The sequence below is a fragment of the Sebastes fasciatus genome, chromosome 16 (genome assembly GCF_043250625.1).
Source record: "Sebastes fasciatus isolate fSebFas1 chromosome 16, fSebFas1.pri, whole genome shotgun sequence".
In the NCBI taxonomy this organism is placed as follows: Eukaryota; Metazoa; Chordata; class Actinopteri; order Perciformes; family Sebastidae; genus Sebastes; species Sebastes fasciatus.
This window is the reverse complement of record NC_133810.1, coordinates 23,900,647-24,044,825: the sequence shown is the minus strand read 5'-3', so window position 1 is coordinate 24,044,825 and position 144,179 is coordinate 23,900,647. Positions and strand designations below refer to the sequence as shown.

At 40.8% G+C, this 144,179-nt stretch overlaps 3 protein-coding genes across 3 annotated transcripts in view; 1 reads left to right on the top strand and 2 right to left on the bottom strand.

The window, feature by feature from the left end:
* The window catches only part of kdm6bb (lysine (K)-specific demethylase 6B, b), a 25,328-nt gene extending 8,013 nt beyond the window's left edge, over positions 1-17,315 (bottom strand). The window contains exons 1-12 of the mRNA XM_074609958.1: positions 17,105-17,315; positions 14,750-14,881; positions 11,904-11,942; positions 11,228-11,351; positions 8,854-8,910; positions 8,404-8,623; positions 8,046-8,291; positions 7,803-7,955; positions 7,048-7,332; positions 3,060-5,647; positions 1,666-1,792; positions 829-934 (exon numbers count right to left, since the gene is read on the bottom strand). Of these exons, the coding sequence (XP_074466059.1) occupies positions 829-934; positions 1,666-1,792; positions 3,060-5,647; positions 7,048-7,332; positions 7,803-7,955; positions 8,046-8,291; positions 8,404-8,623; positions 8,854-8,910; positions 11,228-11,346 (3,901 nt within the window). The 5' untranslated portion in view covers positions 11,347-11,351; positions 11,904-11,942; positions 14,750-14,881; positions 17,105-17,315. The remainder of the gene's footprint in view (positions 1-828; positions 935-1,665; positions 1,793-3,059; positions 5,648-7,047; positions 7,333-7,802; positions 7,956-8,045; positions 8,292-8,403; positions 8,624-8,853; positions 8,911-11,227; positions 11,352-11,903; positions 11,943-14,749; positions 14,882-17,104) is intronic.
* Positions 17,316-23,170: 5,855 nt separating this feature from the next.
* Positions 23,171-26,055, top strand: LOC141752539 (endonuclease domain-containing 1 protein). The gene is made up of 2 exons (XM_074610552.1): positions 23,171-23,533; positions 24,933-26,055. Exons 1-2 carry the CDS (start codon positions 23,231-23,233, stop codon positions 25,539-25,541), a joined length of 912 nt encoding a protein of 303 aa, XP_074466653.1. The 5' UTR covers positions 23,171-23,230; the 3' UTR covers positions 25,542-26,055.
* Positions 26,056-33,126: 7,071 nt separating this feature from the next.
* On the bottom strand, positions 33,127-115,219 carry nlgn2b (neuroligin 2b). Its single transcript, XM_074610908.1, has 9 exons — positions 114,304-115,219; positions 79,660-80,407; positions 70,040-70,093; positions 61,703-61,852; positions 45,163-45,348; positions 40,962-41,227; positions 40,147-40,300; positions 37,503-37,869; positions 33,127-36,525 (listed from the first exon to the last, which is right to left on the bottom strand). The coding sequence occupies exons 2-9, from the start codon at positions 80,174-80,176 to the stop codon at positions 35,604-35,606; spliced, it is 2,616 nt and encodes an 871-aa protein (XP_074467009.1). The 5' UTR covers positions 80,177-80,407; positions 114,304-115,219; the 3' UTR covers positions 33,127-35,603.
* Between the last annotated feature and the right edge of the window lie 28,960 nt (positions 115,220-144,179).

The window sequence follows — 144,179 nt, the reverse complement described above, 5'->3', positions numbered from 1 at the left end:
AGATACAGTTGTGGCTCTCACAATGACTGCGAAAGATGCAGCAGCCATACAGGGTGGATAAAGGGTTGGCTCAGAAAGCTTATTATAGAAATTCCTCAAAAGTCTTAGAGGACCTATTATGTTTTTGTTTTTTTTCCCTTTCCTTTAGCGTATTATGTTTTTTTTGTGCATGTAAAAGGTCTGTAAAGTTAAAAAACCTAAAGTCTACACCTAAGGGAGTTACTCTCCCCCACAGAAACACTGCTCCTGAAATGCCTTGCTTCAGGTCCTGCCTTTTCCTTCGTAACATGCTGATGACACCAAGTACACATTTGCATAATACCTGCCCAGCTGCTGTTTGGCACACCCTCAAACAAAGCTAGTTAGAGAGTAGCTGGAGCGGAGTTTCGTTCGGTTGACCAATCACAACAGAGTGTGTCAGTTGACCAATCAGGGCAGACTGGTATTTTTGGGAGGGGGGGGGGCAGGAACTCAGAAAAGAGGTGCTGTAGCTCAGCAGGTATGAAAAAGATAAGGCGTTTTTTGAACATTAAAGTATGTAAACGTGTTCTAGTAGAAACCCAAAATACAAGTATGAACCAGAAAATGAGCATAATAGGTCTTCTTTAAATGTCATATGTAATATATCTACTACATCTAAAATAAACCCCACAGTTTTATGATATGCTACATTTATATCGGAATAATCAATGCCTCCTTCCCTTTACTTTGTCTTGCTGTTTTCATAAAACAATGAACAAAAGGCCCTAATTAATGGAATGGCATTTGATAAACAGAGTAACTGAAGTGGGGTAAATTAGCGGAGATGAGTGTGGTGTATAAACTTACTGAGACGGAGGGAGCCAGCAAGGCCCCTGATGACAGTGACCGCATTTTTGGGATCGGTGCAGAACTGAAGCAGGACCGGAGAGAAGGCGTCCCTCTTGCTCTCCAACTGCAGAAGAGACGCAGAATAAATTATGAACATTTGAACGCAGCGATTGTATAAATTTTGTTTGTCTTGAAAACAAATGAAAAATACTGACAGGAGGTTGGTAACCTGTAGATGTCCTGAAACAAGGTATGATAAGGCAGCTCTCTCTGCTGCTATCGAGAAAACAGTCCAAGAAATAATTCAAGAGATTTTAAATATTTCATAAGATTTTATGGTGGTGATTTGCAGATTTTTATTTTTGTATTTATAGAGTCTAGAGCCATGCTAGGCGCCCTCTGAGGCTGTATTTAGGCGGTGCTTTGAGCTAAATACTAATCAGCATGTCAGCATGCTAACATGCTCACAATGCTGATGTTTTCTTATGTTGACCATCTTAGTTTAGCGCGTTAGAATGCTAAAATTTGCTAATTTGCAAAGTACAGCTGAGGCTGATGCGAGTATTTGGTCATAAAGTTAAAGACTAATTTAAATTAAAAAGTTATGGGATTACCGAGGTTGTTACAATTCATCCTGAGGGGAACAAAATATCTGGACAAAATTTTAAGCCAATCCATCAGATAGTTATCAGGATATTTCCGTTTGGAGCAAAGCGGTGGACCGACCAGGCCGACATTTCCATCCCTAGAACCATGCCTCTAGCATGGCTAAAAACACGTTGTTAGGATTCAATACTTGATTATATGACTTGTTGGGCTGGATCATGTTGACTCTGCTAATCTGTGTGGACTCACATAGATGCTCGGTGTAGGAGGGTTGAGCTTTTCTCGAGGAATGGGGATGTCGGAGTTGATGTTAGGTTTAACAGAGAGGGCCGGAAGCAGGAAGGACTCCTTGAATTTCCCCTTCACCCTCGTCCCCCTGGAAAAAGACGACGGAGCAATAAAAGACAAAACACAACAAGAGGTTAGATGGAAAACCCGATGTGGGACCCCTTTTTCTATCATTGCGTAAACTGATGACCTCAGACTAAGTGACATATTTTATGGATATTTCATATTATTTTCAATGCATAACAATAACAGTACAGAACAACTGATAAACTGTACAATTAACCAAAATAGTGAACGCAATAACTGGAAGATTGTGCAAAAAAGAGCGATTTGGATGAATGATTATTTCCTGTGAATATTGCATCATAAATGATTATTAGGAACTTTTAATACAATTATGTGTATATTGTGTTTTTCTATTTTTAACAATCATTCATACTTAATATAGGTTTGTTTTTTTACAAATTATGTGTTTTCTTTGATTGTTTTAACTGCATACTTTTCTAATGCAGGACAAGGCTGTTTAGCAGAGAGGGAAGGCTCTGTAAATATAGGTTGCGTTCAGGTCTTCATCGTGCACTTATTTTAGATGATATTCCAACCTTTAAAAGATCCCATATTATGCTCATTTTCACGTTCATACTTGTATTTTATGTTTCTACTAGAACATGTTTACATGCTTAAATGTTCAAAAATCTCTTTATTTTCCTCATACTGAATATACATGTATTTACCCTCCGTCTGAAACACTGTTTTAGCGCATATCAACGGAATTGCGTTGCTAGGCAACAGCTTGGGTCCATATTTACTTCTTGTCAGCTGATGTCATTCACATACACTGCATCCGTAAATAACCTGGGACACATATAGTTTGAAATGTTTAAAATGTTTACATTTAAAACTGTGATATGGTCTATATATTGTATATTTGTGACATCACAAAATTACAGAAATCCGGACAGCTTGTTTCAAATGCACAGTTTCTGAATACGGGCTGTGTGTATTTCTCCATGGATTGAGCATTTTGATACTTTCACAATATTTATATAGCACTTAAACCTGCTTATAATAAAAAACATGAAAATCTCACTTTTTACAATATGGGACCTTTAAAAATAATAATGAATTTAGTTTTATTCACAGAAATGAATGAAATGCTGAGATATAGGCCAACTGTATACTGTATATTGAAAAAAAAAGTTGTTTTACACACCGTAAATCCAAGAAGGCCTCTCAACCCCCCTGTGAAGCTTTGGCGACCCCTTGTGGGGGTTGGGACCCCTAGGTTGGGAACCAGTGACCTATATAAATGAATGAGATGCCCAGACTAGAACTATCTTTGTTAGAGTACTCACTTGCAAGCTCTGACCACTTCAGCGCCCGTGTTTTCGATGCTGATCTTGGAAAGAGGGATTCTTCGCTCCTCCACCTCCGATATGTTGAACGTTTGTCTTCCGGCGCTCTCCACTTTAAATAAGAGGATCTTCAGCTCCTTACACAAGCCCATGGACAATGCTTTCAGTTTCAGCGGGTCAACCGGAGCTGCTGAGCAGGGAGGTTTACTTGCTGGTGTGGACACACATATTTTGGACGAGTTGATTGTTACAGTGGAAGCTGAGCTTGAGGTCTTGGTGTTTGTGTTGCCGGGTGCTGAGGATATCTTACTTTCTGACTCTTCCTTCTTCTCTGCTATTATCTTTACGTCGGCGTTCCCCGTGTCCAGTTTTTCTTTTTGGATGTGTTTGCCATGTGGGGGTTCATTTTCCTGAGGCAGCTGGCCCTTCGTACCATCTCTGAGAGGCTTAGGCGACTTTCTGGAGATGACGAGCACCGAGGAGGAAACATCCCTTTCTTCCAAATCCCTTATTTCGTTTGCTTTGTTTTTAGAACAGATGACGCTGCTTTCTTCCGTCTGTATCTTAATCTTGATCTCTCCTTCACCCACTTCGTCCTTAGCCTTTTGTTTTCTCTTCCTGTCTGTACCTATGCGTTCCGTCTCTTCGCTGTGTCCTCTCTCTTCCTTGGTAGAGACAGTAATGAGGCTGGTGAACGAGGCCGTGTGTGTTGTGGTCAGTCTCAGCTGTGCGCTCAGTGACCCGTCCAAAAGAGATGACTCTGTTCTCTCAGAGAGGATCTCCATATCCTTACTCTCTTGTTTCTCTTTGACGTCGTTCTCAGTTTCTTCCCGCTTCTCCTGCATCGGGGCATCTGCGTCAGGCTCCCTCAGAGGTGTCGGACTGTGGGATTTCAAACATACGTTTGAGGTAGTGTGAGTCGGTGCCTGATTACCGGGTTTGGAGGATGCTGTAGTAGGGTCTGTTTTGGGGGAGAAATCCTGATGCTCATGAATCTCTGGCCCCAACTCAAGAGAAGAGGAGTACTTCACTCCTCTGGTGGCGCCAGCAGGAGGCCCTCCGAATGGACCACCTCGACACGTGACCCTCTGGCCTCCGAGGAAGGTGGCCAGGCTCTTGAAGACGTCATCCAGACCTGTTTTATGGTGACGAAGCTCACGGAGAAGAGAGCCAGAAGTTCCCCTACTGCTGTCCACCTCTTTTTCCTTTTCTTCCTCGGAGACTTGTTCTGTCGCACGAGGCAGATCGCGGAGTTCAGACATGTCATCGGGGGAATAAATAGTCTGCGTACCTTCACAAGGCTCCTTATTCATATCGTCAGTGCAGTCGCTGTCGACAGGAGGAGGAGGAGGAGGAGGAGAGAAGCACTGGGTGGGGCTGGGCTGGAGGACAGGTCTCCTCATCACTCCCTTTTCTAGCTCCTCTTCATCTTCTCCCAGAGATGATACTGGGGAGCCCTGCCAGCTGAGAACAGGAGGAGTGTTCGAAAGGTTGTCTCCCATTTCCCTCAAATTTCCCTCAGGCTGCAGGTCTGGAGCGTTGAGAACCCCTCCCTGCCCACCTTCTTTGCCATGGATGTGCCGCTCTAAGCTAATAGAACATGCTCTACTGAGAGGGACTAAGGCTTTGAATAAAAGGGAGGGTAGCGTGTCGTTGGGCTTCGCTCCTGATCGGGATAAGACAGCAGTGGGCCTCTTTCTGGTCTGGTTGTGGCTGGTGTTCTTGGGAAGGGACTGCAGTAGTTGTTCCCTGACGGGGAGTTTTGGGGGATTGCCGTTCTTCTTGCGCATTTTGTGATTTTCAAATCTCGAGGATGGCTGTGATGAAGCGCAGCTGGGATGAGGGGTATTTGTGGACGGCCTGTGTGTCCTCTCCGCTCGTTCACTCCTCTCCCTGTGCTTGTGTTTGGGCGGCGGCTGGCCTTGATTCTCTGGGGACAGAGTCTCCATTTTACACATTTTGGCCTCTTCTGAAAAGTTGGAAGTCGAGACGGAAGTAAACATTCCCTTTTCTGTGACTTTAGTTTTCAAGCCTAACTTCCTTTCCCTCTTTGCCGCTTTATCCCTCTTCCTTTTTCTCTCAGCCAACCTTTTTTCCTCTTTTTTCTTCCGCCTCTTTCTCTCTTCACCCTTTCTCTCCTTTTTCACCAGCTTCTCAGGTTTTTTGTGTTCTTCCGAGTCCCTCTCGGGCTTGTTTGCTCTTGATCTGCTGTGGGGGGACTGTCGTGAGAAGAGGGGCTGCGACAAGGTCTTTCTATAATTGACGTCTGAAAACCTGGATTTTGGACCAGCGTGAGATGCGAGAGACGTGGTGGATGTCAGGCTAGGTCTCAGGGTGTGATTAGGGCTCCCCTGGAGTTTCTGCTGTCCACTGAGGCCAGGGCTACATTGACGAACGATTGATGGATCTTTTCTGCCACTGGCCATCGTGTATAAAGAGGGACTGGAAGGAGCACGTGGACTGCTGGCAGTAGAACCTCCATCTTTCAGGCTGCAGAGGAGGGATGAATAGGGAGGAGAGTCTGCACCAGAAGACTTGGAGAGGGCCGGATCCCTTGAAATGCCCCTTTGATGAGTGCGCTGAGGTTCCTGCAGAGTCGGGATTACTTCTGTTTAGACACTTGTTCAGGGATAAGACACTCAATTACATAGCATCATATACAGTATATATACTGTTATACTGACATTGATGATATTATTAATAGCAACTTCCTTGGTGATGTACTAAATTAACACTCTGAGACCCACAATAGACCCGTTCTTGTTTTTTTAGGGGGGTACAGGGGGGCTTTGGGGAGATAGCAGGTCAACAGAAAATGTCACATAGAAGTGGTGTACATCATCTGAAAGCTGGGAACCTGGATGTTAATTTGAGATGCAGCTCAGCACTGTGGGTCAAATTGTTCTAGCCATGAATTAGAAATAAACATGAATTAATCAATTAATTAATTAAAATAAAATGTGAGAGTGCATAAGGGCTTAGAACATTATGACAGAAGTATATGATGGCCATTCCCATGCTCTATTATGTCTCATAAGTTGTTGCAGCAATTTTTGGGTTGATACCATATGTGACACAGATTTGGTGCTAAATTTAAAAAAACTTTACCACTCGAAAATTTATAAAACTGATCCAAAATTCCTCCAAAATACCAAATTAAGACACCAAGACTTTGAGGCCATGCTGTGATTTGGTATAAAAAAACTTTGACATTTGGAGATTTCATCAGAAACCCCCTTTATTGTCAATATACCTAGCAACGCCATCCGTCCTCTGAATGCCCTAGGTCTGTAGTTTGTGTTTGTAAAGTTTAATGAGGCTGTGATTACCTTAGAGGTCACCACAGGTCATTATATACAGTGAGGTCAAATTTCACTACAATGAAATGGCTACTATGGGGACTAGCACCATCACACATGTATACAATTGGCCTCATTGGATCTACAAGAGTCTCAGCTTTACGGTCATACCCAATTTTTTGTAATTCCAAGACTGTTTATGGACCCCAGTATGAAGAAATATTCAAATACACCATTTTAGAATGGGCCAAAATAACACATTTATACTGCATTCATAAAACTGCATGTGATTATCATAAAGTGGGCATGTCTGTAAAGGGGAGACTCGTGGGTACCCATAGAACCCATTTTCATTTACATATCTTGAGGTCAAAGGTCAAGAGACCCCTTCGAAGTTGGACATGAAAGTTTTTCCTCGCCAAAATGTAGCGTAACTTTGGAGCGTTGTTTGGCCTCCTTTCTGACAAGCTACAGTAGTATGATATGGTTGGTACCAATGGATTCCTAGTTTCGTATGATATTTGTACCTCCTAACTCTAGCTCTAAGACTGAACCTGCTACAGCCTCTGAAAGACAGTAAAGTCAATCAGAGGGTTAATCAACAAATGTTTGAATACAGAATATTACACACTTCCTATTTATTTAAACAGATTTTGTGTGTTTGTGCTATTTAAATGTTTATTTCTTACTGTGCTTTGTTTGTGGTGATGGCTCCGCGAGTCCTTTTCCTCGACAAGGTGCAGCGGCGGGTTGTGCTGTAGGTCTCTGGGGTGGCCTGTGTGCCGTTGATAGTGGTAATGGTGGTTTTGGTGGCTGTAAGGCACACGGGTGTGGTCTGCTGGTGACGACGACATTTTGCGGTCCACCTTCCCCCTGCTTCCATGATGCAGTGGTCTGCTGCCACAACTCTGGTCCGGAGCCGCCACGTGACCGTTACTGAAGCCGTGTCCTCCAGATCGCAGTTTAGAGGTTTCCTGCAAATAAAAAACAAAACAATAATAAAAATCAACAATTGATGTTCAGTCTACAGTTTTTTTTTTAGTTGTTTTTTTTACAATCGCTAACATCCTTTTGTCCAATCTGTAGTAAAAGGAAACTGAATTTTTAAAAACAATGGATTTCACATAGTAAAAAGTGATGCAGTTTTTGTAATGTCATCAACTGTTGAAAGTCGTTGTGCTATGATTGACTATATGTGCCTTTTGGATAGAAAACATGTGCTATTGTTTTGAAAGGATGCATTTTGAAATGTAGAGTTGGTATTTAATGAACAAAATGTGACTTTGAACAGACAATTAACTATTTGGCTAATTGTGTGATGTAGTTGTGTTGCTGTGTTAAGAGTTTAGAAAAACAATATCTTAAGTATAGGTAAAAGCTTGTTAGCAATTGTAAAAAACTGTAATATATTTTAGTAATCATTTAATGGATTATACAAGTTTACCTGTTGCTGTGTTGAGGTCCTGTGGTCAGAGTGGTGGCAATGACCCGCCCTATCATTAAGAGGCTTCCAGTCGTCTTGGTTGCAGCGGTGGTGGCGAGGTGGTGAAGGGGCGTGGGCAAGTAAAGGTAAATGCCTTGATCCAGGATGAGATGACTAAACAGAGAACCAGAAATATCCTGTCATGCTATATGGAGTTTTTACCAACAGGTGGTGCTATTGCACAAAAATGAAAACAAACTTCACCTGATCAGGGCCAGAGTCCCTTCTCCTCTTGGCTGGACACTCTTCCCTAGGGGATAACGGGTGCTGTGGGGGAGGACTGTGCTGATGCAGCTGGTCTCGCCGCTGGTGGAGGGCTGGCCGTTTCCAGGGTCCTGGTCTGTTGTTCATCATTCTGCCAGGAAAGCTCCTGCGGCAGTCTGAGGGGGCCCATCTTTCTGGCGGGGGCTGGAGCTCTCTGTTGTTGCGATGCAAGCGAGGACCCCCATGCTATCAGTCGAAAAGAGAAAAAAGGGACATAATCAAAGAGTTAAGTGATGACACACTTCTTTTTCTAATAACAATATTAACTTCTTTTAAAGTCCGGATCTGCAGGTCTCACCACAGAGTTGCTGACATTGTTGTCCCAGTTTGCGTAGCGCTCTCCCGGTCCCGTTAGATAACCGTTGCTGGTGCCAGCTCTGTTGTGGAATGAGCGTGCGGAGTTGTGGTGCCAGTACTGGGCCTCAAACGGCTGCTCTTTGCCATCCCAGAGACGTAGAGGCTGCCTGTGCCCCTTAGAGATGCCCTTGTCCTGGACATGGTTGGCTGCTCTCTCCCCCCTGAGCAAAAAAGACCAACTGAACTGAGCAACAAGTATCATGATGCAGATCAGGTGTTGTGCCGTTCTGCTGCTCAAGTGGCAAATGCAAGCGAAGATGGCTATGCAAGTGGTTTCAGTAACAACTGCATTGCAGTACAGAACTTATTTGAGAAAGATTACCTGCGCTATGAGCGGCAAAGCTGCAAAATTCATATTTGCAATGCATTTTACGAATGATATTTCACTCACCTATTATAAAGTCGACTTGGTGGTGGATGATGTGATTGATTGCGCCCTTCTTGGCATCTGTGGTAACAAAAAAAAAAACATACAGAAATCTATTATGCAGCTGAGAGTTGAAAATACACAGCCCCTAAGAGAATATACTGTAACAATAGCTCGGAATCTTGTTGCTAGTCAGGTTGAACCAGGTTAGTGTTTGCTTTGTAGGTACAATCTATATTTGAATGTCTTCAAATCAAGTTTTTCCTTGTTGAATGCTAATTTTGCAACCCTCAAAAAATGAGACGTTACTGCAGAAGCATTTTTTTTTTTTTAGCAACGTTTAGTGACTTTATGAGGAAAAACATCCACTTTTGTAGCAATAAACGTCTTTGTCCACACTGACTACAGAGTTCATTTGCAGAGCTTGCTAATAAAGCCCAGTCCTGTGATTGGTCAAAGGCTAGATTTTTTAAAGCCTCAAAACAGAGCCATGATGAGGTGCAGAAGTCTAGTTTCCTCTCAGAACACATGAATTACAATATGCTGAAAGGTTTTTTATGGAATTTTTGCCCAATGATGCCAAAAAATTGCCTATTTGACCTTGAAAGGAGAATTGTGGCTGTATTTCTCAGCTGGACTGGATTACAATTTGATATTTATTATCTTTCAATGGAATCGTATCGTGATTAAATCATATATCGCGATATTGTGATATCGTGATACACAATTACTAAATTGATAACAATAACAACATACTAACTCAAATTTTGAGGGAATATCATTTGAAGATCGCGGTTTTCTTTTTACATCACACTTTACATTACCATTCAATTCAATTCGATTAACAAATGTGTATACATGGAAACATTTATTCATTTTGATTTATAATTTCACTTGTAACTGTTTAGACTATTTATTTATTGATCTACGAGAAAACATGCTACATCGTGATATATATTGTTATTGAGATGTGAAATGACCTCTATCGGGATAGAACATTTTGGCCATATCGCCCAGCCCTAGTTTAGTGTTTATGTCACAGCTCTTTATCAGAGTCACAATTGTTACTTTTGCCAAATCCGCAGCCAGTCAGCTACAGACACAATCATATTCATTAGAGCCACCACCCTCAACTGCTGCAGCTGAATAGCTAGACTGAGGCGTCTCTCAGCTGCAGCTGAAGAAGTCATAGCTTCATTCACCAGAGTCTGAACTGCAGATGGGTTCCTGCTCACAGCTGCAGCTGGAGTAAGAGCTTTTCATGAATATGCTCATCACAGCTCCAGTTAATCAGTCAGTCCCTTAAAGTGGTGCTTATCTTGAATCAACCCAGACAACAAAAGGCTGGAGTCCCACCTGCTGGAATGACCCTGGTTGGGGAAGTTCAAGCCTCAAGTTGTGCCACTGTCCACTCCCAGAGTTTAAATTCTTTTCAGGAAGGCTTTGGAAAGTTTTTCCCCCCACAACACTCAAGGTGTTAAAGGAATAGTTTGGGGGTTTTGAAGTGGGGTTGTATGATGTACTTATCCATAGTCATTGTATTTACCTACAGTAGATGACAGTTTTCACGCCCCCCAGTTTGGAGAAGCAGACAAGAGTTGCCGCATTGTACTGCTGTGGACGGGGCCGGCAGCAAAATGTATTTTAGCCACCTAAAAGAAAAGCCCAACTTTGCCGCCAGACAGCCCTTTCTGACGGAAAACTGAAGCCGTTGTATCCATCTATGCTCTCCTCCCGTGTTCTGCAAGGTAAAATTACTGTTTTTTCCAATGGAGTCTGGTTGCTGTGGTGAGAACATGCATGGATACAACGGCTTCAGTACCCCGTTGGAAACAGACTGTATCACATCTCATAGCAAAGGTAAAACGGAGAAAATATTTGAAATATTGCGCACACTTAAACTGATATCGATTTTTTTTTAGGTGGGCCGTTCTTTTAGGTGTTTAAATACGTTTTCCTGCCGGCCCCGTCCAGAGCAGTACATTGCTTTGCTTCTGTGCGGTAACTCAAGTCTGCTTCTCCAAACTAGGGATGTGCCCACCGTCATCTATTGACAATGGATAAATTACTCATACAACCTGAACTATCCCTTTAAAGACATTTCTATTGTATCTGCTTTCTTAACTGTTACAGCCAACAATCTCCCCCTTTGACTTCTGTGAAGCTTACTGTAGTCTTATTGGATGTCTTGGTTGGTGTTCATGACTAAAGATCTTAATGCATGATCAGTTCAAGAAATGAGGAAAACCAATACACGACAGTAAATACATAGGAGGCTAATCCACTGCATGTGCAATGATACGTGTGCACCTGCGCATGGACTACTGTCCCTTTTAGAATTAAAAAGGTAACGCCGTAGAAACACCAAGTGTGCGAGTGTTGTGACGGTGCTGCTGACCTTTCCGTGTGGCTCCAGGGGCGACCGTTTACAGGAGCCCATTGTCCTCGGTTAGGTCCTCCAGCTGGATAGGAGTCCCATGTGTTACGGCCAGAGTACAGCTCTGCGGGGTGATACATGCAGCCTGGAACACAGACAATGTTTAATGCGTACGGTGTTACGGTTTCGAACAAATAAATAAATATTACATCTCATTTAAAGAACATCTGACTATGCAATACGGAAGTGCTGCCACTTTCATCCAATCGGATATTAGCTTACGCAAATGACAAAGCCCACCAATCTGCACTGAACTTCCTTGATGCTTAATCAGAAGACTGCTCTGCTCAATGACTTATTATCTGAAAAAGGCCTAAAGGAAGGACCCTGTAATCATGTAAAGTAAAATCTAATTACAAACAAAAAAACACTACATGCAGCGACTCACACGTGGATCTATTCGGGGTTTGATGAAATTTTTTGGCAGTGCAAAACATGTGGATTTCTGCATCTTCATCACTCTACTATCTGTGACATCTGCAATAACTGCTGAGCTTTGTTTTCACTCACAATACAGTTAACAATAATCTATATGTACACAAAAGGGCTTTAAGTACTACTCTGATACCATAAAGGCTACAGTGGTGCACATAGTACATGTTTGCACGCAATGTATAGAGACAGAAACAAATGTTACCAGTCTTGGTCTGTGTTTGGAAGGCCCTCCACTTCACACCTGAGAGCAAAAAGAGAGAGGAACATGAATGTCGACACAATCGTTGCTTTTGTTCTGGCTTATCCATGTGGGTCTGATATTTACGTCGAGACTATAGGGTCATTTTGTGCATCTCTCTAGTACATTTTATTTCCTGTATTTGCTGCTGCACAGTACTGTATCTGTTCAGTGGTCATATCATCAGTCAGCCAGAGCTGCATTGTGCATTCAGCCTCTCGCTAATCACTACCACCCAGCAGCCACCACAGCCAGTGGCCATCCAATGATAGAAACAAAAAACATGGCACTAAGACGAAGGGCCATGGCAACCTTACTTTGAGAACAAAAAAAAAAAGCAGAGGGGGAAAAAAAAGGGTGGGCTGCTGTAGTATTTTTCTCAGATTACAGTAAAAGCCCTGAGTCTTTATTTCTCTGGTGGTGAATTGTGTCTCAAATCCAGTCTCACAGTTCAATATCAGCTACTTGCTCAGTAGATCTATACTTCTTCTATTCGTTCGCTTCAAGTACACCAACTTCCAGAAGCAAAATGAGCTCTATAGCTGCCCGCTGAGTACTAAAACACTGTCCCAGGTCAGGTGTTTGGCTAGTTGGGTCTCAAATTTTTCACTTGTTGTTTGATCACAATTCACAATCCTTAAAGGTGATAAGAGTTGGAGCATTTCTATTGCCTCTGCACGGCTCTCAACATGGCAACAGCTGAGCCGGTGGGTCGTGTCCAGAAGGGAGTCAGCAAATTGCGAAATCTGATCTGAGATCTGCAAAAACTTGCAAAAACTCTCACGAGACTCGCTGCCAGATGGCCTATCCTAACCTTAACCATTCGAGGTCAATGCCTAACCTTAACTATCTCGCGAGACTTTCCCTAGTTTGCTGGCTCCCTTCCAGCCACTACCGAGCTGGCGGCTCGCGGCTAACGGTGCTAACTGTGAAAATAACTGCCACACTCCTGATAGAGCTAACAGTGTTTACCTGGGGGAAGATCGGAGGGTGGGCGCTACGCTTCCACAACAAAGCAATTGGTCGGGACGGCGTTATCAGCTGTAACCGCCGTATGAGCGCAGTGCAGAGCAGCGTCTGTGAGCTAGCCAGTGTGGCACACTCACATGCACTAAAAGCACACACGGCCAGCCCGGCTATGTCAACAAAGCACGTAGAAGCTTGGATTACAACTCACCCAGAGGGAGAGTGACTTCATTCTCTGCTCAGGTAGACATTACTCCTCTATATCTTTGTGTAACAAATAGTTGTTTGCTGCTATATTAATGCTCTGGATATCGTATAGAGCACCTTTAATCTCCTTTGCCTATTCTGCATATATTTTTTGTATTGTTAATTTATTTTCCTTTGATTAAAATAGATTTGTTGAATACAGTCATTTATTTCACCATGGACAGAAAAGATATCTTACTGTCTCTTTCTCTGCTGCCAAACACTTCAGCATTAATGTGCTGAAATGAGCTGACCTTGCAAAGTTCAACTTTGCATGCTGCTGAAAAGAGCTTTGCTCTACCTGTGCGATAGGTTGCACCTCTATATGCATTCATTTCCCACAGCTATTTATAAACACTACTGTATAAAGAACTGCTGTGCAACATTTCATCACTTTCCTTGTGGCACGTTTTACAAGTTTGCTCCATACAGGTTTTGCTTGTGGTAAGTCTGTTGCACATGTGTGTGGTAACCTTTCTGCGAGTGTTGAATGAGTAACCTCTTCAAGAGCCCATTTCCTACCAGTTGCTAGAGCAACTGAAGCCAGACGGTTCTTACCGCTGTGGCTTTAGGCTTTTTTTTTTTCATCAACTGCATTTAGATTTATTTTTAGAGTAGACAGAAAAGACCTTTATGTAGATACAACTGCAAAAATACGGTCAACTAAGACTGCATGCCTTTATCCTAACATGCACTGTGCCATCAGTTGCTATAGAAAGCTGTACAATAGACACAACGTGTGGTTATATCCACTCTAATGCTCACACCACCTCCTGTTCCACTAAAATCTGCTTTCTGAGCTTCTAATGCTAAAATAACCTCTTCATCAATTGCTTTAAAGCTTGGGATCTTGGGTTGTACATTTTGTCCAAGAATGCAACTTATGTCACAACACTGTCACTGTGTGCTTAATTCATGCCAACAACTTGTTTCACCGTTTGTGTGGGTACTACAACATTTTTTAGACACAAAAAGTGTTGCAATTGTCCCGTTTCTTTGACAAGAAAAGGTGCCTTTAACCCTGAGCCTGCTGGTGGTTGTGCAACATTACACAGACAGCAGATCAAACCATCTGTTGTAGACCCTCCCTGTTGCACACTGGCTGCTGGTACAGTGTTGTAGTGGGGGAGACGTCAGTCAGCGGCAGCCTAAATTTGACTCGGCACAACAATGGCTCCGTACTTCCAAAATTAAACCCATCTGCGCGGGGTTAATTCGAGACATCTGGAATTCAGCTGCAATTTTGCAATGATGTCATGTGCAAAACGGGTTAAGTTGCTGCTGGGTAAACCCTCTGCTTCACAGTGAGATACATTTAAGTGCAATGCGAGTGTTTTGTGTTAAATGTGCACAACGTTACAATTCTTTTCCTGACTTGTATGGTGAGCTATCTGCACAAATGAACCCGATGACTGCACCCCTCAGTCTGCTTCCTCCCTCCCTCCTGTCACCAAGGAAACCCTGGTCATCTCTCCACTACCACAGCCATGCATCCATTCATGTCTCTGCTGAAAACCCCCATTCGGCTGTCTAACTAATGTATTTTTAACCTAATAGTGTATGTGTGTTTGCATGTGCATCCCTGCAACCAGTCTTACCTTGCAATGAGCACTGAGAGAAAAGGGGGGAGACAGACTCTGGTCCAAAAATCCAATGATGCTGTCAGTCAGGAATAGCAAGCCGGCAGACCCGTGCAGTCCCTTTAAATAGACACGCTCATCCTCCGTTAGCTGGCAAACACACACAGACACACATAGTAGATGGAGTGAGGAAATACCACAGTCAGTTGGTGCACAGATGTACAAGACAGGGAGGTTTTATTGTCTCAAAATCAAGGGCAGCATCTCTCCTCCATCGCTTAAGTAACGCTGTCATTCTCTTCCTCGTCTCTCATTTCTTACAACACATGCTTTCACACACATTTTGCACTGTTGCAAACCTGACCCTCTCTAGACAAAGGAAGAGGATGAAATGAGATGTAAGAAAGAAGGGAGAGGAAGGATGGGACCAGTAACCTCTTGACAGGCTTTCTTTTTCCTCCTGCCTTTCCTACTCGTGGCCCTGCCCTTTGCTTTCTTCACTACTTGTTTCAACAAGGCTCCTTTTCTTTCTTGATACCCAATATCCCAGCCTCTTCCTTTCTCTTTCAGGCTATGTGTATGGCTCTGCCTATGCCTCACCCTCCCCTCTTTTTCTGCACGCTGTGTCCTTGTATCCCTGGCAACCGATGATATCATTTAGTCCAGAGCTGGGAGCAGGGCCTCGAGCGAGATGGGGAGTGTTAGCGTGTGTTTGACATGGAGATAGAGGGGGGAAATGGAGAAAGAAATGTGGAAGTATACATTAAATCCCGCATGAACTATCCTCTTTTCTCTGTTCAAATGCCTGCAACAGTGCAACCAATATGTAGCCGCTCTGTCAGCTGAATGAAAAATATTCATAGTTTAGCGAAGAACTGCTACAGCTCTGCAAATACACTCCAATTTGTGTGCTGTCACATTCATGCATACCTCACACTATCTGGAGCTGCTTCTTGCTAGCTGCAGAACCACTGCAGATGTGCATCTCTTGCTGAGACTTTCTGTGTGCATGTGTGTGTGTGTGCGTGCATGTAGTAAGGATACTGATCCTATACCATAAAAGGAAGGATGTGCTGGCTGCAGCAGACCTCTCTGGTGGCTCTTAGGCTGTAGCTAACACGAGGAGCAGAGGCATGGAGAGAGAACAGATTGAGGAGAAGCGACAACGTTCAGACAGACAGACAGACAGACAGACAGAGGCTGGACAGACTCCCGCACGCACGTGTGTGGTTTTATTGAATTCGGGCCTGAAATAGCGCCACGACCACAGAGACGAAACGTACAGTATGAGCCGAATATCAATCACATTTCTAAAAATAACATCCCCGCAGCCCCGCTTCCCTCGGCTCTATCCCCCTTTCTCCCTCTCTCTGTATAACAGCAGCTTCTGCCGGCGTATGCTCCATAAAGCACAGCCCTCTCTGAGGGGTACCGGAATGTACCAAGGCAAGGTCAAGAACAAGAAAGAGGGGTGTCTTTTGCAAAACAACGCAAGAAAATGTACAGCTTTTTTTTTTGTGAGCAAAGACAATGAGACAGGTTAACAGGTTTTTGAAGAAGGTACTGTATGCACGTGTGGGTGTCAGACAGCCGGCTTGTGTAAGGAAGGAAATGGTAACCTAGAATCGCACGTCCAGGTGGTAACCTGAGCTGGCATTCATATCAACTGGAAGCACAGACTGGGGGACAAGTTGTACGTTAGACAGTAACCCTATGCATTCTATTTCAAACAACTAAAAAATGAGTCAAATATTTGAGCCCGCTATTTTATAAAAGCACAACAAAGCTTTCTGTGTGAGAGGTGTTTTAACAGACTGAGCTTGAACTTTCAGTGACACTGTATAGACAGGAGTCTAAATGAAGATTAATCATCACACATCTTGGTCTCACTGTAGCTCCTTACTATACTGTACGTCTCCCACACACACACACACACACACACACACACACACACACATAGGCTGATATTCAACAGTTAAACGTTCCACAGAGCACAAACGAAACCACAACACAAGCGTAACCGCAACAGTTTCCCCCTTCACTAGCCTACATTCATCATTTCACATTCCTGCTCTTGCTCTCTGTGTCTGCACGTGAGCTCTGTATGTGTGTGTGTGTGTGTGTGTGTGTGTGTGTGTGTGCATGTGTGAGCTTCATGCATGAATGTGCAGCACAGTCTGCAGACACACACACACACACACACTGCAGTATGTTCTGCCAAGACAGAACAATGACACACAGTGAATACAAACACAGAGAAGAGAAAAAAAACAGACATACATGCACACACACTTCTTCCACACTGGTAGATGGAGTATTTACATTCAGTCATAAGCAAATAGCACATGAACCTCTGTTAGTCACTGCTTTTACCTCTATTTTTTGTGTCTTCCTTCCTCCTTCCCTTCGGCCCCTCTCTCTGCTCCCCTTTTCCTCCCTTTCACTCCTCGCCACCTTGTCTCACCCGAACCTCTCTCCTCTCTGTCTTTCTTTCTTCACCCCTCTCTCCCTCTCCTCCTCTTCCTGTTTCCACTCCGAGCTCTCTCTGATGCTCGGGCTCTCTTGAGCAGACCGATCCATGTACGGAGAGCGACGAGGGCGGGCCGACGAGCTGCCGATCGCCGGGTGCAAGCCAATGAGAGGGGGAGAAGCTCTTATCAATCACACTAGTGCAGCGAGCTGGAGGAGGGGGGGGAAACAGCAGATAGAAAAGCCATGGAGGGGCTCTTTAGTTCCCTCTTCCTGTGTGTGTGTGTGTACAAGCTGCAATGTGTATGTGTGTGTGAAGATAGTTGGAGTGCAGCCAGTAGATATTACAGTAGAGGAGGTATTTTACATTTCTCCACTGATGTAAAAGAATATTGTGGAGCTCATACAGACATGTTTTTCTCATACTATCCTTAATACATCCATGATACTATCACTGCAAGTGGTTGGCACCCATTTTCCTCAAATGCTAAAAAGAAAAATAGGATATTTAATGGCTTAATTACAGAAGAAAATGGTCTAACTTACCCAGTTTACCTAGTTTACTCAGTTTACCTATCTAACTTACCCAGTTTACCTAGTTTACTCAGTTTACCTATCTAACTTACCCAGTTTACCTAGTTTACTCAGTTTACCTATCTAGCTTACCCAGTTTATATAGCTGGTTTACCCAGCTATCTTGATGGATTGGGAAGGGAAGAGTGAAACGATGACTGACTGGCTGTGAGAGCTGGTTGAGCTCAAATGTCAAGTGGCAGGATAACCATGGGGGAGGTGGGGCTACTACGGCTCCGGGTCCATGAGGGAGGGTTCATAATACTAAAACCACCACTCACTCCCTCTGTTCATTCCACATATCAGCGACCAATAACAAGCAGGAAGAGCAGAGTTGCCGGTGCCTGAGTGCTCGGTGAGAGGTAGAGAGGTAGAGACGGAGGCAGAGCAGCTGATGAGGAGCCAGACAGAGAGAGTGAAATGGTGGAGGCAGCCCGCTGACAGCTTTTCTCTTTTTTTTTTTCTTTTTTTTTGCCTCTGTAGTGCCTTAGCAACAGCCCCTGATAAGGCCAAACTCTATTGGTCAATGTGCAGCCCCATGTGGGAATTTGGACCAATCAGAAGGCTTTGGTGCAGAACTAAGAGGGGACAGCTTCATGGGCCAGAATAGCTGCTAAATTGAGCCCCCTGGTGGCTCAGTGAAGGTCTGTCTGCTCTGTCTCTATACATAGTTACTAACAAAAACCAAAAAGCTGCAGTAGTGATACAGCAAATGTTCTACATTGTCACCCAGAAATAATTATGAATAGCATACTTATGTGGATTTAAGCACAAGTTGCATTATTAAAAGCAGTTTAATGTGAACAATTGGACAATGAATAACAAATGTGTTCATTTTTTTTACCCATTTGTTTACCTAATAATTAATATTTTGACAAAATCCTATGGTAAACTGAGTGACACGAGAAAAGAACAAAGAAAGTCACCAGTTAGAAGGGAACCAGCTCAAAATTGGAAGATAAGATTAGGCTGACTTTAAGTACATATTAATAAAATGATTCATGTTGCATACGGAGAAACATACTGTAAATCTGTATCAGAGTTTTCAAAATTGAAATACATAAATTGACATAAAAGGAATATTATTATAGGCTACTATAACCCCCATTGTACAGCCTAAAAGCTGTCTGCCAATGGAGAATAAAATTCAAAATGATACTGTTTGTTACACTTTTCAGTTTTACAAATGCAAAAAAGTTTTAATTTATGCATTTTGTCATCATGGAGCAGGAAATTGGGAACAAGCAACAAACAAGCCTACACTGCCTCCAAGTGGGCAATATTTGTTATTGCAATGCATGATGACATAGGCCTACTGGGTTTCATGAACATGCAGAACATGAAGTACATAGACCTGCAGGGAACATTCAAATATTGTGCAAAATACAATAGAATAGGTACAATATTTTTACAGTATATTACATTAAATCTTTACACTATATTTATCATATATTTTATAATCACTACATACTGTGTGGCTCCCATTACAAGAATGAATCAATAATACAAATAATTTCTTGAATTTGTCAAAATCTCTCAACAGCCCGGCACATTCATACTTGTCTGACGGGCTTATTAACCAGGTCAGCCTTTCAACTGACATGTCATTAAATGTGACCCTGAATGACCATATTTCCAATCCTGTCTGAGAGACGCAGAACTATGGATGAATTTATTATGACTCTGTATGAGAATCACAGAGATTTACTTGACATCTTTAATCCACCCCGAGACACAAACAAATAAACAGACAGAGATGATTTTTGTCACATATTTAAAAATCATTAAAGCTAGCCCAAAGTGCTGCCCCTATAATGACTCACATTTATAATGCCTGTTTTAAGGAAACTAAAATCACGAGCAGTAATTTTTCTACCAAACAACCAATAACATTAAACTCAACAGCAGTACAGTAAAATGAAGACAAATCAGCAGAGGGCAGCTGAGCCGGGTCGGCACTTGGTCTGAATTTATAATTTTAATTGGTAAAAATGCTGACAGCTGAAAAACGTCTGTTCGCATAACTGCATCATCGGCCCTGGCTACATAAGTTATGATTGTCATAACTCAGGATTAAATCAGAGAGGCAAGCTGGTCCCTCGATGAATAACCACACTCAGTCACTCAAATTGACGTATTAGGGCAGTGAAGGATTGTTGCTCCAGCTAATCTGACAAACACTTGCCATTTGCATAAGACCGACTTGAGAAGAGGGCAGTATGGCACAGCACCAGACACTTCAGCAGTTGATATGCAGCACATTTTATGTCCTTTACATTTCAGACATTTAGACCAGTGGTTCCTAATCTTTTTTGACAGACAACACCATCGGTCAAGCAACAAATGTGTTAATTTAAATTGATTTTAAAGGGGACCTTTATGCTTTTGTCCTTTTTTCCCCTTTCCTTTGTGTGTTGTAAAGTTTTTTGTGCATGTAAAAGGTCTGCAAAGTTACAAAAACCCAAAGTTCACGCCAAAGGGAGTTACTCTCCCCCACGGAAACGCTGCTCCTGAATTGCCTGAAATGCCTTGCTTGAAGTCCCGCCTTTTCTTCCATAATGTGGTGATGTCACTAAGTAACTAATATTTGCATAATACCTACCTAGCAGCTAGTTAAAGTTAGTTAACAAAGTTAGTTATAGTGGAGTTGGAACGGAGTCCGAAGAGTTTGGTTCAGTTAACCAATCACAACAGAGTGGGCCAACTGACCAATCAGAGCAGACTGGGCTTTTTACATGAGCTACTCTTTAATCTTTCCACAGATCCCATAGCAAGTGCAGAATTGCCCCCTGTAGGGCATGAGAAACCCTGGTTGGGTATCACTGATTGAGATGATAAGACAGATGGGCTGCAACTAACGATTATTTCATTATCGATTAATGTGCCGATTATTTTCTATATTAATCGACTAATTGTTTGGTCTATGAAATGTCAGAAAAAAAGTGAAAAATGTCCATTCCAGTTTCTCAAAGCCCAAGGTGATGTCTTAAAATGTCTTGTTTTGTCCAAAACCCAAATGTATTCACTTCAATAGGATACAAAACAGAGAAAAGCAGGGAATCTCCATATTTGAGGGGCTGAAAACAGTTTTTTTTGCCTGAAAAATTACTTTAGTGATTAATCGATTATCAAAGTTGTTGGCAATTCTTTTTCTGTCGATCAACTAATGGATTAGTTGACTAATCTTTGCAGCTCTAAAGCCAGGACACTTACAGGACACGTGGTTGAGTGGATCAATCAGTGACCCTTCTGTTACCCCTCTGATGGTCAACGCTACCACAAAGCCACATGGCGTGTTGTTATCAAAATTATGCTTGAAAAAACAAGAAAACATGCCAGAAGTGTCCCTCGCAGTACTGGAGAGAGGAAACTGTACTCCCACAGCCATCAAATAGTGGCAGTAAATGTGTTTGATTAAAAAGAACAAAAATAAAGTATTTGCGCGTCCAAGCTGTCATGAAGGACTAAGGACAAAAAAAACTTTGGAAACAGGAAGAGAGTTTCAGATGGATTAATTGCTCCGTACACAGTGAGCTGCCAGAATAAGTCAAGCACCCATTTTGGCAGAACATTGAACCATTTGCTCTGAAATACTCATCCTACTTCATGGCAGATTAAGTTTCTTCGATTGCCATGGAGCACTGGGTTACTTTCTTATTTTGCTTCTTCATGTTCATCAATATCTTTTTGAAATTTGTCTTTGATTATGCAATAAGCAAATGAGTGGGAATTTGTGCACGTACTGTACACTCTTTGTCGCCATGTCGTAGTTAAACTTTCATGAAATATCTTCACCATTCACGCTGAGTAGTATAAAGTAATACCTCGGAAACACACCGGTCTCTATAGGCCTTTTGTTCATCACCGAGACAGATTAGACAGTTTTGCATTTTTATCTTTACATTGATAGCACGTCTATGAATGTCCCATTTCACTGTTCCGTGTTTCACAACCACACTCTTTGAGAGTGATCTGCACATAACGATTCACCCTCAAAGAGTGTGAATTATATCAACAAATATTGACAAAATACTTGTTGTTGTCCAGTGTCTTGTAAGCCCATATGGGCTGGGCGACAGATGGGGCAGGACACTCAAGTAAACAAATCAATCAATCAATCGATCAAATGTTTTACCGAGGGGAAGTTATTTTGGCAGGTAGTTTTGGATTATACTGTATGTTTTGTACCAAATGAAGCCTTCATAAATTGCTCAGAACAGGTGTGTTGTTCCTGAATTCCTTGAGGTGAATATGTGAAATAATGACATGGTCAAAAATTTGACATTTGACAGCGCTGCTCACCATTTGATTGCCCCATTAATAGAATGTAATGGCCTATATCCCAAAGGTCAAACTATAACCTCATTAAGAACTCAGAGGGACAAACCTGTCAATTTAGTTTAAACGGGCCAAGGAGATGATGGACTTAACCAGGGGTGGAACCAGATGTTGTAAGCATTCGAGGCTCAGCCCAAACCTAGGGGGGGTCCGGGGGCATGTCCCCCCCCCCCCCCCCCCCCCCCCGGGGAGATTTATTTTATCCCATTTACGGCAGCTATATGTACTATATTTCAAGCCTTTTGAGTTAATAGAATGCCCTAAAAATTGGTACATCGTTTGGGAAACACATGATAGCTGTATAACTGTATAACTCCAAAATAGGATAACATCCTATTTTGTATCTAATTGTTCTCCAACTGTTTTCATCATTCTGAAACAGTGACTACGTTTACATGCACACTAATATTCCACTAGTCAGTGAAGTTAACGTCAACCACTACCTTTTGCTAAACCTAACTAAGTGGTTGTGTTGCCTAAATCTAATTTCCTGTGAAAATGGTTTATTTTGAAAGGACACTTCAGAACACGTTCAAAAGTAACGTAATAGGGGTACCCCCATGCGTCAGTCTTTGAAATCGAGGGGAACTGACCAAGCGGCGGTACTTGATGAGTTGGAATAATGTGTTGGATGTTACTATTTTTATGTTACATAACAGGTAGGGTAGGAATTTGACGTAAACAGCGTTACTAATCTTGAAACCTATTTTTGTTATGGTTACTCTGAATGTTTAGCTGATCAGTCAGAGAGACTGATGGGAAATGACACAAAGTTGAAGGTATTTTAAAAAAACCCTGCTCCGCCCCTGGACATAACTTCAATAGATCCACAAGTTTGCTACAGTAGCTTTACTTCAAAAAGTGCAATAAATCTTAAAAAAATCCCCCATTACATTTAGGATAATATTCAACTACTATAGTATCACTACAGTATTTTAGAATGTAGGTTTGTGCAATGACTTGCATATCCACTCCCACATGTGTTAGGAGGCCTGTCTTCAGGTCACACGGTCTCTACTTGCTTTGCATATCTGATTTGCCATAATCATAACTGCGTACATTTTCATGTCATTCCTCTCCAGAAGCCACAGCAGGAGAGACTGATGAGTTTCTCCCACCATGAACATGTTAATACCTTCAGTTTTTCTTCCCCTGCTCCTCTGTTTTTTGCCTCTGATGTCGGCAACTGTTGTTCAAGATTTTAATCACATAGAGAGGTGCAAGGACTCCCTGTACATGGGGACGCCACCGCGAGGGTTCACCGACACCACGCTGAAGAGGATCTGCCAACGTTACGCGGACAAGGCTCGCTATGTGACCCTGTACGACCCCCAAAAGAGGATTCCGGTTTACTCAGCTTATACCTTCAAGAAAACAGAGGGGGACAGGCGTGTGGACTACCCTTGGATGTATGAGCCACAGGTCAGAGACTTTACTTTTTGAATAATATGGTTTGTTTTTACCAAAATGCCAAAAAACCTCATTCATAAAGAGCTTTTCATTCATTTTAACCAAGCAGCTTACCCTAAAGTAGGGGAGACCGGGGGCAATTGTAACAATTTTTAGTTTTGATGTCGTTACTTAAAAACCTCTTGAACTATTTGGATAACATTTTTATGTAGGTGACTTGCATTTGTGTTCTACTTGTTAACAGTAATAAAATGTTTTTACTAGCAATGTTAGTCACAATATTGATTGAAACACTATAAGTCAAATGTTACATCTGCCCCCACATGCAGGGGCAATTGTAACAACATATGTCATACCTTCATATGAATACCAAGGACCACAATAAACAACCAAGAATATAGATTATAGTTAAAACTAGGGCTATCAATCACTTACAATATTTAATCGCGATTAATCGCAAATATCTGTTCAAAAAATGAACCTTAAAGGGAGATTTATGCGAGTGGGAAAATATGCTGCTTTATGCAAATGTATGTATATATTTATTATTGGAAATCAATTAACAATACAAAATGATGACAAATATTGTACTGGTACTGCATTTAGCATAAAAAAATATGCTCAAATCATAACATGGCAAACTCAAGCCAAATAGGCAACAACAGCTGTCAGTGTGTCAGTGTGCTGACTTGACTATGACTTGCCCCAAACTGCACGTGATTATCATAAAGTGGGCATGTCTGTAAAGGGGAGACTCGTGGGTACCCATAGAACCCATTTTCATTCACATATCTTGAGGTCAGAGGTCAAGGGACCCCTTTGAATATGACCATTTTTCCTCGCCAAAGTGTAGCATAAGTTTGGAGCATTATTTAACCTCCTTCGCAACGAGCTAGTATGACTTGGTTGGTCCCAATGGAGTCCTTAGGTTTTGTAGTTTCATATAATGCCAGTATCTTCACTCTAGCTTCTAGTCCGCGACAACCTCCGGAAGATCGATTGCGTTAATGTGTTAAAGAAATTAGTGGCGTTACAACAAATTTGCGTTTGGGTTATTATCGCATTAATTTTGACCGCCCTAGTTAAAATAATTTAATAACCATTGAACAATTAATTACTTTCATCTTTGCAGAAAACCTTTGACAAGTATGAGACGTCAGTTTGTCCTTTGGCGGGCAGAGAGGGATCTTCACAGACCATGTGCATAATGACTTTCATCTGTCTCGTTTCTGATTGGTGCAATTTGAGACGTTATTGCCCCCGGTCTTCCCCATAATATCTCATTCAAAGAGGATGCCAGCAGCTGAAATGGTGGTGAATAGGTCGACTCCAACAAAGCAAAGAGGCTTCATAGACAATACTGGCTTTGTATTATTTCCTGTGTCTATGTCTGTGTTTTGTGTCTCCCCAGCTGGCAGAAGTCGATGGGAATGGAAACATGCAGACCTTCCCCACCGGCTACCTCCACATGAAGTTCGAGGACAGCCAGGCAGTCCTGGATGACTACTCTGACGTGGTCCTGTACGAGAGAGGCCACCTGAACCCAGACCAGCACCAGTCCACCCCGCACGACCGCGCCGCCACCTACACCCTGACCAACGTGGTCCCAGAGATACGCGAGTTCAACATCGGGCCCTGGCGCGAGTACGAGGAGCGGATCCGGCTCCGCCTCAACAACTTCTGCCGCGGCACGGCCTACATCGTGACCGGAGTGACCACCAGGGGCAACATGATCCGTCGAAACAACCAGGACCGCGTGGCCATCCCCGAAGACATCTGGTCCGCGTACTGCTGCACCGACTACGACCGCAACTCGCCGCACGATGTTCGAATCCGCTTCCCGGCCTACGGAGCCTTGGCCAAAAACTCCAAAGAGGGCAGCAGCGTGCACGAGATGCCGGTCCAGGAGCTTGAGATCTTTCTGAAAAGCAATTTGGATGTTGACCAGAATCTTCAGCTCTTCTACGACAACTGCATCTCTCCTTCACCCCTCCCTGTTTACCTCCATCATACTATCTGAGAGTTCTATAGCCTTCCTTAGCCTATGTGTGCATGTGAGTTAGTGGATAGTATAACATGGATAGTGGTAGTGGTGAAAAAAAATTATCAAATAGGATATTATCATAATTCCCTGTAGTCTAATGTTGATTTAAAATTTCTCTTGGAGTTATTCTTTGGGGAAAAAACAGGGTTGGTTGTGCTCTTTAAAACTTTTTTTTGATGTTTCCTTCCATTATCTCAAAATGAAAGCTGCTTTGCTCTGAGGGGATTATAGCCTTGATGTAATGCAAATTGGCTCATTTAATAAAATATCTTAATATTCTGGTCTGTATCTTGATTGTGTTTTCTTTTTATTATTCTTTTGAATTCTTGTTTGAATGTATGGTCAGTTATGGAAATTAGATCAAACTTTTATGGCTATCTGATGGGCTTTAGTGTCTTTAATAATTTAGTTAATCTACTTGTAATAAAAGTCTTTTGAATATAATATAAATGATACATAGACGGTTATATAATTTGTTTAGAAAACCAAAAAGATTTGAGAACCCTTTCTATTAGGAGCACCAGAGGACAGACGCACATGATTTTTTTTTATCAGATTACCTGTCTCATGCATCAGGATATATTGACTGCTTTATAAATATAGCTTTTTTTTAAAAATCAGATTTGCTCCAACTTTTAAAAACTTACCATCTAAATCTTTAAAAGACAGTGAGAATATCTGAATCCAATCTGTGAATATCATATCATAAAGACTTTTCATAATTTAAAAAAAAAGATTTTTTTTTGGTTTCATGTGATGTTGAAGATATCTTCTTTAAAGTTTTTGAGAGTGACGTTTTATTTGCAATTCTAAAGAGGAAAATGCTGTCTGAGCTTTCCGAGCATCATCAGCCATCATCCCAAAATGATTTAGATTTTTTTTTTTTCAAAAGAGGCTGGTTCATATGGGTCATTTTCTGATGCAGCAAGCCTTTTCTACACATCTAGTTGCACACTGCCATCTAGTGACGGAGGGAAAGTATTTCCTGTGACCACTGCTTAAAGGGAAACCAACAGTGTTATTATCTGCAAAGGTAATTTTGGGTTGAGTGCAAAATAAAACGCTTTGATATTATCGTAAACATCAGTCATCTAAACAATTCATGCAATCTATTTAACAAAGATGATTGTGATTAATACAGTGCACATCAACCATATGTTATTACACAATGCAGGGTCTAATAACTTGCTGCTTATTGCAGCAATCATTCAAAACAGATATTCTAAAACTAAGGATTTAATATTACAGATATGAAAAACAATAGAAACTTTTTTTTTTTAAATGGATGCAATGTAAACTTGTGCAAGGTCAGATTTGGCTTTTCCCTCTCCCCTGTAAGGAATTGTCTAACTGTGATATTTATAATGCCAAAGATGTAATCGGGGGGAAAAAAAGATCAATGATTAAAGTGCAAACTGTAACTTTGGAGAGGTAAAAAGAGGTACAATGTTGTCTAAAAAGTGCTTATTCACCGGTGATAACACAGAAGTAAAAGTATCCGTGGCCAAAAAAGAAGCATTCAATTATTTCCACATCAGAGCTTGACTGAATGGAAGGCCGTGCATTAGCACAAATGCTTCATCCAACAGCACCAGTGCATCGGTCTGCTCCAGTAGCTATATTTGCCATAATATTGATTTATTGTGTATAACAGCTGAATAAACACAGATCCGAGGACAGTTCCCTTCATAAACTGGTGCTGTTATTTTAGGCTTTGAAAATTCAAATCCTCTGGATAACTTTAAGATCTCATGGAATGAAAGTCAGAACTCAGTTTGTGTGGATTTAGGAAATGAAATCATGGAAAGCTGAGCATGGATACATTTTATGGTGAATGCTGTATGCTAAAAAGCAACAACCAAACTGAAAAAACAAAACAAAGCCTTACCTACACTACGCTACTACAGCAATAAACACCACAGAGCTCTCTTTGAGCAGCCACATCAGTTTCGTCTTTCTGAAAAACAAAAAAACAAAATGAAAACAAAAACTCACTTCTTTCAAGCTCCAATAATCAATATTTTAAATATTGCCACTCAGGCGATCAAATAACTTGATGTGTGACAGACCCAACCAACTCTATAGAGCTTTTTAGCTCCTTTAACATTCATGTCCCACAAATGTATTGTATGATTCAGGCTCATGTATAATAAGACCTTGGTTCAGATTGGTTCCTACTGCAGCATATTGCTGCCACACCAGAAAAAAGATGGATAATGATACAACGTGATAAGTTTATCATTATAACAAGATATTTTCATGTTATTACAACATACAAATTAATCACGTTATACAAAAATTATTTTGTTGTTATAACAATATACTTTTTATCTTGTTATAATGTGAAACTTTTCATGTTAAAACGTGATGAACTTGTTGTTATAACGTGAAACGTGAAACGTTATACCGTGATCATCACTCATACTGTTACAGCGTGGAACATTTTACATTATAACATGTTAACTTAGTATTGTTATAGCGCGAAATGTTTCACGTTTTAACAATGTAAGTGATGATCACGTTATAACGTGATAACTTAGTGTATTGTTATGAGGTGAAATGTTTCACGTTTTTACAATATAAGTGATGATCATATTATAACGTGATCATCACTAACATTGTTAAAACATAAAACATTATTGTTAAAACGTTTTATGTTTTAACAATATTACTGATGATCATGTTATAACGTGATAACTTAGTATATTGTTATAACGTGAAATGTTTCACGTTTTAACAATATAAGTGATGATACCGCTATAACGTGATGACTTAGTATATTGTTAGAATGTGAAATGTTTCACATTCTAACAATATAAGTGATGATCACGCTATAACGTGATAACTAAGTATATTGTTATAACGGGAAATGTTTCACGTTTTAACAATATGAACGTCATGAAACGTTAACGTTTAATGTTATAACAATAAGTTATCATGTTTTAATATGAAAAGTTTCACATTATAACAAGATGAATAGTATATTGTTATAACAAGAAAAGTTTCTTGTTGTTTCCATATGTCGTAATAATGTGAAAATATCTTGTTATAACATGAAAAACATCTTGTTATAACAATAAACTTTTCACGCTATAATTGATACTGATCCATTTTTTTTTTTTCTAGTGTGGCAGCAATATGCTACCGTAGGTTCCCTATAAGCCTCGCTTTCACTATGCAATTCTGTCTGCCACCGGTAACGTTGTACCGGGAAAACGAAGGCTCAATTTACGGCACAAAGGAAGTGCATCAAACATTGCGCAACCAAAACAAGAAGATGTTTTCCCCGGTAGCTATCCTCAGTTACCAAAGATCCGATTGTCTTTGCAACAGCGGTGCCAACAATAATATCACTTGGAAACACTAGGGGGGAAAAATTGTCTGTTTCCACTTTAAAGTTGCTTGGATCTCCTGCATGTGTAAATAAACAACAGGTTAGCTAGAACTACGTCAAAAAGTGCTCCAGATTGTCTTACCTAGCCTACTTGTTGTGGGGTTCTTCTGCCCCCACATGGCTATAAAATGTACTTACAGCTTTAATATTGCATATATGACAAAAATGATGGCAAATCATTTGTTTAAGAATGTCTTTTAATGTTTTCCAGTTCAGATACACAACATACAGTGTGTAATAGCCTCTATTTGAAATAGAAATATTAACTTTAATTCTTTCAACTCCTTCTGGTCATTATGCTCTCTCACAGTATCTTGAGCTTCAAGCAGGTTACTGAATCAGACTAAATGAAACAGACAAACAGGTGCAAGCCTTCACTTTACCATTCCAGCATTAATGTTGTAATAAGAATATATTTGGATCCTTGTAATGCTTTTTATTAATTTTTTTTTTAATATATATATATATATATTTATTTTCCTTACCTTAAGCCAACATCAAAACTGTAGTGTAAACATGTAAACTTGGTGAGTGTGCTTCCATTATCTGTTGGCTGTCCAAACGCTTGTTTCAAAATAAAAATAAAAAAAATAAAAGAAATACTGTCTTTGTAATGCTGCTTTTGGAAGCGTGGGCAACTCAAACTCACATCAAACAGCTGGGTCAATAATCCCATAAACAGAATGTGCAGACAAAATTGCAAACGGTAGCAAAACAACCACCATGATTAGAGTCTGAAATAAGACCAAAAGAGTACAAAGGATTTCACAACCTCCCAATTACAGGTTATACTGTATGACAACGCTCAAGACAATGTGAGACACTAACGATTAAATCCGACAGCATCACAAGTAAAAATTCCTTGATTTGTGGTTTGTTTGGAGCACATTTGAAACATCCGTCCTATCTCGTTTTTTTTTGCCTCATTTCTCCAAACATCCCTATTTCCCCCTTTCCTTCATCTGTTCTCTGCAGCTGTTCTTTGGCTTTTTTAACCAATGAAAGGACTCATTTCACTCAAAAGCTGCCTTCCCGACTGATGGGATAGTGCCAGGTGTGTACATTATGCTTCAGACCAGTGGTTCCCAACCTATTTTCCTCAAAGCCTTTTACAAATCCTTGAACAAAAGTATCAATTTGAATAAGGTGTTTCAGAGTATTAAATGAGTTAGTCTTTTTTTATATAAAATCAACTTTCTTAAATGAATATAACTCATCAGCTAAACGGCAACAAATATAGATATTTCATCAGATAAAAACTAGGGCTGTCAAAGTTAATAACGCGTTAACGTAAATTTGTTTTATCGCCACTAATGTCTTTAACGCATTAATGCAATTTACGACTTTTAGGTTGTAGTGGGCTCAGTTTTAAAGCTAGAGTGAAGATACTGGCACCATATGAAATTATAAAAACCTAAGGAATCCATTGGTACTAACCATGTCATATTACTATTTTGGCGAGGATAAACTGTCTTGGCCATTTTCAAAGGGGTCCCTTGACCTCTGACCTCAATTTATATGAATGAAAATGGGTTCTATGGGTACCCACGAGTCTCCCCTTTACAGACATGCCCACTTTATGATAATCACATGCAGTTCTGGGGCAAGTCATAGTCAAGTCAGCACACTGACACACTGACAGCTGTTGTTGCCTGTTGGGCTGTAGTTTGCCATGTTATGATTTGAGCATATTTTTTTATGCTAAATGCAGTACCTGTGAAATTGAATTGATGTTAATGATGTTAATTGATTTCCAATAATACATATATACATGCAGTTGCATAATTCAAGCATATTTGTCCTCTTCCATGTTGATAAGGGCATTAAATACTTGACAAATCTCCCTTTAAAGTACATTTTGAACAGATAAAAAATGTGCGATTAATTTGCGATTCATCGTGATTAACTATGGACAACCATGCGATTAATCACCATTAAATATTCAAATCGATTGACAGCCCTTGTTATGAATTTTGGAAATGATTACATTTATCTTTTTTTAATAACTTTTGACTTTTGGACTTTAAAACACTGTAGAGTTATTGGAAATTTTTGGATCACACGAGTCGGAAACAATCCTACGCAACCACCACTAGAATTTAATTCCGCAATTAGTATAATAATACTAATAATATTAGTGTAGCTTAATCTCTATCTGCAACTGTGCAGGAATACCAGGTTAAACAGAATGTGACCCACTAAATAGCAAAAAAATAAGTCTTTTTAAATAATTTCATATGCAGACTTTTGTATAAATGATCTAGTAAGTATGTTGTTATGATTTTAGTTAAACATGTGGAAATCTAATTTTGACAACCTCAGAGCTGACAAATCCTGGCAAACCCCTTGCTATCCTTGGCGCCCCCCTAAGGGGGGCCCAGACCCCAGGTTGGGAACCACTGCTTGAGACAGCCATATATGCAGCAAGAGCATTTTTTATCACCACAATATCGAGGCTAACCCTGAGCCGTAAGCATTCCTTTCCGTGCTGTGATTTTTAAAAGATTATTCACGTATGTTAACAGACGTATTCATGTGCCCATAACCTATTGGAATTTGCCCTTGCGATCTTAAGGAAGTAAAGGAGAATCAAACATACGCATGAGTGCTAAAATCATGTTAAGTCACCTAAACTTGCACCTGCTGTCACAAAGAAAAGATTCCGGCCAATCACTCAAACCAAACGACAAACAGAATATTTACAAATTCCAGTTTTGTTCTCTTACACTTAAAAAATGTACAGTTTGTTTTTCATGTGTTTGTTCTTTTTGTCCTCGCGGTTCGCTCCAGTCCAGTGTGAGGGATGGCAGTCTGGCTCCAGAGTGTTGTTATCCTAAGCAGACAGGATACAGAACATAACAAGGAGGGAGGGAGCGTGGGGGGGAGTAAATCCCGCTCGCCTTGTGGTATATGGTGTGTGAGTAATGTCTGTCATTAAAGATTTTTTTTTAAAAATCAGGTTTTTAGAATGCATCCCCTGCGCATTGACAGACCGCAGCTGACGGGCTAGTCCAGTGTTGTCCTAATGTCACTGGGTTTTTTTTTTTTTTTTCAGAATTGTCCAGAGTGTGACCCGTCTCTTGTGTTCAGTTGTGCGAAAGATGTGAAATGCGCGTACAAGGCTTTCTCACCTTTTGACCGTCATAAATATATCTCCATCTTGCAGAAGGGAGAATCATGAAACAACAAAAAAAGAGCAGACGAAAAGAGAACTGTCAGGCAGTCTTTGAAGCGTGTGGTTGATGTCAGTCAAACCTTATTTAGAACTATTCATGTAAAGTAGTTGTTTCTTTTTTTTTTTTTTTGTAACTCAAAAAAGTGCTATCTTCAGGTGAGATTGAGAGACAGTGACTGCAGACTTGACGGTTGCAAAAGATAAAGAGAAACAGAGCGAAAGAGGGAGGAAAGAAAGAAGGCTTTCATCAGTCTCTCTGGTAGTTTTTGCGGCACAGCCTCGGTGTTAGGGAATGAAAAAAATAAAGAGGAAATATTTACTCTCTTTGTTATAATCATAGTTTTACACAATATTCATCTCTTTATACTTTAATACCTTTTTGAAGTACCACAAAGTGCAGCTGATATTAAAATAGAAAATGGAAATGATTTTCAAAATAAAACAAAAATCAATGAAGAACAAGGCAAATCATCAAAATGACAAACAAACGTCTCTGTCCACACTCTTTGTAAAAAAAAAAAAAAAAAATCATGCAAATATCCCAGACAGCAAAGTAGTTAATAAAACTTTATATTCTTTTTTTTTTTTTAAACGAGGATATATTGAATCCCTTTAAAGAAGAGACCAGCCACAGTGCAACATTGAGTGTAATAATCAAAAAAACAAATAAATGTGTGGATCAAAAAGAAAGATGAAGGGGTTGGCACTTTTTTATGATGGTAATTCCTTTTGTAAGATACAGTCAGGATGGACCTCTCCGGGCGGTCCACTGGACGCCAGTGAAAGAGGAACTTTATCACAGTACTTGGCACCAAGAATGCTGGTAAAAACGAGATATCAGAATATCTTTTTTTTTTTCATTCATATCCTTACAATTTATTAATAATACATCATTTACATTTGTGTTTTTGTATAAAAGACTCCAAAAGGAAAAAAGAGTCTAGAAGTGATTGCGAGAAAGAGGAGAGAAGTGGAGATGGATTATGTCGATGGTTTAATAATAAAAAGAGCTACGAGGGCAGATGCAGAGAGAGAGAGAGGAAGGGCGTGAGGCGGCGAAAAGAGAGAAGCGGTTAAATGGGCTGAGATGGGGATACAGACAGAGAGGTAATGAGTGAGAAACAAATAAAGTAATGGACGTGATTAGAGCCTGTGTGGCGGAGTTCTAATGGGCAGCCTGGATTCCAGGTTGCATCCCACAGGCCGAGTATGATTCAGTTATTTCCTGTACCGCCCAACAGTTGAAGCCCCAATCTGGAAATGTTTTGAAAGCAGCATTTGTGAGTGTACAGATTTTGAAAAAGCGTGACTTTTTGATGGCATTTAGGGTAGGGCTGACCCGAATGCTTCGAAGCTTCGACCGCCATGGTATTCAACCCTAAAATCAGTATTCGTTATTTTTAAGTATGTGATAATAATGTATAAATCCCCAAAATAACCCATGAAATAAGGAATAATTCCACAACATTATTCATATTCAACATTAATTGTTATTAGTTATTCTCAGACGGATATCGCTGTTTTGTTGTGTGTGGAGGTGTACAGTAGTGCGGCGGCGGCGCTGTCCCGGGTACTGAAACGGTGGAAATGGAGACAGACAGACAGAAAAATATGTCAGCCTTCTGAGCCACTTCGCGAAGCTTCGAATACCTACGATTATTACTCACCGAAGCTTCGAAGCCCAAAAAATGGTATTCTGGGCAGCCCTACATTTAGGTCGCATCATAACTGAAAACAGAGGCCTGTACTACGAAGCAGGATTTGTGGTTAGCGAGGTAACTTCAGGCTTAACCCTGGGTTTTCCATCCTACGACGGTGGTTCACTTCTTACCGGGGTAGATCGCCATGGTAACTGATGCTGAACACCTAACCTGCTCCGGAGCAGGTTATGTTCGAGATAAGAGATCAACACGTATAAAGGCACCGCCTACTGACCAATCAGAGCTCGGTGCGCAGATCGTATGATAATATTACACAAATATGAAGAAGTTTAAGTCATAATCCAGGCTAAAAGCAACACAGTTTAAACTGACAAACGCAGGAAGGACAGCTGGCTTTATGCTGTGGGAGTTTACCGCTTTTAATTATGTTTTTATATTTATTTGCTCCCCAAGTCTGTTTGACACCGCTGGGGTCGGGGACGCAGCTGAAAGAAGGTCAAATTGTATGACAATTTGACCTCCAAGGGATTAATGAAGTAATTTCTTCTATTATATTGTCTAAGCATCATGTTAATTGAACACGAACACACAAAGTAATTATAGTCAGATCTATCCGTGCTCTAGATGGGGCAGAGATATTATAAGTCTGTTAATTTACACATTCACACATCAGCAATTTTTTCTTTTGCCAGCTGTCCTTCCTGCATTTGGCAGCTTCAACTGTGTTAATTTTAGCCTGGATTATGGGTTTAACTTCTTCGTATTTGTCTAACATTATAGTTTGGTCTTGGATTGTAAAATGTGCCGCTCTGCTCACAGTACTTGTCCATGTTTGCGATTGGTCATATGCTGCAAACACCGCCCCTTTATGTGAACGTGCTCATCGCCACATTGAGAAACCCGGGGTTGACTTACTGAGTTGATAACCACCGTCACAGGACCGTTTAGCGTGATCGCGGTTGTTAGTGTTAGTTAAGCCAGATAACGAGAAGATACCCTGGGTATCTTGAACTCACTTCGTAGTACTGGCCTCAGGTGCATCAATTTGTAAACAGAAGAAATAAAGTTTTAAAATCCATGAAAAACTCATGCTTTAAATGTCAAATAGCTCATCCTTGTACTTCCAGCGCTGTCAATACATTTCACACCGAAACAAAAGTCCCCAAAATCAGAACACAGAGACAGCTGTCGGGCCGTGGCGCTCAACACAGGGTGCCAAATTCCACTTCCAGATTGGGCCTTTAAAGCTGCAATTTGTAAGTTTCAAGAAATCACCGCTTTATGACAGACAGCTTGTCGGGGCATATGCCGCCTCGCTCGAAGCTGCTCGCTACTGTATTATGTTTTCGCTAAATGAATGAAAGCGAATATATGCATTCTATGACAAACATAGTTTGTACACTGACACAACAACACATGCGCAAAACAAGCGAGCTACACATAAGATGTCCTGCTGATTGTGATTAGCTTGATACCTCTTTTAGAGAGTTACAGGCTTAAAGCTGCGTTTTGGTGGCTCACTTATAAGCACGAGATATTGAAGGAGCTTTAACGGGGCAAAGCAGTATGTACCTATGATGACGGGCTTTTGGCGAAGGAGCTTTTTTAATCAACTCCCCCTTGATTTATGAGTACATTTTAGAGGTATTTCACTGCTTAAAATCTTACAAACTGCAGCTTTATTTGAGGGCTTAATGAGAAAAGACAAAGATATAGTGAAGAAGAATAGAGGGTGGTGAGAGTATGGAGCAGTTTGTGTGGTGTGTCTCTGTGAGCCCAGAGTGGGGTAGCAGAGGTTGTGCCTGGTCCTATACACGGGTGGTGGAGTGTTGGTGTGGCAGGGCATTGTTGCTGTGGCTGGGGATGGGTGTAGTGGAGGGCGCTGGGACAGGAGGGTACGTGTTGAACGGGTGGAGGGGCTGCATGCTGCTGATGGTGCTGGGGATCATGGTGATGGTGTTGGCTGTCATCAGCGGCACGTCCTCCGGCGCCCGCCGCAGGGCCAGCGTGTAGTCGGGCGGGCACACTGGAGGCCGCAGGGGTTCCAGGTCGCCTAGGACGCCGCGGGACGGGAGGGGCGTGCCGTGTTCCAGCTCCACTCTCTGCTGCTTCATCTGCAGCGACATCAGCTCCTCCTCCTGGCTCAGCGCCAGGTCATTGTGCGGCGGGGCCCCTACCACTCCCATGCCGACGCCCATGCCCATCGTCGTGACGCGTTGCGGGGACAGCCGGCGGTGGCGCCTCTGCATGAGTTCGTGGCGCTTGTCCCGTTTGTAGTAAAGCGCGGCAAAGGCGAGCACGTTCAGGAAAAGAAGCGAGGCGCCCACAGCTACTGTCACGCTCAGCTCGGTGGAGTAGTCCCTCGTCTCGTCGGGGAAGGGGGTATTGCGGGGTCTCTCCGAACTGTCGGGCTCAGGGTCAGGCGGATAGGTGGAGATGACGGGGTGTCGCGTGGAACGGGTGCCAGTTGGCCAGCGGGTGGTGCCTCCGGGCGGCAGTCGAGTTGTGATGGAGCTAATGATTTCCTTCTGGAGGCTGTGGAGATGCGGCACCAGCTCCAGCCAGAAGGCCACCTTGTTGGCCCGGTAGTTGTCTCTGACACGAGGCTTCAGGCCGATATGCAAGTACTGCTTGTCTTTGGAGCTGAACTTGGTCCAGATGACCTCTTCAAAGCGGTTGGGCTTGGTGTGGATAAACGTGGTGTCCTGAGGAACTGGTAGGTTAGGATCCCTGGAGGAGAGAAAAATATATTTTTATATGTTAAGAATTATGAATCACTACTAAGTTTTTAACACAGTATTACCTGTGTTGCAAATACAACAGTTCATTAAAGATGCAAGCAGCGATGAACGGGCCCTCGCCACTTGTGCACGTCGAGGGTACTGGCAGGATGCTAAATATTTTCGCAATGTTCACAGGTTTTGATGTGTGCGCCAAGTTCCGTGAGTTTTTCAGTATACATCAAAAATGCATTCGAAGGCTAAAAGTAATTAGGGGACGTTATAGAGCAGACGTGCCAAAGTTTCATGAGCTTTTGTGCATCTTAAAGTCATGTGTTCGTAAAATGAAAATGAACGCATGAAATCCAACATTGCTGACTTCCTGTGGGGCAAAAAAAAAAAAAAGTAATGTATTTTTAAAGATGAGAGCAATGATGCCGCCAAATTTTGTGAACATCGATGGACATGGATCCCGCTGACAACGCCAAAACCCAATCATTGCAGAATTTTGCCAGTTCTAAAGCGTGGCCAATTTTTGTGAGGTTTTCGAGCATCCTGAGCCCCTAAAAAATGCGATTGTGAAGGATAATAATAATCATAATAATAATAATAATAATCTTTACAAAAATAATAGGTTTCCTTGCACACCGTTGGGCCCCTGGCACCTCTGTGTTCCAGATGATTCAACCCACAACATGTTCAAAAGTTCAACAGATTTTTCTCATCGAAGAGAATATCTCTACATTAAAACTAAGCATTAATAATATACTATATTCACCTATAGCAGACTAACAATGTGCTCACAATTGGGCACTAGTGGGACTTTACTAGTAGGCTAGAGGGATAGTGGACTTTCAGAAAGTTAAATCACCAATGTGTTACATATGAGCTTGTAAATACTGTACACTATGTGTATTACTTGATATTTTAACAATATAAATGCACTTAATATCAGAGAGGGATTATGACATTTGGCATTATACTAACCCTGTCTTGGCAAAGTTGGTCCAGTATGTCATGACTACAGCACTGAGCATTACATCGTTCTTGGAGAAGTTACAGGGAAACAGATCAGTGGCTCCCACCATGGGAATCCCAAACACATAGGGGATCTCATCTCCGTGGGCCGCGTCGGCCCACTCTGGCCTGGCCTCGGTCTGACAGTGGTGGTGGAAGGTATAGAAATAGACGGGTGACTGGAACTCGGCGTGCAGTTTGGCGGTGGCGACGGCCGGTGCCACCCACTGGTGATCCGTGAACAGAGCCAGGAGGGTCTTCCTGCGCATGTCACTGTTGTCCCTGTCGGCCCAGTCTGTGTACATGAACTTTATGGTTTCCCTCAGGATGTCCTTACCTTGAAAGAAAAAAGGAACGTGAGTATGTACGCAGCGCGTGGGTTTTCTTAAAGATTTTTCGGCTAAAATCTATAACTTGTCATCTCCACAGGGGTGTGTTGTTAGATTTTCTCTCGACTTTCTGTGTCAGTGCTGCTGTTCAGTCTCACTGCTTGGACTGTGCCGATAAAGTCAAACCAGAGCCATTGCACAGGAAGTAAACACAATTTACTGTGAATATACTGTACATACACAACTGTACCTAAAAAAGATCAACTCTACAGCAAAGGAACCTGCCGCGTTACTTTATTCACTGACCTCCATTTATTTTTGACAAAGCAGTACTTTATAACTGTGATCTCAATGCAAATATATAGTTAATCAAATTTTAAAAGCTTTTCTGTGTTGCATTTGAATCACAGAATTTCCCCTCAGATTCTTTAAAGGTGCAATGTGTAATACCTGACCACATGCTCCAAACAAACAGGGGGCAGCATTTCACCTCTACTACTGGGCCCATACAATCGAAATTTACAGTCGGTCCACTGCACTAAATCCAAAGCGGCATAAGTAACTTCCTGCATGCCTTTCCCGTCCGCCAAGAGAGCGGGTGCAGCTCCGGGAGACGGACCAATAGTCAGCGGCTGCAGCAACTCGTATCCAGCCAGTGTAAACCCCAGCGCCGGGGGTCACAGTGGGCTAGTGCGATTGGGTCTAACCCATGGATGTATTAAGAGAAGTGGATACAGCGTTGGAGGCAGGGCCCCATTCATTCCTATGAAAGTTGCTCAGCGGCGCATAATGCCAAAATGGCTCGACTTCCGACTGGAAAAGTACCCGGATCTTCCGGCGATCTTCCGCATCCATTGGGCCCATGGAGCAGGCGCAGTAGCGTCAGCTCGGTCACATGGCTTGGTCACGGAGTCACAACGTCACGCTGTCGTCACAGCTTGCTAACTCCGCCTTCCAGCCCTCGCTCCAGCCGTCGTCTGGGTCTCATTCACATGAACGGAGGTAGGGAAATGACTCTGGATTCAGCTATTAGTGCATTTTACAATTTTTAGGACCTATTGAGCGCTATTCAAATGTTCATACTGGGAAGTTGATTCACCTCAAAAAAAATTATCCGACGAGTTACAGATGTCTCTTTCCCAATGTAAGTCTATGGGAAAAAGACGGACACGGAAGTTGTAGTTGTAGTACCACCATTTGGCCACTACGAAAATTGGGGACAACGACCGGCGCTCTTCCTGGGGGCTTGGTCTAACCTATGTAACGGCAGCAACATAAATGTCTACTTCTTTGTCTTCTCATGTTGGCCTGAGGGCAGACAGGACACTACAGTGACTCACTATCGCCTCTCGAGGTACAAGGTGGTATTACAAGACAGGACGGGCCGGTGCTAGCGGGTTAGCATGCTCATTTCAGTAGATATCTCTGCAACACAACATCAACGTGCTTGACATAATGTCAACACTGTAACCTCTTTACCTTCATTTTTTCGAATGTTCTAAATTAAAACTCTGGGCAGATCTTACACATTGCACCTTTAATGTGTGGGTCTGAAGCTCAGCGCAAGACTTCAACCAGATCTGCTCAGAATGTCTGGATGGAAAGGAACTAAATAAAGAAGAGGAAACATCTCAATGCTACTGTAGCAGGAAAAACTTTGTAACAATTATACCACATTACCATGCACAGCTGGCAGCAAACATGCTAGCAGATTAGCCCATTAGGTGGACTGCTGGTTTGGCTACCACTGTCAGTCACGTGACCCTCACCTTGCAGTTGTACAAAGTACAAATTTGATGTACCATTTTATGCTAATTTATATTTCTACTTATCTACTTATCGTTTCATACATATGATGAGCTTATAAAATACAATGCATTGATATACAGTAGATTAAACTACCAAACAGTATAAATAATTATATCTGGCTCCACTGTGACCAACTAAAACACTAAAATACTACTTTAATGCCTCAGTAATAATAGTAATAATCCACTCAGGATGCATTTTCTTTTCTTTTCTTTCTTTTGATACATTAAGTACATTTCGCTAATGATACTTGTGTCCTTTTACGTAGGATTTTAACTACAACTTTGACTTTTACTTCAGTAAAGGATCTGGGAGCTTCTGACTTTGCTCTGCCATCTTTGTTGTATACATTGAACATAATACTTCTCAGTGGTGTAGAGGCCAACAACATGTGGAAAGTTAAAGATTTGAGCTTTTGGTTTGAACGAGCTTTAAACTAATTAATAATTTGAAGGTAAAGAAGGGTAGGGTCTGACCATCAGGGTATCCATACAGATTGTCCACAAAGTTGGAGATGGTATAGTCAAACGAGGCCGCTGATATTCCGTCTTCTCCTTCACTGTCATCCACAAACTTCAGGCCCTCTCCCTGGTTGACGCCCAGCAGTATGTCGTAGTTCAGGAACTCGCCCTGGTGTCAAAACAAACACGCAGCATGACATGACAGCACAGAACGCAGCAGCAATGCTAGGGCAGTAGTTACCAGAGGTGTGGACTCGAGTCACATGACTTGGACTTGAGTCAGACTCGACTTGACAAAATCAAAAAAGACTTGCAACTCGACCAGTGACTCGTTACTTCACTTGGACTGGAGCCTTTGATACCTTCCCCCGAGCCCAAAGATTAAAAAGTTATGTTAATGTTAATGTTATTTAAAAATTGTCCGACGAATCAATTAATTTCTCTTCATTTCCTGAATCAACGTTAACGCTATTCATTCCCAACAAGTCAACACTTAATTCCACCGATTTTTTTTGAGATGATTAAGTTCAGCTGCCCTTGTTTTAACAAATAAATAAAAAAATTTAAAAGCATTCACAATTTTTGTAAATTGAATATATTATTACTCTGTTGTTAAAATGGCGTTACATTTGGTGTAGAGCTCATTATGACTTTGTTTAGGACTCAAAACTCAAAGTTTAGGACTTGAGTGTTGAGACTTGAGACTTACTTTTGACTTTGCAAAACAACAATGTCTCACCTCTGGTACACACCCACCAAATGCAAAGAAAATGATCAAGAGAAACAATGCGACCATTTACTGGATGACGTCCAGAGACGTCGGCTCTGACCTGCTGCATGAGGATCTCAGGGTCATCGGGCACCACGTCACCGTCCACCACGGGCCCGAAGGCGATGTGGTAGCGCGCGGGCTGGATGTCTTGGTCCACCAGCTCCCGGAAACTCTTCCTCCTCAGGCAGTCCACCAGCTCGGCCATGTCCCCCAGAGTGCATCCGACCTTCCTCGCCAGGATCTTGGTGTACATCATCGGCCGGTAGTTGACCGCCCAGCTGGAGATGGCTGAGCCACTCTGCGCGATGGCCCTCTGGAACAGGCCTGCGCAAAACGGGACCACATACAGCAGATATAGCTTCAACAGAAAATATATACAATCACTTATTCTCTCTCGGTTCAGCTTTCTTTCCCTCTGACACACTTTTGCTAGCAACTGATGGGGCCTTCAAGGCCTTCCAGCGTGAGTGCTTTCAATAATGCATACGTTGGAGGAGGAGCAATTGTATGAGTATTACATAGGAAGCAAGATGAAGTAGATATTCTGCTGCTTTTCATCGCCGCAGAAAATCTTTACGAACGTTAGGGCAGGAGAATAAAGTGCTTCCATTACATACGACGAGAGACCGTAGCAAGAAAGATGGTGGCGACCCTGCACACAGCAGCGGGCTTGATGGCCGCGTCGGATGAAGCGCGAAAGAGAGAGAAAGAAAACTGCTCGCACTGTTGCACCGCTGCACTGTTATGTAAAGTGGCTTGCTGTCCCTCTGTTTTATCTGCAGATTCTGTCATTAATAATTAAGCCCCCCCATATTCTGCATGTGCCCCACCCCCGCTCCTCTCCCTGTGAAATCAATTAAGAAGCCTCTCAGCTGCAGCTTCAGCTCTACCCCTCATCTCAGCTCTCCTCTGCACACACGCACACGTGCACACGCACACACACAGTACCTTTAAAAACCCAGCAACTTTCTCTGCACTTTGTGGTGTTACAGCCAGGCTTCAAAATGGAGTAGAAGAGGCAAATCTATGCATAACAACCCATAATGATAACATGGATATTCCAAAATAATCCAACATTAACCAAAAACAAAAAGCTCCAAACCTTCCACATTCTTAAGGGAATTTTGTAGTAACACAACAAATAGGCAAATAAAGATGCCATACATGTCAATAGTATAAGATATGTTTTAAATACAACACCATCCACCAACACCCACAGTATAATTTGAACACTAGTCTGCCTGTGGGAGTATTTGTCTTTGTCTGTGGACAGCCAACATTAGCTGGCCACTTGACAGCAACTAACAACTTGGCCGATACTACCCAATTAATGAAATGCTTTTCCATGTCCTCCTGAATGTTTTCGGACTCAAGATAGACAAAAAGATATGTGTGTTCCCATGCACACGCAACGAGAAATCAGAGACTACGTACAGATTTCTTTTTTTAATTTGATCTGTTCAAGGTCAGTTTTGTCAGCGTGAAGGTTAGCAGTTTAGTAATAACATAATCTGAATTCTTGGTATAAAGTGCCATTCACCTTCTGAGCTCTACTCACATCAGAGGATTAGTGATCAAACATCTGGTGGCTATTTTAGAGATCTGCTATTTAAAAACAAACAAAAGAAAGTACAGTACTGTCCTTAATAAGTAGCATACTGCAGTGGTGCCTTGAGGACAGGGGCAAGGGTGCCGGGGGGGAGACTTATTTATATATTTTTTTACTGTACATTTTCAATAACATTTCATCACGTAACATAACGAGGCAACACTTACATGAACTGTATTTTAATATTATGCTTTCAAACGTATCAAAACCCTGTATAACATGCAGTTATGATGCCGCTGGTAGGGCAATCTCACAGTTGCCGGTTGTAACGCACTACGTTCTCCAGTACTCGCGGTTTCCAAACGCACGGCGGTCATGGATAAAATCACACTGTATGGTTAAAACTACTTTAACCCTTTAACCGTACATTCCCCTATCCACCAAGTAAGACAGCTGTCCCACACCTGAATCACTTATCTTCTGTGAAAAAATGTGAAATGGTGCTGGAAAAGTTCAAGAGACATCCGAGACAAAACAATCATTAAAATCATTAGCCGGCAAAGATACGGTATTGAATACTGCAAGAGACGTAAATGAAAAACAGAATCTGTGAGGGTTTTTTTTACATTGAAAACCTAAAATGTGAGCAAATTTGACCGTAGAACAGAATGAAAGAAATTAATTTAACCAACTTGCATACTGTTTATTCATTGTTTAATTTAAGTTCAATCAGTTCATCAGCAAATCTGCACATCAACGTGGCCTAAAACAGCTGATTGAGGCCTATATACATTTTCATTCTACCGATTTATGTCTTTTTTTTAACCTTTATTTAACAAAGAACGACTGGGGTGGGGTATGCCATGGTTTAAAAAAGTTGATACATTCCTTGCTTTTGTATTTATATATATAATTTATATATATATAAAAAAGAAAAAATCTGAGGAAAAGGAATATTCAATAGGGATGTGCGCAGTTAGTTGACTAGTTGATTAAATGTTGCTACCCTCGCTAGTCAGCACCAGAAATACCAAACTTATTATTTTAGTAATGTACACATTTAAATTGCATATTGACATATGCTGTCTCAGCTGTTGCTGAGGCAGCGGCGGCTCTCCTCCCTGATCTGAACTCATCAGCCGCTCCTGACTCACTTCCACCCTGCCGTGTTCTCCCGGCCCCCCCGCCTGCCACCACCTCCTCTTTCTGAATTAGAGGCTGGGTTCAGCTGTCAGTCTTCTCTCCTGATCAACTGCATTGGCCAGTAGTTGGGTTGTATCAAATGTCATTTTTTTACATACAAACTCCTTAAATCAAATTTTGCATCAGTGGCGTCTGCCTACAAAGAGTGGTACAGGAATGACGTATGGCCAACCAGGAAATTAGTATCAGCCTGGTTCCTTCGATAAAAAGCCAATTGGATTTTTTCATTGTTTATTTGATTATTGCAGAAAGTAAGCCTTGTGGCAAACAAACATTTATGATACTTACATGTTTTGTTCAGCAAGATAATTTCCACAAACGAACACCATTTTTATGATTTTTGAAGCGTAAATGCAATCACCACAAGTAAAAAGCTAACCTTAGGCTATAAAACGAACTACACCGCGGTCGCGTGTCTTCCAGTCACCTCCACGAAGCTAAAGGCGGACTGGTATTTGCTGTTTGCCATGATGACGTCTTGTAGTCTCATTTAGCCACTTGTTAGCAACCGCCTTCTTTAAGACGTGTAAAAGTTTCCAAATTCACCAGTGGGATATTTATTGACATTATTTTATATCCTAGATATTAAAATCTCTTAAGCTTGTGTTAACCACAGATCTTATTTCAGGCATCTAACCAAAAACTCTTTCAAAAAAACCATTGACTTCCAACTCATTTCGGGGTTCCTGCATTCCTGCAGCACTCTATTAGTGAACTGAAGACTCTGTATTTTAGCTTTTAGAAGCCCACATTGCAAGATTACTGAACAAAAGGGTCACTTTAAACTGCCCAGCTATTAAAGGTATGGAATTGTTTTAATATACAGCTGGCAAAGACCACACATCCTTTTGGTCCAGTCCTCAGTGAGACACGTTGTTAACGTGTCTGCATAGAATCACCAAGGTAGTCAAGTCAACAAGTTCAGCAGTTCAAAATATCAAATTCACTAATGAAACTCAATAACGTGCTGCTGTGTGTATACAATAATAAATAAGGGAAGTGCTCCTAATGTTCTTCATCGGAAATCCAAGTAAAAAAAAGCCCTGTCCAGACGGGATTAGTTTTATTGGAGAAGGACAATTTTGTCCGTGCAGTTCAGTGATCGTGTCCCTTGTGGAATGACATAATTTGGGATCATTACAGGGCTTGTGTCCCAAGGTGAGTAATGCTTTTATGGCAAAAAACTACTACTGTTTTCATCCATCTGTCAACAATGTCAAGACTTAAAATCATGGTTTTCTTTCAAATTACTCAATATTTGCAGTTTTGCATGTTTATTGAAAATATATGTAAACAACATTGCTGTAAATAGTGGATGACTCATTTCTGAATATTGCGTCCCTTCAATAATATTGCTATATATTTATTGATCTGGTTTAGGCTGTTCATTGAAATTACTAACATGTTCTATGGAGAAATACACTACCCACACTGTCCCTGAAATGTTAATCCCCTTTGAGCAGGGTATATGACTGCTAATGTGACAATGACAGTGAAAGAGCCTCACCCTCGGAGTGGTGGGAGAGGATGAGGAGGTTCACGCAGGCGGCACCGGCTCCCGAGCCAAAGATGGTGATTCTCTCTGGGTCTCCTCCAAAGTGGCCAATGTTTTCATTGAGCCAGCGCAGGGCCTGGATCTGGTCCAACAAGCCATAGTTCCCCTTAGCAGACTGGTCCCCTGTGCTCAGAAACCCTGCAGGGTAAATTAGAACAAACACAGAGAAAAAGACTGATTATGTGCAGGAAGAGGAGCGGGGCAGAAATTCAGGAGCACACGATAACATAATCCTGTGTGTTTATTGGCTTTTTAAAAAGAAAATATCCCACGTAAACAGAAGATGGCATCCTGTCATTGTCAGGAACTTCTCAGCCTCCAACTCGTTGCAAGTCTGAGGAGATTTCACACGGAAAGCTTGCCAAATTACTCATTTTTAATATCCACGCTGGAAATACAACACAGTTAAGAGAAGAGGAGGAGAGCAACAGAAGGCATGTTTCACCTACTTCCAGGACACACATTTGCACAGTAGGTGCACACCCACAACAAGATCAAATAAACTGAACAAAATGTCACACACACAGGCACACTGACAATTCTTTGTTCTTGTGATTTTGAATTGAAAACAATCTAGAATGATTTCAGCAAACTGCGTACTCCTCAGATTAGTGGCTGTTGAGGCGGAGGATGTGATGGAAAATAGAAAAAAAAGCATCTGCACCCACCTTCAAGGTGGCCTACTCATCTCAGTTTCACATAACATTGCTGCTTAGTTGTAAATATTACGAGATTCTTTTTTTTTTTTTTTTACATTTTTTCTGCCACTTCTTGTGCATGAACAGAATTTCCCAGCAGTGCCCATAACTGATACCATAACTTCTACTTTTCCTCAGTTAAACTTGCAATCACTACACACATTATTTGGCAGAAGAATATGCCGCATTAGGGTCATTGTAGGTAAAAATCATAGACCATAAGAAGTGGATGGAGTCACCCCCCTGCTGGCTATTAGAAAGAATGCAAATTTAATGCACAAAAAAATCCTTTCTTGGTAATATCCAATATTTACAATACAAATCCAATTTCTGGTACTATTTATGGCTGGAATTTCTCCTGCAACAGCCATTAAATATGTTTGCACTAATGAGTTATTTGTCTAAACAGTAGTCTGTATCGTCAGTGGCGGAGTCCACCATTGCCACAATGGATTTGAATGGCGTTCAAATGGCAATCCCAGACATCCACTGACTTGTTTGCCATTTAGTCGCTTTATACAGCGAGACAAAGGGAAGGCCAACACCATTCACGTACGGCTCTATACAGTGCAAACATGCTAGATGTCACCTAAAGGAGCATATTTGTTGAATAAGAAATGTTTAGTTTTGCAGGAATATGTACAGTATAATCTAGTATACACAATACATACCACTATACACAAGGTCCTGGTGTCATTGTCAGTGTGTCCTAATAAACTCCGTTAGTTATGATGTGTCTCTCTATGGCATAAGCCCACATTTTTTAGTGTTTTCGGTGAATACTGTTAAGGGATTCTAATTCAGCAAGTTTCCTCGTGTGGGAATTGAAAGAAGACACAAGTGACTGAACTACTGTAAGCAGTGTGTTGTAAAGGGCAGTCGGAGCGAGTGGGACAGCCATAAAGTACAGTATAGGGAGAACACAGAGACAGATGGTAAAAGAGGACAGTCAGCACAAGTGTGTCGAACAGCAAATTAAGTTTTATTGTTGATGATTATAATGTAAGTGATGATGATGATGGTGGTGGTAGCAGCGGTGATGATGATGGTGGTGATGATAACCTGCTAAATTGACCTATCTACGACAATTAGCGTGACACACACACACGTCTCACTCCACACTGTACTTACACTACTGTTAACAACACTTTAAGCTTGGAGTGTTTTCGGTGGGTTCACCTGGATTAATTATGATTCATATTACAGAGTGTTGTTACATTTGGACAATATTTATAAATAACGATATGTAGCGGTTGCTCGTGATTTTGGTGCCTGGTGTCTCATTAAGGTTATTTTGGATTGGTTTGTCCCTGTCAACAGTTGTATCTGAGTACATTTTGTAAAATATTTTAGCCTATAATCATATTTTATACTTTATATATGTATATTATTACATGCAAAACATAATGAGGGAAAAAAAGACACTTGTTGGCTGCTAAAAATAAATAGAAGGAAAAAAAAAAAAAGACAACTGCAAGTAACGTTATTGCTTTGTGCTTTGCAACAGCAACAGCATCCTACAATATGGACAGCATTTGCCTGACCTTTGCAGAAGAGACTACGCTTGAGCACGTTTGCATGAACAGCAATAATTAAATCTTAAATAGATTAAGGTAAACCTCTATCAAAAATGTTCACGTGTCCGTGGCTTTATCTGGATGTCCACCTGGGGATGAAAACACCTCGAACAAAATGTTTTCATGCTGGTCCACAGATGCAGTGACCTGGATGTTCTACTTACAAAGCAAAAAACATAGAGGCTAAGGGCTGCCATGTTGGCTCTACATTCTGTTACATTATCTCAGAATCACAACTAAATTCTCGGTAGCACTTTTCTATCACGCCCATGTCTATAATGCATGTAAGAATCGTAATACTTCATAATTGCTGGTCACTCACTGACATTTTTTTGCAAGGATCTTAGTGTATTATAATTCCTATAATGCATTATGTACACGGGCGTCATAGAAAGTGTTACCAAATTCTCTTTTTTATCTTGAGAGAACAAATGAATGCTTAAGTACGTTTCATAGTTGCCAAACATGCAACCACAAATAGTGACCCGCTCTTGAGAAAACAATTATCTTTACCTAATGGTAATGAGATAATGATCATAAGAGATGATCAAGATAATAGGATTACCAAATGGAGATATAGTTTGCATGTTATTGTGTAATTGCATCATCCTTAGATCATCCCGGCAATTGACTGGCTCTTAGCCCGACGTGACTCTGACCTGGTAACGTATCAGCGCTGACCTGTGCCACTTATCAAAACCATAGGCATGTGGACGTGTCTGCTCCGTGGCTGCCCAGCCGAGCGCCGAGCGGCCTGCCACAGTTGCCTGGCAACTGTCCAGAGAGCTTCAGGCAAAATGATATGGACAGACACTCACGAAAAAAAAAGCACTTGCATACACACTCATTCAAGCACTTCCATATTCCAGTACACAAACAGCTGCATGCATGAACACAAAAAACAAAGTCAATGCACACACACACAGTTGAGTGTATGAACTAGCATGATAGCTTGAGCTAGAGCCTGCTGTCGCTCTCTTTTCGCAAGGGCAACATGAAGAGAGGAAATTCTGGTTTATCTTCCGCCATTGAGGATAAGTCAAACAAGTTCCCTCTTCTTCTCTTTCTCTTTCACTAAGTTTTCTTTCTGATCCCCCCCTCCCCTCCCCCTCCATCTGCTGAGCTGGGCTTCCTACTGACTTTAGCGCTGAGAGCAGCAGTTTATGAGGCTGAACTCATGCATATTCAACACTTGCTTTAGGTAACGGCCAAGGAGCTGTGAGGAGAGTCATCAACCTGTAAGTAAAGATGCGGGGCCGGAGACGGCGGAACGAATGGATGAAAGACAACGAGAGGAGTGGTGAGCAACCGATGGAGGGAAATTTAAAACGGAAATATTTACAGTATATCATATCCCAGCAAGAGCGGACAGAAAGTCCCTCGAGACCGGTCTGATAATAACTGCTGCTTCCTCTCATGTATCTTTCCCATCATCGTTAGAAAAATCTTTCAAAAAAAGTGCATCTTATGAAATCATGAAAGCATAATGCATGCTACCACTGAATACAAAAAAAAATAGTAGGAGCACTTAGTGTTTCTCTAATGTACGCTGATGAGATGAGTCATGCTAAAAGTCATTATCCCTTATTGATATTGTATTGCAGGAAGATGTATTATTATTATAGAGAAACAGATGAAGGATTTAGATTTTTAGTTTTGAGACAAGAGAGGTGCGTCATGCAAAGAAAAGGGACAACAGCTCCACATCAAGAGGAGGCTTTCAGTATTTTGTAGAGATATTCCGATACCATTTTTTCCTTCCAGAGGCCGATTATCTAAACTTGCGGTATCGGCCAAAACCAAGTACCGATTTGATACCAGCATGATAAAAATTATATCTTCGTCACTTTTGGGCTGTCTTTGTGGTATTTTCTCCTTGTTGGAATGGGGTTTCCAACATTTGCGGTTCGTTTTTTTCCCCCCCTTTGTCTTGGTGAAGTTGTCGTGCTCGTTCGCGCGATTCGTCTTCAAATGTTTTTAAGATTGCTGGTGTTGAAATTGGCAATGCTGGTGCCACCCCTCGAAACGGAAGCCTTATGTACTGTTCATATCGCTGTTTTACTTGTTGGATTTTCCACTGAAAAATGGCTGACATTTTCCTTGCTCTGACTACCGTTACCAAAGAACGTATATTGCCAAGAAGTGAAAGTCAAGTGTTTGTTCCATTGCAACATCAGCGCCCAGCATCAAAGCTACGCTTCCGCCATTTTGGACTGAAAATGATTACCGGACGCCAGTAAAACGTCTGCCTAACCAATGCCGTACAAAAGTAAAACAAAATTCTTTCTATTCTATTGTCATATTCTACTGAAACGGCCTTTGTCGAACAGTAAAATATTATAAATATAATAAGTGTTTCAGTCCAAAACGGCGGCAGCGGCTGTTGTCAAAAAAACACAGCAGTTTCGTCTCTATGCTTCTATACCATTCTTGTGCTATCGTCACATGACAAACTACCTACAATCAGTTCTTCTGCGCTGCTTTAAAACAGTAGTTGCCAGTGGCAGCCATGATATATCCACAGCCACAGCATAGTGAAGCCTACTGTTTTGGAGTGGCGAAGAAGAATTGATTCCTGGTTAAACAAGTTGATTTTTTTCTGGGTTAATAAATGATGGTATCGGATCGGTGCATAGACTGGTGTACTCCCGAATTCTGGGCAGTATCGGACGCATTTCCGATACTGGTATCGGAACAACTCTAGTATTTTGTGCAGTATATTTAATGTCCTGTATTGGAAAGCTTTATTCAGTGCATCCTCTGTTGTCGACCATCTCTGTGAAAGTCTGCACCGTTCACAAACCCACAGTCCAGAACTGAAGTGCGGTCAGTCTTCTGACTGTTTGACTACTGAGACGGGAACATGCATCTGCAGAGTAATTTCCAGAACTGAACAGAATGACTGCAGTGGGTCACTGAACATATTTCTGTGAGAAGAGAGGAGAGAACAAGAGAAGAGGGAGAGGGGAGGAGAAAGGGATAAAAAAAAAAAAGAAAATCCGACAGGTATTAAAGCGAATATTGCCCAAAGCTACTGTCAGATCCTAAATGACAGAGAGGTGAAAGGAATATATTGAAGGGCATATTATATAATTTCCCTGTGACGTCACACGGGAGATGATTAGAGATGTCGGAAATCAGAGGGGAAGATATTGCCTTTTTTTATACACACAGAAAAGGTGATTGAAGAGAGGAAACAAAGCAATGTTTCTGTATATATGAGTCACAAAACGAATCAAGCAAAAGCAGAGAGGCGCTAATACAAAATAGGGAATAAAAAACCTTAGCAGATGGTGAATGTCTCCTGCACACACTGAAGACTAAAGGATCTGTTTTGATGATTGGAATAAAGTGGATTTGATTATTCAGTATTGTGCGGCAGCCTTGGGGATTATCTACTGTGTATGGATGTAACCGTGGATGAATATCTCTGTACCGTATGCAGCATGTACTGATAAATTAACATCTAATTTTGAAAGATTTTCAAAAGGTCTACTGTCAATAAAAGCACTGACTCTGATGTACAGTTAGTAAATCCTATTACGGGCACTGCACTAAATATCCCACAAGAGTCTTTGTGAAAAAACGTAGTTTGAATAATGATGAGTTTATATATGTACAAAAAAAATAGGGTGATTTTTAATGATAAGATTTTTCTGTCTTGCTTGAGATTAAAAGTCTAAACAAGACTTGGTCAAAACCGAGTATATGGCTGGACCGTGTATGGTCAGTCTGTGAATTTGTGGCTTAATTGTTACACGAATAGTAGTTTGTTCGAAGCAAAGACACAAAATCTGAGTTTCGTTTTTTTTGCTTCTATACTGTTTGACTAGGGGACGCGCTGCTCGACTCAACTGGCCGTTCAAGCGGTGACGTACTCGATCGCGGAATGCACTTGATTTGTCCCTGATTTTCTGCTCGCCGTTTCAAACAGGTAGCTCGTAAACTTTCTGTTATTCCGTCTTAACAATCCACTGGTGAGAAATAGGCTATGCCACTGCTGAATCTCGCTTAATTTTAGAACGATCCCCTAGTTTCACAGCTTTGTCCAAGTGTCGTGAGCCGGGTGCATCGCACTGGATGCATTTGCATGAAGGACTATTCCCGCCTTTTCATTTTGAAAGAGCAGCGGCCAATGAGGAAACTCCAACACTTGGCCGATCAATCGTGTAACTTCATTACTCACTCACTCACGCAGTGACAGATTTTTGCATCCAAAAAAGCAATGCTAGCACCCCCCGGAGGCGGATTTTTTCATTTCTTTCCACACCATAAAAGTGTTGTATGTTCATTTCCATTCTTTGATTCAAAGATGTGCTTCACCTTTTGAACGTTCTTGCTGGATTATCAAAATTTTTCCACAAATCTGTTAAATCTCCTTGTTGGCGCTGGAAGTTCAATCTGAAGACCTGCTGGCAGGTCCATTTCAATTACGCATCACTCAGTGTGTCAAGTATACCCAGAAATGAAATTATATTGTAATTGAGCTTCCTCCCGCTGAACTAATGTCATTTCAGCACACCGCCCATAGGCTCCCAATGTCATTGTATTTATTACCTTACTTATCTCACTCAATTTTTATTCTCAAAGGTCCATTCAAATGGTACCAAACTGTGCAGTAAAACCAGGCTGTCATGCACATTTGAAAAGCAATGCTTCAAACATCACGCTCGCACAAAGACGATTCAAAGCTTTTCAAAGAAAGTTCCATTTCTGAAACAAGTTATCATTGATGGAAATCAAGTCAGCGAGAATTAGAAACAGATCAAAATAAATGAGTTGCAACCCTTAAAACAGAGCCTTGTTCACAGACAGAACTTTGAATCACAAAGCTAATCATATACAGACATAAAGCTGCTTTGATATAAACTCATTAATCATATTTGCCCTTACTTGTATGTATTCAACTCATGTGATAGTTAATATATCATATCAGCCATCCCATCCTATTCACTGGCTACACTCAGTTTGCAACCTCCACGTCTGGGAAGTGAAGCCAATGCTGAAGTGCCTTAAACTCGTATTCCTTCTAATAGCCAGCAGGGGGCGACTCCTCTGGTTGCAAAAAGAAGTGTGATTGTATAGAAGTCTATGAGAAAATGACCCTACTTCTCACTTGATTTATTACCTCAGTAAACATTGTAAACATGAGTTTATGGTCTCAATCGCTAGTTTCAAGTCTTCTTCAATACAGCATGATGTTCATTTAGTAAATTATGGTCCCATTTAGAGTCAAATAGAAGATAAACCAGGGTATGCTTTAGGGCGTGGCTACCTTGTGATTGACAGGTCGCTACCACGGCGTTGTCCAGTCTGGTTGTTGTTTGTGTTTTTGCCTTAGAACTTTAACCCTTAGATGGCGACGGCCAAAATACCAACTTGATTTTTGGTTTCCTAAAAATGTCTTATTCAGCATTTGGTTGTACTTAGCTCCACCCCATTGTGTCACTTCTGGTTGCAAAAAAACAAGATGGTGAAGGCCAAAATGCTGAACTCGAGGCATCAAACGATGACGTCACAGTAACAACGTCCACTTCTTATATACAGGCTAGCTACAGTAGAGGTTATTGGTGAGTTATGTTAAGAATTTTCCAGTGTGAATGACTGGCGGCAAATAGTATGAGTAGATTCTCTTGTTACAACATGACAACATTTTCTAGCCTATATCTGCTTAAAAATTGTGCAGACTGACACCATTAAAAGTATGCTGAATTAGCTACAAGCGATTCCTCTTTGCAATGTACCCATAGATGTACAGGCAGCTATTACTGGATTACTTTGATACTGAAGAAAACTTGAAAATGTGATGATTTTAAGGCCAGTTCTGGAGTTATAAGGAGAGTCTTTTTTTCTATAATTCCTAAGTATAATTGCTATTTTAGGGTACTACCTTTTGAGTTTGATTTTGACACTTTACAGTATGTGGTGTGTAAGATGTCAAGCATCGAATAAGACTACAGTAGCTGCATTCATTATTTTCCTTGTATTTGATTGGTCCAGCTGTGCAGCTGGCTGCCAGCCCGGGAGGCAGACTGGTGTCAGTTTCAGTCAACATACCTATAAGTCATTAGCGCTCAATGTGAACTTTACCTATGGAAGCAACTGTTCTTGGCTAACCCGAATCACATTCATCACACTTGCAATATGGCCCAGACAGCAGACAAAGTATGAAGCATATTGTAGCCATTTATGCAAAAGGTACTAAATTGTTTCTTATGTTCCAAAACCCTTGGTTTGCACGTGAACCTCGTCCCAATCAAAATGACACTCAAGCAAAAATGTTTTGTGTTTTTCCGTGCTGTCATCACAGTCGTGCACTGTCTGCAAAATGTAGGGAAAGAAGAGTTAACGATTGCTTCCCGAGTGGGAAGATTGTGGCTCTGTGCAGGGAGTGGGAGGTGTGTTTCATTTGTATTTAGGGACAGCAGAGTTGTGAGAAGGCAGCAGGCTGAAATTAATTGACAGCAAAATCTGTGATGGCTAAAAATACTGTTTATGTCAGATTTAAAGGGATGTTTTTGAGAACAACGGGCAACACAATTTGAACTCATTCCCAAGACTCACTGGGCTAAGTAGTATTTGTGGACACTGTTTGACTTGAATTAAGCTAAAAATGTCTTCAGGTGCATGGGCTTATAAAATATACATAAATTATACGTGTTAAGTAACAGACAAAATGGTGTTTACTAGTGTGTCAGTAACAGGGTACATGAACACATTATTTTTGGATACATCATTTTTAATTGATGGATCTGTACTTGATGGGAAAACCAACTCAACAGAGTACAACAAGCTAAAGGGAATACATTTTTCTCTGCATTTTGTAATTTTAAGAATAGTACTACAGTATCAATCATCAAATCATTACTTACCTAAGTAAGTACAAATACCACAATCTAAAAACACTCCATTACAAGTAAAAGACCTAAATTCAGAATGTTAATGTAAGTAAAAGTACAGAAATATTATCAGCAAAAATGTACTTAAAGTATCAAAAGGAAAAGTACTTACTATGCAGAAGGGCTCATTTTAAAGTGTAATACTCTTATAGAATAATAATACATATATAATAAAGTGTCAAATAAATGTAGTGGAGTAAAAAATAATTTTTTTCCCTCTGAGATGTGGTGGAGTAGATACATAAAGAAGTAGAAAATGGAAATACTCAAGTAAAGTACAAGTACCTCAAAATTGTACTTAAGCACAGTACTTGAGTAAATATACTTAGTTACATTCCACCACTGATTGACTGTACACATTTGTGTGCCTTCAAAGCATCAACCTGATTTAATATTGGCATATTATAACATATATTTCCACATCCTATACTGTACTTTTCACCTCTCTCTTTTTTTATTTTTAACTAAAGTTATATTAACTGTCTGAACCTGGGAGACATTGAACAAACAAAAACTGAATTTTCCATGAAACCTATGGCTGATACATACAGAATGTTACATATTAAACAGATGAATATTGACTGAAATACAAGGGGGGTTTGACAGAATTCCAGCTGGGAACGGTCAACTGTCAGCCCGCTGCCTGCTGTGTGCTAACTCGGTGGGGGGGCTGAGGACGACTACACAATAGTGATCACTGTTCAATAATGTGTAGTAAATGAAGCGACAAGTTAGTGAAATCAAGTCAGATGTTGCAAACAGAAAGGGCATTTTTTATCTTGTGGCCATCCACAATGATATGAATTGATTTGAAGAAACAAAACTGACGCACAGACATGCCGTAACTTTCTCCCCCAAATAATAACGAGCAACTTCGGGTAGAAGAAATATATGTTTCCATCGCATTATTTGTGCTTTCCCAAATATCGTATTCAGATTTGGGTACATCCCTCGTAGTAATAGAAGTAATAGTACTGAATAGGGTATGTCCAATCTATAACAACACATGGTGGTTACAAGCTTTAAAGTAATAAGTATTACGGAAAGTATTAATTTGGTTACATTTCATAAGGTTTACCACAAAAGTAAGGCAAAACTGTTGAAGATAACAGATGGGACGTTACAGCATCTTTACTGTTCTGATTCAGTCCCACTGCTCTCATATTTCCTTCAGGAGTTGGTGGAGACCAAAACAGAGCTAAAAAGAGGCTAAATATTGAAGTTACATTTGTCAGATGGCCATAAAAATGACTCTAAATGAATGCCGATGTGTAAATAAGCAACTGCTTGCTAACAGGTTAGCCATAACAACTCTAAAGGTGCTCTATACGATATCCAGAGCATTAATATGGCAGTAATCAACTATTTGCTATGTAAAGATATAGTGGAGTAATGTCTACCTGAGCAGAGAAAGAAGTCTCTCTCTCTCTGTGTGTGTCGTAATTCGAGCTTCTCCGTGCTTTGTTGACATCGCCTGTTAGCGCGGTTAGCACCGTTAGCTGTCGCCATGTTGAGAGCCGTGCGGATGCAATAGAAATGCTCCAAATCTCGCAATTAACACCTTTAAAAGACGCTTAGCGTTGTGAATGCCAATGTCGCCTGGTGAATAAATGCTCTCCAAATGAATTTCAATGTTGCTCAGTTTCTACTGGATGTGTAAATAGGCAGCTTATAGTCGTTTTAAGGGCGATAATTTGTCAGTGTTGTGTTTACAGCTTGTTGCACTTCCCCCGAGTGGTCAAAAATAGTCTAATCAATAGACCCTAAATCAAATAGACCACCAGTATTGATCTGTTAGCATGTTAGCATGGACAAAACATGACTAATTTTCAGAACATTGACAGCACAATTAGTTTGCGTTGAACGAAAACCTGATTTTATCTCTCTGAGACAAAAGTATCTGTGCCACAAAGTATCATCCAGCACAATTGTAAATATGAAAAGTACATTTTGGCAGGACAATAACCGAGTAAATGTTAAATTCATAACTCCTTTTACTCCGTGTAACAGCCGCGGTTATTAAATGTGGTGTTTACTACTAAACAGGCTGCTCTTACTTACAAGTAAAAAGCTGAAATTGGGTAGAAAGTGCAGAGAAACGTTTCCAGAAGAAGCGTTTCATCTCTCTTCCTGAGGTGAAAAATGTTCTCACTCTCAGAGCCCACGACGGTGGGCCTTTCCCCAGAGTTCATTAATTAGTTAATTAGTTAATTAGTCTGAACAGATGGCTATGCAACACAAATCAGAAGGCTCTCTGGGCCCGGAGCAGGAGGAAGGTAGGAGAAGGTGAGCCGAGGAGCAATCTGGAATCTCAACTGTCACCGATCCTCTGAACCAGCCTGTGTGCAGCAGACATTTTCTTCCCATTCTCCCATTTTACTCCACAACGACATCATAAATTACTAAGAAAAGTGTATCATTTGCTGGAAAGTTACATGTGTACGTGTCGCACCGGAGCCAAAGCGTACGGTGTAAAACCATATGGAAGGGCGCTGTGGTCACACTGCAGGAGCGTCTATTTGAATGAATACTTTGCATCGCTGCCGATTTAAAAAAGCATTTCTGACGGTTTATTTTTAGACCGTTCCCGTCTCCCCCCTTCTGTTTCCCTTCCCCTCACTGTCTCTCTATGATTCTCCCTCGCTCATCTGTCTCTATTCCCCGCTCTCTCTCCTCTCCTCCCTGACTCCCTATCACTCTCTTAAAGGCGCAGGCGTCGTATAAAATGAGGTTGGCATGTGCGAGCTCCCGTGTGTGTAAGCAGAGGACAATACTAACGATTAGAACGTAAAACGTAAAATAACGGCGTACTTGTGTTTCTCACTTTGACTCCAATTCACAGTGTCAGAGAGGAGCGCTATTAAAAATTCAGATGGATGGTGCATTATTCATACATGTGTTTTACGCACGGCACGCAACCAAGTAGCACACACACACACACACACACACACGCACTTACACACTGTCACATGCACAAGGAGATATTTGTGTACACATGCATGCTTATGCTACACAAACATACACACACACACACTAGGATAATCGCCTTAGTACAGTAACCCATTTAAAGCATATCTGAGAGAGAGAGAGAGAGAGAGAGAGAGAGAGAGAGAGAGAGAGAGAGAGAGAGAGTGAGAGAGAGAGCACACATTCGCCCACATACCAACATTTTCAACAATGTTAAGGGAATCGAGGACACTGCGTCATCCCTCACAATCACTCAGCAAGATAGCTTTCCGCTTCTATGTGTATGTATTCCGTACATATTTTAATGATTGTTCAGTGCAATAAACACACTGTACAACGCATGAGCGCACTTCAAACATCTCCAACATGAATCACAGCAACAATGGCAATGTAAATCGGCCAGGTCAAGATGTCTGTAAAGGAAGCAAATAGGGCTATCAATCGATTCAAATATTTAAGCGCGACTAATGCATGATGGTCCATAGTTAATCATGATTAATTGCAAATTAATCATACATTTCTTAATGGTTCAAAATGTACCTTAAAGGGAGATTTGTCAAGTATTTAATACTCTTATCAACATGGGAGTGGGCAAATATGCTTGCCAATATATAAATATAATTGGAAATCAATTAACAACACAAAACAATGACAAATATTGTCCAGAAACCCTCACAGGTACTGCATTTAGCATAAACAATATGCTCATATCATAACTCAAGCCCAACAGGCACCAACAGCTGTCAGTGTGCTGACTTGACCATGACTTGCCCCAAACTGCATGTGATTATCATAAAGTGGACATATCTGCAAAGGAGAGACTCATGGGTACCCATAGAACCCATTTTCATTCACATATCTTGAGGTCAGAGGTTAAGGGACCCCTTTGAAAATGGCCATGTAAGTTTTTCCTCCCCAAAATTTACGGCAAGTTACTTAGCCTCCTTCGCGACTCGCTAGTATGAGATGGTTAGTACCAATTTTTTTTAGTTTCATATGATGCCAGTATCTTCACTCTAGCTTTAAAACGGAGCCAGCAACAACCTAAAAATCGCAAGTTGCGTTAATGTGTTAAAGAAATTAGTGGTGTAAAAACAAATTTGCCTTAATGCGTTATTATCACGTTAACTTTGACAGCCCTAGAAGTAAACAAAGAGTGTATTTTAAATACTACATTCAACAAACCTGATTTGAAATTGTGAACTGAATCTCGCGCCCAATTTGTTAACAGTCACAATTTGTCTGCCAGCTGTGAAAAAAAAAAAAAAACCCTCATAACAAGCTGAAATGGAGCAGGATAAAGCTGCAGGTCCAGGTCCTCATTTCAGTAACTCTCAGTTTGTCCTTGTCCCCCTCTACCATTGGCACTCTCAATAACGCTCTGGATCGTGTTACCCTCTGTTAATACTCGCTGCAGCTCTTGGACGGCGTCCTAAACTACTCCCATTTCTCTGTTTATCATTATTCTGATATGTTGAAACAGGCGTGATGCAATAAACAATATCTGATTACCCAACCTGGCAAGCGCAATGCCAGCGTCAGATAGTCTGTGTGCAAACACCTCCAAAAAGATGACGCCGAATGTAAATACTTGACTCCACTGATATCCAGCGGCACAAGGGGCTGGGTGTACACACACACACACACACACACACACACACACACACACACACACACACACACACACACACACACACACACACACACACACACACACACACACACACACACAGCTCTGCCCACAGTCACAGGCCAAGCAAGCACAGCAAAGCTCCAACAGAATGGACAAATAGAATACCCCTTAATCCAAAAATACACCGAAAGCAACAAACACACATTTCAACTCTGTTTTCAATGTACACCAAAGGCACTAAGTGGTTTGTGGTGTCTCTGAAGTATAGTGAGTCACATCCTGGCTGTTTTGTTTTTTTATGCAGAAGTGCATATTAATACAACAATTAATTAATCGGAAAAAAAAAAAAATTTCAGGGTAAGTGAACACAGTAAACACACCTGTTTGTGCTTTATTATGAAATCCCTGCTGCACAGAAATAACACTGACTGTTATTGTACAGTTTTCAAGTCCCACACCAGTACAGACTGTAACATCCGGTGTGAATTTGACTTCTGCTACCCGACCCGAACCCTGATGATTTGTCGGGACCTATATGGTTCAAGTTGCTTCAGCGCAGGTACGGTTTTAGTTATTTTCGAATGTACCATAATGAAACATTTCTCTTATTTCTCTCTGAATGTGCCTATCATCTTCGTCCATGTCTGTTACTGTATGTGTTGCGTCTAGACGCCCCGTGGGAAGAGGAAAAGAGACAGAGTGTAGCCACCGCGCTGCATTAGCCTGGTGAGCTAACAGTCAGCAATGGATGACATAAAGCAAAAATATGTCTTTGAGTCTTGGGTCGGGTTCAGGTCCTAAATTTAGCTGTTCCAGTTAGGTTCAGCAGGGTCAAGTCTTAAAGGGATAGTTTGGGTGTTTTGAAGTGGGGTTGTATGAGGTACTTATCCATAGTCGGTGCATTACCTACAGTAGATGACGGTCAGCACACCCCCAGCTTGGAGAAGCAGACAAGAGTTACCACACGGAACGAAAGCAATGTACTGCTGTGGACGGGGGCTGCAGCAAAACGTATGTCAGGAACCTAAAGGAAAGACTCACCTAAACAAATCAATATCTGTTTAAGTGTACACTATATTTAGAATGTTTTCCGACAACGAACTGAACTGAAAGTGAAACTTATCTATACTGTTTTTGTCAATGGAGTCTGGTTCAGTTCCACATCGGAAAGGGCTGTCTGACGGCAAGATGAAGCGATGAAAATATTTTCATACCCCACTTCAAAACACCCGAATTATCCCTATTATCCATTTAAAGACGCCAGCATAGGCCAGAGCCTCATTTACATTTCTAAGCATTTTAAAGAGTAACTTGACACTAAATTCACTTTTTTTCCCCTCTACAGACCTATGACGTTCCCTGGGACACCACGCCCAAAACTATGAGGCAATGTCAAGGGCGCAAGAGTTACATATGGAACTATAGTTCTATGAGTTCTGAATTAGAGACACTTTAAATATCTAGGCATCAAAACAGATATGACAGAGCTGTGGGGAGGGTGGCAGGGTTAGTGGTCATGGAGTCTGGGTTTGAATTTTTGGAATTTGTTAAGATGGGTGTGTTCTGAGCCAAAATGGGGCGAGCTGTATGCTATTTGATACGTGTTCCCTGTAAAAACAGTAAGCTATATATACATATATATATATATATATATATAAAGATAACATAATAACAAATTGGTAATAACAAAATACTGGGAAAGTAAGTAATCTGCTTTAGTTACGTTTTTTTTTGCTTTGATGGGACATTGGCAGTAGTATACAGTATACAGTAGTATACAGTAGCTCCCATGAGATACTCACCATTTATACCTGTCTCTCTTTTGAGCATGCTGTCTGCACTTTCCCTTACATGCTCTTTCTGCTGTAGCATGTCAACACTGCTGAAATAATTTAAGGTGAGTGGCTGCTTTATGTCAAAACCTCAAATAGCATCCATGTATATGACATTCATATATATGCCTTGTGATGTTATCTTAGAGTAACACAATATAAGACCTATGTTATGAAGGACGGAACCTGCCAAAATAAATACATAAATGACTCAATAAATAAATAAATATGCCATTAAATGTACCATCAATAACATTAAAAATAAATGTAGGCATTAATTAATTGATAAAATGTGAAATAAATTGATATTTCTGTTTTAATTTGCTTCTTTATAATATAAATAAATACATTTAAAAATAAATGTAAAAATAAAATTAAAAGTTAATAAAAACAAGTAAATTAATAAAGGGGAAAATTATATAAAAGAGTAGATAGGGGAATTAATACTATAATAAATAAATAAGCAAATTAAGACAACAGGAATGTATCTATCAATATATATATTTCAATCTTTATCAATACTTATCAATTCATTAATGCTTACATTTATTTTTAATATTATTTTTGGTACATTTAATGGCATATTTATTTATTTATCAAGTCATTCATTTATTTATTTTTGATTTTGGCAGATTCTGTCTTCCATATTATTTGGACTTTAGGAGCCTGCAAAAGGAGGTGATTTAATTTGAGTGTTATTTTTTATACAGCAAACTTTATATGTGCATTATAGCACTATTTCTAAAACACATTTTGATATACATCAGCTCTCTGACACACAGGGACCGGTCAAGGTGAGATGACAGATGTCAAAAAAACTCTGTCTTCACATCAGATTCATTTGTGACTGATAACGCCATTAGGATGTGTTGGGCACCAAACTTACCGAGCACACCAAGACGATAGTTCATAGTGACCACGATGACGTTTCCGTAGGCAGCAAGGACGCTGCCGTCAAACATGTTCCCTGAGCCCTCCATGTAGGAGCCTCCGTGGATGAACAGCATCACTGGCTTCTTACGACGATCCCGAATATCTGCACGACACAGAAACAAACAATGGTGTTTATTATTTTCATGTTCATTCATTCTTTGGTCAAAAATTCTTAACCACACACTCACAACTTTTAAGAGTTCCTATTCACCATATTCACACGGCGGCCATTTTGCTCCAACTTCCTAACTAGCATTTAAAATTTGTGACTTTGCCCTGACTGTGATAGTGCTGCTACACTCAAGTTTGACTGAAACCAAAATTAAGATGTTATACAGTGTGCCACACTGGCTAATTCAGCTGACAAACACAAATACCATCTGGCAAATGAACACATAACGCTAGCTATGTGTTTACCGTGTTCACGAGAAGAGTCCATATGAACGCCCCCCCTCTTGTAGTATTCACAACCTCATGTGGAAAGTTTCTGAAAGCTCCGAGTTCACGAGTTGTGACATGTTTGTTGACGTCAGAAATGGCGGAGGCCTTGGAAATTATTTTTTCGGTAGGCCTACATAATAAGTAAATATATTGTACTTCTTCGTAATTTTACAATATGTCTGAGGAAAATGTTGATATTTCAAACTGCCTAATCTTTTTCCTCTGTCATTATGCCTTTGCATTTACTGCATTATGTTACCCGCTTGCTAGCTTGCTAAATTGTTAGCTTCTGTGGCTTCTAGATGCCGACAGCAACGTTAATATTGCAGCTGGTGTTCTCACGACTTCACCTCTTGAACGCCAAGCATATTGTGTACACGACTTCCCAAGTTGTAAACACAAGCTGACGAGTTTCATTTGAAGGAACCATAATTTACAAAGATCCATCCCACCCTGAGTAAGAGCAAAATGGCCGCCATGTGAATATGGTGAATTGAGTGTCCAAAGGCAACAGGTAGTCTACCCACTTTATGATGCATATGCAGCTTATCTAACCTCCTACTGCCAGTGATTCACATGAAAAAAATAAGTATGAAACATTTTCAGTGGACTGCCTTTAAGTTGGCACCAAGTATTTCATGCCTGCCCCACTGGGCTTATCCTCTATATTTCATTCTGTGATGTCTGTTTCCCCTGCCCTGTGCCGTGATGGTATCTTCCCAAACTGTTATTCCCCTCCATGTGTGGTGCAAGTGGTGCAGCCAGTTTCGATGCCCTCTCTGTTATTGGTGTCTTTGTGCCCATCAGTGTGTTGCTATGGTTCACTCTATCAGCCTATGTGTGCCCCCCCCCACCCCGACCACCCGACCACCTCCTGAACCCCCCCCCCGCCACCCTTCTTGCAGCGTCTATGGTATGGCCTGAGTGTCTGAGTGTGGATAAGGCTGAGAGAGCTGCCAGTGCAGCCCAGTTAGGCTGAGCGTCTGCACTGTGCAGGGCCTGTGGATAATTTGTATGAAAGCCAGACCAAGTGGAAACATAAATAACAGCCACAGCATCTGTTTACCCTGATGAGCTTCAGCACTCAGAGATGGGGGAGAGAGAGAGAGCGAGAGAGAGCGAGAGAGAGGCAGATAGGAGGAGAGAAAGAGAGATAAAGGGGGGTAAGACAGAGAGAGGAAGGAGATGAAAATAGGGCAGTGTGAGAGAACCGACGGGGGTAGAGACACGGATGGGAGGTTCACGCCGAAAAAAAACATGATGGCAAGGATGAAAAAACATGAAATGTTACAAAGCAAGTCATACATAGCGAGGTACGCTAATGAACACTCAAATTCACACAGGATTCACACCGTATTCATACAGAGACACACACACACACACACACACACAAACTCTTGCATAGGCAGCTGCGATGTCGAGTCGCTATGGAAACTGCTTCTCGCTAATAGAACTGCACCAGCCATTCCATTGCACCGACTCACTGAATGCCTGTTGCCGTGGTAACAAATTCTACTCACGTATTTGCACACCCGCCTGCATCACCACCTGAATCTCAGGTTACACATGCACTTGGGTGCGTCACTCAGTCGCACACACACACACACACACAAGTGAACATGGAAAAAATGGCACATATGGCTTCACACATGCCGAGATCTTTTATGGATCAAACGTATGACACAAGCAGACTGGCTAAAAATAAAGATTTTTCAGTCGTACACTCTGACGCGCTGCTCTTTTTCCTGCTCTTCTCTGGTGTATTCTGCAGCTCGGCTGATTTCCCAGAGGATATGTAAACAAGTTCAATTATCCCGGCGTTACCAGGACAGTATAGAGGAGTGACATATCAGCGGGCCTCACAGTAACACTCACACCATAAATTAAATCCTGAGAGAAAAGGACATGTAGGTTATGACATGTAGCAGCCATTTTAAAGACCCAATCAGTATTTTTTTATTACTGTTTTACTGCTGTGTTTACACACATTACTGATGTAATCATGTTTTATGCAAACTTTATTGTCAAAAATGATTTAAAGGAGTACTGCACTGATTTAGCCTCGCACAGAACCAGAGATATAGTCTTTTTTATTCCTCCTGTCTGATGCCTACATTACCCACAATACACTAGCCTCAAGCAGAGATGAGGAGCTACAGAGTTCTGGTAAACTTACTTCTTTCTAAATCACCCTCACATTTTTTACATTTTCAAACTTATATTCATGGATGTATTATAAGAACTGGATACCGGACCCCAGGATGGTGCCTATTCGCTCCAATGAGAATTGCTCGCCTGGCGCATACGCCATAAAAGTTTTCGAGCTTCCGGGTTTACTCACATGGTATGCAGCCCACTGAATAGTGTTTTTCTCGCTGGTAGCACCTGTGAGTTCCCACTCGGCCGATAAACTTTACATTGTGATGATGTCACGGATTTTAAAATTGCTCTTCTCGGCTCGAGGAAACCTCCATGGATCAAAAATTCTGAATAGAAAGAGTCACAATTGACCTTGTTTGCAGTTCGAGGCGTCCTATCAACAATTATACAGAAGCCTCTTTTACAATGGTAGTCTATAGAGTGCTAAAGGAATGAGTCCTAAAACCTGGAAATGAGTTAGCATTTTAGCACTTCCGGTTCCCTCGTCTGGAAGTCAATGCGTTTTTTGAATGGGTTTTTAGTTAGATGTGTTATTATCATAATAAGGTCTGTGGTTAACACAACCTTAAGAGATTTAACGTTAATGTTTTGTTCTACAACATAAAAATACATCAGTAAATACCCCACTCATGAATTTTGAAGCTTTTAAGTGTCTTAAAAAAGGTGGTTACTAACAAGTGGCTAAATGAGACTACTAAACATCATTACATCGACACTTTTACAGCCTCGTTGTGTATACTCGCGCTCATGCGACCGTGATGTACTTTGTTTATAGCCTAATTTTAGCTTTTTACTTCTGGCAATTGCATTTACTCTTCAAAAATCATAAAGTGGTGTTCATTTGTGAAGATTATCTTACGGAAACAAAACGTGTAAGCATCATAAACGTGAGTTTGCCACAGGGCTTATGTGCTGCAATAATCCAAAACCCAATGGAAAAGTCCCATTGGCTTTTTGTCGAGGGAACCCAGGGTGATGCTAACTTCCTGGTTGACCTACAAAAGTACGTCATCCCTGGCACTTCTATTAGGGCCACTACTGCACCAGTGGCCGCTGGAAAAAATTGGAAGCAAGGCTGAGCGGCGGCGCTGTATCCAGGTCTTATTATACATCCATGCTTGTAGTCTTCAGACCCCAACCAACGCTGACTTAAGTGACATCACTTGAGGCATATTATCGGACTTCACGCAGCTCCTTCTGCAGCCACAAAAGGCTTTATACAACTCTTTTTTCCCACATATGCAGTAATATATACAACGTTTGTAAACAAACTTTGATGTGTAAAATCGGTAGAGTTCCCCTTTAAATTTTGTAGTCGTTCAGTGTTTAGTGGCCTGTCAATACATTTGGTAGTTTTTGTTTTTCTCTATGTGTGGTGTGAAGCAATTTGGATAAACTGTATTGTGTGTAAAGTGCTATATAAATAAAGTTGAGTTGAATAATGACAGGAGAGTTTCTGCTCTGTTGTTTACATCTGGATCACAACAGATTTTGCCTTTAATACGGAGCTAGACTTTGCTCCACTAGCCTTGAGCAGAACATTTATTTTCACCTTGAGGCTTTCATTGAGGCTTCATTTTTTTCCCCCAAAAGGCTGATCCATGATAGTGTCTTTCTTTTGTCCAAGTTAAATTGGTATCTATTGCTGTACTGAACAATAAAAATCAAGCAGCTTGCAACTTTAACTATAATAGATTAACCAATTATGTTAGCATTTAACAACTGTGATCTTTGACTCTTTTTGTTTCACTTTTTGTAAATCATCATACTGTGGAGTGAAAAGATTTTTTTCCCCTAATAAGTCAGAACCACCAAAGTTATAGCTGAAATATTTGCTAAGCCCAATAGAGGCTAGGAGTAAGCCAAAAAAAAACTAAATGGAAATAAAAAGTCCATTCATTTTGGAATAAAAGATAAAAAGCTCATGCATACCTACAATGCCTTAATGAAAGGTGGATTGGAAAAGGTCCAAGTGGGTGTAAAAGACGAAAACTTCTAGCAGTCTATATCTCATCACTTGTACGCACTTTATTCTGACAACATTTCGGGGGCTTTAGGCTTTCATCGGGTAAGCTTAAAAATAGTATGTGTCTGGTTTATATGATTTTAAAAAATGGGACACGCGGTATAGGCGTTTTGTATCAATTTATTATTATTTATTTTATTTATCACATGATTGTCTGTAGTTAATCATGATTAATAGCAAATTAATCACACATTTTTTATCTGATCAAAATGTACCTTAAAGGGAGATTTGTCAAATATTTAATACTCTTATCAACATGGGAGTGGGCAAATATGCTGCTTTATGCAAATGTATGTATAAATATATTACTGGAACTCAATTAACAACACAAAACAATGACAAATATTGTCCAGAAACCCTCAGAGGTACTGCATTTAGCATAAAAAAATATGCTCAAATCATAACATGGCAAACTCACGCACAACAGGCAACAACAGCTGTCAGTGTGTCAGTGTGATGACTTGACTATGACTTGCCCCAAACTGCATGGGATTATCATAAAGGGGAGACTCGTGGGTACCCATAGAACCCATTTTCATTCACATAAATTGAGGTCAAAGGTCAAGGGACCCCTTTGAAAATGGCCATGACAGTTTTCAACATGACAGTTTGGAGTGTTATTTAACCTCCTTCCCAAGATGTATGACATGGTTGGTACCAATTTATTCCTTATTCCTTTTCTAGATTCACTCTAGCTTAAAAACTGAGCCCGCTACAACCTAAAAATTGCAAGTTGCGTTAATGCATTAAAGGAATTAGTGCCGTTAAAATAAATTTGCTTTAATGCGTTATTATCGAATTAACTTTGACAGCCCTAGTATTTTGGCGAGGTGATAATAAAAAACTGATACCATTTGCATGAGATAATCACTTTTGTTCAACAAAGTATAATGAAATAAAAGAAATCAAAGAAGAAGATGGAAACAGAGTTGGATGTGTGTTGAAGTGAGGGACACGGTTCAATGATTGGAGGGGGCTCAGCACAAACAGAGGGGTGATTAGAGGTGCAGGGTCGCAGGGTGAAAGTGTTTCACTCAGGCCAAATCCGAGTCCTACACGGCCAACAAGGAGCTCACTGTCTTTCCTGCCTGCCTCCAAAACACTGGCACATTATTCACTCCTCTTCTACCTAACCTGATACTATCCTCCTCAATATCCACCCCCCACCCCCTCACTTTCTATTCTCAATGTAATGTCTTACCTCCCAAATAGAAACTGCCTACTTTCTGCTTTTCCATTATTCTGCTCCTCTCTCATTCATTCTCTTATGGAAATCTCAATTGATTTGGGCGTAAAAGTTTCAGCCTGACTCAGCACTTGAATATGTTTTGCATCCAAACCCACGCCCGAGCAGCGCAGTCTCTCGCTGCAAATAACTTTCAAAAAACAAGATGCTAATAATAGTATTTTCCAACAATGTTTGGGAGCCATGTGTCCAATCCATACCTGAGCAATTACAAGCGAGGAATTCAGCCCTACACCCGAGCCCTCCTGATCCTGTCAAGATCCGTCAGGTGTCGGCATAAATGTCAAGCTCCGCCGGTCTCCTACTCATCCACCCTCTCAATCTCTCTTTCTCCACATCTCTCTCACTTTCAAAGCTTTGTAAATGTCATTTCATCATGCACTTGTCTTCATTATGACTATTTTTTTCCCCTTCTCTCCCCCTCATTGCCCTCCCCTGTGCTCTCGCAGTGCTCAGCTTTTCCCTTTTCTTTCATCTCTATTCTATCATTCTGCTCCTCTCCCAGGCAATCCTGCATGAATCCTTCCTTCTGTTTTCACCGTTAAGAAACCACACAATTGGATTAGCTACATCTGTCTCTTTTTAAACCATGGCAATTAGAGATGCAAGGGAGAGAGAATTCAATACCCAAATAGCACGGAGCCCAAAATACAAAAAAAAAAAAAAGAAAAGAAAAAGCAGCCACACACATTGGCACAAATTAGAGCACATGCACTCAGGCGTACATTTGCACATGCACCGCGCTCGAGTAGGCACACAATGCACAAATGGAAATGTAATGCACTCTGTGTGTGCATAATGCTATGTAATGTACAGTATGTCTGGGCACGTGTGCAGAAACGGATGCACGCGTCGTCTGCGTAGATTTTGGCTGCATCGGTAAAGAGTAGTGTCTCCATTCGGCTGCAGTGAACTTGAAAATGTACAGCAATAGCAGAAATGGGCCTCCAGTTTTTTTTTATAACTTCTCTGAAAATGAAGGACTGGAGAAAGCCCAATAACATTATGAAGGACAATAATTCAGCAGACCATTTCATAAGGAGTTTAGTATAAGAATAAAAAGCGCCGGTGAAAAAGGAGTGAGTATTGATTTTCAGTGATGCATCACACAGGATAGTCAGAACATCAGCGTGCGGTTGATCAACCACATAGCAACCGAGAAAGGAAAGTAAATTAGCTCCCCGTGCAAGCAGAATTTTTGACAGGGGGGGATGAAGAACAACTACTTTATATGTAGCTCTTTGTGCATTTTAGATAAACGTGTACCTGTGAAAAGAAATGGCAGATTTGTGTGCTAATAAAAGCAGTTAAGAATGGACATAGAGTGATGAGTCTAAAGCTAAGTTACACGACTTTCAGAGTCGTCAGATCGCAGTACTGTTCACACTACGCAACTTTCTGTCTTGTAATCGGGAAATCGTTGTGGTGTTCACACGACATGACTGACCGGCGACAGAGTGTCACACACTACAGGATCTTTCACTGGGAGAAATCCCCAATGAAGTCTCCAAACTAAGTTTTTTCAAGAAAATGCATGCGAGAAATGCATGATAAATGACTTGATACCATACGCGACTTGAGACACGTTGCTGATGTTGTTGTTGGGATATGTGTTCACAAAATAGCCTGTTTCCACACCCTTTTTTACTATTTATTAGGGGTGTCACAATTCTCCAAATCCACGATTTGATTTAACGTTCAATTTTAAGGTCACGATTCGATTACATTTTCCATTTAAACATGCCATTGTTAGACTATGGAGTCTTGATTCGTAAAGATCAACAGATCATTGGTTTTATGCCCTGACAACTGTCATTTACGCTTTCAAATTCTTTTTTAAAAAGAGAACTGAATATCAGCTGCTCTGATTAAACAATGTTGAGCAGAAAAACATATAGGTTGAAATTCAACCGTGGTGTTGTTCTGTCGGGAGATGCAGTGACTTGATGTTAAACCATGTAAGAGCAGAAGAGCTATGAGTAAGGACTAACTTAGGACTAACTAAATAAAGTCTGCTAGCCACTAGGCTAATTCATGCAGTGTAAAATGCCATAGGCGTGCAGGAAGTGCCATGAGTATTGTAGCGACCATGGCAGCGACAGGGACGGCCCACATTTCCCATCTATCATGCTAGATATCTGGAATCCGTCCGCGAGGCATCGGCTCGCGTCAGCAAGCCTCTGGGGTCGCGTCTTTGAGCAGCTCACGCATGACGCTCAAGCGCCAATGCCCGAGCGGCGAGCCAACACCGATTTGCCTCTGATCTGGGGCTCATGTCGGGGAGCGGAAAATCAGGGCTAAAGTCGTGTAGAGTGAACTAGGCATAAGGTGATTATTAATACAGATACAAACACAACATCCCCCACAGAGCTGGAAAAATGGAGCACGAGGAAAAAAAAAACATGCAATTAAAATACCTTCATCCCTTGGTCTGTTCAGTGTAGACTCATCTTGTTTTTTTGTGAGCGGACCTAAGGTTCAGAGAAAAAGGGAAGGGGGGGGACAAAAGACAAAATTCAAAAAGATTGCATTTGCAGGAAAACAAGAGAAGATTAAAAGAGAAATGCTCTGTTGCGTTTCAGTGGCTATGCAGCTGAAGACAAAATGTTTACAAGGTTTACACACTGCTTCCTCAAAAGATAACCCCCAAACTCATCTATTTTAACTGCTTAGGATCTAGTCACGCACTGCCTCGAAATGACCCCAGAGGCCACTTCTCCTAAACCCTTCTCCCTATCGGTCTTGACACACCGCTGCTTTGTAAAGAAAAATCAATGAGCAAGAATCAAGCCATCACTCTTTTAGGGTCAGAAAAGGCAAAGAATGCCAAGATTCTCTGAATCCTGCTCCAGCTCAGGACAACGTTGCAGTCCTGGGGGCAAAAAGTGCCCGCACGATCCAGAGAGACTCGACTGTCAAAACATTATGCTAAGACACACAAGGGCAGGGACGGATACACATCCTGAATACATGTGACCAGGTTGTGCATGGAGAAATGCTGGCATATAGGCTGAAATGTGACTTTTTCCTACCAAATTAGCAAAGCTAAGAGCTGTTTTTGATATTTACACAGCTTGCAAAAGGCTTGTGACAGGATTCCCCTGCACCCAGGTCAAAGAGGAGGCCCACATTAAGCTTTAATGGTAACGCCAGTTAAATGCTCCATAGGGCACAGCCAATAACAAGCATTTATCACAGTGACCAACCAACGCCCTGGCGCGTCAACCTCTGTAAGTCTCAACTGATAAGGATCCCATTAGTTAGTTTTTTTTTCTTGGTTTCTGTCAGCGGAGCCTTCCATCAGCCCGCAATTACCGCTGCGTTTTGTGTCGTTCTCAGTCACTGTCTACATACGCACGTCTCAGAGAAAGCTATTAAAACACGCTCACGTTCACACACACACACACACACACACACACACACACACACACACACACACACACACACACACATTGAATGTCCACGCGCTACACATGTTAACGGTGTCCTTATCATCAGTTTCTGTCCTCCTCGAACCCACCCGGCAGCATGTTCCCTGCTCTCCGGCGGGGAGGCGTTGCAGCCTCTCATTTTAAAGAATACATTGGGTTGCTAAGGGGTTTATCACTCCATTCCGCTGGAAACCTCGCAGCGAAGTGACGCCATATACCCTTTTCACAGTGCTATTGACAAAAGGAGACAGAGAGCATCACTGCACTCCACCGTTATAATGCTGCATTTTCCCCCATCCCTCTATGTGAATATGGTTTCCTGATATAAAATGTTTATCTTCCGCCTAAATGGAAAAAGGATCAATGCTGAATGGATTTGCTGCATCCTGCGAGCACCACCATACAGGCGCCTGATCCGGAGAGCACTTCCTGTCATGGATGGAGATGGTACAGTATAGTTGGTCCTGGGCTACAGAGCAGACAGGTACACAGACCGTTAATGGATAAAAAGGCACATAAGTCCTCCGTCTTGTCAGCACTCCCGCACTACTTAGCACCACTCTAAAACCACACCTCGCCGCTTAATGGAGACTACTCTGATTTCATTCGTTCTCTAATGCCTAATAAAGAGTTAACCTATACGCGAGGATAAGCTCCGCTCAAACACACAGTCGCACTATGTAACGGACCATCAGAGTTCATCTTAAGACTTCCCGAGGGCGTCTCAACTAAACCGAAGTTTAAAACTAAAAAACTGAGAAAATGACAAAAGAGAAGTTCTGTTGTGTTTGGGACTATTTTTTAATATCAAATAATCTGTTGATTTCATTTTTTTTGATTGTTTAGTCTATAAAATAATGGAGATGCCAGATCACAGTTTTCCAGAACCCAAAGTGAAGTCTTATTTTTGTCAGATCAACAGACCACCAAGACTAAGAGTCGACAGCCATGCTAGCAGCTCTGTGAAGGTGTACTTAGACACAGCAGTGCTGGGAGCTAAATGCTAACATCAGCATGCTAACATGCTAACAATGACAGTTGAGAAGCATACGAATGTTTAGCAGTAATGTTTGCCACGTTCACCATCTTAGTTTCGCGTGTTAGCATGCTGACAATTGCTAATGAGCACAAAACACAAAGTACAGCTAAGGTTGATAGGAATGCCATTAGTTTTAAAAGTATGCGTTCGTTTTCCTACTAATGTCCAGCAACACGTGTCAATTTCTGCTCGTTACATGCATACAGTTTTTTCAAAATTAACCTCCGTCTTCACAGGAAACAATTATTTTAGTTAGGTTTAGGAAAGGATTGACTTAATTAGGATTAGGCAACAAAACTACTTATTTACTGTAGGTTAGGAAAGGATTGACTCGGTTAGGATTAGGCAACAAAAATACATAGTAAGGCTTAGGAAAACATTGTTGTTTGCCTTAAATTAACTCCGGAAGTGGTGTTACTGTAGTGGTACGTAATTTATGCGACAAATAAACCAATGTTGACCTCTTGTTTCATACGGGACGCGAACACTGGTCTCCTGCTCCATTACTTTTCGTAGGTATAGCTATGAACGGTGTATGAAACCAGCCTGAAACCAAAGCATTGGACCAATTAAAATTTGGACCAGATGATATCTCTAGATGAAAAGTCAGGGCATCACCAAAGTTATGTTATATTTTACACGATTAATTCTGAGGGGAACATGAATGTGTGTACCAAATGTCATGGCAATCAGTCCAATAGCTGTTGAGAAATTTCCATCTGAACCAAAGTGGTGGACCAACAGGCCGACATTGCCATCCCAAGAGCCATGGCTAGCATGGCTTAAAAAAAACATAGGTATTGAATTTATAATGACATGGAACTGGAAAAGCGGCAAAGATTCACATCTGAGATTTGAGCTTGAATGACTTAATTCAGCAATTATCATATTTTTTTAACAGCTATATTTCAATTTACTGACTAATGTATTAATCATTTCAGTACTGGTTGTCAGTATATTGTGGCCATCTTACTGCTTGCTTTCCTCTACAGCAATCGATAGCATTGTTATTTGGCCAAGATCACATGTTTTTATTTGGGTGATTTACTTTGAAAGAAATGCTTGTGGCAGCTTCAAGGTCTTAAACTTCTGACAACAAACTTCTAGCTTTTGAAGAAATACTAGGATGGATTAGACAAGACAAAGAGTAGGATGTAGCCAAAGGAAAACACACACACTTTTTTAAAAACATCTTTCCCTTCTGCCTCAGTAGAGAAGCCTGCCGGTAGGGTGACTGTCACATGATGTAATGGGCCACTGGTCACAGAAATGCATTGGCCTACGCTGGAGCATTTGGCTTGGGCTGTCCCAGTACTGTTTGACCTAATGCAGCTCCATCTCTCAGTCAACAGCATTTCTGTTCGGTTCAGTGAGCTAGTGGCCAGAGCGCAAGCTGTCTCCCGTCCCTCTCCATTTCCTCAGTGCGGTAAACGGGATGAAGCTGCAGTATGTCATGTCTATGGTGGCCTGTCTGCTTGACAAGGTGTCAGACACGGCTTCGGTTCAACCCCCCTGCATCCAGGCGGCAGCTTCCAGCACATGCAGTCCCGTCCTTCTGCTCTCCATCTCCTCTACTGTGCCCCCAGCATCCGGCTCCATCCTTGCCTCCACTGTCCTACCTCCTGAAATATGGTTTTTAATAAAGAGCACGGTAAATGGCTGCTCTAGCGGCAGTAAAAATGAAGGATCTTGGGGCCCATGGCTGAAGAGTGTCTTGAGGAAACAGGAATGCAGTGAGACAGTGCTCTTGCCTAGCAGCCTGGCCACACAGGAGAGTTAGGCTAGAACACTGTAAAAGGCGGTAGGGAGCAAGAGAGAGAGATGAAGGGAGAGAGTAAAACTCACTGTTCAATCCGCAAGAACATTTGTGTTATTTACATTATTCGAAGGAGTTATTTGGATTTAATTTGAGTTGAAGAAGTAGCAGGCTACATAGTGGCCTGGTGGGGAAGGGCACGAAGCTTATTTGCATTCAGAACAGTGACCCCTTCTACCGCCATCTGCATAAAGATGGAGGAGAGGGGAGAGGAGAGAGGAAAAGAGGCAGGAATGATTTCAGGGAGGAGAGAGCAGGAGGGGTGAACAGATGCAGAAAGAAAAGAGAGCTGTGAATTTTCTTTTGTCCAAAGAATAACTCAGAGAACATGTTCAGGGAGAGTCTGAAACAGATACAGGGGGCACGGCTTAAGGTAGAATGGGAAGATAATACATAATGTTGTGAGATTAAATGTGTCAAAATCAAGTTGCGCAGGCCAGATTTGGCACCAAAACATTTTGATCCAGGCAGAATGATTTTGTGCTGCCAATTCATTTTGACCCACCTACCTACATTCGCCATGAGTGGCAATGCAACTCAGTGGTCCCCAATCTATTTTCCTTGAAGCCACCCGAATCTTACACATCTTCAAACAAAATCCTCAATTTGAATAAAGTGATTCAGTGTATTAAATTAGTTAGTCTTTTTTTATTAAATCAACTTTCTTTAATGAATGGAAGTCCTCAGTTTTGTCAACGCAAATAAAATGATGACGTCTTGACGGATTCGCCAAGCGAGTGCAGATACATGGTATGATCTTTTTTTGTAATGACTTTAATTTACTAAAATAAAATTAGAGCCAAAATAGATTTTTTTGTTATTGTTGTAAAATAAATGTAAATGATGGTGTTCTTAGATTGCTGCTAGATCGCTCCATTAATACAGGTGCAGGCCTGCCTTTGTGTGTGTCAAGCAGGAGAGCAAAGAGTTTCTGACAGCAGTGAAAACGTTGGTTTTGAAAGGCTAAATGCCAACAAATATGGATTGAAGCAGAATATATTGTTAGATTTTGCTACTATGTTAGTAGCAAAAAAGTGTATATTTTTAAATAGTTGTATATACCAACCTATACACATATAAATGATCTAGTTAGTGTTCTATCATGATTTTAGTTATACATGAGCAAATTTAATTTTGATAACATCAGAGTGTTAGACAATTCAAAATTTTGACGGTGTTAAATTAAAAGTCAGAGACCAGATTTGGATATTCAGTTGTATTCAGCCAGAGAGAGGCCGCCAGAGGCTGCTGCAGCAGCGGGGAGAATATGGCCGGCGGGGACCCTCCAGAAACTGAGCTGCCGAGAGCTAACACCGACTGGTGGAGCCTTTGCTCAAACTGCCCTCTGATGCCATCAGGATCATTCTGCCGTAATGAATGCCAGCGTGGGCAGTTTTTGTTGGATGCTGTCGCCGACGACAACTCAGAGAGACGGAGCCATGTGCATGAGACCTTCTTCAGGATCCCAAAGATAAACTGGAAAAGACAACCAAGACCAGCAGGGCAATTTTGGGGCAAATTTGTCGTTGTAATTTTGCTAATTTAATAGTCTGTCTCCGAAGAAGGAGCGAAAGCCGCCAACAAGCCGTAGAGCCGGCATATTTTCTCATCTTACTCTGTAAATTAAGCATTTATTTCAACAAACCAGATTTCCGTTGAAGACTAACGGACTAATGGTTTTGGTGAGTTTTATTTTGTTTCTGTCCAGTTTGAATGAAGTGAGGTTACGATGAGTTAACCAGGCAATTAAGCCCGTCTTAGTTCCGTGTAAAAGAGAAACTTAAATTCAGAAGGTGTACGGTTGTATTTTTCTTTTTAGGTGTAAGAATATCTCCTTTAGCGACAATTTGTGAGTTTATTTAGTTTTTTTATCAGACGTAATGAAGTTGCCGCTCGCGTGCAATGCATCCTGGTACATTTAGGAACAGCCGCGACACGGCTCCGCAGCAGGAAATATCAGTTTTCTCATCAATATAGCACGCACTGGGGAATTTATTTCTTCAGTGGACTACATTTACCATCAGCACTGATTAGACATCCAAATTATGGGTGGCAAATTTACCCCTTTAATAAAAGAATGACTATGGATTTCTTTCCTTTTAAAGCTGGTCCTTCTGACATCACAAGTCCAACACCATGTAAACTATTTGCGAGCTTGTGACAGCATGCGGTTACATGTAAAAATGCGGTGTGTTTGATTTCAGGGGCACTTTAGTCTCCTTCAGTGTCTATTTCTCTCTCACACACAGGGCAAAACATATCCTTGGGGACAGCATCAGCCTTGTGTAAGCAGTGACCCCTGACAATAAGTGACAGATTCTGACAAGCAGACAGGGCTACATGTTAAATCAGTCTCACTCATTTGCACACCTTGTCCCCTGGGAATAACACAGGAGACTCTACATCAGCCTCTCGGTGAGTATGTGACATGTGGTGTACACGCAGAGCTCTCTTTCTACCCATGTGCGTACACTTTCCTTTGTTAAGAGGAGTTCAAATGACTTGACAATCCATTTTTCCCCCCAATCCCTGTTTTCTAATTTCTTTTTCACAGCATCTCTGGTGCTCTGGTCTCACTTTATACTGCAGTAATACTTGATATTTTCCACTAGAAATGAATCTTTTTGTTGGGCCATAGAGCATTCATCAACAAATTAATAATATGCAACACTACACAATCTAGCTAAGTAGGTTATAAGGGGTGGGAAAAAAAACAGATTCACCTATGTATCTTTTTTCTATCCTATGTATGTTTTTTTTTTTATGAGTTTGAAATAGATTTTTTTAATGCCAGAATTGATTTATCTGCTTCATTTGAGTCTATGCTGAGGTAGAAGGAAGTTACCGCTTTTATTGTTGTAGTCTGAGTAACGTGACGTCATATCCGTTCCGTACAAAAAAGACAACGGCGGAGGGTCCGCAGGGATGCGACCTGCACCCTCACATTTTAAATCCAACGCGGTAAACACTACACATACAGTAAAGGATGGAAACACTTTGGTTTTCACATATTACCAGGACAAGCAGAGCTAGACATGATGTCTAAAGCTGCATGCTAACTCTGTCATGGACAGGTAATGTTATCGTATTGTGGTAACGTACGGTCAAGTCAGCCATCACTCGCATCTCCGTGGTCAAATGGGCCGATGCTACAACTTTAGAGCACCCATATACTGACATTTATGTTAGATGCATTCAAACGGCCCTGATGGAGCTGACCATGGATGAATAAAGAGAACGAAGCTGACGGGAGAGCTAGCGACAGACATGGCAAAGTTAGCCGAAGAATACACGTGTGACTACATCCGGTTTTCAAAATAAGGTGTTAACAAAGGGAACTGTATATACAAAATACATGGAAATAAGATTGATTAGATTTAATTCACCAGAAGCATACATGCTGAAAATCAAACATTCTTACCGTATTAATTTAGATATTTTCCAAAGTAAAAGTCCCTAGAAGTGTATGATTCAACTTTTTCCCATGATCTAGAGTTAAAAAAGTTAACAAAAAATCGCAATAAATCCCAATACTTGTAGAATCGCAATATATATCGAATCGGCACCCAAGTATCGTGATAACATCGAATCGGGAGATAGGTGTATCGTCCCAACCCTATAGGTTATGGTTTCGGCTTTAGTGTCAAACTACAACAATGCTGTGCACCACTCTAGACTAATCCTAGAGTTAGTCTTCATACAGTGTAAGAGCAGCAATAAATAAACATGTTGTCTTGCATACTCTCACACAACTCTCAGGTGAGCCCATTAATCACAGACTTTTTAACATTTTATCATTAGCCTTGCTTACTATCATCAGTAGCATATGCGTTGCCTCCAAACTAACACTTTGATCCTGTGTTCTTTTACCTGCCCATCTGCTTTCTCAAACGCTCTCCACTGGATCATTAATACAAGAAGTAGACCCAGGTAGCCCATGAAGAGGTGGAAGTTTTGCCTTATAGTGATCTTCAGTTTTGGGCTAATTTTACCCCAGGAGGCTTAAACAAGGCCGCCTTTGGCAATGTATTGTATTTGTTATAATTTCTCCTGACCTAGCTGCTACAACAGCATTCCAAGCCCAACCACAGTATCCACAGTGCAGCATTCATGCAATACAAACCTGAAGAGTAAATATGAAAGCCTCATTCCAGTCAAACTATGAAACTGGCATGCGCATACAGACAAAATGGTCTAGTATTTAACAATATTGCAATGTATGTCAATGTGAATGTTAGTCCTTCAGCTAACTGAAAAGAGAAAGTAAGCATGCCTTTTATATTCTCAAATGGATCCCTACAACTGGCAAGGTGAGGGTCTCTTTCTCTGGACATAATAGAACTGTAATACTGTATATAAAAATTGTCGTAATGGAGGGTGGTTGTGTTACCATAAGAGTATTTTTTCAGTTTCCTTCTAAACTAAATAGAGGTGAAAGAAGGAAGAAATGTGTCAGATTGATAAAGAATATTTACCATGTTTTTTTTCTTTGCTATAGAAACACATTTTCCAAGGACAGTTATGTTATGCAAGTCTTCTGTGTTTTAACCTTCCTACAGTCGAAATAAACAAGCCAGCAGTAGCAAGGCTACTGAAAAGTACCAAAACAGATGAAACAAAGTTGAGAAAAAGATTTTGCTTTCTTCTGCTTACTCATTGACCAAATCAGCCAGTGAATTCATGGACCATTAAACGGTCAACTCTGTTACAGTAATGTTACCGTTGGTAATTCTAGCCAGTTACTGTAGGGGCTACTGTAGGGGAGAAATTAACATAATATAATAAACAAGGTTGTTATTGGCAATGTCTTAATGTGATGGAACACAAGAAATGAATAGAATATCAAAGACAACAGAATAAAAGAACACAGTGCTGTCCCAATTTTCTGAAAACGTTCTTAGGGACTTGTGTGTCTGTGAATACCTTGTTGGGAGAGATTTGCCTCTTCTACTGTTTGAGGTAACAACATGTTAATGGTGTCAGTGAATCACTGTGTGATTTACTACATCAGTGGTTCACTTTGTTCAGTCACTTAAAAACACATGCGACTTACTCTGCATTGCTCATGCAAAAGGTTAATGCTAGCGAGTTAACACACTTAGTATTATGAAGGTATAATATTCATGCATGGTTTAAGCAAATTAGTGTTAGTCGAGCTAAAACACAGCATGTCACTATGTGGCTAATTTGTACAAAAAGCAGCTAGTTAGTAGAGCATGTTCCGCATACATTTTTAATATTTGATAAAAATTAATTAAATATGAGAAATAAAAGTGTATCTAATTGCTTGACAGAGTATTAGTGCATGAAAGATTGCATATATGAGTTTTCTGCAGTATGTACATCTAGAAAACGATTAGACCAATAGCAACTGAGAAACCGATATTAATTGAGAAAATGAAAAAACAAAACAGGAGATTATCAGAGAATATATTCGGTAATCTCTCGGGTGTCTTTTGGCTCACGTTAAGAGCTCTTCTTCCACTGAATTTAATCCTGGCTAACTGATCAGAATGACACTATTCCAGGGAGTCCTGGAGCACTGACACAAATATGAAATATGAAAATGATTAGAAAAGTACAAGCTGTTCTTTCACTCTGAAACAGTTGTGACACAAACTAATCTTTTCAGGCAGACCTGGGATTTCACTCTTACTCTTACCTTTTTTTGACCCACTCTAAACGCACAGTTTAATAGGCCAAGACTAACTACCTACTAATATCTAGTATGAGAGTTTTTGTCTCACTCACCGTCTTCAGTGGGTACGTAGATGTTGAGGTAAAGGCAGTCCTCGCTCTGGTTCTGAACATAGATCGCTGCGGCATCCAGGTTGTCCGTGAACCACACCGGTAGCATGATCTCAGGTAAAACCCCGTGCACATTCTGGGGACACACTGGCGCAAAATTCGTGGCGTTGCGAATCTCTTGCCAGGAACCCGGAGCTTCGGGAGGCTGGAAGCGGCGCTCACCGATAGGCGCGGTGGCATACGGCACACCTAGGTACTGTTCCACGGGGCCCAAGATCTCATTGTTGAGCTCCTTCCTGATGCCACGTATCTTTCCATAGCCAGTGGACACTATGGGGTGTTTCAGGTCAACCCGTTGACACGAGGAAAGGGTGAGGTGTAGCACTAGTCCCAAGAGCCACAGCAGACAGTGATTAGCAACCTGCTGAGAAGTATAATGACGCTTCCCACCATAGCCTTGGTGGCTGGCAGCATTGAGAGGAAAAAACAACATGTCCAAAATAAAGGCTCTTTTAGTCATATCACTAGGACTTCAGCTGGGTGTAGAGAGGGATCACAAACTCAGTGGGATATGGAAAATAACAAAGGCAAAAAGAGGATTTGTGGAAGGGGACGGGTTAGCAGTTTTCCTAGGGTGACATGGCGAGGCGGAGGGACAGGTAGCATTCTCAGGTAGACTCTGTGGTCTCATCCGTCTTCCTCTTTGGAACTCCTGATGGGTCCAGAGCTGCAGTCAGGAAGCCAATTACACCTGGAAGACACAGACAGGTTGCAGGTTTGAGTCAGTGTGTGTGTGTGTGTGAAGAGGTGCGCTCTTTAAGCCCCGTCAGTGTGTTTTAAAAGGCACAAGAGGGCAATAAGGGTAAGCTGATTTTACTCAAGATGAAGTGTCTGTTAGCTCAAAAAAGAAGGAATAATGACGCTTGACTGCAGACATTTATATTACCCCGAGGCTCGTCTACCACAACCGAGGCTTATATCTGTTATGTCACGTGATTTAATGGTCTTAAAGATAATTGAATTGACCAGAAAATATTGATGTCAGTGAGAATTTAAGCACTTACGGTAAAGTTGTTTGACTAAGATGTAATTCCGTCGTGACACAGCATGTTGGAATTACCCTAACTCGGTGACGCATGATCTACAAAGAAGCCAACTATGCAGACTTCATGAGCACAACAAATAATTGAAATGAAGCAAACAATGAGTAACAATCACTGTTGCTGATAGAAGCAGTGCAGCGGACAATATGTCTAAAATCTCCTCATTAAATATGAAACCACAAGAAAATATGCCACTATATTGCATTCTTCTGTATTCACCACCAGTGGTGGACTCAGGCTGTCTGAGGGGCAGGGCCGGAAAAAATAAAAAGGGCACCAGATTCACGCAGTGGGGCACCAGCGCACAGAAAGTTTTCTAGCATGTAGGGCAGCCTAGGCGGCACTGCATCATGTTTTCTCAATTGTATGGCCATCCTAGAGGGTACTTCATCATGTTTTCTCTACTGGAAGGTCACCCTAGAGGGCACTTCTTCACGTTTTCTCCACTGGAAGGGCACCCTAGAGGGCACTTCTTTGTGTTTTCTCTACTGGAAGGGCACCCTAGAGGGCACTTCATCACACTTTCCCCACTGGAAGGGCATCCTAGAGAGCACTTCATCACGTTTTCTCTACTGGAAGGGCACCCTAGAGGGCACTTCATCACACTTTCCCCACTGGAAGGTCACCCTAGAGGGTGCTTTATCATGTTTTATCTACCCTAGGGGCATCCAAGAGAGCACTTTTGCTGCGATTTGTTTGCGTTTGTTGTTTGTTGAGTCCGCACCAGTGTTCACCACAATGACATGTATTGTATCCATTGGTATCTTTCCACTCATTTGTTGCCACTGTGCTAATTTAGCTGTTTTTCAACTGTCCTGTTAGCCAGCTAGCTCAATGCTTCTTAACCAACAACTACCACAGAGAGTCATGTGCATGTAGTTTTTTCCATTTACATATACTTTCTTTTCTGCCACTGTAATTCCACCTGACTGCATTATCCATCTTTACACACAGTATCAGTGACATTTGTATAGGCTGCATTTTATCATCACTTTTCCTGATAAGTAGCTTGCTGTTGGCCAGTCGGGCTAGACTCCTGATTTCCTAAAGGCCTCGTCTAGGATCAGTGTCTTGTATCCAGAGTGTGCCTAGAGTGCATTTCACAACTGGCATGTGTCTCAAATTCAACTTTAGTCAAACTTCACGCCCTTGCCAAACATGAAAATAACCACGTGCATCACATCTACAAAAGCGGCTTGTGTGATGCCTCCCTAATGCATTTTGGGTGCTAACACACAGCTGCATTTAGAGTTGTAAACATCACCTCAGGCACACTGGGGTGAGAACTGTGGAAAGAGCCAAAGTTAGTATGGTAGGTTTGGAAATTCAACAAGTTATAAATAATACATTGGTTACATTTTAATCTGCCTTAAAGCGGCAGTAGGCAGAATATTTTTGGGCAGAAAAATCCATAATAACCTTTCAACATATTGCAATTCAAGTGTTCTGAGAGAAAACTAGACTTCTGCACCTCCTCATAGCTCTGTTTTCAGGCTTTAAAAAATCTATCCTGTGACGGGAGACTTTGACCAATCACAGGTCATTTCAGAGAGACAGAGTTCCTATTGGCTGTTCATGCAACGGAGGCAGCTGTCAATCACTCACGAAATCTGATGAAACGGTCAAACTAGGTAGCGCTGATCAAATATGAATCAATATTCTGTTACTGTAATGCCTATTTCTCACGTAAAATGTTTTCAGAAACATCTTGTAGTGTACTGTTTAGCTGTAAACTGAGAAAGTTTGCTCCGGCTGGTGGGCGGTGTTTGGTATTTCCTCAACTGATCTCAACATGGCAACCGGGTGCATGACTTTTTTCAGATTACAAGTCTCATGCACTACTGTCTGGATATAGTGACCGTTTTTAACTTTTTTTAATTCATATTTGCTCCAACCTGCCTACCCCAGCTTTATCATAAAGACCCAGTGAAATGAACTATACATTTTCCAAATTTGAATCCTTTGTCCCTGTGTTAACTGTTCATTTATCTCTTGTTATATGCCCAATATATCTCAACAAAAATCAGTATCAGATTCTTTTTTATATCAAATTCCCTGTCTTTTCTCTTCTGTAAAATTAGACTAGCTAGCCACACCGGTCATATAAAACCATACTTCACCATTTGTGGGGTCATAGTTATGTGTATTTTGGCAATTAGTGGGCAAAAACTTTGCTTTTTTTTAAATTCAGCTTGGAAAGGTGCGAGTGTAAAGGTGGGTCGCGGCTCCGTAGTGCACCTGTCGGCAAACCCACCTGACCCGTCAAGTTCTTCATAGATCTAGTCTCATAATTCTGCCTCAAAGTGCACCAGATTGATGCATTTTACTTTATAATGAACAGAATTTGGTGAGATTCACAAGTATTTGGGCACCCACGGGCAAAAAAAAAAATCGGCGCCTATGTTCTATAGCTCTGTATCGCGCTAAACTCTAAACTCAACCAATTTCTAGCGGTCCAATCAAAGGTGAAGGATTAGATTTTATTCCCTCTTGTAACTGTTCACGGCTGAAATATTCCGTTTCACTGGGAAAGACGTCACAGTACAGCAGCTAAAGACGCTCTAACTTCCGTTTCAATGGGACATTAAGTGTATAAGAATATTTGGTCTGGTTGCAAAAATGTAATTTGTAGTCCAAAGGGAAAAGTTTTTCAATGACCATGGTCTAATGTGGCCCGTGCTTCACATTCCATCTTGCAGATAATTACAGTACTTTGAAGTGTAAAACAACACTCATCTTGTAATCAACTTGAATCCACAGAGAACACGAAATAAATGAACACATCATTTTGAGGAGTGAACAAGGCAAACCCCATTGGCCCTGCAGCCCTTTCAGCCATCCCCGCTGTGTCAGAGTTAGCCTTTCCCTCTCAACTCAGTTCAGTTGCTTCCACATCATTACAGACGAATGGGCAGTGCTTATCTCACTCTGGCTTTGGGAGACGGAGCCGTTTAGGTGTGATAAAGGCTTTATGTGGCGCTAACTGTGGGTTGAATGCCACCTCGTCCCTCCACCCTCAACTCTGCAATATCCACACTTCTCCGCCGCTGCCAGCCAGCAGACACAGGGGGATGACAGCTGAAAGATGGCGTGCAACATTACAGGATGTTCAAAGTTAGTGATGTGAGTGGTACTCTGCTTCATAAGGACAAAACGGGAACAAGTTGTCTGGAAAAAAAATATTCACTTCATTAAAGCCCTCTGAGTGACTCCATCTTATGACAACTCTGCAGTATATTCTGAGGAGGAGGTAAGATGTGTAAGGACACCCTGGATTTTCATCAAGAACGTTAGTGTGCATACATAGTCGAGCTGAAAATCCAACTTAGAAAAACATTAATGTGAATTATACACAGGACATGACACGTTTTAGTAAAAGACTCATTGTGAGGGGGTAAGATTGCATGGTTTAGAGAAGCAACTAAAATTATTTGGTATAGGAGGCAAAAAATTAGGGAGATGTGTTAATTTTTGTCTTATTTACCCAGCTATGCTGAGCGTTGGATGATGGAGATCGATACCAATCTCATGTCTGTCTGTTAAATAGGAAGCTACATTCAGGAGATGGTTAGCTTAGCTCAGCAAAAAAAAAGTGGAAATGGGGAAACAGCTTGCCTGGCTCTGTTCGAAGGTGACAAAGTTCACCTACAGGACCTTTAAAGGCCTTTACACACCGGGGGCGTGACGAATAGACAACATGAAAATGCGAAATACATCCCTGCCAATATTTCGCATCAAAACTATTCATAACGACAGCGATGCGAATTTGCGGTTTGAACTGATTCACCCAGGCAGAGGACAAAACTGTCAGTCAGTCTGTCCGAGGTAAATTGTTATATATGACTAAAACTACTGTAAGCTTCTTTAATTTCCTTTTAGCAAAATGCTTTAAGTGAATTTGCCTCTGGTAAATAGTTAAGCAGTGTATATGTCTAGGGCTTTTATTGTGAAAGGTAAGAATGGAAGGAGTGGATCTGGTCTGCGCTACCTTTGTCAAGGCTGAAAGGAGTAATTAAGTTTGCCTCTTGATTCGGACTACAGAGCTTTTGTGTTGTCGTACACGATAGAGTGCGTACTAAATATGTCTGTTGCGCACAACGTGATTGGTTGACGCCTTTATTTGCGGTGCAGAAGCTCAGAAAAATCGTCCTCGTTCCGAAGAAAAATGACGTTGCTTTTTCGCAGCGCAATATTCACATTCTGTGTGAAAGTACTCAAAAGTAGTTTGAAAAAATATATTGACATGCGAATTAATCGCACGAAAAAAAAAAACAGATGGCAAAGCCCTTATAAAGACAAGTTGTTGTTGTTTTACGGGGGGTTATGTTTGGCACTATTTTCTTGGCCACACATAACCCCCCGTTAAACAAATTGTGGTTTTTACACATCTGTTTTTGTTCAGATTAAATTTACAAGATATAATGTGTTAATAAGTGAGCTCTAGAGGTGCTGGTTAGCGGGTTTTATTACCTTCGGAAACAGCCATGCTAGCTGTTTTCCCTTGCTTCCAGTCTTTATTCTAAGTTAAGCAAACAGGCTGCTGGCTGTGAATTCATATTCAACAGACAGAAATGACAGTGGTATTGATCTTCCATATCACACAATAGTAAGAGGAATGTATTGCATGTTGGTTCAAGAGGAATACTGAAAACAATGCAGACTAAAGTACTGTAAGTACACATACACACATCAATACCTGTACAATATACAGAATACTGTATGAAGCCTGTGGTTTCAAATAGCATTAAATTACACAGAGCTGCTGTCATCGCTCACTGCTCCCATTTGCTATAGCTGCATACCCATTTTGATTTCAAAACAGCCATCTGTGCTTGTATTCTCTCGACAAATAGGACTGAACATATAGCATGAGCCCAAGGTCAGTGCATATTCAATATGCAGTTCCAGGGATGCACACAGTAACATGTCCTCATTGACTGAGATAGCATAAGTGAGGGTCAAGTAGCCTGTCAGATTGTTCTGTGTAATGCTCGTCTCCCTGCATGCGCTAGCGATGACGTACACACACATGCGTAAAATCCGATGAGGCATCAGATGTTGCATGTGAGTAGAGCCTCCACAGTAAGCACAAACTGGTCTGTTCTCAACCTCTCACATGTGACTTGCAAATGGTAGTACCCGAACATCCCTAACATCTGTTCGTGTCAACCATCCGTGAGCTGAAACGGCGTTGAGCGTGCATCTTCACGCATAAAATGGGATAAATTGACACACAAATCACCAGGCTGTTTTAAGCTGTTGTTATATAATAGGTAGTCCTGTCAGCTGAAGCTGTTTGAGAAGGTAATGTCTCTGCCACTGGGACACTTTTATAGTCCATGTTTAAAATGGAATGGTCAGAGTGGTTTGTGAAAACTTTCGCAGAACGGCATTGTTGGGGAAAACGCTTGCCTTGGGGATTTTATATTGCTTTGTTTCCACTTTGTGTGTTAAAACTACATGCATTACTTCAGCTGTCAAGCTGCTCTACTCTGCTAGTTAACATCTGTGGACGACAAGCAGCTTAGCAAGCCAGAAACACTGCTGAGGTTTTTGTTTTTTTAGAGATTATATTTTTTGCCTTTATTGTGTAGGACAGAGTGATGGACAGCAAAGAGGGAGAGAGAGAGGGGGTGACATGCAGCAAAGGGCTGCGGGTTGGATTGCAACCCCGGGATGCTGCGGTAAGGACTCAGCCTTGGAACATGGGGCGCCTGCTCTATACCCGGTGAGCTACCAGGGAGCCCTTTGATGGTTATGTCTAGAAAGGAAACAGCAAATTGGGGAAACTCTTGCAAGATGTTTAAGGTTAGGCATTGATCTCGAATCGTTAAGGTAAGGCATTGACCTGGAATGGTTAGGATAGGTCATCGGGCAGCAGGTCTCGCAAGAGTTTTTGCAAATCTCAAATCAGATTTCACAATTTGCAGGTTACCTTCTAGACACGACCTCGTCTGATGGCTGTATGCAACGTATCCTCGTACAACGGTTCGTATGATATCTTACGAAAAGTTATTCCTCATTTTTTGTGCATTTTCCTACGAATGTCTAGCAATACATGACATACGAGTCAATTTTCGCTCCAGTATTTTTCAAAATAAACTTCCGTCTTTACAGGAAACAACTTGGTTAGATTTAGGTAACAAAACTATTAAGTAATAGTAGTAGGTTTAGGAAAGATGTGGTTTGGGTTCAAATAACACTGTAAGTGGCAAAGTACAGAAGTTACGTGACAAAAAGTACTTATCGAGATATCGTGATACACAATTACGTTGTCTAAATTGAATAAACAAGCACATACTAAACTCAAATCTGTCAGAAAAATCTGATCAAACTCCGTTAAATCAAACTATTGCCTGATTACTCTGAGTACTTTGTGTTTGTGTGCATTCATGTGAACATAATCAATTTTTTTCTCTGTAATGAGTCACAAGTCATTTGTCAAGTATGTAATTCACACAGGAGTATCCAAAAATAGGCTTTACCATGTGGTCATTTCATATAGACTATTTATTAATTGAACTACTAGAAAACATGCTATATTGTTATAAAAAAATGTGGCCATATCGCCCAGCCCTACATAGAGCCAAGTCAGAGCTTCAAAGTCCCCCATAACTTACGCTAAGCTAACTTAGTTTATTACTGCCCTCCAAGGCGACTTCTTCAGGTTGCACTTTCAGTCCTCAGCAGTAGAAGGCAGACGTATGGTCACATTATCCATAATAAAGTAAAAATTTGACATTTTGGGAAATACGTTCATTTGATTTCTTGCTGAGAGTTAGATCATCTCTAAACGGTAAATATCACGCTCATAATTCACACAGGGTATAGGGTAAAGTAATTAGGTAGACATGTACAAAGATATTACTTAACTGCACGGATTGCAAATGTGCATTTCATGTGTTAAAGAGTTTAATAGATTTCTCTAAAAAGACATGTTTAGAGGCCTTAATGTTCCCTTAAATCTTTAAATGGACTGGGCAGGATGAAAGAGTCGTCTTGTTGATAAAGTGAGAAGAACTGGAGCCAAGATTAGACTTGTCAGGCTGCATGTGAAGGCTCAGCCAACGGGCCTCATCCTCTTTTCACACCAGACATTGAATCCACCCCAATGTACAGACTGCCAGGCTGAACTGGGTGATACAGGAATAGGAGATGAGGGAAGAAATGGCTGCCACTCCTGTAAAGTGCAGCATTATATCAGAATTTGGTAGGTACTCTAAAACCACCACTTGAAAAGTCAGTTACTCTCTTTTGTAATCTGTAACAACTATATGATGCACCGATGATGCTGAGGCAACAGGGCGGAGGCGAAAGATTTAACAGTCTTACAGCATTGGGTAAATAAGATGATTTTAAAATTCTGTACTGATATGTCCGTTTCAGCCTATTCTTGTCAATTAAGATCATGTGTGAGGCATTTTGCTTTGAGACCCAACTAGTCAACTCAAATAAAAACCATCCTGTGCAGTAATCAGTTCATTTTAGGCCACAACAACTTCTGAATTTATTTTGGTAAAACATAATGTCACTAACTGCCCAACCGGTTTAAAACGTGTCTTTTAATTACGGAAAACAGTCAAGCCCCTAAACGATTTTTCAACTATATGACACGTCACATAATGAAGACTGAAGCCCCCGGAGACAAGGGGAGGGCTGCAGAGGGTAATAGGCAGAGATTCGGCAGACTTTATGTCAATTGAGCTTAAAACCATATTAGGATTATTGTAATAGGATCACTGCTGAACCTTCTGGGACCATACATATTTATTTTTGTCGTATATTCTTTGAAGTTGTGGAGATGAATAATCACAGCTAACTTCAACGGCGTCATTAAAGCTGCTTTTGTGCATTTTTTTTGTTCTTTGTTGCACAGTTTAAGGAAAGTGTGGTAAGATGTGGCCAAAAAATTTAAAAAAATTAAAATTAAAATTTGGGGGCGATTCATGATATCAACAAAAAATCTTGCGAAATGCTAAAAAATGCTTGAATTTTTTCTTTTTTTTACTATTTATTTATATATTTTTAGGACTTAATGTGCAAGAATAAAATCACACCTGCACCATCTGTAAGGCTGTCATTATTATGCATATTCAAAAATGATCCAATACAGCTATGGACTGTCAGTGCCAGATGCTTCAACTAGACATCCAATTTAATAATCAGTCGGTTTCAGCACAGATAGAGTCAAAAAAAGTGTGCACACTGATTCATCTGCTCCTGCTGTTTGTGTTCCTTGACAAGACATCAGCATGGTACTTTCAGACAGCTGGCTTGCTAACGTTAGCTAGCCAACAGGTCAGATCAGACTGAACAAAGTAAAATCACACGCTGTTCAGTCGACTGATGCGACTGTTAGATTGAGTATAGGTGGTAGCCAGAGCAAGCTAGCCACAGTTTACAGGACTGTCATGACAATAAACTGTATATAGACATGGACAACGCGTCTCCACTTCCTCCCACTGTGCAGAAGTGAAGCCAAAATATCCCGGACACGGGAGCTGTCATCTTGAGATTTTGACGTCATTTGGAGCGAGAGTAGTGATCAGGGGGTGGAGCCGTGGAATCATGGCCCGAACCAATCGCAAGCCGAGCACGGCTGCAGCTTGTCAGCGAGATGGACTCACAGCTACCAATCATGACGTGTCACCGTCCTTTTGATAGCATCAAATAACTAGTTAAAACCAAACCAAACCAAATCAGAAAAATAAACACTTCAACATATGTCAGCGTGATAAGAACTACCTAAAATCACAGAAACTATCTTTGGGAAAAATTTATTTGAGTTGTACTTTGACGTTTTGGTTTGCTAACATCAAACATGGAGCCTTATGACCTATACTGCAGCCAGCCACCAGGGGGCGATCACAATGTTTTGGCTTCACTTTTGGGGAGCTGTCATGTCATCTATCTTTATATACAGCCTATGATCATGAGTCAAGGCAGCTACTGTAATGTAGCCAACTACTAGCTGTTCGTTTTTGACTGCAATACCTCTGTTTTCACCATGTGAACAGAAATTCATATTAATTCAACATATTGCCCGGCCATACTTTGGGCGAAAGCAAGATATTCCTGGAACGATCTGCCAGACGCCATCATATTTTAACTAAATATTCATTGCCCCCAGAGGATGGAGTACCAGCATGGGAGCAAAGTTATGCTATGGACAGGGCCGGCAGCAAAGAGTACTTTAGACATCTAAAATTAATATCAATATCCGTTTTAAGTGTACGTTATAGAACTAGTCTAGAAGATTTCCAGACGTGTAACTGAACTGAAAGCGAAACTTATCTATGCTCTCTTCAAAGCCATCTGACAAAAACATTATGTTTCTGTCTGCTTCTCCAAACTGGGGGCGTGCCAACAGCCATCTACTGTAGATAATACACTGACCATGGATAAGTACCTCATACAACCCCACTTAAAAACACCCGAACTATCCCTTTAAGGCAATTTCCACTAAATTTGGAATGAATATTCATCGCCCCCATCGTCCTCAACAATTAATGAGCAGATCACCATGAAATAATCTGAGCACACTTACTGTATGCTCACCAGAGGATTAACTCTTTCCATTTTTGGAAACTACATGAGGTTTGCTTTGGCTCCACCCTCAGGACAAATGACAACTTTTCAACCATGCATAATGCTGAGAACTTTCATGTTGCCAAGGGGATAAACCATTCAATTTTAATGACCCCAGATGCTAAAGACAAATGTTATATTTTTTAGCAAATTGCACATTTTTTGTGTTGATTACTGTAACAAAAAAAATATAGCGACGCATCCCACTTTAGTGTATTATTTTGTCTTAGTCATACAGTCCTTCAAAGAACAAATATATGTATATGAAATATGTCCTAGAGACTAGAGCAACCCCAATAAAGGTTAATCTGGTAACACTTTACTTTAAGCCCCCCCTGTTTAGCATTATTAAATGGTACGAAAACCTTTAATAAAGGGTTTATAACACATAATGTACATGTTTATTAACAAGTAAGCCTATTTGTATTTGTATTCTAACTCTATATCATTACAACCGTAGTTTACTACATTGTAGGGTCGTCCTCGACTACAGAGATGTGTTCATAAATTTCTTGGAAATAAGTAATTCTCAGTCGACTAAGACCAAAACGACCGATTAGTTGACTAAGAGGGGGCAGTCCTATTGGGTAATGTCTAGAAAGTAAATCACACATTGCAAAACTCTTGTGAGATGTTTAAGGTTAGGCACTGATCTCGAATGGTTACGGTTAGGCATTGACCATGGTTAAAAGGACCAGTGTGTAACAATTAGGGGGATCTATTGGCAGAAATATAATATAATATGAATAAGTATGTTTTCTTTAGTGTATAATCACCTGAAAATAAGAGTCATCGTGTTTTCGTTAGCTTAGAATGAGCCCTTTATATCTATATAGGGAGCGGGTCCTCTTCACAGAGTCTGCCATGTTGCACCGACATGTTTTAACAGTAGCCAAGAACGGACAAACCTAACACAGTTAACTTTTCCTGCGTTACTCGCTACCGTTGCCATCGCCGCTCTCTCGCTCTTGCTTCACCACTCACTTCCCACGTACACACACACTCCGAGCACTTTACTCTTACAACAACTGGTTCTAGAGAGGGCCATTCGCATTTTTCTTGGCACATGGGAGAAGTTGTAATCTGCAAACACACCGCTAGATACCGCCAGATCCTACACACTGTTCCTTTAAGGTTAGGTATTGACCTCAAATGGTTAAGGTTAGACATTGACCTTGAATAGTTAATGTGAGGATTGGTCGTTGGGCAGCGAGTCTTAGAAGTTTTTGTAAATTTTCGCAATTTGGGGGTTACCTTCTAGACATGAATTGTAATTCATTTACTGTTAATACAGCAGCCTCTACTCATGGCTGTCCACAGAAGGAGTTATAGTTTTTGATATTTACATTAAACTTATATCTACTTACTACTACAATATAGTGTTATTATAGTGTGTACTATAAACCATTTACTTAATGTTCGTATACTGCTTATAAATGCTAAATAGGGGGACTTAGAGTGTTACCATTAATCCGTCTGAGAAAATGAACGTTTTAGGTCGCAAGTTCTTGTCGCAGTGTTAATTTCATGGCGACCCCATAATTGCGGAGAACCACTGTGCTGTTGGTGCTGATGAGGGCCGCGAGCTTCATCCCACAATTTATTCTATTTACCATAAGCCCTCCAGACTCAAAGAGCAGCTCAATCAGATAGCATGGCCGCTCCATCTTGCCGCCGCTTTCCCATCCTCGTAACACTGCAGCCAGAAAAATGTGGGAATATCCACAAGGAAATATCACTTTACACTTATTATAACTCCAATTAACCCAAGAAATGACTGCAAAAACTCTCATTCAAAGGGGATAAAGGCCTGCTGGACGGATCCAGCAGAGGCCTCAACAAACTCAATTTAAAACACAGGTCAGAACAAATTAAATGTCATTATATTCCTTCACCACACTGGCTGCATGGATTCAACCCCAATAATTAACAACATGAAAACACAAGTTAGGATAAAAAAAAAGTTCACAAATGATCAAGTGGAAGTCAATTAAAGGGGCCCTAATGAAGTATCAATGCAGGTTATTAAAGCAGCAGCGGGGATCATAAAGCAGCAGGCAGTAGGAGCAGATAGGAGACGTGAGACAAAAGGCCCTCTGTCACTGCTGGACTAGAAAATCAATATGTTGCTGTTGGTCACCGCTGTTCTCTCTACTTAACACCTGTAGATCACATGGAAAACCCTTTATCTCACAACTCTCCTGCACACGAACAGAGCAAGAGATCTCGACAGCGGCTGGCCAGGCACTCCTTTTGGTATAGATGAACATGGCTGCCTCTAGGGGGCTGCTACTTTTTATTTATCTGTTTTCCTTGAGTGTGTTTTGGTAGTCGTGAGTGGGAGAATGCGTCATACTGAAGCCGAGTAGTGTGCACAATCTGGTGACACACTAATTAGCGATGATCTAGGTGAAATGCTAGCTGCGTTAGCGTGTGCATAGGTGTCTGTGGGCGATACACACAGTTTGAGGGAGCAGTCTGACAGCTGCTTTGCCTCGAGCTTAAAGCTAATTTAAGAATAGAATGGCCCACTAAGTTAAACGGAGAAGGCAGCTTAGCCACGTTAACATGATTGCCCAGTCAGTCTCGCTGACATACTGTTACATGTAAAAAATACAAATAAAAACAATAATGCTCATGATAATCTTCTTTTCCAACTAAAAGTGAAATGGAGGAAACAGAAAATGTGGTTGCAAAGATGAAGACAATACATAAAAGCATGTCTGGAGGGGTGCAATTTAAAAGGAGATTTACTGGATAACATTGAATTAACTAGCTTACGTTCCTGAGGCAGGCACGTTCAACGCTACCCCCCCCCCCCCCCCCCCTCCCCCCCCACCCCTAGCAAAACTGCAATCAGCTTTCTTCTTGACTCAAGACTGAGAAAGAGTCAAAAGAGCCCGAGGAACCCGGGCTGACAGGAAACCCGAAAGTCTGACTGTAGCCACGGGCCAGACGTTGCTTCAGCCTACTTTAAATGTGATCATTGAGGAGTGATGACAGCCAGAGCCAGAGCCGCACAATATCAAGTTTACATCATGCTTTAGCCTCTAGTTTAAGGAGATACACTGGTGCATTTGGGCTGACAATACACTGCTCGGTGTTTTCAGAAAGTATCACATTTGTCTGTCGATGTGTGTCTCATGTTCTTGATGTGGATGTGTTATGAACATTTTCGCTGGCAATGTGCAAGTCTGACTAATTCATTACCGGCTGTGACAGCCACATCCAAATGACAAGCAAATCCCTCTCCCTTTATGTGGCGAACGTCTCGATAGGACTTGTAGTAAGTTGGTGAAATAAAATGCCACAAAAGCCATGGGGAAAGGCTACTTTACAAATCACTAATAATATGACAATATTATAATAATTCCTGGAGACAAACTCACTGTTGAGCAATGGACTGCACTGTAAATTTCAAGTCTTAAAGAGGACCTATTGTGCTTTTCCCCTTTCCTTAAGTGTGTTATATAGTTTTTTGTGCATGTAAAAGGTCTGCAAAGTTACAAAGCCCAAAGTCCACAACAAAGGGAGTTAGGCAAGGGACACATGGGAACATCAGCAGCGCGTCGCCCATGGGTTAGAGCAGCCACACTGCCCATGTGAGTGGCGTGGCGGCGTATCAGCTGCGTCTCTTCTAGAGATTCGAGGTCTCACCTATTTCTACTGCGTGCCGTTCGCGGTTCACAGCAACAACAGACAGTGAAAATGTTCTGTTGACAGTATATTGACATCATACCTGCAACATTACTACAGTTTCAATGTCTGTATCTGTAGAATATGTCACAAACGTGAAAAAAGATAAAGATATATTTTTAACTCAACACTTTCGGCATTTGTTTCAAAATAAAAGCCCTCAAGCATTTTTTCTGTGGACAAAATTCTTTCATTTGTTAACATGAGGCTTTTATTCTGAAATATTTACAGGACAGTGTTGTAGAAAATGCAGTGACTTGCAGAGCTCCATGAATGAATAAAGTACAGGATTTTAATTGTGGATTATTATATTATTTACAAATGAGCACACGCTTCTTAACCTTTTTCTGTCTAAAATAAATATAAATTAACATTGTGGACACCACGGGCGAGAGAGACGCAGCAGTTCAGCGAGGGAGCCGCCAGGTGCTGAAACACCTCGCTTGAAGTCCTGCCATTTCTTCCGTAACGTGGTGATGTCACCAAGTAACATATTTGCATAATAACTGCCGAGTCCGAAGAGTTTGGATCGGTTGAACAATCACAACAGTAGGCCAGCAGACCAATCAGAGCAGACAGGGCTTTTGGAGAGGGGGGGCAGGAGCTCAAACAGAGCGTTTCAGACAGAGGGTGAAAAGAGGTGCTGCAGCACAGCTGGTATGAGAAAGTAATGTGTTTTTTGAACATTAAAACATGTAAACATGTTCTAGTAGAAACCCAAAATACAAGTATGCACCTGAAAATGAGCATAATACATCCTCTTTAAGATTCTTTTAGGATCAGATGTATTTAAAAATACACTTAACAACGCCACATTATGGTGTACTGTCGTCAAACAAGTCCAGGGTTGCCAAATTCATTAGTATTCTGTCATAAATAACTGATATCTACATTTTATAGCTTTACTTCAACATCATCAACTTTACATCAACATATTGTGAGTATTTATTTTTTAAAAAGTCTTGTTCTCTGGATTGATCTGTGCTTTTTCCTAAAGAGGTACCAAAGTGGTTGATTTTCATATCATTTGTTCAAATTTTGTTTTAAGTTTTAAGGTTTATTCAACAACCTATGCCTGTTGCCACCAGATAGTTCTAACGCAATTTCTGCTTTGGCACAATTTTGGTGGTTGTAAGCTCAACCCACTCACAGCAAAATTGAAGAAGGTTTGCGCTCACAGGAAGAGGAGGAGAATGTGTATGAAAAGAGTGAGAGGTCAAAAAGAGGAAGGAGAAGAGGGTGGCATACAAAAGGCGAGGAGGAGTAAAGACCAATGGCAGGAAAGATAGAGGGAGAAGCTGTCATGGCTAAAACCGAGGCAGGTGCAGGCAGCAGGGTGACATGCGTGGTTAAGTGGTTTGCTGAATGTCAAGTTCCAGCTCATCATCCTGTAATCCCCTTTCTTAAAGCTCCACCATACTGATAGTTTGTGAAGATGATACATACTTACAGCACATGCAAGGGACTTTAAACACATAGTGCCATTAAGAGGATTTTTAAATAATATTTAGGACTTTTCCACCAATGACCTCATTCACTCTGCTCAGGAACAATGACATGAGAGCAAAAAAGGTAATGTTAAAAAATTAATACATTTAAAAATGGCACTTTCACAGCCACCTTGACATCTTAGTTATTTCGGGTCTGACCAATGTTTGGCTAGAAATGTCCAGCAACTCATGTCAATTTCTGCTCATTACATGCATACATCCATCCATCCATCCATCTGCAACCGCTTATCCCGTTAGGGGTCGCGGGGGGGCTGGAGCCGATCCCAGCCGACATTGGGCGAAGGCAGGGTACACCCTGGACAGGTCGCCAGTCCATCGCAGGGCTGACACATAGAGACAGACAACCATTCACGCTCACATTCACACCTACGGGCAATTTTAGAGTCCACAATTAACCTAACCTGCATGTCTTTGGACTGTGGGAGGAAACCGGAGTACCCGGAGAAAACCCACACTAACACGGGGAGAACATGCAAACTCCACACAGAAGGGTCCCAAGCCGGATTCGAACCTGCAACCCTCTAGCTGTGAGGCGCCAGTGCTAACCACTGCACCACCGTGCAGCCTACATGCATACAGTATTTTCAAAATAAACTTCCGTCTTCACAGGAAACAATTTGGTAAGGTTTAGGCAACAAAACTACTTAGTTGGGTTTAGGGAAAAAAATATGGTTTGGGTTAAAATAACTACACTTGAAATACTTGGTTAGGTTTAGGCAAGAAAACTACATGGTTAGGTTTAGGCAAGAAAACTACTTTGTTGAGTTTAGGAAAAAAATGATGGTTTAGGTTAAAATAACTACGCTTGAAATACTTGGTTAGGTTTAGGCTAGAAAACTAGTAAGTTGGGTTTAGGCAAGAAAACTACTTAGTTGGGTTTAGGGGAAAAAATGATGGTTTAGGTTAAAATAACTACACTTGAAATACTTGGTTAGGGGTTAGGCAACAAAACTGCTTATAGTAAGATCGTGGTTTGGGTTAAAATAACTATGTAAGTTGCATTACTTGAAGTTACATGTCAAATAAATCAACGTTGACTTCTGGTTTCACAAGGGATACAAACACCGGTCTAATGGGCAAAAATAGATGTTTTTTGACCCACTATCCATCCCGGCCTCCTCCCTACATGCCGTTTGTCGCTCTTTATGCTTCCTGGTTCACAATTACGTGCATTACATACGAATTACAGTGCATTATCTTTCGTAGGTATAGCTACAAACGGAATATAAGAACAGCCTGACAACTGGGATGCTATGTATAGATATGGGCTATAGGCAACCACCGTCCCTGAAGCTGAACATCACAGCCATTGTTTCATTTCACATCAAATGTGCTGTTGTCAAATCAAAACATGTCACTATCCCAATACTTGTTTTTATTGCACTGTACATATTTTCAAACAGCCATTCTGCCATGAAGGTTCCCTTGAATCGCAACTCATTTAAATTCAAACCAATTCAATTTCAGTGGTGTCAAAAGAGAAGTAGCTTGGCTGTTTTGCTGTGGTTTTATAAGCCACAGTTGGAAAAGAAAAGATCTGTTTCTAGGAGGCAATAATCTTTACTTATCTGAACAAATACAGCATGTTATCGTGCATTTTTCAAAAAAATATTTGTAATATTCTCTAATTTATCTTAGGCCTTTATTGGATTCAATTAAATAGTTTGTTAAGTTTCATAGAACAGATAAACTACCAGGTTATAGAATACAAATAGATAAATTAATATCAAATTACAATGAAAATATAACCTATTTTGGACGCAAAGTGTAAAAGCCAATTACACATCTGCTGCCAGCGGTGTGTGTTACATAATGAAGCTGTTTTCAGCCAATTCATCATCAACATTGATTTTAGGGGCAAATGACAGCCCTCCATGATAGTGGGTACATTTATGTCGGCCCTAATAGCCCTGTATACTAATTAAGACATTAATCTAGTTGTCGCTGTTGTCATATAAACACTTGTCTGTCTATGTCAACAGGAGTATTGTAAGAATAACCTGCTTAAAATGCCCTCACTCCAGCTCATAATGTTCTTAAATGTGTTCATGTGTCAAAAGGGACACGGGGGGGATTTGGAGTGTTTGTTTACAGGGATGACAAAAAGGTGAGTGGTAACCTAAGCCCACATTTGGAGTGAATGCCTTTAGCTAACAATGTGAATAATGAGAATTCTATTAACACTCAAAAGAAACAACAACAAAAAACATTTCTCCGTGACTCCTTGTGCCGAATTCCTCTCTGTAAACTGCCCCCAGTCTAATCAAACATACCCCTGCTGGGAGAAATCACTTTAATTTGAACTGTGTGTATGCTTAATTGAACTATTACTGCAATCTCTGTTGTCACAGTAACAAGCATGCCCTTGAATTGTTCCTATCATGTAATCAAAACAACTCCAGCCAGTTATGTTCTGAAAATTACAGCCGAAATGTGATCGTTTGGGATGTTTTTTTTTTATTACATTTGGATGTTGTCAAAACGTGTTGCAATTAGGGTATTTCGTTACCTGTTATCCCCCAATCCCCAGTGGACGGTGCAATACGCTTTAAGGGAGCATCCTGAGAGACACATGTCAGCCACACCTGCTTCATTCTTACATAAGATTATGTGAGAACAAAGAAGTAGTAGGCTGGAAAAGAGCACACATGGTTGACGCCGTACAGCACAACATTTACACAATAATACTCATTATTACAGGAGTGTGCAGTCAGTGACGGGGTGGTGGGGGGTAGGGAAGAGCAGCTGCAGTCTGGATACTGCACCAGTGTGGGCAGATAAGGGCTGTGCTGGAGAAGTGGTGTGAGATTTAAGATGAAGTGGCACGAATTGCAACAGGAGGGTGGGAACATAGAGTTATATTAGTGATATGTAGATGTAATGAGACAAAAGGACTGCAGTGCACCTTCGTTGGTATCTGTTAAGGTTCACGGACAATGACAGAGGTGGGAATGAAGGGTAACTCTTGGTTTTAAAGGGAGATACCTGGATAAGTAAAGGAAATGATAATTTAAACTGAAAAAAAAATTGAGGCTACGCCATTGGAGCACTCGATTCACCCCCGGTCATGTAGCTAAGGTATGCATATTTCTTAAATAAATCAGAAATCTATTATGGAGAGATTTGTTTAACCTATTATATGTTTACTTGGTAATAGCTATTTAAAGCTATACCGCCCTTTTTGTTGATACAAGAAAATTGGTTAGACTTTGTTTTAAGTGCATGGCAGATCTACCTAACATATTCAATCTAATTTATGTTCAGCATTACTTGCTATATTTAGGGTTTTTAAGTTTTCCGGCCATTCGTTGAATAGCGACAAATGGAAGTCGGAGCACCACTATTTTAAAGGTGCTCTATACGATATTCAGAGCATTAATATAGCAGCAAACAACTATTTGCTGTGTAAAGGATATAGAGGAGGAGCTCTGTACTGATCTCATACGGCGGTTACAGCTGATAACGCCGTCCCGACCACAGCCGTCATTGCTAAAGCGTAGCACCCACCCTCTGGTTACCGTTTTTTATAAAATGGTCACTATATTCTGACAGTAGTGCATGATACAAGTATTCTGAAAAAAATCATGTGTCTCTGTGTCCTCCGTTGCTCCTAATGGCATCTGCAGGATTTCACAGACCGGAGGAAAACAACCAATCAGAGTCGAGCTGGGGCCTGCCGTGTCTGAGCAGCTGTCAGTCACTCGCAAACTCCCGCCAAATGGTCAAACTAGGCAACGCTGATCAAATATGAATCAATATTCTGTTGCTGTAATGCCTATTTCTCACCTCAAATGTTTTCAGAAACATCTTGTAGTGTACTGTTTAGCTGTAAAATGAGAAAGTTTGTGACCCGGCAGCCATGCTGAGATCAGTTGTTGAAGAAATAACAAGCACCACCCAGCAGCTGGAGCACAGCCAATAGGAACGCTCTCTTTCTGAAATGACCTGTGATTGGCCAAAGTCTCCTGTCACGGGCTAGATTTTCTAAAGCCTGAAAACAGAGCCATGAGGAGGTGCAGAAGTCTAGTTTTCTCTCAGAACACTTGAATTACAACATGCTGAAAGGTTATTATGGAATTTTTGCCCAATGATGCCAAAAACATTCTGCCTACTGAAGCTTTAATTTATTGCTCAAATACTTAATTTACTTGGATTTTGCGGCAATAATCGACAACACTAGTAATCTAAAAACAGTTATGGAAAAACGTGCACTTGGGCTTTCATGATATTTCAATGGATCATCCACTATTGATTGTTTAATCGTCCAATAAACGCTGAAGGAAATCGCTTGAAATGTGAATTCCTAATAAGAATATTTCAATAATCTAGATATAGTGTATTACAATATAACAAGCCTATGTCAAATAGGTATACAATGCAATAAACTGTCTTTCACTGGTATTCAATACATCAGTGACAAAAACTTCACAACTCATTTTGTAAGTTTATTACATTTCGCTTAGAATAATTCATTTGGACAGCACAATTTTTGCAAAACAATTTCACTCAATATACGATTTCACTGAAATGAATCACAAACAATCATTTGAAATTAGCGTCCAGCCCACACAAACACCTTTTCTGCCATTTGAGAACCATCACCTTGGCAACAGTAATGATTATAGCAGCTATCACCTTGGCTCCTATAATCATTACCCTATTCAAACCATTATCAACAAAGCCTTTCATAATGCAAGGTAGGTTTGTGCTATACAGCACTGCATATCAGACTATACTGAATAATGGTTAACATCGAGGATGATACTTGTTATGTTGTATAGAACAGAAGTATTATATACATACTTTATATTGTATTATATACTGTATAGTATTGAATAGAAGTTGGATTTATATAAGCCTTTGTCCAAATATAATGTTATTACAAGAAGACAATTTGCAAAATGATGAATAATATAGGAATATCCCATTCACATTATTACATCCATTTGGGCGTTGGACCCATTGTAGATCTGGAAGGATTTTGCACTGTACGTTTTCCAATGATGTAGACGTATAACTTTTTTCAGAGCTCAAAGTTATTTTTAAAGTTCTAAAAATAAAAGTCCATTGTGTCTTCTTACAGGGCCACCTGACAGTCTATAACACTTAAATAACTTCCCCAAGTATCATCACACTATTGACGTATTTGGTCAGAAATAGTGATATTTGTGTTGTCAGCACTGCCCAATCTTTTCTTAGAGAAAACTCCACACCATAAAACTGAGTCCATCACAAAATAGATCTATAAAATCTCTCCATGTAAAGTATGAAAGTGTAAAGTGCCGTATTTTTTATGAAGTTAAATGTTTAATTGTCCAATATAAAAAATATCATGCATGAGAGAGTTAAGAGGTACAATGACTTGAGCTCCATTGAGTTGAAAGAATTGTGAGGGGAAGTGGAAAGTTATTTTTGATACGATTACACCAACATCTCCCTTTTCCTGATTTAATTCTTATCGTTCTTTAAGTATCCGGCATCCATTTGGTTTCCATGCTTTTGTTTTGCTAAAAACCCGGCTCCCTAACTGCTGTGGTAATACACTGTAGTCCAGATGTGTTCTGAGTATCCAAACAAATAAATAATTAAGATGTTTTCAGACCGGCTGGGATAACCTGCATAGTGTTTGGCAACGAACCACCCATTTTCTCTGAAAATAAACCAGAGGAGGTCTAAATGCAGTTACTCCTGTGATATCACCAGGGGACACCAAGAATAACAAATTAATGTTTTTGTTTCGTCGTTTTCGCTTTTCTTACCGTTTGTTCAAAACAGAAAAAGTGGCCTTAGTCTGACAATTTGATGCACTTTAAAAAAAAACAAGGGAAAATTAGATATAACATTTGCCTTTTTCTTGTTTGCAGCTACAGTTCTTTAATGTTAACAAAAAGTTTTAGTTGCCTAACCCTACCAACTAGTATCTCGACTTAATAAAAAAGACAAATTCTAGAGGCTTCAAAACAGCAGTCCAAAAATCAATGGGTTACTACGTCCACTTCTTATATACAGTCTATAGCTTAACCCTAACTGTATTTTAACCATATTGTTTTTTTGCCTTAACCACAGTTTTTCTCGATCTTTAACCATAGCCTACTGTACTGTAGTTGCCTGAGAATTTTAAAAATGTCGACATTGGATGAAAAAAAAAGAAAAAACGCTCTTGAAAGTACTGTAATCAAGGGTTTTGCAGAATCATCCAACACTGACGTTACTAACCTAGGTCTCTATTTGCATTGTACTTTCCTTTGCATCTTTAGGAATGCATTACCATACACTTTGCTTTACATCTATAATTTCTGAAAACATGCAAGTAATGATGGCAAAAAAGGCAGGGGAATCTATAATACAATTTGAGATGCAACACATACTGTAGATCATGTGTTATTACACTCTGGAAAAAAAATCAATGGATACACAGGGCAAATCAATATTATAATAGTTTGTCTACAGCCATAATAAAGGACCTTTCTTTCATGTAGGTGGGGACATTGTACAGACGGGATAAGGAAGGAGCTGTCACTGTTAATTGGAAATATAGATGCACACCACGGGGAAAACCTCGCAGATGTTTAAATAGGGGATCAATCACAAATGGAAACCTAAAGAAATCGTATACTGTAAGTGTGGGAGATAGCAGGTGCGCCATGTTTGACCACAGACGATCATAATAATGGGTAATACAATCGTCTACAAGTCACACAGCTGGTCCTGCAGCTACACACTGCTCATCTGTTCCAGGAGGGGGAAAAAGCAGACTGGCTTTTCTAGCCAGAAGAGTTCAGCAACACGTCCTGGAACATAAGCCTGCTTTATTGTCTCACATTGGGGGGAATTTTTGACTCAGGATCATCATTCATTTGAGTAAATACATACAGTTTACTTTGCCATGCAACGCAAGCTGCCACAACACTGAGCGGCTGCTGAAATTTAAACGTCGCCTTAAGAGGACTGTCACGTTCGGTGGAAAGTGTACCTCAACAGATGGGCTGGCTGCATTGATGATGCATAGGTTAGCTTATGTAGAGCACTATCTGAGACTCGCTGTATGTGATTTATTCCCGCTCAAATGATTTGTATGCCCAAAAGTGTTGAGAGGTTTCCTGTATTCCAAAGGTACTGCTCTGAGGTCAGCTGAATAACAGATGGCGGATGTTATTTGGGATTCAGTGCGATTACTGACTTTTAAAATGGACAAGTCACTCCAAAACATACAAGACTCTGTAGCTCGCTATATTTTGATTACATTTGGGATTTCTCCTATACAGTGTTTACATAATGTTTGATTTTGCTTTTTTCATCTGTTCGTCAATGTAATAATACGTAAATTGTCTATTTGACAGGACAAAAGCACCACGCTGAATAAAATATTTCAATAAAAAAGTAGACGGCAACATGTTATCAGATCATCATGCAGCCTCATTAAGCCTGACAACTTAGGTCTTAACTTAAGTCCAAATTAAGGCTGTAAAAGTTAACGCGATAATAACGTATTAATGCAAACGCATTAACACAACATGATTTTTCGGTTGTTGCGACCTCAGTTTAATAGAGTGAAGATACGGGCATCATGTGAAACTAGAAAACCTAAGAAATCTATTGGTACCAACCGTGTCATACTAGCTTGTCGCAAAGAAGGCTAAATAATGCTGTGAAATTACGGTCAATTTTGGTGAGGAAAAACTGTCATGGCCATTTTCAAATGGGTCCCTTGACCTCTCACCTCAAGATATGTGAATGAAATGAGTCTCCTCTTTACAGACATGCCCACTTTATGATAATCACATGCAGTTCTGGGGCAAGTCATAGTCAAGTCAGCACACTGACACACTGACAGCTGTTGTTGCCTGTTGGGCTTGAGTTTGCCATGTTATGATTTGAGCATATTTTTTATGCTAAATGCAGTACCTGTGAGGGTTTCTGGACAATATTTGTCATTGTTTTGTGTTGTTAATTGATTTCCGATAATAAATGTATACATACATTTGCATAAAGCACTCCGATGTTGATAAGAGTATTAAATACTTGACAAATCTCACTTTCAGGGGTATTTTGAACAGATAAATAATGTGTGATTATTTTGTGATTAACCGCGATTAACTATGGACAATCATCAATTGACAGCCCTAGTTCAAATACAACAGTAAAGGAAGGATTGTTAATAAATTGCCAGAATATTAAAGGTGCACTGTGTAGGATTTGGTGACATCTAGCGGTGAGGTTGCAGATTGCAACCAGCTAAAACTTCTCCCGTGTGCCAAGCATGCAGGAACACTACGGTGGCTGACACAGAAACGTGAAAATGTGAGTGTTTGGTTTGTCCGTTCTGGGCTACTGTAGAAACATGGCGGCCGGCTTGGTGAAGAGGGCCTGCTCCTTATGCAGATATAAACGGCTCATTCTAAGGTAACAAAAACACAACAACACTTATTATACACTAAAGAAAACATACTTATTAATATTATATTCCATTCCTGCCAATATATCTCCCCATACACAGTGTTCATTTAATTGCTACACCTTTGTGTTCAGTAGTTTTTAAACATGAACTCCTGTTCTTATGAAGAGGAATGGAGCATCAGGTTGGTTCAGGTAGGGCACTGGGTTCCTGCATGCCATCAGCTGATCAGTATCAACTGACTCTTACAATCACCTATCAGATTAAAACAAGGTAATTAGGTGGTCGTGATAATCGGACAAGCTCACACTCTCACTCCTGTGATTATTCATGTCACTGCTCCCGTTACGGGTCGCACGCCACGACTCCCCCATGCTGCTTGGTTTCATTTGTCGAGCACCCTAAAATGCAGAGCATTATCCATCATGTGCATCTTCTGGGCATCTAGTTGCAATAAATCCTCCTGAATCCTTTGATGTAAGTGTCTGACTGAATTGCCTGACATATTACAAGAGCACTGACTGCACAATGTAGTAGTTTTAGTAGTCCACAATGTAACCCTTTGGTTACATACTAGACTTCTTCTTCTTGAAGTTCATTGTTAGATATAATGAGAAAATATAGCTTGAGGACACTATGACGCTATATTTACACTGGGCATTCATTTGCCACTATACAGTTTATCCATACAGGAGGCACAACAAAAATCAAATACAGATTTCACATTGTATTCAAGCAACCAACAGATTTTATTCATGAGTAGACAGCCCAGCACAGGGAAAATAGCTCACTAGCTACAATAGTATGCCAACTAGGCCTGAGAGTGTGAGTAGTCACTACATCACAAAGCCTCTTGAAACACACATTTTACGAAGACGTGCAGATGAATTCCGTGGTGCCACTTCTTGGTATGACGGAGCCTTTAGTATGCATATATATGGCACCATTTGTATGGAAGGCAAAGGGTGCCCATATTTTAAGGAAATATGTTAGGGATGTGAAGGTGAGGAAATTTTCCCACCGATTAATAAACTCGTGATAACACCGGTGTTACCGATTACACCGGACATTTTACAAGAAAAGATGGCGGTCAATATATGTAACGCGCTTCCTTTGCTCTTTACCGTCGGGTGGTGGTGTTTCTGGCCTCTCCGGTACTGTCTTCAAACTAGAGGTCTTGACCTTTTGAGAACATATGGTGTAACCCAAAAAATCCACATTTTGGGAGTAGGAGTGGGAAGGAGTGGAGCCCAGTTTATTTGAACAGGCACAAGGGTGGACATTGATGGTCCATTTAGATGATGCAGAGATCAGAACTTTTGACATCTACGACATACTAAGATTAAGGGAGATATGAATCATTGACTTTAATCCTTCATACACTAACAAAATGGCATATAAGGGCCAAATGAGCAGTTCAGAATCCACAGCGTGTAACAATAACTAGTCCCAGATCAACAGAAATCCCAGGGTTAAACCTGCTGATATAATGTAACACAGCACAGTATACCCAAACAGTAGACACTACGTCTAAAATGTCTGTTGCTGACTATTTAAGTGAAGAGCCTTGTGGGATGCCTGTTTTTTTTGCACAGGGCTTCAACAGAGCAGCTACTTCGACGTTTAATTAATTGAAGGTCAAGTACAGTACATAGTTTTATTTGGAACACCAAACATTTTAATTAAGTCAAAAAATAAAATAAAAAAGTTGTAATTTTCATATTTAAAAGCATTCTGAATTCAAGGTTTGTGATGTTGCCTTTTGCAGTGACATGTCAAAGCTTGCTGTTGACACAATGATGTGCCTTTTCCATCAACTGGTTTGGAGCAAATAAACTGGGCTACAGTGTAGTTTGGCCAGAAGTTGACGCTATAGGCTACACATGAATGTAATCCACCAGTAAACGGAGTAGAAGAAATAGAGATTGTGAACCGGAAACAAATCTAGTCACCTTGGTCATCTAACCATCTATGATAGAAAATATTGGAAAAATGGAGAAAGGTCTTCAAGAAATGGTTTCAGTTGGGCCAATTTTAATTGTTCTTTCATATCAGCTATAATTGGCCATGTCCTATGCTGTCCGGAGACAAAGACACGACATGTTATGGTAATATCCAAGAAGATGTCGACAGCAGAGTTAAATGTTCGCCACGTCAGAATTTTTACGGCAAAGGCATTTCCATGATCCATTTAGCCCAACTCTTTTCGACAAACGCAAAAAAAACACCTCAAGCGAGCGTAAAAACTTTTTCGCAATTGAGGACGTTTTATAAAATTTTGCCACTTCCATACTTCCAAACAAACCAACAAAAAAGTATTTTGAAGTATATTTTCTTCAAAAAATGTACATGCGTAGAAATATACCCCCAACACACCTAGTATACCAACAATATATTGTCAATATAGAAAACATATACTTGTTTTTGACTTGTGTGAATGCATGCACGTACACATACACGCAAAACAACAAAAACTAAACAAAAAAAGCGACTAAATTGTGAGTTATAACAATAACATAATATGCCCTTATAGAGGTTCACTGAAATTGACCAAGTTCATTAGTGATCACCTCTGGTAACGTTTTCCAAGCCAAAAAATAATGGGAACCAAAGGTCTTGAAAAATATAACCACAATTATATTTTTCTAGACTTAGGCTCTCTAAAGGTAAAAATTCGGATATTTGGTCCAAGAACAGCTTAAAAGTTGGAGGAGATTCATTTTTCCAAAGTAGCAGTATGCATTCCTTAGCAAAATATGTCCTAGTAATTAATACGTAGACCATACCATACAGCTTTTCTAATGCAATACTTCAAAATGTGCATAGAAATATTTGAATGGAAACACAGCTACTGTGAGTGTATTTATGTGTGGCTTGTCTTTCTGATGGCATGACACAAGATTTTTTTCAAAATGTTCAATGTTCACTGAAGACAAAATGGCCACCATTTTCAATGTCACTGGTAGAATTTGAAAAGCCTTTTCAGAGCCCAGTATTATTCAGAGAATCATTCATATATATGCTTGTCATTGATTCAGATTATAGCTATGTCTTAAAATGTCTGTGGATTACGTTGTCTAATCTCACTTCCAGCTGCGTTGCCTTTCGATTTATATCGACGATTCAGAAAATTCACAGAGTCGGTGACTAACACTCACACGTCGCTTTTTGTTTCCGGTCAATGCATGTCAATCTTCACTCATTTTTCTGTCCCTAATTATATCTTCAACTTTATACAGTAGCTACACTGGGTTTCTACAAGGCACTGAGCATTGCCATTCACAAGACAGGAAGGACATACTGTGCGGAGACTCTTCACTTCTGCACTTGGGGTGGAGAGTAGGTGGGGGCATGGTTATTAACATTTCCTTTAGCACCACATCTCTTTAGGCATTTAAGTTCCTCACTGTATCCAAAGCCAATGAAACTAGCATTAGCTCACTTCATATTGCAACATTAACCGGCTATTATGTTCCCATCTGAAAAGGTAGAAACTGTGACATTTAATTAATAATAAATGGGCTTGCTCCCCAATACATCATGTGCTGTAGGCTACATTTCAAACTGCATATCTGTCCAATGCATGTCAACACCGCCCCACACCTTTCTAAAGAGCACCAGCTGCTTAATGTGTGTGCCGTGTCATAAGAATTACGATCAGTGTAGTTCAATGATAAACTGCCACTGCTTGAAAGAAACGTCTTTCTTTTTTTTTATAAGAGTACACGCCGTATTCGATTGCCAGCTCGAGCTTGTGTATCACTGCCCAACACATATCTGAGTGTTACAGCTGCTTAATGGATCATGTCTGATGAATTGAAGGGTGGAACTTTGCAATTCAGGAAAGGTCACGTGTCCCGTTTTAATGGGCTCGCCGTTTCTGCCGCTAATAAAAGACACATTAAATTACCAGATATTGTAATGGAGTTTGGTGTGATGTTCCTCCCAGACTTTCGCAAGACAGGACAGCACTTATCCTGGCTTATCTCATGGATGACTGTTATGTGATATTGTTCAAAAGGAGGTTACACAAGATGGTTACCATGGCATTTGCACAGGCGTTTTCTCCAGCTTTACTTTGCTCACGGATAATGGGTCAGGTCAAGCTATTCTCCTGCTTTTCTCCTCCTCGGTCGTGACGTGACTGAGAGCTGGGTCATTTTAACCTCCCTTTCCTCTGACTTGACATCTTCACACAGAAATTAAAATCTCCCAAGCCTCCATTGCAGCAGCTACACCATTAACCCGGAATGCAGTAAATGGTTTATGTAAAGATGCTGTAGCTTCGTGAGAAACTATTGGCTGGTCATATGGCGGAGGGATGTATGGATAGTAACAGCTGCCACGCCTCCAAGCTGAACAAATATTAGGCAGTATGGGCTGGATTTTCATGCTGTTTGGGGCTTCAACCTGGCTTTTCTTGCTTTGTGATAATTGTACAAACACAACATAGTGGTGCTCAAAAATCTAAAAAGTCACATGATGTGTCTGTTTTTGTGCCATAAATGTGCAGCTTTCTGGACAGGGAGAAGCAAGTCAATGGGACTTGTTGCCAACCGACAACAGGTTATGTCCAATCCTAATGTCCAACATGTCAGTCCAACAGACATTACAGATTTTGAAGAATGTTCTTGATACATATCTGAGGGCTCAGGATAGTCCCACTCTAAAACAATTGGTGAGCAGTGCACACGAGGGCTCTCCTGTGGACTTTTTGAGCACTCAAAACACACTTTTTTTAAGTGCACAATCCTGCAGACTCTCCATCCATAAGGGACTGACCCACAGTTCTTAGAGTTGTGACATGAAACACGGGAATGAGAAGCGAACCTCAGAAGCAACCCCAGAAAAAGAAAAACCAACAACAATAAGAACAAAAACAAAATTGAAATCAAGAAAAGGTGCTGGCATGGAGGCATGATGACAATTTGATACAGCAGTATTACTATTTTACAAACAACTGTTATTACAATTATTTATGGGTCCTCATTGTAATGGCCAATTAAATACCTACCTCCTGGCCATGTGATGACCCTCTTTTATCCCTTAAAGGGATAGTTTGGGTGTTTTGAAGTGGGGTTGTATGAGGTACTTATCCATAGTCAGTGTATTACCTACAGTAGATGACAGTCGGCACGCTCCCAGCTTGGAGAAGCCAACAGGAGTTACCGCACGGAACCAAAGCAATGTACTGCTGTGGACGAGGCCGGCAGGAAAACTTATTTTAGCTACCTATAAATGCCCACCTAAAAAAAATTATTTCAGTTTAAGTGTACGCTATATTTAGAATATTTTCGCTGGTTTACCTTGTTGTGAAAGAGCTATACAGTCTGTTTCCGATGGGGAACTGAAGCTGTTATCTATGCTCTCGACAAAGCAACGAAACTCCATTGAAAAATAAAAACAGTAATTTTACCTCGCAGAACAAAGAAGTTGTTTTTACTTTTGTTAGTTCTGATTCATCAAAGTCACACAATAGCACAAACAGCAACCCCTGTCTTCTGCGAGGTAAAATTACAGTTTTTTTCAATGGAGTCTGGTGGCTTTGGCGAGAGCATAGATGGATAAAACGGCTTCAGTTCCCTGATGGACAGAGCTGTCTCAAGGCAAGGTAAACCGGCGAGAGAATATTCTAAATATAGCGTACACTGATATCGATTTTTTTAGGTGAGTCTTACTTTTAGGTGATTAAAATACATTTTTCTGCAACCCCGTCCACAGCAGTACATTGCTTTGGTTCTGTGCAGTAACTGCTGTCTGCTTCACCAAGCTGGAGGCGTGTCGACCGTCATCAACTGTAGTTGATACACTGACTATGGCTAAGTACCTCATACAGTCCCACTTCAAAACACCCAAACTGTCCCTTTAAATTCCCATTTCAATGTTTCAGTCATAGAGTGGCCATTGCGATTGGATCATTAGTACACCAAATGATCTGCTGGTTTAAAATACCAGACTGGCTTTATCATGTATACCTGCAAAGATGATGTTTGGTCAAGAAATTTCTCCAACCACCTCTCCTAGTCACAGCCTGGATCTGCTGCTGGTCTTACATTCAAATCATATAGCAAAGGGAACTTTGAGTGCATAATACATAACATACATACATCATATTTTTGCACATTTCAAAGTGTGATTGCGTCATTGCTAGGAGACCACTCGTTCATTAACACTTTTTTCAGTGCGGCCTCTTGATGTGATAGCAGCATAATGATACTGTACAGCTTGTAATGCTTTCGGTATGAGGAGTGTATGAGGACATGTACTTGGATAGAGGAAGACGAGATTCTCTGGTAGCAGCATAATTTGTAAGGACAGACGTTGGTATCTACAGTACTAAAAGCCTTCAATTTAAAATGGACAGTGACAAAAAGCACCATACCCAGACAGTGAACGTAAATGTAGACGTAAACAAGCTGAAGTAAAACATGTCGGCACAATTGGAATAAAATCAAATTGTAGCCGTCTTTGATTGTTTTTTCATGCATCTTTTCTGCGCAGATTATATAACTTAAACCCAGTAAAAACACCTATTGATCATACTTTTGTTTATGGCCACAGTGAAATGAAGAAACAAATGACACTTCAGTTTACCATCACTCACCACCTAAATTGTATAAACCAACATTCCTATGGCTGTGGTGGTTTAGTGCAAGCAGCCTATGCCCATACAGCACCAGCGGCCTGCAAACATACAGTAAGTCTTTATATTATACATTCATTCTGTCTCATAGCGAGGCTTGTTGACTCCGTGTGTTGACTAGAACAATTGTATTCATCCATCCACACTGCACCTCACTATCAGAAAGCAGACTAAAGGGCCATTTCACCAACTGCCAAATTCACATAGGCATACATATGCATTGTTTTAAATAATACTGTGTGCACGTCTTCAATCCACGACCATGCACTGAGCCATCAGTTAGCAGCTAAAAGAAATGATACAGATGAAAATTGACATGTCGTATATTAAAGTCGTAGAGAAGAATTCAAGTTTAGCATTTGTTTGGCTTGGCATGATAAGATCATCAATTCAAAATTGAGCTTTAACCAAAAAAAATAACCAGAATTGCAATACCCTTAAAAACCCATTTCTCACCAGAGCGATGCGAAAATGCGGTTTGGGAATACGGAAAATCTGCGTGCAAATTTTCCGCACGACAACTATGCGCACTGGTTCCGGTGCAAATTATCCGCGTTGCCGTGTTCCATTTTCTTCAATGAGGCCAAATGAGTTTCCTCCTAAATATAGCTTGTGTCCACTCCACACAACAAAAACTTGTCTAAGGGGCTAACGTTAACTACACAATACATAAACCGATCGGACCCCAAATTTGATAGAAAGTGCATATCAGCTACATTACCATCTTCATTGTATCCCAGCTGCTGGGAGATACCAAGCCATATATTGTCCTTTATTTGGTTGTTGAGGTAGTGGTGTTTGTTGTACATAATTGGGTGTTGAGAATAGGAGAGCCCATTGTTATTCCAAAACACCGCTACAGGAATGAGTCCTAAAACCCAGAAATAAGTTAGCATTTTAGCACTTCCGGTTCCCTTGTTTGGAACCCAATGTTTTTTTTGAATGGGTTTTTAGTTAGATGCCTGAAATAAGTCTTTTTGTTCTATGACATCAAAAACGTCAAAAAATACTCGTAAATTTTGAAGCCTCTATGTGTCTTAAAAAAGGCGGTTGCTGACAAGTGGCTAAATGAGACTACTAAACATCATCACGCCGACTCTTCCGCCTTTACAGCCTTTTTGTGTATACTCAAGTCCATGCGAACGTGGTGTAGTTCGTTTATAGCCTAATGTTAGCTTTTTACTTCTTTTTACAATTGCATTTATGCTTCAAAAATCATAGAAGGGTTGGTAATTTGTGAAGATTATCTTGCTGAACAAAAAATGTAAGTATCATAAATGTGTGTTTGCCACAGAGCTTATTTTCGGCAATAATCCAAAACCCAATGGAAAAATCCTATTGGCTTTTTGTCGAGGGAACCCAGGGCGATGCTAACTTCCTGGTTGGCCTATAAAAATGCATCATCCCTAGAGCACTCTATAGTCCAAAAAATGTCCCATTGGACCAAATATGCCCATTTCTCCGACAATCCGTTACCCTGAAAACAAACGGCCATCGTTTCAAGGCCCCAAAAATACACACTCTCTGTGCAACAAACAGAAGCACATGGCTAATTAGTATGCAGAATGACGGTTGGAACAAAGAATTCCATTGGTCAAACATACTGTATATTTCCGCAGGCGTAAATCCGCTGAAATCAAGGTCCGTCCGAATATTTTTTTCCCTTGCACGAATGTTCCGCAGGGATGTGCAAGCATTCTTAAGAACCCACAAAATCAGATTTTATGAATTCCTGTGTGAATTTTTTGGGTGGAAAATCTGTGCTTGGTGTGAAACGGTGTTAATAGTTAGAATAGTGCAATGTCAAGGTAAAATTATCTGACTGTCCCTTTTAAATGTTGGGCCTTGGTAATGAAAATAAGCACTGGTATTACACAAGGCCGCTCTAGCTCAAAAACTAGCTATATAGCTACTACATATAAACTACAAAACAACTTGACAACAACCCTGTCCTCCTTCAAGAAAACTCTAGTTTTAATCCTGTTTTTGTAAAACAGAATCACATTGAACATCCTTCCTACACTTCACCTTACTCACCCAAATATACCTCATTAAACATTAAGACTACACATTTTGTTCTGGATTGTAAGTCTCCACTTCACGTCATCATCCAATCCATTAAACCGCCAATTTTTCTTTCTTTTGTTTTATTCCATTTATCTTTTCCATTTTCCCTCTGGAAACCAAATGACACTGCGCTCACCACAATATGACCTTTATTGGCCCTTTGTTTTAGTTTATTGGATACAGTACTCGGGGAATGGTTGCAGTCACAGTATCTTTTCTTGGAGATAAAAATGCTGGTAGTTTGAAAAGTTAAAGTATTAACTGTTGTTTGGTTGATTACAGCATGTGTGATGTCACTACAATATGTACATCCTTGTATAGCAAAGGATCATCCTTCAATATAACGCCACCAAATCTTCAAGGCCCACTTGCTAGTGAATAACTAGACACAAAATGGATCCATTTCAGAAAGAGATAATCAAATTATTAGCTTGGAAGGAATACAGGTTCTAAATGTTCCCAAGAGACATTTCACAATGGGGGTTCTGGGTATATTTCTGCCAGATCTTTGCTCTATACCATGTACTTTCCTCTTCTATGTAATGACAACATTTAGATTAGGTATGGCATATATGAAGCCCAGCAAGTTTTCAGCCATCTATCCGAGTAAGTGTCCAAATGCCAGTAACCAGGTTGACATGACGCCGGCTTAAGAAAGCAATCAAAGCTATTCCAACAGTACACGAACAAGAGTAATACCAAATTCTGCAAAAGTCTACAAAATCACTTTATTGGTTTTCTGATGGATTTTAAATGTCACTCGTCCATAGCTACAGGCACCGAATCAGTTGGGGGAAAGAAAGAAAAAAACGCATTTATTCCCTAAAAATGAAAACATACCATTTCTCATCCATGACCTGTCAGAACAGAGGTCCTGTTGTCTGCCATTAACTGAGCACAGCCTCAACCACCACTGAATATTAATGGAGAGCCTTTCCCTGGATCATCGGAGTGTGTGCATTTAATTCACAATCCTATCTGCATCTTCTAGGGCACAGTGTGAGTGTTTGTGCTGTTACTGTGTGTGTGTGTTGTGGGTTTGTTCATGAGAGAGAGAGGACATCTTCTGAGTTCAAGGCCTGTAACACACTCTGGTTGAGATTAGTTCTATTGCAGCACAGCAGCATGTGTGTCTAATTAAACCGTATTACAGAACATGAATAAATGGAATAAAAGCTTTTGTCAAAACAATCTATATTAAGGGGGAAAGAAGGAGACTATTTTGGAGCCAACTAGAGAAGAGTCTGATTGACAGCCTATACATGATGAGATGATTCCCAATTAAATCACATGCATCATGGTTAAAAAAAATGCCATGTTGATGACAACAAAGTATAGGTTGATCATGTTAAAGATGTGACAGCTTATCAACAGGCAAGGCCAATCAAAAGGCTCCCACTGAAAAGGGGGGAAGAAAAAAGATGTGCTATAGCAACAAAGTGGCAACCAGGATTTACATTGAAAATCTCATTCCCCCTCCAAATTGTGACAGTGCGTCAAGATGGATAACGTGCGCAATGTGCGAAGTCACCAAAGCGTACAGATTGCGCACAACATAAAAAAGCACCATGATAGACAGAAAAAAAATCTCCAGTCACGTTTTAGGAAGGTAGTGGTGGTGGTGGACATATACATAGAGCTTACCTAAAAGACTCGCTGGGATTGTGATGATGACGATGATGATGATGGCCCGTCCATCTAAACACGATTCTTCTCTTGCCGGTGTGTCGATGGTGTTTTTTGTTTTTTTTAAACTAGGCCATTTCTTCCACCCTGATCGCGATTATTTCTCAGGAGGGCAACGCGTCGCAGGCGTCCGCACATCAGTACACCTTCTTGGTGTCCGTCTTTCTCCGGCTTTTCCAAAAAAAGCACACCTCATACTGCCCCCTCCTCCTCTCATCCCTCTCTGACAACACCCCGGCTCTGTTCCTTAGATCCACCAAATATTAGACTTTTTTTCTTTTTTTTAATATATATATATAATGTTGGGTGAGCTGCAGCAGCAGCGAGTGGGATTCGAACAGGAGGGGGAAAAAGGCGCTCACAGTAAAAAAAAAAAAAGGAAAAAAGAAAGAAATGCGTAACGCTATAGCGTCAAGACTGTGCGCGTTGCTTCAAAAGTCAACGCAGCGATCTGTCCTCTTTTCCCCATTTGTTGTCCATGCTGGTAATAATAATAATCCACACGGTATCCACGGCACCGCTGGGGGGGCCTCTTCGAAAAACACCGATTGTTTGACTTCGAATATGTGAAATAGACGCTCTAAAAGCGCACCAACAAAAAAAAATAGAGGTGTCCAATCTTCTTCTTTTTACGCGCTTGCGTGGTGCTCTCTCTCTCTTGGATTCACTATTATATGATGCTCTTCACAGAAAACAGAGGCTCAGACTGGGAGACAGCGAGGCAGGGATCTTCCGTTTAGCCTTCATGGTTATAGAATAGCACCAGAATGTGCGTTAAATATGAGGATGCGGTGGTGGTGTTATTATGGAGCGCGATGCCTGCACTGTAGAGGATCCCACGGCTTGTGCTCCAACAGCCTCTCTCTCTCATCCTCTCTCTCTCTCAGTGCGGTTCCGTCTCTCTCTCTCTCTCTCTCTCTCTCTCTCTCTCTCTCATAGGACACCACTTGCCATATTTCAATCTCTCTGCTCGTTGTCATGACGAGGAGGTGCGACGCAATGAACGGCCGCTGAAATCGTCATGCGAAAGAAAAAAAAGAAAAAGATAAAATGTGCATTTGAAACACAGGGGTTGGGGATTTGCTTTGATTCTTTTTAGATGAGGATCTGCACCAGAGCTGACGTCAGAGAGTTTTGTTTTTTTTTTGGCGCCAGGCATATGTGCATTTCACAAATATAAGAGAGATTGATTTTCTTTTACATGAGTATTTCAGTATAGCAAGCGCCTATACACAACAATATATTTCTATATGATGTATGTAAAAATACCTATTTATATTGGTAACACTATATTTTACCTTTCCTGTGATGTAAATTGTATTTAACAAAATTTCCTTGTTGAGGATTTTTAGGTAAAAAAAATGGAGACAGTGTTCAGTCCACTTTCAGTTTAAACCTGCATTCGTTGATTTTGGCCACTCGGAGGCAGCAAAAACAAGCTGTAAACACAACACTGACATATTATCACCTTAAAGGGATAGTTTGGGGTGTTTTGAAGTGGGGTTGTATGAGGTACTTATCCATATTCAGTGTATTACCTATACAGTAGATGACGTCAGCGTATCCACAGTTTCAGTGGAAGTTACTGCGCAGAAGCGAAGTAATGTACTGCTGTGGACGGTGCCGGCAGTGAAACAAATTTTGAGAAATGCTCACCTAAAAAAAGTTAAAGGGACTGTTTGTAACTTCTTAAACGTATAAATCACCCGGGTCGGTGTCCCATGCACGCTCGCATATGCGCGCTCGCGTGTGGCTCTACGCTGTTCAGACAAGACTCCAACACAAACTACACAGAAGCACCAAAACCGCAAAGTTATATCTAGTGAAGCTCGCTCTTGCAAAACAGTATGGGCCGCGGTCGGGGTAAGCAGGGGAGAACATAGCTTTGGTCTCCAGGGTCGGAGTCTCTGCTGTACTCTGCTCCTCTGATCCTCTGCCTGCTTGCCTTCACTCAGCTCGCTCCACCTCACGTGCATGTGCGCACACTACACACTGCAGAAGACTTCATAGCTCTGAGAATATCTAGTGAATGTACAGTGGATGTTTGTGCAGAAATAATTGCTGCAGCTCCTCCAGACCAACAGAGGTTTCCTGTGTCTTCCCTGTTCCCTCCGGCCGCGGTCGGGAGGCTGAAGCAGGGAAAGCCAACACTAGGATCAGCATCGATTCATGGAGAGACTTTCGTCTGGTCAGCTAACATTACTGCCAAGCAGGTGAAATATAGAGTGATATTGTGGTTTTAGCTCTTACATACAAATAGTAATTTGATCTATTGTCCAAATATCGATTCTAGCAACATTAAAGGTATAATATGTAACTGTTTTCGGTTGCTGTTTGCAAACACACAGCATTCAAAGTTGGCCACACTTCCACAGCTCAATGAGCTGAGAGGGAGAGAGAGCAGTGATTGTCGAGCGAGCTATAGAGTGACTAAAGAGAGAGAGCGGCGTTAGTGAGAACAAAGCAGAAAATCTTAGAAATAAAACGTTATTTTCTGATTGATTCCCGGCGGTTACGTTCTAAAATACACAACTAACTCTGCGAGAAGGTTCCGAGTTGTTGGATTTTGAATGAATGCAGGCTTCATGCCTGCTGGATGAGCTGCTTTGCATCTAACAGAGTAAAGGGACACTTGTGAGTCGGTATCAGAAGCCGAGGGGCGCGACAAAGCGGCGGCATTTGACCACCTGAACGGCCTGCACACCCTATGTGCTGTTATTGGCTGGGGGATACACCCCACATGGGGCCCGGTGGCTGTTTGCTGATGCCCAGAAGCGTCCAGAGTAAAGCAAAATAAGGAGAAAAGAGAAAATACAGGCAGAGGGCTTTAGGGTCTCTGCAGAAATAGACACCACCACACACATCTAAAGGGGCATACGTGATGATTGAGAGGGATTATTTTTTGGTTAACTCTTGCATATTATAAGTCTACATAATTCCAATAAATTGCGAGTGTAACCTATGAATCTTTTAGTCGATGCATAGCGGGTCAGCTGAACATGCAAAAATGTATATTTTGTCAATTACTACAGATTTCACTCTCCATATTTGCTGACTTGTATGTTTGCAAAGAATGAACGAGTGAACATTTTTTAAAATTCTCTCTGGAAATCTACAACTGCTTTTAAACTGTCGATGATGTGTTTCTGCTAGCTTCATTTAACTGTGGCTATGGTAACTCTGCTGGAAAATGGTGGACTGCCCCCTTTGGATTAAGAGTTCAAGTATCTTGGGGTCTTGTTGTTCACGAGGGAGGAGGGTAACACGGAGTGAGAGATCCACAGGCAGATCGGTGTGACGTCTGCAGTGATGCGGGTGAATGGGGGAGCAGAGTCTGAAGGTGACACTCTCAATTTACCAGCTATCGATCCACGGTCCAACTCTCACCTATGGTCATGAGCGAGATGATGAAACCGAGAATGCGAGTGGCCAAAACAAGCTCCTTGTGCAGGGTGACTGACTCTTAGGAACAAAGTGAAGAGCTCAGACATACAGAAGGATCTCAGAGCCAACGTGGCTTTGTGCCAAGCGGAGTTCAGCCATCTGACGAGGTTGCCCCCCGGGACACCTCTTTGGATGTCCTCCGGGCATGTCCAACCGGGAGGTGATCCGTGGCAGACCCAGAGCACGCTAGGGGGATCAAATATCCCGTTTGGCCCAGGAATGCCTCAGGATGTCCCTGGACGTAGAAGATGTGTCTGGGGAGGAGGACATCTGGGCTACTTAGTCACGAAACCCTAACCACAATATGCAGCAGAACATGGATGGATGGATAAATGGATACTTTGATTGTGATAACCATATTAGTTTGATTGGATCTACAGTACAAAGCACTGCTTTTTCTGCACTGCTAATTCAGTGGCAAATTTCACAACAAATTTCTTCCATGCAATTATATGGAAATAATTAATGTCACAATGTTTTCATTAACATAAACACCGTTCCTTTTCAATGCACAGCGATGCTATGTGTTAATTTAGTGTGCATGAATACTGTGCCGTTGTGGAAGGCAATATATTTACCTGAATTAACCATTAAAATACAAAGAGCATAAAAACAATTTTATTTAATTGTGAAAACATAATAAGGCACTGATTTATCTGTAAAAACAAAATGAGCAATACAGTATACTCCCCTGATTTAGCTTGTACACACAATATGATTTGACAATTTTATTACTGGCTTCTTTCAGACGATTCTGTTTAATAAAAATAATAAATATAAAGTGGGAATTTCAAAATAAAGGCATATCTTAAAGATGATGATATGTATTGATATTTTCACTTTGCATTGATGAAATTGTATCATTAGATCCAGATCCAGATCGATGTATTGTTACACCTCTAGTTTCCAAGCTATGTTCAGAAAGATTATTTTTCAAAAGATTATTATGCCCTGTCACTGTTGAGTAGCTTAAACTGTAATTTTTCTCCCCTTATTTTAGCTTGTATTACTTAATAGTCTCTCCATATTGTCAAATTATGAGAATAATACACAAGCTAAAGATGAATTATTTTAATTGCTTCTGTTCCATCAGCCCTGTTACTTCTACATCTATTTCAGTTATGTCATATCATCACTGAAGGGGAATAGAATAGGAAACCAACCATCATTCAAATATAATACAAATATAACAATACAGAAAATAATTAAAAGAAAAACAATACTTTAAGGTGCTCAACACAGATGTCAAAAAATGTATATATATATTAATGCATTGAAAAGATAGTTGATTGAATAACTTGTTTTTTTAGATTATGGTTAAACAAGGGACAAACATTTTCAGGAACATGTTTTTGTGTCATAAGTTTCCTTTAAATCCAGAAGACAAGTTACAAGTCAAACATGTCTTCTCTCTGACTAGATTCACAAAGCTGGAAAATTGATGGCTAATAAAAAAAAGTAGGGCTGTCAATCGATTAAAATATTTAATCGGGATTGATAATCAACATGATTGTCAACCGTTAATCGCGATTAATCGCAAATGAATCATGTATTTTTATCTGTTCAAAATTGACCTTAAAAGGGAGATTCAAGTCAAGTATTTAATATTCTTATCAACATGAGTGGGAAAATATGCTTGCTTTATGCAAATGTATGTATATATTTATAAAACAATGACAGATATTGTCCAGAAACCCTCACAGGTACTGCATTTAGCATTGAAAATATGCTCAAATCATAACATGGTAAACTGCAGCTCAACAAGCAACAACAGCTGTCAGTGTGTCAGTGTGCTGACTTGACTATGACTTGCCCCAAACTGCATTTGATTATCATAAAGTGGGCATGTCAGTAAAGGGGAGACTCGTGGGTACCCATAGAACCCATTTTCATTCACATATCTTGTGGTCAGAGGTCGAGAAGCCCCCTTGCAAATGGCCATGAAAGCTTTTCCTCGCTAGAGTTTAGCGTAAGTTTGGAGCGTTATTTTACCTCCTTCACGACAAGCTAGTATGACATGGTTGGTACCAATGGATTCTTTTAGTATTCTAGTTTCATATGATGCTCTAGCGTTAAAACTGAGCCCACTAAAACCCTAGAAATCGCAAGTTGTGTTCATGCGTTTAAAGAAATTAGTGGCGTTAAAACAAATTTGTGCTAACGCGTTATTATCATGTTAACTTTGACAGCCCTAAAAAAACGACATCAATGTGTCCAACACGCACTTATTTTGATAAATAATGGACAGTAATGATAGTAACTGATAGTAATGACAGTAAAGTTAGAAAAGCCTTGTTGCGAATCTCACTCAAAAGCCACAGGCTGTTAACCACAACTTCTTACTGGGTCAGTATGGAGGAAATCATTTCTCAACAGTCGTTGTGCAGAGGGAAAATCTCAGGTGTCACGCTAGAACGAGAGGGGAGATACTGTCCCTGGGGCTCTGATCACTTATCATAGGTTAGGGAGGAGATTAAAAAGTCAACAGCTGCAGGAGGTATCATCTGCTTACCGAATATTATTAACAACAAAGCAGTATCTGTCCAAACTGGCCCTGGAGGGGATCACAAGATTGCATCACAAGATCAAGCTTTTCATCATCACATGACTAGACGGGAGAATAGTGAAATTTGCACTGCTGAAATTAAATTGTAGGCCGGTTTTGGCTCACATTCAGCGGTGTGATATAAGCTCATTGTTCCCTAAATCAAGGTTGTGCGTGCTGCTCCTGTGGCCTTGGCTCGCAAGAGTTGGAATGCAGGTGGAGGTGGTATATAATTGGACGAATGGATGAGGAAGAGGGACAGTTTTGAATGCCGTCCATGTGCATTTAATGAAGTTCAGCTTTGTTGAATACTCGATTCTGATTGGTCAATCACAGCGTTCTACAGTCTGTTATTTCTTTATAGCAGACCGTTGCTATGTATAACAGACCGTTGCTATGGACACAGTTCTGATCTCAGACTCTGGAGGAACATTTTTGTGTCAAGCTTAACACTATCTTGAAATCAACCAACTTTCAACCAACAACTCTAATCCTCTTTGCAGTTTGAAAAAATAAATAATGCAAAATGAATTAAATGTAAAAGAACAACTATATAAATCTGCCTCTGACATGGAATGATGGCACATCTGTACTGCCGTGATGGAACAATGGACAAAATTCATGCACTGTATACTTTGAAAAAAATCAGGTTTGCACTCCGTAAAAGTTTAACTAGTATAGATACAGACATTAATAGACAATGAGGAGACAAGGTTGCTGCTGTAACTGAAAGTTAAAAATCTATACATCAAGGTAACATAGGAGAGAGACTGAGCTAAACTATACAGGGTCCGGCTCAGAGATGATGCATTTCCACTCTTCAGTTGCTGGAGAACAGCTCTCTCTGCTGGATTCAAGTTAATATTGCATGTCTGGGCACTCAAAGCAGCGCTGATGTTGTTTCAGATTACTGTTTTAGTGTGTTTTGTTTTTTCAAGCCGGCATAAAAGCAAAGTACTATAACCTTTAAATGTTGTAAGTATGAAAAGAATACATAGTGTCATTGGAATGCTTCCTGCGTTCGAGAGCTCAGTTCTGAGCATGACACAGGCGGATGTTTTTCCTCAGTTCTTGCTCTTTTTTTGTTTTGCAAAGTCTGCAGGCCTCTAAATTGTACATTATTGTCCCCAGGTTCATAAAAAAAAAATGGATATAGTAACTGCCATTCACTTTACAACCAAACTCTTACTTCACTTACCTGGAGCCAACAGGAAGCACTTTTCATCCTCTCTAACTGTGAATGTTGGTATTGGCAGTGGTAGAAAAAGTAGGCTTACTCAAAACTTTTTTTTCTGAAGTAAAACTATTAACTATTTATAGTTAAACTATTAATACCGCACAGTAAAAGTCCTGTATTCAAATGTTTTCTTCAAGTGAAGAGTGAAATTATCAGCACAATGTAGGCTACTTAAATGTACATCATGTCTGTTCAAGGTGGAACATTTAATTGTAATATGATGCTGGATAGTTTAATGAATAATAATGCCTCATATTTTAATTATGCCATGTTGTGAGTCAAACCTGAATCTGCAACATAACCAGTAACATTTCTCTGTCAGGGAAATGTTGTACTACAATGTTTTCCTCTGAAGTAGAAGTACAGTACAGTATGTAGTATACAGCTGAGTTGCATATTTTTTAAAGTGTTTGGGGGGGCCTTTTGTAAGTTATTTCGGGGTACAATGAGTTAGAATAGTGACATGATTCAATATTTTTCCTATCTAATAATCATAATAAATCTATAGCTGTTAAGGGGCCCTTTTAGTTGGGGCCCCAGGCAGCTGCCTACCTTGCAGTCAAGCGTCCTGCCAGGTGCTGTAAAGCTCAAGGTTGTGAGCCACCTTCAACCCAGGGCCTTTCCAAGCTGACATAGAGCTGGTTGCAGCGCACCGCCACGGAGGAAATGCACCCAGCGAGGGCCAGCCAGCATCAGGGAGAGGTCCCACCACTGAGAAAAAAAAGGGGTGTGTTAGATTAATAACACAAGACAAAACGGGAGCATCATTGCAAAACAGAATGTGGCACAATAATCATTTTATCATGATTATCATAATCGTTGGAAGTCAAAATCGGAATTGAAAACAAAATTTGATTAATCGCCCAGCCTTAATTTATCACACTGTGTGGAACCCAGCCCAGGATGATGTCAGCAGAACAGGTCTATACAGTAGGTATAACGTTAGCTGCTCTGCCCTGCTCTCAAGCAACAGTATCATTTTCACCAGTAGGCAATATTGTATTATACTGTTGTGTTTTTGGCCAATGGAGGGCAGTGGAAAAGGTGACGAGGGCTCATCTCCATGACATGACTCGGGAAGGACTCGGACTGAGACATTTCTCCATTCTCGGCTGAGATAGACGACATAGCGCTGCAACACGTGTCTTTGGGTTTGATTAAATGCATTGATTTTTTAAGGATTCTGTTATTCTACAGTATTGTTATTTGTATTTTTATTTGTTATTGAATAAGACGCATTTTCCAAAAGGTTTGGTGTGTTTTATGCATGTTTGTAATCCCGACCCGAGTTGTGAAAGAAAACAACAACGAACATCCGAAATCCAAAAATTGAAAACCGAATAGGCCTCACTACTCGGGCTGAGCCGAATGCTTCGAAGCTTTGACCATTGCCATGGTAATCCTTCTCCAAATCAGTAATCAAATGCCTCATTTTTTTTTCTATGAATATGTAATAATAATGTATAAATCCCAAAATAGCCCATGAAATAAGGAATAATCCCACAACTTATTCATTATTCAACATGCATTATTATTAGTTATTCCCAGATGGATGTCGTTGTTTGATGTGTGTAGAGGTGTGTGTATGTGTACAGTAGTGCGGCAGCGGCACGGTCTCAGGCAGAACATGTCAGCCTGCCACGCCACGGCGCTCCACAAAGCTTCCAATACCTTTGAATATTTCTCACCGAAGCTTCGAAGTCCAAAAAATGGTACTCGGGACAGCTTTACTCACTACCCAACGAATGAATAACCGACTAGTCGAATATTTGGGTCCAGCCCAAGAGGTGACCATGCACTAAAAGAGTGAAATCTCTTTAACAATTCTGCGTTTTGGAGTGTGACACTACTCCCAGCTTTGTGCCATTATGCCATTCATATTCAAAACAATACAATATGTTGTCATCCACATATGTGCTAATATAGTTTCACTGCAGAGGTGCCTTTTAAATCAGTTTTCTTTAACCACTATTACTCGTTTTTTGGTGATTTGCATTGCTGAGCTTCACCACTGGTGCCTTTCAAAAAAATGCTAAGGATACATTTTGACTATAACCAAAGGGAGATGTCCATGTGAAGAATAAGGAATGATATTCAAGGAGAGCAAATATTAAAGGTCGTCCAGCCCAATCTACAAGAACATTTAGAAGCCTGATTGCAGATAGAAAATGGGACTGGAATGATGATTTGTTCCCTGTATTTACTGTAACACCCATTTAATCCCTCTCCCTCCTCGCCTTCCCTTTCTCTCCTTCTCACTCAGTCCCCCTCCCTCCTGTACGTAACACTTTACAGTCTCCCTATCCATAGCTATGTCTTTAATAGGATGAGGCAAATCATGTTAAAGGATTTAAAACCTCTGCAGTAAAACGCTGTAGCTTTGCCAAGCTCACTCTCTGTCGTCCAGCTCCTCATTCTCCGTCTCCCCTCCAACACTCTCCTCTCTCTGAATTACTTATACTGTTCACTCTCACAGACTCCCGACTAATAACAGAGGTCCGACAATAACAAAAAAAAAAGGAGCAATAGTAAATGTTTTGACCACTTGCCAGTGCCAGTACGTTTTCACACTTGATGTACTGCACATGCCACATGAAAAGTTCATAAGAGCTGTGGCGGCTGGATCATTTGTAGGATCTCAGAGAGCATTAAATATTCGAGAGAAGAGTCTCTGCTGTCTAAATCTACAGATGACAAAAAAAAACACCGTCTAACTGTCGGGTTTCGAGGAGCTCGACTTGAGGCTGCTGTTGGAATCACAATTGTGAAACACAGAGCGTACTGCATGCGCTGCCGTGTCCTAGTTTTCTTCATTGTATCCAAATTCGCCAAAGACCTTTTAAATCAGCCCGAATCCATTCTGACTGGATTAAACACGGATACTGAAATTACGTTACAATATGATGATCCTGGCAGAGCGATGTGTTATAGGCCTATTTAAAAGCTGTGTTAGTTTAACACAGATGGGACACAGGGCCTGTGGGTCATCCATTGATTTAGTTAAGTAGATGACCACATTTAAATTACATATTTAGCTTTCCTTCCCCTCAGTTAATCCTGTATTTCCACATTGATTACTTGTACATGCACACTAATATTCCACTATTATTCCAAACATAACAATATTCCTAATTTGATATGGGTCATGTAAACAGCATATTCCGTTTGGATATACCTGAATTAGGCCTCATTCCGAATGGAGCATAGATGGATATGCTGATATTATTCAGGTTTTAGGAGCTTTCTTTACAGCGCATTCGGAATATGCGGCCAGCTCTGTGCGTTGTACACAAACCAACTAGCCGACAGTTTGCAGAGATGCCCAAAAGAAAAGCCGACATTTCTGGTCGGAAGGAGAAACACGCCTACTTTTAAACATTATGAAAGACTTGGATATCAACCAGTTTTTGGAAACCAACACTTTCAAAAAGGTGGTTGAAGGAATGAAAGAGGGCGGCTGGGTTTACACAGTCAAAAAAGTCTGTTACATTAATTGGAGTATGCACAGCATTCATTAGCCGTGTAAACAACTTAGTAGGAATATTGTCTTTTTCAAAATAAGGGAATACTTTGTATATAATACTTTATTTTGTGCATGTAAACGTAGTCATTGAAGCGGTGGTATGTTACTGTCACCAATTGTCCTTTATTTGTCTTTTAGGACAAAAAAGGCTGAAAATAATGATTATTTTCATTATTAATTAGCTATGAAATGGCAGAAAAATTATTATTATTATTTTTTTTTAATTCACATAAGTTCACAGAGCTTAAAGCAGCAGTAGGCAAGATTGGAGCAAATATGATTTAAAAAAATGTCCTCCTGTGTCCTCTGGTGCTCCTAATGACATCAGCAGGATTTCACAGACCGGAGGAAAACAACCAATCAGAGCAGAGCTAGAGCCCTGCCGTCTCTGAGCAGCTGTCAATCACTCGCAAACTCCGGTCGAACAGTCAAACGAGGCAGCTCTCGTCAAATATGAATCAATATTCTGTTACTGTAATGCCTATTTCTCGCATAAAATATTTTCAGAAACATCTTGTAGTGTACTGTTTAGTTGTAAATGAGGAAGTTTGTGACCCGCCAGCCATGTTGAGATCAGTTGAAGAAATACCAAGCACTGTCCACCGGCAAACTTTCTCATTTTACAGCTAAACAGTACACTACAAGATGTTTCTGAAAACACTTTATGTGAGAAATAGGCATTGCAGTAACATACAGCTGCCTCTGTTGAATGAACAGCCAATAGGAACGCTCTCTCTCTGAAATGACCTGTGATTGGTCAAAGTCTTCTGTTACGGGCTAGATTTTCTAAAGCCTGAAAACAGAGCCATGAAGAGGTGCACAAGTCTAGTTTTCTGTCAGAACACTTGAATTACAATATGCTGAAAGGTTATTATGGAGTTTTTGCCCAATGATGCCAAAAATATTCTGTCTACTGCTGCTTTAAGGTGATATATTCAAAATGCTCAGTTTGTCCGACCAACAGTCCAAAACTTAAAGGGATTCAATTAACAATAATATGGATAAGAGAAAAGAAGCAAATCCTCAGATTTAAGAAGCCAGTGTCAGAAAATGTTCAGCATTTTTGCTTGAAAAGTGACCCAAACTGAAAATTGATTAAGAAAATAGTTACCATTTAATTTTCTGTCGATCAGCTAATCGTTTAATTGACTAATCGTTTCAGCTCTTCATCTCATTACTCACTTCGGTCAACAGCTTTGAGATGTTACACTCCGAAATAATGCGGCTTGAAAAATGATCACACCACAAATAATCTCATATGATATCAGATAACGCTTCAAAGCTTTACAGTAACTCAACTTGTGTGTCACCTTCAGCGCTCAACCAATCAGATGTGAGCATTTCCTGATTCAGAATAATATTGTGGAGGTTTATCACAATGCAGATGATGAGTAGGAATACAGTTTTGCTATGCACAGTGAACAACTTTCCTCTTTCCTTATCATCTTTTTCACATTAAGTCACTCTGAAGTCGACACGACTGAGTGAAACAACGAGGCGGTGGTGTCTGAATCGAGAAATGCCCTTGCTGTGTTTTTCAAGGATGCGGCAGACCTGCGAGTCACTTGCGTTTGGCGTACAGCAGGAGGTGCTGGCTGACTGCTCTCCTCTTTCTCCATCCTCCTCTAATCCTGTAGCGGCTCTGTCAGTGGGAGATAGTCACGGTCTGCGAGTAAGACTATCAAGGAGGAGAGGGAAACCAGGATCGGAAAAGGAAGATGGGAGGATACACAGGGAGCGGCACGGCAAATGGTGCTTTAGTAAGGTGTTAAGATGAAAAGTGGGGGTATAGGTGGGTAAAAAGTGTTGTGTGTGTGTGTGCTGGTGTGCGTGCATGTGTGCTAAAGCTGGATAGGTGATCCTTAAGGACATGGTTTGGTTTTTAGCAGAACCACTTTTCTTCTCAGTGGCTGCCTCTCTTCTTTCCGTCCTCTTTCTCTTGTCTTCCCTGACTGGCTTCAGACCAAACCTCGTTCTAGTGTTACATCCTCTCCTGCCCCCTATGTCCATCTTCTCTCCCTCTTTCATCCCTCTCTCTTTTCCTCTTATCACTCTGTGAAATACTTCCTTATCCTATTCTCTCCCCGAGGCCTTTGTCTCTTGGAGTTGCAGGTGAAATTAGAGGATATAATTTCCTACAATCAGCAGAATCTGGTCCACAGCACCCTCCCACCATCCTCTCCCCTCTCGCCCTTCCTCTGCTTCTCACACGAATCCCCACCGTGGCCAGGGGGCAGAGGAACACCAGCAGTCTCAGTGAGAAGCCTTTCCCTTCGCTCTTGCCTTCCCACATTGGGTCACTTTCATCTTCTGATCGAGGGGAAAGAACAAACCGACACAGAGGGAAAAAGAGGCACTAATGAGGACGAAAAAGCAGATGAGCGGATCTTGATCCGGTGATGAAATGGAGGAGAGTGTATATACGGGGAAGGGCGGCGAGGGAGGTTGGGGGTCAAACACAACGGAAGAGAAGGAAGCGATTGAAGGACGAGGAGGTGACGTGAAGGAGGACAAACAAACCTCTCGAGCACAAACATGTAACCGCGCACGCATGCACGTCACACACTGAACCAATCTGCCACGGATAAGAAGATTATGCCTCTGAGTTTCCTGGAATGTTCTCTGATGTACCCCCTCAACTATACCACCACCCATCCCCCAACCTCACAAAACACTGTCTGTCTCTGTCTCTCCTCTCCAGGCTGCAGTGTGGTGGACTCAGGCTCGGATGCCCCGATCTTCCACAGCTCAAGTTATATAAGCGCAGCCCCGTCCTCTCCCGTGTCCCCGAAGATGCCCACTGAGCACACCAACCCGGGCCCCCGTCACTCAAACGCTGCTTCCACTGGTCTGACGTTGGCCAGCCTGCAGGGGACTCTGGTTGCAGTCAATTAGCCTCATGTTGCATTTTAGCCATTTGACACCGTCTTAGATGCTTCAACAGCCTCAAACAACCAGCTTTTATTAAACTGTGAACAATAGAGACACTTATCTCCCGACTCAATACTATCAGGATACTTGGGTGCCGAGTCAATATAGATTGCGATTTGATATTACGACCATTTTGACACCATGGGAAAAGTTGAATCATACACTTCTAGGGACTTTTACTTTGGAAAATATCTAAACTAATAGAGTAAAAATGTTTGATTTTCAGCATGTATGTAGTCAGAGATGTCCTGAAATCAAATATATCAGTCATTGTCAGGCATTATTTATTAAAATTTTTCCAGCAACCCAAATATCAAAGAAAAAAGACATTTCCCTCACAAATTAGTCGTATTTTCTTTTTAATTTACAAGGGAAATGTAATGTTTTATACTTCTCTCATGTCAATAAATGTATTCTGGACATACACTCCTTTTGCTAACACCTTATTTTGAAAACCAGATGTAGTCAAACACTTCCGCTAACTTCGCCAAGTCTGTCTCTAGCTCTCCCATCAGCTCCGTTCTCTTTATACATCCATGGCCAGCTCCATCGGGGCCATTTGAATGCATTTAACATAAATGTCAGTATATGGGTGCACTGCAGTTGTAGCGTCGGCCGATTTGACCACGAAGATGAAAGTGATGGCCGGCTTGACCGCACGTTACCGCAATAAGATAATAAGATAAGTTTCCTGTCCATGACAGAGTTAGCATGCAGCTTTAGCCGTGATGTCTAGCTCTGCTTTTCCTGGCAATGTGAGAAACCCAAAGTGTTTCCATACTTTACTGTATGTGTAGTGTTTACCAAGTTGGATTTAAAATGTGAGAGTGCAGGTCGTTACCTGTTGACCCTTTGCTGTTTTCTATTTTTCTCGTTTCGGCCGGCTGTAGTTTGTTTTGGTTGAAGGATACGGAAAGGATATGACGTCACGTTACTCAGACTACAACAATCCCTCAAATGAAGCAAATACATCGATTCTGGCATTATAAATATATATTTCAAAATCGTAAAAAAAATACATAGGTGAACCTTTTTTTTTGCCCACCCCTAGTGAATAATGCCAGGAAACGCTCTATCTTCTGCTTCTTTTCTCTCATTTCATGTAAAACAAAGATACTTCTGGTTATCGTCTTACATACTGCGCTACACTCCGCCACGTGACGGTGACCCTCTGACATCGAGAAGGGACAATAAACTGTAATTATTTGGAGAACACCTTGCTCTGAGGGGGGAAGGTGTATTTCACCTCAGTTTCCTATTCCCCGCCTAATGAAATCTATCCATCTTTCACTACGTCCTTGTTTCCAACCCCCCCCCCCCCCCCTCCTCCCCCCTCCTCCCTTCTGCCATCACTCATGATGGTTTTTCTTTTGCTCTACCAAGTCTGTTTGTTGCCCGTACCCATTAATCTCCATTAACACAGCGAGAGTATTAATAGTTTCTGGGGAGAAAATGAAAAGAGAGCGCTGCTGGAGAATTAGGGGGAGATTACAGTGGTCAATGAATGGTTGATTTACATTTTGTCTCCTTATTACTTTGTGTGTGTATACACCCGTGTGATTGTCCTTTTCATTCCTACCTTGTTCTTATTATTACCTTGTGTATATTGGTAGAAATGTTTGGTTACTGATGCTACACAAACTGACAAATGTATTGCAACAAAGGTTTATTGATTCTCCAGGAGATGATGAGATCGGTCGTGTGTGTGCATCTCTGTGTCCGTCCACAGATAATCTCACATTCTGCTGCACCAAACTGCATAATATTTTGGGGGCTCATTAATGGCTGTATGCTCAAGGACCTCTCATGGTTGCAGTGACTCACACTTTCTCAAAACACCTTTTATTGCGTGTTTGATACTGCCATTGATTGCCAGCTGACTCCTCACTCACTACTCTTTAAGGCGATCTTGAGAAATTAGCAAGACTACACTACATTTTTAAAAATGGTCTAACGGAAAAACCCAGCCCAGTGTTGCCAACTCTTAAATTAGCTAGCAGCACTAGCTGCTAACTAGCTCCAAAAGTCCCTAAATCTAGCAAGCAAGTCACCAAGTCGCCAACATTGACTGTCCGTCGTTTCAGGTCTCCACAAAGCCCACGTATGCGAACATGGCTATCGTTAGTACTCACAACTGTCAAGCTAGCAGCTTGTGGAAGACTCTGGAGACGAGCAATGAGTGCGCTCAGGTAGACAGTTAGATTTACAGGCAGTTAGCCCGTTCAATCATTACATTCAGGCCAACTGAAAAGATTGAACAGGTTTATTACAGTCCTGCGGCAGCCACAGATTTTTTTCTTTTTTTTGTCAGAGCATTTGATATATTGATTGCTGTCGGGATGTAATGAGAAATTCAACAAATATAAGAAGAGATACCTTCGTCTGGTCAGCTAACATTACTTCCAAGCAGCTGAAATATAGAGTGATATTGTGGTTTTAACTGACGTTTGTCGCCTCACTGTGTTGATCAATGCTTGTTCACGTCTATGTAGAGCGAGCACAAGCGCAAGCAACAGGACGCTGACTTTCATTGACTTAACGGCCACAGGGGTTGCTGTTAACAAGCAATTTCTGATTCTTACATAGAGTCCCTTTAAAGCAGTGTTATTTCAAACACAATGACTAAAATATTTGTTGACGACCTTCTTTTCGCAACGAAAATGAGACTAAATAAAAAATAACCTTTGATTACTAGTACTGAGAACTATGACGAAATGTATTACATTCATCATCAACGAATGAAAACTAAACAACAATGTGAAAGACGGACAAATGAATTACCGTACACCATATTCAAAACCTGCATGCATCTGTTGAATCCCACACAGCGTCCTTCACTGCCCCAAAAATATCTCTCGCTCAGAAGTTGAATTATGGATTAAGAGTCAAGGGTGTAATAAGTAATCAGTTTCTCATTCTCTGTCAACTTTCACTCTCTTGCTCTTCTCAGACTTCCACTCTCCTCTCTCTGCTTGCGTCATCTCTCTCACTCTGCTCCGACACCAATCCTTCCTACTTTCTGCTCCCTTTTCTGAATTATTCCCATTCGATCAGCTCTAGCAGGAGACGTTTTTCTCCCCACAACCAGAAATAGATCCCCTTTGTGAGCGTTGCTGCAATTTCTAATTATACAATGGGTTGCACTATATGCTGGAGAATGCATAATAGTATTGGACTTATTTTACTGACATTTTCTGTGGTCAGGTAATCATTTTTATGCATTTCACTGCCAAATGTTCTGAATCAAATTAAAGGTAAACTAATAGGTGAGTGTCTATTAGCTTTAAATTAGTTGCATCTTTGACTTGAGTGAACACAAAGAGGTAAGGAAATGAGACACAGTGGATGACGCATAGACAGAGAAACATAAAGAGACAGAAAGCTTGGGGGAGAAGAAAACAGACTCCTAGTGGGGTGTGACAAATTATTTCTTGACGCACTAGATGGGCTGCCGTCCGAAAACAAGGGCAGTAATTAGACGAGGAAGCCCTCTCAGACCAAGAATGTTCCCACATGATCTTGGGCTTTATTAAATGTGAATAATAAAAACAGTCGGCGGTAGTTGAAAAAGAAAAAAAACGGAGGCCATATCTGAGAGCACCATATGGTACTTTGTGTTTATACTCATTTGTAAAACACAAACCAGGTTTAAAATTCACTGTCAATTTTAATGGAGCTTGGACTTCCTCTCTTTGGGTACATCAAGTGTACGGTACAATCTTGAGTGTAATGCATTTTATGGCTCCGCTTTCCAGCAATTTGTGACTTGAGATTAATCTCAATTTATACTGCTTATTGCCAAAAGCTTATGAGGTCTACTTTGGAGGCAGATTCAGTGGACTATTAAAACACCCACATTATCAGGATGTAAATTTTTAGTGCTCGGTATTAAAGCAAGAGCTATTATATGTGCTGATCCTCAAATAAAAGCTTCTATTCCACAGCAGGGTCAAACGGAGACTGTCCTCCCAAGAAAAAAACAAAAACAGCATTAACTGACCCTTCGCTAAGTCACGCTCCCTTGAACGCAGACTGGACAATCATAGCGTAGCATCGGCCAGCTCTGACCAGGGTCTGACAACTACATGGCTGTGCTCCATAGACTCTCATGCAATCGTTTCAGACTTTCTTAATTTTCAAGCTGATTTTGTGGATTTTGATCTAGTCATGGTTAAACGTTATACCTGGGGCACGTTAAATAGTGACCCGTTATCTGGAGAGGTTGGAAAGAGTTATACGTTTCTAAAACGTTACGTTTCTACGTAAAAACCTGTGGAGCTAACATTAGTCCCAGGTGTACTTTTTGTTGGCAACGTTAAAATGCTAAACTACGATGGTGAACATATACACATTACACTTGCTAAACATCAGCATGTTATAGTAGCACCGTAAGCAATGTTGCCATGCTTGCATTAGCACTTAGCTGGAAGCACTGCTGTGTCTACATTCAGACTTACAAAGCCGCGTACCATTCAACTCTTTGAATCTTCTGTGTGGAATTTGGTCTGCTAAATGTAAGATGTGTTAATGATGCTCACCTTAAAATAAAATAAAATAATTAAAGAACATGCAAGAGAACAGAGATACATCAGCTCACACAACACACAGAGAATTCAAGTGTCAATGAGAGACAATCAGGGGACCCTCGCTTTGGTCTCATCTGATAAAGCTGACATAAATATCCACTTGGTCTGCCTGTGTGTGTGTGTGTGTGTGTGTGTGTGTGTGTACAAGAGCACATCTGCACTCTGCATGCACTCACCACACACCCACTTGTGTGTCAGTGTGAGGGAGAAGCATCTGTGGGGATATTTCTGCGGATATCTAATGGTGAGAGTAAAAGGTATCATGTTAATATTTTAATTGCAGGCAGTGTCGGGGCTTCTGTTGAGAGACGGGCTTAATGTGCGGTGACAGATGAGGGTTCGGGGTAAACAAGGATTTGGCTGTCCTCCACGGGAATTGAGAGGACACACACGGTGGATTAAACCGCAGTTTTTGGCTGAAAGGCACCTAGCCTGTGGCAGCATGGATGCAAATCCAAGGGCTGATTACCGGGAGGGGGGGGGGAGGATGAGTATTAGACACCATACACTGGTTCACCGCATGATCTCAAATGTCCAATGTCAACGACATATACATACATAATGTGTGATTATACTAAGATAACTGATGGAAAAAGCGTCGAAAGCATACTGCCATCAGTAGGCGACACAGCACAGGTGTTAATTAAGCTGCATTTTAAACAATTTGCAACATGGCGGTGGGTCAGTGACTCGCTCTGCTGCCTCACAGCACGAAGATGCTGTTTCCTCAGAGGTGAGAATGTGACTTTGACCGTGTTAATCTGTGTTAGCCCTGTGACGGACTGCCAACCCGGCCAATGCATGCTGGCATAAGCGCTTGCCCTCTGTGAGGTGTCATTGTCTCGTTTTAAACTCATTTTCTTCCATTTATAGATGTTCCAATGCCATTTTCCCTTCCCGACACCGATTCTGATACCTGATTTTGCAGTATCAAATACCAGCGTGATAAAAAAAAAAATATATATAGTTATTATTAGGGCTGACCTGAATGCTTCGACCGTTGCCATGGTAGTTGTCCTCCAAATCAGTATTAAAATGCTTTGTTTTGGGGTTTTTTATATAAAAGTGAAGAGTCCATGAAATAAGGAATAATCCCACAATTGTACTTTACATTACATGAAAAATGGCACACAAAGTTGTAAACAATAATCAATGACTTTCATTATTGTAGCTTCTCTTCCTTGGCCTGAGCAGTTGTACCTTGGCTCCTCTGCAGAACCCAGGACTGACTCATGCATAATGCATTCCGTTAAACTTAAATTACATGACAGGGATTGGCACAGGCCCCCTATCAAATACACACACACATACGCATACAGTCGAGTTCAATTTGTGCCCTCAATGCACCTAAAGCCGGATTTAAAGTTGGCTCACGTGAGATAAACAGCCCGCTCTGACCACTGAATTTACCCCCACACTACTCCAGTGCAGTGCAACTCTCTGATGCATGGATGGGTGAGCGCTGACAGAAAAAAATTCCAATTAAATTAAAACCTGGCACTTATTTCGTGATCAAAAATATTTCAAACTAATCTCAAACCATGCAGGCTTAAGATCCGCAAAAAAAAAAAAGCCCGTAGCGACACAACCAAACATAAATATAATGTTCTCCCTGAGATCCGCCACTTAACGTTTCAAGGGAAATTTACTTTCATGATTTGTGGTGGCAATTATTAGCTTTCATCGTGCATGCTATTTAATTGGGCTTCACAGGTGGGACAGTGCTTGTTCAGTGGATCTGACGGAGCAAATAAGAAACTATTTTTACCCATGTCTGGATCTGTGTGACAGTGTGTGTGTGTGTGTGTGTGTGTGTGTGTGTGTGTGTGTGTGTGTGCGTGTCATATTCATATCACGGCAGGTAATGAATTATCATAATGCGAGCCGACTTGTGTTTGAACATTCATGCATCTTTTGTGTGTTTTTCATGCAAAATGAGTGTTTCCTAAAGCACAACAGCGAAAATCACCCAACCTGGAAGACAGTAAAGAGGAGACAGATTGCGCCTAGAACGGCAATGAGCTGATCCTGTCAAGCGAAGGACATAAACTGCTGTTTACTCACAATTTACGACTGCTGTTACAGGCCTTGTTACAACTCCAGTGCCCGCATGGACTCTGGCAATACACACTGTCACGGAGTCGGAAACATGGATAACAATGTCTTCCTCGTTACGGTTTGCCCCGAGCGTGGCCTTGTCATGACAACCCTTCTTTTACATCTGAAACACAAACACGAGAGCTCATGGCTTTGCCTCTCGCTGGGCCGTGTGCAGGGCACGACTTGTGGTAAGTTGATGATAACAAAGATCTGCATGGTCTGCTCATAGTAGCACAAGCAAGCCCCCAGCAAGAGACTTGACTGCAATATCCATTAATCCACTGCAGTTTCCCACTGGTTCAAAGGCTGTCTTGCAGCGGAGCTCTGCAACATCAAAGGGTGCTCTCTTATGAAGGGTAGCAGTGAAATGTGGAACTCTCGGCTCAGCTATCTACCATGCTGCAGAGGAGTCTTTGGGATTCACCAAGCGATGCAATTAAGACTGGTTTGATTGGAATGACCTCTGCATTGATGATCTGCTTCTAGGTCTCTCATGATATCACCAAGCCTTTATTAAAGGCACAACTGCCTGGCATAAAATATGATGTAGGGTTGGCAACCACGTCATCTACACTGTAACTAAGGAGGGAAAATATCATAGCTGAAAGCTCATGTGTGAATTGGAAGTGAGTATGTTTTAGGAACATATTGGTTGTCCATATGCAATTTTATTTACAGTGTATGCTAACATCATATGTACATTGTCATATTTGAAAACAAATGCAGTTGGAAGTGGGAGGAAGGGCTGGGTATCGGCACTCGATACCTTTAAGGTTGGTATTGAATAACATACTCTATTGGTATCTGTATCACTTTAAAGGTACTGGTATTGGTACTGGCATCGTAATTATTTAAACGATACCCAGCCCTAGTGGGAGGATTGTTTTGCCATTTTGTATTCCCATTTCAAATGTTTCTTGTAGTGATATCAGCAATGTTACCAGCCGTTACTATGGAGACAAAGCCAGTCGGAGGCATGAATCAGAGCTGTAGCGAATTCAAAATGTTTTGTCACTGCAGTTGGGAACAAAACATTGTGTTATTGAATTTGTCCAAAATGTACCCAGAATCGAAGAGTAAAATTATTTAAACCTGCAATAGCTGATTCTTTTTTGGCCACTTGGGGGCAGCAGAAACAAGTTGTAAACACAACACTGACATATTATCACCTTATAAGTCAATATGATGAATTTGTTAGCAAATAAGCTTATTTATTTACACATCTAGCAGTTAAAGAGCTCCATCTGTTGTAATATATTTCACATTAAATTTACTGAGAAAATAATTCTATATCTACACACTTTCCACATCAGTGTTGACTTTCTGTACATTCTGTTTGTTTTACTGATGAGAGGAAGAAAACGAGAGCCTGTTAACTCCGCCTGAATGCATTTGTTTGGGCTCATTTATAAAGTGTTTAAGATGGTTATGTTTTCAATAACACATGTAATTTATCAAACGTACATCTCTTTGAGATGGCTGGTTTACCTTTTCAAGATAATATAATGGGATGCGTAAATGGCAGTAAAAATTGGTTTCCGCACAAATTCGCTTTTCTCATGATTTATAGATAAAGCCTAATATGATTTGTCATTTTTTTTTTAAAGTTGGTACCCAGAAAAAGAGTTTGGAAAACTCTGATGTAGAGCATATATGCTGCTGTCTGGGTCTGATGCTTGGACGCCTATTAAACAACAAGTCAAGTCTGTGGACATTCATCGCCCACTGTCTATGACAGATTTGGGGTATTGTTGCAGAAATCTTAAATGATCAACCCACATAAAAATACTACTACAAAACCAATGAAGTATCATGATTATTTAGACACCTGAGAACTGTGGTGCTGTTAACCTAATTTAATAAACTGTTGCCATCCATTCTCCAGATGATTATCTTGTCTTCTAAAGGTCAACCACACCCGTTTTATCTCTTCCTTTCATTGCCTCACCCTGTAAAGGTCATGCTCGATCCACGGAAGTTCTTGAGCTTTCAATCTGTTAACAGCTCTCTGACGTACCATAATCATGCATGTGCCGTCTCACTGTGACCACATTATGTCTCCAGCTGTAATCTGACTAAAAATGCCCACTGCGCTAAGCCTCACAACCACTAATGCTTTTATATAAAGCTCTTAATATATATTTAATTAAAAGGGGAAAAAAATTAAAGCATATTTTGGGACTGTGGTTACTGGTGCTACTTTTAAAGACACAGCACTCTTGTTGAAGGAACAAATATTAGTAATTTATTTCGCCCAATAATGTAGATTAATTGGTGTTACTGACCCTGGGTGGGGAAAACAGTGTTTGACCCTACCGCATTACAACCACTGAGCTGCCCTTGAGCAAAACCCTTTGACCCCCTAGCTGCTCCAATACAGCTGCTCACTGGTCATCAAACTGGTTATACTGGGCAGCCTCCAGATGTGATGAACTGTGTGAGTGTGAGCAGGATGGTCCTGAAAAAGAGTAAAAACTACCCCGGGCACATAAAGGTTCCAATCCAAACTAAATAACAACATGCCCTCACCTACCCTCACTTTCCCCTGACTCAACCCTAGGGACATCAAAAGCAGCACTAGAAATAATTACACCAGTAAGGAAAGGCTTTAAGTGGATTTGTCCAATGGCTGCTGTGACCACCTGATATGTGTGACAGATGAGAAAGGCAGCTGGAAATAGACTATAGTGACCATAAACAGAGGCCCATGCCAGCAGTATCAATACCACAGATGGGCTGTACACTTTGCACAGAGATCAGGGATGGAAAGAGAACCCCACAGAAAGATAACACTGCAGCACACTGTGGAATAATAATGTCTGTGTTAAAATAAGTTATTCTGACTGTCACCAAGTTATGGCAAATGGAGCTAAATTGAAGTAATTCTTGATAGGGAAATTACACAGAGATGCTTCACCTGCAAGAGCATTGTTTTCTAGTGCCAGTGTCTGCTTAGCATGCACACCTTTCTTGCATTGCATTGCATTTTCATGGTATTATTTTGGCTGCAGAGAAGTTAAAATACTTTAGAAAACGGCATGGCATTTCATCACATGAGACATTTTTTTTTTGGGCCTATGCTTCTTTAACAGAAGCTAAGAAACATTCAGAAAGCAGATAAGCTTAAACAAGAAGGTTTGACGAATTCAAGTAGAGTAAGCAGCAAAGCACAGTTAAGACTTAATAGTCTACAGCCACACTAGGCGCTCTGTGAGGCTGTACTGAGGCATTAGTGACGGTGATAACATGCTGAAGTTGAACAGGTATGGGGTGCCTTCCAATACCCATACAACCATACTATTTAGTATGCCAGAAAAATATTTAGTATGTCCCAATACCAGGACGTTCTACTGCATCCAGTCGCATTTTGCAGTATGCAAGCCAGCATGCTTTTCTAAATATTTGTGACCCACAATCCTCTGCACAGCGTACCATACGTCACATCGACTGAGCCGCTGAGAGAGCGCAGACAAATGACAGCCCGTTGACAGCTCATTGACAGAAGCCACAATGACAGATGACAGTTCAAGGCGCAATGTTATGACAAGGTAGTACTGTATGTCCTAAATGTATGCATACTGCATGCAACGGTATAAAGGCAGCTGCAGTAAAAGTAACTAGAATTACTGCCTCGCTGTTGTATGCCTCCACCAACCAGTCAAGTTGCAGTTTACATCCATGCCTGTCCAAAATGTCATCACTGCATAATTTTATCCTGTTAGACATCTGTGTGAAATTGGCACATTTAGCATGAATTCTTGAGTCATGGCCACAAACGTGATTTGTGAGGTCACATTGACCTTGACCTTTGACCAACAAAATCGAATCCTTCAGTCCATGTAGAGGTTTGTACCAAATTTGAAGAAAATCCCTTAAGGCGTTCCTGAGATATCGCGAGAATGGTGCATGCGTCCAGACCATAGAGCCATAATGTTAACAATGTCATCTATTTCAGTTCAGCATTTTAGCATGCTAACATTTGCCACTTAGTACTAAACCAAAAGCTAAGCCAAAAGTACAGCTGAGGCCGATGGGAATGTCATTAGTTTTGTAGGTATTTTGTGATAAACCATAGATTTGGACAAATTAAAATGAACCTGATGATGGCAGTAGATGATATCACCAAAGGGGATCACCAAAGTTATTACAATCTATGCAGTATGACATGAATGTCTATTCCAAACTTCGACAAAATCTATCCATTAGTCGTTTAGACCTTTCACTTAAAACCACAAGTGTCAACCTCATGGTTTGTGGTGTTAGATGATATGCAGGGCTGTCCTCGACCAAAGAAATCCTTAGTCGACTAACACTTTTACAATTTTGTTGACTAATCGATTGATTTAATTGAGAGATCTGTGAGTTTCTCCACAAAGAATCGCACAAAATCACCACTTTAAATCTTGTGTTTACCAGAGATGTGCTCATAAGTTTCTTAGAAATAAGTCATTCAGCAATAATAAAGCATAAAATATTACAAATCGGCTAAAGAAATCTTAGTCGACTTAGACCAAAACGACCCATAAGTCGAATAATCGACTACAAAGGGGGCAGACCTAATGAAAAGTCAGGGGATCACCAAACTCATTAGGATACATCGTTTGGGCACCACGGATATCTGCGCCAAATATTATGGCAATGCATCCAATCGCTTTTTGAGATATTTCACTAAAAGCCAAAATATGTCGACCTGCTGGTGATGCATGGGATCATGGGTCATGGGATCACCAAAGTCAGTAGCGCTCATTCTCTGGAAACCATGAATGTCTGTAGAACATTTTTAGAGTATGGACCAAAGTGGTGGACCGACCAAAAGACCGACATTACCGTCCATAGAGCCATACAGCTTGTATGGCTAAAAAAAAAAAAAGCGCTATGTACAAACATTTGTTCAATCAATATTTGTTTAATATTATTTATATTCTGAGAGGTTAGAAGAGGGCTATGAAGAGAAAACATCTTTTAAATAGTTTTTTTTTCCTGACTGATCTTAAGGTGTGAGGAGGTGGAGTTTGTTTGTGCTTCTTATTCCGCCTGCTTGCTGTTTCGCTGACTCACTAAGCCACAGAATCTCGTCATGGATTTGTCATGTACGCATGAAAGCCTTTTGTTTAAAAAACGGTTAATGCTAAGCTAATGAGTACAAAGCACTAGAGGTGTCTGTTCCCACATTTGAGAGGAACTGAGCTATAAGCTACCCTCACTTTCTAACATAACCTACTCTAGACAAATTTGTAAAATATTAATAACGGTAAAAAATCCACAGAAAGTGCTCGGTGTAGAGAGCAGGCGGGTAGTTTCCGGTGCCAGAAGTTAGTTTTCAGCCTTCTAGAGGTGTTATGATCCTAATTCAGCAGAACATCTGTGATGGGAGGTGCCCATTTGATCACCCCAAGGACATGCCAGCTTTTACCCACCACTTCCCTCCTCCACCATCCAAGCTGCATTCCTACATCAGTCTCAGTAATGTTGTATCAGCCTGTGTGTCAATAACTACCAGAAGCGCACACATACAGTTCATTCATTTTGGCATGCTTAGCCTTCATCAGTAGAATGAAAAAGACATTATGCCATCATGTGTTCTGAATCCTAAATGAGTTATTCTGAATGAGCTATTCGTATAATCTGCGGCGCGTGTCGAGTGGTGAAATACCAAAAAGACTGATGGAACACTTGAGAGACCTCCAGAAACACAAAATCAATATTTATATTGAACACACGGCCAATCTCAAAACCCACTTATGTGACCTAATTTTGCTGGCATCTTATTCCTGCACGCCTGCTTAGTTTTTGATTCTCTGTGGATCATCTTCATATATGCATGAATACGTCGTAATAAAAAAAAAACTGCAGTATTAACATTCATTTGTGCACACTGAATGCACATTATGTGACAACACTTTCATTTCCGCACGGTTTGTGTTTACTGAGAACAGTTTTAGAGGGATGATGAGATTCGGTTCCAGCTAGATTAGTTCGTAAATAAGGAGTCATTATTTGAACCCAAAACATTCCCATTCCTAATCCTTTAAAAATGAAAGGTCATCCTAATCTGACATAGGCCTATTTCTGTTTTCATTCATTTCATAGAAATGGGGGATGAAGATTGCGGAGCAGGGAGAAAGAGATTGAGGATTGAACAGCGGGGATCATCCCTGGCTCGCGTTAATCACACTAAATATTAATGTTGCGTCTGACTATGTGGTGAAACTTGTCTTCCAAACAAAACAGATGAAATGTTTGGAAGCTCAGAGGCAGTTTTTTTAATGAGTTTTTACGAAAAGTTAATCCTCATTTTCCGTGTGTTTTCCTACAAATATCCAGCAATACGTTTCAATCTCCTCTCATTCTATGCATACAGTCTTTTCAAAATAAACTTCCGTTGCCACAGGAAACAACTTTGTTTAGGCAACAAAACTACTTAGTTAGGTTTAGGAAAAGATTGTGGTTAGGGTTATAATAACTATGGAAGTGGCGTAACTTAAGTACGGAAGTTAAGTGACAAATCAACTTTTGACTTTACGTGGATTACATACGAATTGATTTTGTGGGATATATACGAATCACAGTGCATTACTTTTCATAGGTATAGCTACGAACGACAACAAAGGTCCCACGGTTGGAGCTAGGGCTGTCGCAATAACCGCAATATTGGCAAGAAAACCGCGTTTCTTCTTTTTGAATTCCTAGCAATGGGAGAGCCGAGTATCTACAATATGCTACAAACATTAGCAGCGTTACAAGGCACTGAGTGTCTATTGTGTTTTTTTTCCTTTTTTTTACGGTTGCAGCCTTTCCTTCATCCAGAACAAGTACTCGACCTTGGTGCCGTCATTTTTACCTCTGCAGATATTCTGTATCATAGCAACCAGATGCAACCAAAGCATCTCAGCTAAAAAAAAACATTGCCCCTCATTGCCCTTCTGTAATAAAAAAAGTATTTCATTGGTTTTAAAACTGTCAACTTCGTCATTTAAAAAGCAACTATAATAGCCTAACAATAAATCTTATTTATATAGCACTAAACTCAGAATAAATAAAGTAATTTGCAAAAAAACAAACGCAGGGGAAGTTCCTTCACCGCAACAGCCCTAGTAGGAATCGAAACGGGGACATTGTGGTTATGTGGCTGAAACCATTTGGCTACCAAGGCGCTCTGGAGGCAGTTTTTTACATGACACAGTTAAGTGCTTTGAAAATGGTTATCATTAGACTGAATTATACAACCCCTAATGCTGAGTGACAGTGAGTTATTTTAGAGGATAAAGAATGCAACAATTTTCTTTTTCTTTTTTTAACCAGAAGCATGAGAGTGTGTTGAGCATATTAATACGTATACAAGAAATTGTGTTTCTCCAGATTATGACAGACAGATGTAAATGTATAACTAACAAACGTAAGAAACAGATTTTAGGATGCTTGTGAAGACACAAGGTCAAATAAAATGAATTTAAAAGTACCCCTTCTATCGTCTATTGGTCATCACAGCAGTACAGTATAGCTGACAGCGGTGAAGGGGATCACACAGGAGAGACTGAAGGGGGGTTAGGGAGGTGATGGTTGAACTAGATGGGGTGACAGTGGGCTTTAAACAGCACTAACAAAAGAGACCTTCCAAAAATCTGCTTTCATCAAGCAATCTTTACCCACTCTGAGAGGCAGGTTTAATCCTGCAGATTTACCTGCTGAGATTTTACCTCAGGCAACAGCGAAGATGAAGGCAATGAGAAAAGATAGCGCCCCGCTTTGCAAATAGAACGTGGAAGAGTTGAGTTCATCTTCCTGTTTGTTAATTCTAAAGGTTTACTGATGCAGAATAACTTTAGAAAAGTTAAACATTTTATATCATTTTCAGGTCAAATGTTTGGAATGCAAGACTAAAATGCAAAAAATAAAGTATGTTTCTGGTGATTGTAAGTAAACAATAGATGAATGGAGGTTGCTCTGACTATTAGTCGCACATTCTGTGTATTTAGTGGGGTGGGATGTACTGCGTTTTTAGTTTTTACGATTTAGAAATTATTTTTTTAATGCCAATATCGATATTTTTGCTTCATTTGAGTCTATGTGGAGGTAGAAGGAAGTTACCGCTTTTATTGTTGTAGTCTGAGTAACGTGACGTCATATCCGTTCCGTATCCGTCAAAAACCAAAACAAACCGCACCCGGCCGCAGCGAGCCAAAACAAGAAAGTAGAAAACGGCGGAGGGTCCACGTAGATACGACCTGCACCTTCACATTTTAAACACTACACATCCAGTAGAGTATGAGAACATTTTGGGTTTCACACATTGCCAGGAAAAGCAGAGCTAGGCATGATGTCCAAAGCTGCATGCTAACTCTGTCATGGACAGGAAACATTGTCTTATTGAGGTAACGTGCGGTCAAGCCAGCCGTCACTCGCATCTCCGTGGTCAAATCGGCCAACGCTACAACTGTCAAGCACCCATATACTGATATTTATGTTAAATGCATTCAAACGGCCATGATGGAGCTGACCATGGAAGTTTAAAGAGAACGGAGCTGACGGGAGAGCTAGAGACGGACTTGGCGAAGTTAGCGGAAGTATACACATGTGACTACCTCCGGTTTTCAAAATAAGGTGTTAACAAAGGGAGCTGTATATACAAAATACATATATGGAAATAAGAATGATTGGATTATATTCACCAGAAGTATAAAACATCACATGTCTCTTATAATTGAAAAAGAAAATACCACTAATTTGTGAGAGATATGTCTTTATTCTTTGATTTCTGGTTTAATAATAATAATGAATAATGCCTGACAACTACTGATATATTTGACTTCAGGACATCTCTCACTACATACATGCTAAAAATCTATAATTTTTATTTTAGATATTTTCAAAAGTAAAAGTCCCTAGAAGTATATGATTCAATTTTTTCCCATGGTCTAGTTTTAAAAAGTTAACAAAAATCATAATATCGAATCGCAATACTTAAAAATCGCAATACATATCGAATCGGCACTCAAGCATCGTGATAGTATCGAATCAGGAGATAGGTGTATCGTCCCAGCCCTAGTACAGTATGTAGGGTCTATCGATTTCTTAAAGTATTTATAATTGATATTTTGTAGAATAACAATGACAACAATAATAGATTACTGTTTCTGATTTGCTTTCCCAGCACAAGCACAGCTTGACAACACAAAATGTACAACAATGATGAATATATTGAGTACTGCATTCATTTAGAAAATATTGGCATTGCTTGAAAGCCAAGCATTTCAGACACGCCTTGTGATAAAAATAAATAAATAAACTGACTCGCAGTTGTACACAGAAAAAAAAAGAATCTGCATCCGTCTCACACACCCAAGTAATTCTCACGATTAAAAACCTAATTACCAGAGACTGATCTGAACAGGGCTAAATAAAGAATGAATCTGAGAATGATATGTGCTGCTCAAAGTTAATGAGCAACTCACCCATGGGTCATGGACA

Bases quoted from the DNA above. Each gene is read 5' to 3' on its own strand.
- LOC141752539 (XM_074610552.1), top strand. From the start codon at position 23,231: ATGAACATGTTAATACCTTCAGTTTTTCTTCCCCTGCTCCTCTGTTTT. The intron at 23,534-24,932 runs GTCAGAGACTTT...GTGTCTCCCCAG, and splicing joins CTTGGATGTATGAGCCACAG to CTGGCAGAAGTCGATGGGAA.
- nlgn2b (XM_074610908.1), bottom strand. From the start codon at position 80,176: ATGACTAAAAGAGCCTTTATTTTGGACATGTTGTTTTTTCCTCTCAAT. The intron at 70,094-79,659 runs GTGAGTGAGACA...TCTGAACCTTAG, and splicing joins CTACGTACCCACTGAAGACG to GTCCGCTCACAAAAAAACAA. The intron at 36,526-37,502 runs GTTAGTATAATG...TCTCTCCTCCAG, and splicing joins ACCAACTTTGCCAAGACAGG to GGATCCTAACCTACCAGTTC.